The 144179-nt window shown below is 41.0% G+C and overlaps 1 protein-coding gene across 1 annotated transcript; it reads left to right on the top strand.

Moving 5' to 3' along the window:
- Window positions 1–38160: 38160 nt before the first annotated feature.
- Window positions 38161–121747, top strand: COL6A5 (collagen type VI alpha 5 chain). The gene is made up of 40 exons (XM_059663991.1): window positions 38161–38251; window positions 39852–40451; window positions 43094–43726; window positions 48333–48893; window positions 51154–51708; window positions 54173–54748; window positions 57808–58383; window positions 60243–60583; window positions 60696–60777; window positions 62624–62766; window positions 63602–63694; window positions 65634–65687; window positions 67420–67491; window positions 67827–67853; window positions 67959–68003; window positions 68097–68150; window positions 69818–69880; window positions 70538–70603; window positions 71006–71059; window positions 74768–74803; window positions 75223–75285; window positions 76865–76927; window positions 78198–78260; window positions 79781–79843; window positions 80362–80412; window positions 80539–80574; window positions 82257–82319; window positions 83360–83422; window positions 86505–86540; window positions 86646–86682; window positions 89687–89698; window positions 90691–91178; window positions 93377–93470; window positions 94315–94974; window positions 97926–98016; window positions 100128–100342; window positions 112959–113648; window positions 115563–115659; window positions 116450–116694; window positions 120909–121747. Exons 1-40 carry the CDS (start codon window positions 38185–38187, stop codon window positions 120926–120928), a joined length of 7848 nt encoding a protein of 2615 aa, XP_059519974.1. The 5' UTR covers window positions 38161–38184; the 3' UTR covers window positions 120929–121747.
- Window positions 121748–144179: the final 22432 nt, after the last annotated feature.

Here is a 144179-nt window from a genome sequence, read left to right as displayed (position 1 = left end):
CCCAGACCACTGTTTATTTGTATCAGAGGCTGTGAAAATATTCCTGAAGATAGAAATGAGATATTCTTAAGTTGAAGAGAAAATCACAGCCCAGCTCATTTGTGGGAAAATATTACAATATTTTGTGAAATAAAGAGCAAGAATGATTCATGCTGAGAGAGAGAGAGTACAAATTATAAGTAGAGGAAGGTTCAGGAATAAATAACAGGGTGATTAGTTAGATGAGGTAAACATAGGGAGAAGCACACCTGTTATTTTTCTCTGTCTTGGGCCAGGCGGCAACAAAGGGAAATCTCACTGCTCTAGGCAGAAGCAGTGAGTATGGAAGCTTGTATTTCAGAAATAGGGTCCGAGTGATGGGTGATTACTCTACAAGAGCCTATAGAAGACCAGCCTCAAGCATGACATTCCTCGCCAGTGCTCAGGGAAAGCCGTGTGGTGGACCAACCAATGGCATCCGATCCTGCGTATTCTTCTCTCTAAGTGGACCACACAGCAGGAAATCTCAACTTCCAAGATGACCATTGCAATCAAAAGTAATCAAACATTTAAATAAATCTAATCAAATCTAAGGATAAATCAAACTCAACAAAAGGAAGAATTTCCACCTAAGGAAATAAAGTTATTAGAGAACTAAGGAGCCATGTAGGGTTTGCTTAGACTCTGGTTCCCAGCAATCCCTTTTTTGTCTTCAGAGTAACTTTTGTCATAAAAGCAACATAGCAGCAGGAATTTCAGGCCTCATACCTACACACCATGGCATCTAGAGCAAGAGAATAGCTGTACCCCAAAATTTCCAGAAAAAACCATAGAGAGGCAAACTGCCTGGACCACTTGTGAACCAATTCAGGTGTTCAGAGGAATATCAGACTCTGACTGGATTACCCTAGGATTCCCTGCATCAATATGGTGACAAAGGAGAGATTATCCTGATAGTCTTAAAACAACCAATACTTAGGGGTGAGGTCAGTTTCAGCCAAATCTTATGACTTTACCCAGTGAGGAATAGACGTTGGGGAAACAACAAAAATGTCATTGTAGTGACAAGAAATCTTGATTTTAAACTGCTCATATCAAACAAAATATACTGAATGATTTCATATTATAAAACTATAAAATATACATGGATAAGGGGAAAACACTTTTGAATACCTCAGGTTAAAAAGAAAATTTAAATGGAAGCTGAAAAATATTTAGGAATGAATAGACATGAAAGACTACAGGAACAACTTTATTGTTGTAGTTGGAGCAGTAGTCAGAGGAAATGTTTGCAGTCTTAGATAAATTCATTTTTAAAATATGGGGAAAATGTATATTTAAATAAAACGGAAAACAGTAAAACAGAAATAAAGCAAAAATTACTAACATAAAATTACATTTAATCAATAAATCATATTTATTTCTTTAAAAACACTAGTGAATAGACAATATTTTGAAATGAAAAAGCACAAATAACTTACACAAAGAATATGTGCAAAACTGCTTAGAAAAATGACCCTATAAATATTAGCTATTATTGTTATATAGATATTGAGGACATTAATGTAATGAGAATGTTATGTAAAACCTTATGCTGATTATTCTAAAAATTAGACTGAAGTAAAAAATTTATAGAAAAATATAAAATATCAAAATTGCCTGAAAAGTAAGAAAACTTAAATAAAAGTCAAAGATCTAACTACCACTCTCCTAAATAAAACCTCCCCATGTCTAGATCATTTTATAGGAATGTTCTACCAAATTTTTAGGGAATCAGTTATTCCCATCTGACATCATATATTTCAGAACATAGAAAAAGATGATAAACTATTCAATATATTTTATTCAGCTAAGAGTACACTGATACCAAATATAAGAGTAGAACAGTAAAAGTATAGGAAAAAAATAAAAGAATAATGTAATCTGACCAAAAATGGTTACCCAGAAATGCTAGGATAGCTCAACATTAGAAAATAAAGATATTTTAACTGATTAAAGAAAAAAATATTCTGTTACTGACTTCTAATTTAACTTTAATGTAGTCTGGTGGAGGATCTGACATTTAACTGGATAGTTCAGTATTTACCTTCCTGTGTATATGAAACAAAGAGCAAGCACAAAACAAAACCCTGGATATATAATTTTTCTTTTAAAAATGAGAGCCACCACTATAAATGCCTACATAATGGCTGGAAATATGGGATATTTCTTGCAGCCCATGAGATGTAACTCCTTCTATCAAGTGTGGATATAGACATCTAATGAGAATAAAAGCACTTTCCAAAAATGGAACTAGTTGACTTCAGATTTCACTGTTGACAAGTGTTCTGCAAACTTATGAAATTGAATTTATGATGAGCATATGCTGAAATGAAGAAAGATGTTAATAAGTGTAAATAGAAAACAGAAGGGAGATAGTTATTGAGGAGCATGCAACATATATCTGGCCAGTGGGCCTTGGCAATTTTTATATGTCTTCATTTCTGAGAAAGAAATGCTACATTGAATATTCCTAAGCTTTGATAAATGAATTCCACTGTTGGAATTACCTAACCCTTTGGATGATAATAGTGAGATCCAAAAGAGTGAAGTCATTTGCCCTTTCCTCATTACTACAGAGAAACTGGTGTGTCTTATCAGCCTCTATCTACATAGATCTACTTTTCCTTCACCTGGTGAGCAACACATTCTTCAGAGACCTGACCTTGAGTTATCTACCCACCTTTGCCTTTCCTGACCTCCATAAGTGGTATGAACAGCTATTTCCACTGTATTTATCAAGCTGCATAGTAATGTATTACTGTTGTTTGTCTAGATATGTTACTCCTCTGTTCCTTCTGTAAATTATGACCTCCTTCTTGACAGAGTTGCATAAGGCTTAGTTGTTACTACATAGAGCATCCCACACCTTTATTTGCTCTTGCTTTATTTCTTCCACAACCATATTTAATAACTTGTCTTCTCTAAAAGCTGGTTGTTAAGAAGGGTGGATGGAGGCCATGCAATTTCAGGCCATTAGAAAATCCTACTCATAACAAGGGAAAAATGATTGGGCATCAACAATTTGTAAATCAGGGTATTGTGCATTTGAGTGTGTGAGTCAATTCTTTGCACTAGTGGTGCTCTAACCTGCCTGGTCAAAAGAATCAACTCTGGAGTCTTAAAATATCCAAATTCCTGGCACCAACCCCAGGGATTCTGATTCAATAGGTCTTAGGTGGGACCTATACTAGTACATATGTATTTTAAAAACTCTCTATTGTTTTTTATATGCAATTGATTTGAGGAAGTATGGTCTAGAACTTGATCTCTCTAATCTATAATAATAAAAGCATAATATGCTAATTAGACCGGACAGCCGAATGACCTTCCTGCAGGATCGGGCCTAAACTGGCAGCGAGAGAGTGCAGGCTGGGCTGAGGGACGCCCCCCCCGGCCCTGCCTGCTCCCCCCTCCCCCCGCACAAATTTCGTGCACCAGGTCTCTAGAAACCTAATAAAATAAAAGCAGGAAAACTGAGGTCCAGAACTCACCAGGGTACAACAGCTTCTCTAAGATTTAACCTGTACAAGTAAATTGACCTTTTCCTTGACCATTTTAAAATTCACCAGTTATAATATCTCCATAACACTGGACTTGGGGATTGCCTGGTTTTTGAAATTTGAATGGAATTTGTGTGTTACGTGCCATTGAGTTGACTTCAATTCCTGGTGACCCTATGAATGAGTCAGGTTCACAATGTCCTGTCCTCCACACGTCTGCTCAGCTCCTGTAGATTCATGCTTATGGTTTCTATTACAGAGTCTATCTCTCTCTTATTTGAACTAACTCTTTTCCCACGGCCTTCTATTTTTCCCAGCATTATCACCTTTTCTGATGAACCCTGCCTTCTCATGATGTTCCCAAAGTGGGGCAGCTTTAGTTCTGTCATTTTTTTTCTCTCCAGAGATGTTTCAGGGTTAACTTGCTCTAGGACCCACTTGTTCATCTCTCTGTCAGTCCAGAACCTTGATAGAACTCTCCTCCAGTATCATATTTTACTTAAATCTTTTTCCCTATCAGTCTTCTTCACCATCCGACTTTGGCATCCATACGTATTGGGAACATGAGGGTGCGAACAATCTCAGCCTTGGTCTCCATGACACATCTTTGCTCTGGGTGATCTTTTCTCATTCTTCCATTGCTGCTTTTCTGAGTCTCAGCCTTCTCTTGATTTTTTTTGGCTGCCGTTTCCATTTGAACTTGACTTAACCAAGGTAAGCAAGATCCTTAATTTTAGTATCTTCATTGTCTAAGTTGTGTATTTCTTCTGTAGTCATGATTTTTCATCTTCTTGATATTCAAATGCAGTCCTGCTTCTTTCTTATTTCACTTTTATCAGAAATCATTTCAAGTCAGTGCGACTTTCTGTCAGTTGTATGGTGTCATCTTCATATCTTAAATTATTGATATTTCTTCCACCAATTTTCATTCCTCCTTCCTCTAAGTCTAGCCTTGTTTTTTATATGATATATTCTGTGTAATATATCTGTATGATATGTTATATCATATAGATTAAACTAAGGAAGATAAAATGAACCCTTATCTGACACCTTTGCTTATAGAAAACCGTTCTTTCTCTTCATCTTCTGTCCCTCCAGTGCTTCCTGTCCACAACACAGGTTATGCATCAGGACAATCAAGTGTTTGTCTTTCAGAGTTTTTTTTGTGTGATTGACACAGTCAAGGACTTTACTGTAGTCTACAAAACATAGACTAACCTTCTTCTGAAATTCTTGGGAGCACTCCAGTTTCCAACCAATGCTCGCAATTAGATCTTGAGTGCCTCTTTCTTTTCTGAAACCAGTTTGAACATCTGGCATTTCTTGCTCAGAAGCCTTTGTTGCATCTCCTTGAGCATCACTTTACTTGAATGAGAAATTAGAGCAATGGTCCTATAGCTACTGCACCGTTTGGCATCTCCTTTATTGAAGATTGGGATGTATATTGAATGTTTTCAGTCTGTAGGACATTGTGTGTGTTTTTTTTATTTGTTGACATATTCTTGTTAGGATTTTGACAGATTCAGTCTCTGTGGCTTGAAATAACTTGGTTTCCTCTCTTCCTCCCTCTCCCCCACCCTGGAAATTTATTTCTTTCCAATACTTTCAAGGCAGCTTTCACTTTGCTTTCTAGAATTACAGGTTATTCCTAAAAGGAATAGAGGTATCTGTCATCTTTTTGTCTTTTCTGCAATTTTATTTTTTTTAGTAGACTCTTTCTGCCTTCCCTTTCCTTTCCCCTGGCCAGATAATGTTATTCCTTGTTGGTTGTTTAGCATTCCTAGTCTAGGTTTGAATTTGCCTTTTATTTCTTGAATTTTTTGGTAGAGATCTCTCTCTCTGGTTTTCCTTTTTCTGTTGTTCTCTTCCATCACCTTATACTGCCTATTGTAATAATTCTTTTCATTTCTAAGTGACAGTCATTGAGAAACCACATTCAGGATTCTAACCCTGCTTTTGTCACCTTTTACATTTGCCTCTCGCATGTCTCTAATGACTTTTAATATTTCTTTTGTCATTCATATTGATTTTTTTCCTTTTTATTTCTGGCATTGTCTTTTCACATTCTTCCTTATTAATATTTGTAGTTTTAGTCCACGGTTCTTCTGGTTCTTGGTCAATTAAGGTTTTGAAAATCTTTTTTATGTGGACTTGAACTCCATTAGAAATGTTATGTTATAATTTGGCATAGCGATTCTTTTAGTGCTCTTCTTCAGCTCGACTCTGAGGTTTGCTAGTAACAGTTTATGGGCAGTACCACAGTCTGCTTCTGATCTTGCGTTGATATAGAGAATATAGCCTCTCCACCTCCTGCTTCCAATTACATACATACTCTGTTTGATTTTATATTGGCCATCCGGTTATTTGAAGCATGTGCTTGGATGGACAAGTTGTTGGTTTCACAGAAATCTAGGAGTTGATCTCCTGCTTCATTTGTGACTCTGAGTTCAAATTTTCCAACATTGGATTCTGCTTTATTTTCCACTTTTGTGTTCTAGTCCCCTACATTTATCAGCTGGTTTTGTTTTAGTGCAGCCGTGGGCAAACTATGGCCCGCGGGCCGGATCCGGCCCGTTTGAAATGAATAAAACTAAAAAAAAAAAAAAAGACTGTACCCTTTTATGTAATGATGTTTACTTTGAATTTATATTAGTTCACACAAACACTCCATCCATGCTTTTGTTCCGGCCCTCTGGTCCAGTTTAAGAACCCATTGTGGCCCTCGAGTCAAAAAGTTTGCCATCCCTGTTTTAGTGTGATAAATTTTTTCTTGGATACCTGCGTAAAAGCTTTCAATTTCATCTTCAGTCTCTGTGGTTGGAGCATAGACCTGAATGATGGTTATATTAATAGATTTTCCTAGAAGTCTTATTTTTGTCATTTGGTCAGACTTGCATTTTAGCCCCTACCTGTCTGTGCTACATCTTGCCTCAGTATTAAAGCCACTTCATCACTTCTGAGTTAGTCATTTCCAGAATAGAACACTTTGCAGTTGCCCGACTGGAAATGTCCCACGCTGTCCCACTTGAGTTCACTAACACCAAGCACTACAATATTTAGACATTCCTTCCATGTCTCGCTTTCCAGTTTCCAGTTTGCCTCGGTTCAGCGTGTTATGTTCCATCTTCTGATGTGTGTGTTGTGCAGCACTGCGCTCTCCTTTTGCCTCTGTGCACGTCAGCATATAGACATCATTCCGGCTCTGGCCTGATCGTGCTGTTGGCAGCAATGCTTTTTGTACCTGTCCTCTGCTCTGCCCCAGGAACCCAGTGTTCTCCGCACTGGGAGTCTCCTCTTTCAGCATTATCTCATATTTCATTTTTGGACTGTCTCCTCATAGGTTCCCAAGGTGAAACAAAAGGTTAAAAAATAAAATAAGGAGTAAGAACAGAAAACGCAGCAGTGGTTTCCGGTTGTCTCCTGCTCTGCAGTGTGTGGGCCCAAATCACATGTGCTCGGGTTTGTGGTGCTGAAATCATGAACTGCCTACGAAATGTAAGTGTTCTTATCCTTCCCTTTAGAATTTGGACAATGCTTACACGTGGATTTACCCCTAAAAATCCTCCTCGGGGACTTGGCAGTCTGAGAACTTGCCCACCTGTTAAGCAGTGTCTGTTAAACCTTTATATGGTGTGTACTTAACACATGGGGCTCCACCCATTCAGTGGGATCTGAGATGTTCTGCAGGTTTTGGTGGTTAGCTCTTTATTTCAAATGGAGATAGAGACCATAACTGTTTTTTTTAAAAAAAAAAATCCTGTTTTATATCCTTTTTATGATTTTGAAGTTACTTCAGGACATTTCTGAGTTACCAAAAGGAGTAACATATGGTTTCAGTAATCAAAAGCAACCAAGATTTTAGTAGATGAGATAGTCATTATATTAGCCCGGCTTTGTTTGAGTCTAGTTTAGGCCAAGAAGGGCTATTTCCTGGCCGCTGTTCAAAGCTTGTGGGAAGGACAGTCTTAGAGATGAGTGGAACCTGGAACTCTCATACTCCAGAAGGCTCTCCCTTTCTCTTCTCTGTAGGTCAACTTGAACCTTTCAACAGCCTTCTTTCACAATGAGGGGAAGATGGATTCCATCCGCCTTTGGACTGGCCAATTGGACGGTGGGGCCCTGAACAAATGGCAGCTTTCTTTGGAAATCATGTAAGTAGAATCAGTGCCTCCCAGGAGAGGGGAGGGGAATGTTCTTCTAAGAATTCGAAATGATAGCTGTTCAGCACAGACATGAAAGTTAAGTGTTACTGTTACAGAGAACCGGAATAAATCAAACAATGCTCAGAGAGTTTGGAGTCATACTTTATTCACCGCGGTGGGCTTAGAGAAAATGAATTCAAATTCTAAGCAGAGCTACAAGCAGAACTTGCCTTTTTATTAAAGAGCCAGCCCTATGTGTGCTTAGTGGTTATCTCGCTGGTGGTCTTGGAAACTACACAGTTCTATCCAATTAAAAAATACACCTGGCATGGGATTGAGAGTATGGGCTTATCTAGTCTCTGGCCTACAAGGTCAGACAGCTAAGTTTATCTTCCTCATTATTCAAGCAGGCTAAAGCAGGCTAGAAAGCAAAGTTATTATTATTATTTTTTTTTGAAAAAGAGGCCATCTAAAGAATAGCAGAGAATTCCAAACAGTAGTTTTACAAAATACGGGTTAGACTTCTCATTACAACTATTATATTGTGATTTATGTATGTGTGCATCTATATCTATATCTGTCTGTACATATTGCTGCACAGACTGGAACAACTGACACTGAGTGAGGAGATGAGGAGGAGTAACATCTGAGGAAGTCTTTAAGGATCACTAGCATTTTACTAGGCAGGCAAATGGGAAGTGTTTGCAAATGTATGAAATTATGGAATAGCATGGTATGTGTGGGCAACAGCAAGGTAGCTTAGATGTTGGTATAAGTGACACAAGTAGACTGCATCTAGATCACTAAAGAACTTTATACCTTGCTCTAAGTTTAATTATATCCTGTAGGTATTAAGCAGTCTAATGGGTTCCTGGGTGCAATTCCAACATGTGTGTTGGGGGGGGGGTGCCATCCACACAACACCAGCAATTCTCACGCATCAGCAGGGTATCTGAGAATTCAACTCAATCTGACACTATCAGAGGTAGCATCAGATTCCACAAGTTGAGGGCTCAACCCTACAAAACTGTTTCCTCACCCTTCACCCTCCCCCACCACATTTCAGGCACCCATTGCAAGTCCAGGCTAAAGCCTGTGCTCTGACCTCTGGGCTACAAATTGGAGGTTCCAAAGACTCTCTCCAACTCAGAACTGCAATCCCAAATCCAGTTACCTGTACTTCTGACTGACTGGCTATACATCAGAGGTTCCCACAACCCTCTCCTCGGATTCAATTAATTTGCTAGAGTGGCTCACAGAACTCAGAGAAGCATTTTACTTATCAGCTTACTGGTTTATTATAAAAGGATACACAAGAGACAGCCAAATGGAAGACATGCATAGGGACAGTTATGGAAGAAGGGCCACAGACCTTCCATGCCCTCTCCAGGCACACAATTCTCCTCAGATCTCACGTGTTCACCAACCTGGAAGCTCTCTGAACCCTGTCCTTTTAGGTTTTTATGGAGGCCTCATTGCATAGTCCCAATTGATTCAATCATCAATTGGTGGTTGATTTAACCTCCAGCTCCTCCCTTATGGAGGTTGGTGTGGAAGATACTAAAAGTTCTAACCCTCTAAGCACATGGTTGGTTCCCCAGCAAGCAAGGCCTCAGCCCTAGGCTACGTAAAAGCTTTCCAACAGTCATCTTCTTAAGATAACAAGACATGCTCACCTCACTTATCATAGGAAATTCCAAGAGTTTTGGAAGCTCTGTACCAGGAATAAAGGACATAGACCAAATATATATTTCTTATTATGAATCACAGTATCACAAGGAGCCACTGAGTTGTTTTTTTTCACCAGGTGAATTTAAAATCAGATTTCTATGACAGGAAGATTGCAGTTCAGACTCCACTCTGGAAACTTGAAGTTGGCCTGCTGCTCTATGCTCAACTTCAGCTCAGCATCCTCCCTGATCCCAGGGACACGTGTAAAGGGGCACAGTCTGTACCACAGGAGAGGGACATTTTAGCCTCCTGAAGATGCCTCCGTTTCACTCTACCACAGGTCAACCGCTCTGACCCTCTTCTGCAATAGGGTGAATATTGGGGATGAGGTATCAAGTCAGGGATGGGCCTTAGAAGATGCAAAGTGCTGGTTACGGAACATCAAAGGCAACATGGCAATCTCATCAGTAGGTGTTTTGCCTTAGTACTTTCCTGGATGAAGCTGACTTCTATCCCAAGTGCCTGGGCACCTACTTCTTTCATTGGTCTTGGAAAACCTGAGAGACTGTGAAACTGTTGAGGCAAAAACTCTTCTTCTTGCCCATGTTGAACCAGGCACAAAAATTCATAATCATAAGGCTGTACTTTCTATCTTTCAACCCTCCCCCTTGCCTCCACTATTATGTCTCCCCAGGAAAAAAAATAATACATATAAAACAGCACATACACAATAAACACTGCTTTCTTCTCTGTGGCAGCTGTAGCTGAAGATGCCAGGTCACAGACTCCAGTGAGTGACAGGGCTTGCCCGCCCCTCAGTTTGCATTCCCAGCGATGAGCAAGTATCTGCTGTGGTGTGTCCTTCCTATCTGGGGTCCTCTGCAACCCCACCGGGCCTGGGGTGCATGTGCTGCCACTTCCTGCAGGGCCCTGTCCTCAATTCTTACAGTTTCGCTGTCCATAACCTCTTGTCCTGAATACTCTTGGCAAAGGCAAAGCAAATTGCAGCCTAGAATTTTTCTCTGTCTACAACATTCATGTTCTCTCACATACAGAAATGCTTTGCCAAAAAAGACCTTAGGTATGATCTCGTGTGAAATAATTAATTACTGCATTCCATATCTTTTGTGAAATATGCCATTTCCCCCAAGTAGGGAAAAAAAATGCTGTATGGAATGACTTTCAGGACAAGACTTCAGAGTAGCAAAGGGGAGAAAAGCAATATTTGTTCAGCATCTACTAAAGGCTATACACTGTTGTATTAGACATAGGAGACATAACTAGTCTCCACAACACCCTGTAGCATGAATATTATCCATGATTAACATATGGGGAATCTGAAAACTTAGAGATTAAGTAACTTGCCTGAATCACATAGCCAATAAAAACTAACAAACAAACAGAGCTGGGTTTCAAGCCTAGTTTGGTTATGTTCCAAAGATTGAGCTCTTAACCACATTGTTAAGGCACACAAATATTTTAATTCTTATAACATTGTTGTGTGGCAAACACAATTTTCTCCACCCCTTTAAGTCATCAAAGTTCATGTTATGGCTCAGATGATGTGGCAATAACAGAGATAGCACATGTTTCCCACATTGGCTTGCAAATGTATAATGTTATTCACGACCCAGCAGGGTTTTACAAATATATTTTGCCATGTTTTTAATACCTTTAACATCAAGGTAGAGAAACAAAATTGAAATTAGCTTTGGGATGCTTGGAGGTTTTAGGCCTCTGCCCACACTGGGGACTCATATGCACCTTCCCATCCAGGATACAGGATTTTTTTTCTTGTATTTTTTGCATATTTGAAATTTTCTTAACCACCTAGGACAGTGATGGCGAACCTTTTGAGCTCGGCGTGTCAGCATTTTGAAAAACCCTAACTTAACTCTGGTGCTGTGTCACATATAGAAATTTTTTGATATTTGCAACCATAGTAAAACAAAGATTTATATTTTTGATATTTATTTTATGTATTTCAATGCCATTTAACAAAGAAAAATCAACCAACAAAATGAGTTCGAGTGTCACCTCTGACACGCGTGTCATAGGTTCGCCATCACTGACCTAGGAAAATAGGGAATGTTGCCACTTATGTTTACCAGGAATGCTTCGGATTTCTCCTTCTAATTGTTATTCTTGGAGGTGGAGGGTTTCTCCTAATGAGACATGCATCGCTTCCCAATATTCCAGAATTAGACTCCGGACTCTTTAAGATCTAACTCTCATGTTCTTATTAAGCTTTTATTGAGTCTACTGCCCTTAGCACACTGTCAGCTTCCTCTGTGATGCTGTAACATGAAACAAGCCTTGATTACAGTGTGTTTGTCAGCTGTTGAGTCCCCTGTCCCCTCAGAAGACCATCAGAAAAACTTGTTAATCAATCAAAGCTCATTAATCAGATTTATTATAGAAAATATAAACACCATATTGAAAATCTTAGTTTCTCAGACGGGAAGTCCAGGCAGGATATTAATAGGATTTAGGTCCTGGGCTGGGTGAATGTTAGGCAATTGTGCTAGCCAGAGAACTTGTTGGGTTTGGCAGAATTTATGATAGTTTTGGATTGCTAAACATTGGGAGATGAAGGAGGTGAAGCAAGTCTTGTTGGACAAATGGGTTAGTACTGATAAGTAAACTGTTTTGGTTAGTCACAGTTTTTACTTTTAGGAGCAAGTATTACCTACAGCAGTGATGGCGAACCTTCTGAGCTCGGAGTGTCAGCATTTTGAAAAACCCTAACTTAACTCTGGTGCCATGTCACATATAGAAATTTTTTGATATTTGCAACCATAGTAAAAAAAAGACTTATATTTTTGATATTTATTTTATATACTTAAATGCCATTTGACAAAGAAAAATCAACCAAAAAAATGAGTTCGCGTATCACCTCTGACACGCGTGTCATAGGTTCGCCATCACTGGCCTACAGCAAGTAGCTAGGTCATTTTTGCTTGTTCTCAGTATGACTGATATTAAGAAAGTACACCAGGTTCCAATATTGTTTAATACAGGGACAGGAAAGCATATTGGCTTTAGTTACCAATATTGCATTTTACTTATTAACTAGAGGCCCGATGCACGCAATTTGTGCAAGGGGCTCGGGCTGCCGCTGCCGCTGCGGCTGCCTCTGCCTCGGCCCCTGCCGTCAGAGCTTCGTCCAGAAGGTTGTCCGGAAGGAGGTCCGGTCTAATTAGCATTTTACGCTTTTATTATAGGTGGTTTAGCCCGCTGGTATACAGGCGTGCAGAGTATAAATTGAGTCACTTGGCGAGAGAAGTGTTTCCTTATCCCCGTTTTTCAATAATTCTGATTGCATCAAAGAGAAAGTCAATCGTGTTCATTTAAATCATCTCTCATCCGAAATCATCTTGCATATTTCTGGTAGCGTTTCACCTTTTTGGAAATACCATCATTATTTCTCAGTGGGAATGAAGGAGTGTAGAGTAGAATACAATTTGATATCCCTCACTGGAATGTTATCTCCTTGCTTGAAGCAGTTGCAGGAAACCCAGACTAGAGGTTGGGCTAGAGGAGAGCAAATATCAAAATAAATTCCTGGAGAACAAAAACCACGATTTTGAAATTCTGGATTTCTTTTCTTTATTCCATACTTTTTCTTTTTTTAGAAAAAAAAAGGGGGGGGCGGGCAAGTGAAGCCCAAATCAATTAAGTGTAATGTAATTCCAATTGGGCTATTCTCTGTGTTAGGAAGTTGAAAACTTGATGGTTTAGTGCCTAAATTCCTTCAAATGTTGAGCTTAAAAGTCCTACTTTCTGCAACATGTTAAATTAGATAAATGGATCCTTAGTAGAATAAATGTAATTTTAATAGAGGAACAATTTTGCATTATAATTTCTTTTTTTAAAATATAATTTCTTTAGAGAAAAAGACTTGTTTCAATTTTACAAGCAGAAGACAGGAAAAGGAAATATTGAATTCTGTGGAAAAGGTTGTAAATCTCCAAAGCCACTTTTCTATCCTACTGTGATTGTGTAACCTAAATTGTAATTGTGTTGCAAGTAAAAACATGTCTACAATGATATTTCCCAGAAAGGTTACTCGAAGAAGCCAACTTCCATTTGAGTCCAATGCTATATAACTACTACTTCACTAACCCTGAAGGAAGAGCCCCACCCTTCCCTTGAAGTGAAATGGGCCCGCCCCCTTTCTTCCCTTGGGATTTTACTCTTGGGGATGAATGTCACAATTAATAAATCTTTGCACACTGTGGAATATGGACACAGCATGAGCAAAGCTTCTGCTGTGGCCACGCACAAATGTGAACTGAAGTACATTCTGTCCCTGAGACTCCAGCTTCCTGAACCTCTAGCTCTCAACGTCACTCAGCATTTCACCCTGATGGCCAATGGTAGTAGTCTCTCTCTGTTAAAGCCTGGACAGGACCTGAGAATCATTGTTATTAAAAGATGAGTCTTGGGGTGGGTGGGGAGTGATCTCAACCAGAAAAACCACTCTTTGCCATCTTGAGGGTCTCAATATATATATATATTGTATATATGTGTATATATATATATGTGTGTGCATATATATATACACACACATACACATATATATGTGTATATGTATATATATATGTATATATTTATGTATATTTATGTATATATGTGTATGTGTATGTATATAGATAGATAGATAGATAGATAGATAGATAGATATAGATATAGATTGATTTCAGAGAGGAAGGGAGAGGGGGAGAGAGAGAGAAACAACAGTGAGAGAGAATAATTGATCAGCTGCCTCCTGCACACCCACTATGGGGATTGAACCTATAACCCAGGCATGTGCCCTGACCAGAAATCAAACCATGACCTCCTGGTTCATAGGTCGATGCTCAACCACTTAGCCACACTGGCTGGGTGAAGTTTTTTTTTAAACAAATAAACACATATTTACGGGTATCTGTCACAATATATGAACTATTGTTCAACTGTTACAATGAAATTTCAATAAAAATTCCAACACACCTGATTTTAGGACTTACATGAAAGAGAAAATAGCCAAGAATAGCCAAGATAATCCTTATGGAGAAGAACTTACTTCACCAGATGTCAGGACTTATTATGAGGCTATAGAAACTGAGACAATGGGATATTGGGACAGAATTAGATGAATGAAATAGAGAACCCAGAATCACACCCACACAATATGGAAATCTTATTGCAAATCAATGGGGAAAATTAAAATATTCAGAAAATGGTCTTAAGACAGTATATGCATATGGAAGAAAATTAAAAATGGATCTCTATCTCACATCAAAAATCAATTCCATATAAATTAAGCATTTAAAAGTGAAATACAATGCTCTGGTTTCTCTTCAGACCACATAAATCTTTCGCCTTTTAAAAGTGAAATACAAATTCTTAAACTTATTTGAAAAAAACTAGAGAAGAATATTACCCTAGGGGTAGGAAAAAAAACCTCTTAAGTTATAAAGAACACAAAATATAGAGAGATTAATCCATTTTACTATACAAACTTCCTAATGTTAACCATTAAGTGTATCAATTCTTTCCCTTTCCTTCTTTTAACTACCTAATTCTAGGTTAATGGTAGGCACTGGGAATTGAACAGTGAGGAGCACAGTGTGGGGAGGAAAAGATATATTCAGCAAATGATTTTAACTTATCAACACTAATAAAAGAGAAAAATGGTAATTGGCGTACGACAATACCCTTTTCATTGGCTAATCAGGGCTATATGCAAATTAACCACCAACTAAGATTGGCAGTTAACTGTCAACAAGATGGCAGTTAATTTGCATATGTAGGCACAATGCAGGGAGGCGAAAGGGAAAGCAGGAAGAAGCCCCCTGCCACTGACAGTGATCGGAAACCCAGGGGGGAACTAAGAGCTGGGGGGCCCCCAGCCATGATCAGAGAATCAGGTGCCTTTTCCGCCCTGGCCAGTGATAGCAGGAAGTAGGGGTGGAGCCAGCAATGGGAGCTGGGCATGGTCGAAGCTGGCAGTCCCAGGAGCTAGGGGCCCCTTGCCTGGGCCTAAAGCAAAGCCCACAATTGCGGGGCCGCTGCAGCTGCGGGTCCCCGCTGCCCGGGCCGGACGCCTCAGCCAGAGGCTTCCTGCAGGGGCAGGGGCGGAGCCCGCGCGATCGCGGGGCCCCCCCGCTGCCACTGCAGGTCCCCGCTGCCCGGGCCGGACGCCTAGGCCAGAGGCGTCAGGCCTGGGCAAGGGGCCGATCCTGCGATTGGAGGGTGATGGGGGTCAACGCCTGAGGGCTCCCAGTATGTGAGAGAGGGCAGGCTGGGCTGAGGGACACCCGCCCCACACACACACCCAGTGCACGAATTTCGTGCTCCGGGCCCCTAGTGCAGTTATAAAGGACTGCAGGGGCCTTAACTTGCCTGCAGCACCAGGAAAGGCTTTGGGGCAGAAAAGATTGAGTAGGAGGGAGCTAAGGGCATGGAGGTAGGAGGAATGGGATGCTCCTGGCCAAGGGGAGAGCAGACTCAAAGATTCCAAGAACCTACAACATGGCCAATGAGTTTGCAGTGAGGAGAGCTAAGGGGAGGAGGGCCCATGGTAAAACAGGAGAAGTGGCAAGGCCAGATCATGCAGAGTCTTGGAGCCATGGTTAACATTTTGAACTTCACCTACGAGCCATGGGAGCCGTTTTTTAAAAAATTAGGACAATGATGATCAGATTGGCATTTTCAAATAGCAAATGGAGAAGCACACACATCCTTTTCCCTTTCCCTTTCCCTTTCCCTTAGATGCCATTTCCCAACTGTGTTTTATGAACTAGGGGAATAAGGAAGCTTTAAAAAGAACGACATATTACATAAATAACATAATGATAATTATATTAATTATAATTAATAATAATGATAGTTAATATTTTCAGAACAGTTAACGCAGGCCAGAAATAATCCTAAAGACTTCACATATATAAGTCCTCTTAACTATTTTATGAGGTGGATACTCTTCCTTGTTTACAGAAGGAAGTTCATAAGCTTGCCCAAGGTTACGTAAGATCTGGGAATTGAACCTGGGCAGTTTGGCTGTAGAGTCCATGTTCTTAATGACTACACGATGTTGGCCAGAAATTAGGAGAAATAATAGAGCAACTGTTTGTATGCACTCTATTGGAAACCATCCTCAAACTCAACAAAGACCCAATGGACATAAAATGCTGCTTCTGCTATACCCACAGAGATCAGTTATTGGCCTAACCCAGGCCAAGCGCTTGCCTAGCCAGAATGACTGACCGAGCGCTGAGGTGCTGCCAAAATCAATGGACAGTGTCGATAATATACTCAAATAAAATCTGAGGTGGACTTGGGCAGAAGCTCTGTTTGTGAGTCTAGTCAGAGCTAGGAAAATGAGATGGATCATCTTTGCTTGACTGTGCCGAATGCTATCTGGCATAGAATGCCGCCCGTCCACTTCCTTCAGCAACCGAGGCAGTGCTGAGATTGTGTGGAGGATTTCCACGGCAGCCATGATTTAGACATGAACCAAATTGCACACTGCAAATGCATTAGCACCCAGGTGTACCCTTTCACAGAAATGCTCACGCTCCTGTGACCAGGGCTTCCCGGTGCCTTTGGAAGACTTTACCCTTTCAGAGCATTTTCTCAAGCCTCTTCCCAGGACCAGTCAAGGTCTGCTTACAGCCACCACCGCTGTCTACACACCTGCTGGGCGTCTGCACATGATCTGTGAAGTTCCATGCGGCTGGGAGGGTTCATTGTGAGAAACTTAGGACCAGAGTGGCTGCAGGGAGGGAAAGCACATTGTAAAGATGGGAGTGGGGGGCGCATCTTGCGGAGGCTGCTGTTTTAACATGCTTCTTGTTAGCACAGCTCCTTTCCATTCACTGTTACTTTTTACTTCTCTCTCTCTCTTCATTGTCGGCAGGGTTGCAGCCAGGGGTCCTTTCTGCGAACTGCCTCTGATTAGCACTGGCTCAGATGTGCTCTGTGTGTTATGATTCCAGCTCCAAGTGATCACGGATGGGAGGCCAATGGCTTAGACATGGAGGGCCAGGAAAAACAATGACAAAACACGTTAGCAACGTCAGTTCATTTTCTTTGTGTGGGTCTCTGAGGGCACAGGTGTCCCTGCCTTTCTCTGAATGTCTTATGATGCATATCAGAGAAGTGTGACCCTCGTTTCTATTTTGCTGGGACTTTCCACTTAGCCATTTCATTCGGTCCATAAATCAGTTAGCTCGGTGGTGAATAATCCAAGCCTCCCATTGCCTTCCAAAGAAGTCCCTATCTGCAAGTCACTAAGGCACACTGAGAGGTCTCTCACTGCTGAATTGCGTGACCAGGACTCAGCCAAGAAGCGTTCCTTGTCTGGGAGACATGCTCTTTTGGACTCACTTGTTCTGAGCTCCAGCGCTGGAGCAGCAGCACGAAAGGCACCAGGGACATATGGGGAGAAACGGAATTGGCTGGCTTAAGGGAGAGAGCTGGAGGTGCAGCTTTCTCCCAGACAGAAGTCTTGAGTTTATTATTATTGTTGTGATGATGATGATTATGTTCTAGAAACAACACCGGGTGGTCATGTACAAAGAGCATAGTCTCCCATCTCCTCTCACCATTCTGCTTGTATTGGCTGTATCGGTGTTTCGCATTCCATCCCTTTGTTGAGGAGGGTCATGACCAGGAAAAACAGTGAAAAAACACAGTTAGCAACGTCATTTTCATTTCCTTTGTGTGGGTCCGTGAACACACAGGTGCTTTTGCCTTTCTCTGAACGTCCTACCATACAAATCCTAGGACACGAATTACCTGCTTCAGGGTGAGAGGGGCAGCTTTCTCAGAGCAGTCAGAACAGGTGTGGAGGCTGTGCCTGGGCAGTGAATACTCACCTCCCCACTCCCCACTCCTCGCTCCCTGCTCCCCTCTCCCCAACACACACACACACACACACACACACACACACGAAACTCCTGGTGAGTGAGGAGCCAGGCCTCAGGGCTCTGACCTTCATGGTTCAGGCTGAGAGACCTTCCCCAGAATGGAACATAGCTGCCTTCCATTCTGTGCAGAATAGCCCATAATCCTAACTGTGCTAAGTGGATCCCGGAAGTCCACACACAATATCCTGAGCAAACATACTGTCTTTTGAGGAAAGCCATTCCCCCTCTACGTAATAAAAATCAAAGAACACCAGTGGCTAGTTTACACATTTGTGTTCTCCTTGTTAAAAATAATAATAAAAGGAAAAAGTCCTGACGGCCCTCATTCAACTTCTCTCCATCCTTCCAACCCTTTCCTTCCGAAACAAAGTGGAAGCTTTCTAGTGAACTTCAGAAGCAGCCCCAGAAGTCCTTGCTGAGCAGCCGCCCCCCCCTCACGTTTCTTCTCGGCCTTTTAATAAACTTTCATCGCTGTAAGTGACTGTAGCTTGCCTCTTCCCTGACAGCACAGCCGGATGAAGCTGACAGACTGAATTCAATGGCACAAGCCAGGAACACATTCGCCCGTAGAACCTCCACTGTGAGTACATGTCCATGAGAAACAAGCCAACAAACATAAAAAATAAGCTATTCTTCTAAGAGTAGGCAATGCTTTCCAAGTTTGTCATGGTGATCTCTGCTAATCACATGTGCATTTCTGTTGCCTGGTCCATTTCCCAGCCCTGCCCTTCTGGGAACTGCTGGAGAGAACTCCTGCTACCCTGAGCATGGGTGCGCTCGCTCTCCAAGCCCAGCTTACCCGATATTGATATTGCCCCTTTGGGAGAATTTTCTCTGGCTCTCAGGAAACCACCGAGTAGAGCACTGGCGCTAAAGGGCACGGCCTCACTCAGCCCAGCCGCAGCGCTGACCTCAGACACAGGCTGCCCTCGGTTTCTGAGGAACTCGCCTTAGCTAGTTCTTTTGGCAGCCAGAGCCTCCTTCCTAACCGCAGCTAGCCGCTGTGGACAAAGCCAACAGGCAGCTGGATCTTTTCTGGAAACCCGCAAAGAGTTAAAAGCCCAGCCCACGGGGGAGGGGGGGTGGCAGGCAAGGTCAAGGGTCAGCGCCGGCTTAAAAGAGCCGCCGCACTGGGCGTTTGCTGTGTCCCCACCTGCCACTGCGCTGCGCTGTGCAGCCTGGAGGACGCTGCCCCTGCGCTCCCTCCTCTGCGCCCTGGGCGCCCAGAGGCTACTGCGCGAAGGCGCAGACTCCAGGTGCAGCCCTCTGGAGAGCGGGGACCATCTCTTGGGTTCTGAGTGCCCCCGACACCGGGGAAAGTTCGGTGAGTGTGGGGAGCGGGTGCTTGGGGCCTGAGTTGAGCGCAGGTGGGCGCCGAAGGCAGGTGAGCAGGTGAGCAGGTGTGCTTGCGATTACCCCTCCCGGTGATTTTGCACCTGCCCTGCAATCCTGGAAAGGATTTTGCAAATGGTTGAGACCAGGTTTTAAAGGCTGGACTCTCAGAGTTGGAAAGTGTGGTCCAAAGACTAGTAGTATCTCCATCCCCTGGGACCTTGTTAGAAATGGAAATTCATGCGCCCCTCCCAGACCTACTGAACCAGCATCTCCAAGCATGGGGCCCGGGATGTGTGTTTTAGCAGGTCTTCCAGAAGATGCACCTGCAGCTAAAGTTTGATAACCACTGACTTAATTAGAGCTCATGTAGTCTAACCTTTGGGCTCCTCCCTCACCCCATGCAGGAACCCTCAAATAAACAGCAATGGGTGCATAGACTGAGCATAAGGCATCAGATATCCGGGTCTATTCAGCTATAATAAGAACTTTGAAATGCTTATGGTTTGCTATTTTGTTTCTTACTGTGAACAGTGATCTTTGAAATTTCCTCAAACAGCACTCATGGCTTCAACAAACATTTCTGAGCTTTCACTATGTGGAAGGCTGCAGACAAGGCTCCCTCAGAGTGAAGGAGGGAGTTATGTACTAAAATCAGGTGGCATATTTTTTCTTTATCCAGGATCTTTGCAACTTGGTGTAGTTAACCTAGAATGGCAGATTTGTTATTTTGGAAAAGATGTATTTCCTTTGTGAGCTCTGAACAAAAATCCTTAAGGAAAATTCACATTGACAAGATATTATAGATATAGATATAGATATAGGTATAAGTATAGGTCTAAGTATAGGTATAGATATAGGTATAGATATATTGTTGTTGTTAACCCACACCTGAGGATATTTTTTCCATTGACTTTTAGGGAGAATGGAAGGGAAGGAAGGAGGGAGGGCGGGAGAGAGAAAGAGAGAGAGAGAAAGAGAGAAAGAAGCATCAATATGAGAGAGACACGTTGATTGGTTGCTTTCTGCACATGCCCTGATCAGGGCTGGGGATCAACCCTGCAACCCAGACCTGAAACTCAGGTACATCCCCTTGACTAGAATTCGATGTGCGGGCCGACACTCTAACCACTGAGAAACACCAGCCAGGGCAGCAAGACATTTTTTTTTTAATCTTTGTATTGATGTTTACATGATACATTTTATAAGTAGAATAAATATGGATACTGAGATTTTTTATGAACCAAAGTGAGAGAGACAATTTTTCACCTTCTCTGAGGAGTCCAGAGCTAGCTACCTCACACTGACTCTGAGAAGAAATGAGTTGCTATGGGAAAGGCTCTTGGAAACAAATAAGGATGCCCTGTGGACCCAAATTACGCTGTTCCCTGTTCTGCAAGGTTCCCAATCATTCCTGCAGACGAGGCGGGCTCTTCGTCACTGCAGAGAGAGCTATCTGATGATGAAGGTTCTATGAAGGGTTTACTGTCAGTTTGTATTTTTTTGGTGATTGTTCTCCTTTGGTGGCTTAACTAGTAAGTCTAAATTCACTATTGACTCCTCCTGAGACTCTGGAGCAAATCTCTGCAGATATTTCTCGGTTTTCTCCTCTCATCGATGAGGGGAGGCAGGATGCGTGGTTTTGCTGTGGCACTTGCTAGCATTGTTCTAAAGTTTCCCTCAGAGTTCCCTGTCTGCTGTATGGTTGCAATGTGAAAAGTAAGGAAATACTAATACCATGATCATCTATTTAATTGTGTGTGTAGGTTTTACGTTAAAACATTTAGAACTGCGGTTCTCAACCTGTGAGTCACGACCCCTTTGGTGGTCGAACGACCCTTTCACAGAGGTCGCCTAAGACCATCCTGCATATCAGATATTTACATGACGATTCATAACAGTAGCAACATTACAGTTATGAAGTAGCAACGAAAATAATTTTATGGTTGGGTCACAACATGAGGAACTGTATTTAAAGGGCCAGAAGGTTGAGAACCACTGATAGAAGGTTTGCTCACAGGCTAACTTCTGTTTGAAAGCAACTTCAGAAATGTTGGTAAAATTGCAAGCCATTGCTAGAAATATCACGAGCCTGTGAAAAGAAAGTTTGCCACTATAAATAGTCCCCAACCTGAATCATGGCTGCACACAGTTTGTTCAAAAGTAATAAAAGGGCATATACTTAGCGTTCTTCTATAATCAACACTAATAAAAGAGAAAAATGGTAATTGGCGTACGAGCTACCCTTTTCATTGGCTAATCAGGGCTATATACAAATTAACTGCCAACTAAGATTGGCAGTTAACTGCCAACAAGATGGCGGTTAATTTGCATATGTAGGCACAATGCAGGGAGGCGAAAGGGAAAGCAGGAAGAAGCCCCCTGCCACTGACAGTGATCGGAAACCCAGGGGGGAGCTAAGAGCTGGGGGGCAGGACAAAGGCGGCCCCAGGGCCGCCTTTGCCCTGCCCCCCAGCCATGATCGGAGAATCAGGTGCCTTTTCCGCCCTGGCCAGTGATAGCAGGAAGTAGGGGTGGAGCCAGCGATGGGAGCTGGGCATGGTCGAAGCTGGCAGTCCCGGGAGCTAGGGGTCCCTTGCCTGGGCCTAAAGTGAAGCCCACGATCGTGGGGCTGCTGCAGCTGTGGGTCCCCGCTGCCCGGGCCGGACGCCTCAGCCAGAGGCTTCCTGCAGGGGCAGGGGCGGAGCCTGCGCGATCGCGGCGCCCCCCCGCTGCCACTGCAGGTCCCCGCTGCCCGGGCCGGACGCCTAGGCCAGAGGCGTCAGGCCTGGGCAAGGGGCCGATCCTGCGATTGGAGGGTGATGAGGGTCAACACCTGAGGGCTTCCCAGTATGTGAGAGGGAGCAGGCTGGGCTGAGGGACACTCCCCCCTGCCCCCCCCACCACACCCAGTGCACGAATTTCGTGCACCGGGCCCCTAGTCCTATATAATAAAAGCCAAATATGCTAAGTGACTGGTCATCCAGTTGGCCATTCAACCAATCAAAGTATAATGTGTTAATGATATGCTAAGGCTGCTCAACTGCTTGCAATGATGTGCACTGACCACCAGGGGGCAGACAGTTGACTGGTCAACCAGTCACTATGACATGCACTGACCACCAGGGGGCAGATGCTCCGACTTGTAGGTTACCTTGCTGCTGGGGTCTGGCTGATCGGGACTGAGCTAGACAGGCCAGACACACCCTGGAGCCCTCCTGTGATCCCTCCCCGGCTCCAATCATGCACTGGTGGGGTCCCTCAGCCTGGCCTGCACCCTCTTGCAATCTGGAACCCCTTGGGGGATGTCAGAGAGCCAGTTTCGGCCCGACGGTGGAATGACCAGTTGCTATAACATGCACTGACCACCAGGGGGAAGATGTTCAATGCAGGAGCTTCCCCCAGGGGTCAGTGTGCTCCCACAGGGGGAGTGTCACTCAGCCAGAGGCTGGGCTCACAGCTGGCAAGTGCAGCGGTGGTGGCGGGAACCTCTCCTGCCTCTGCAACAGCACTAAGGGTGTCTGACTGACGGCTTAGGCCCGCTCCCCAAGGGCTCCTGACTGCGAGAGGTCACAGGCTGGGCTGAGGGACCTCCCCGCCCTTCCAAATGCACGAATTTCATGCACTGGGCCTCTAGTGAAGTATAAGGTTTACAAATATGTCTTCATGGTTATTTTATGTTGTGTTTTCCTTCTTCAAATTCAAATCACCTTCCAAAAGGGAATAATTTTTAACTCTGGAACATTTATCCAGACCCCTCTCGCTCTGACAGTGGAGAACAGGGATTCACTGGAGATGTGACCTTTCATGGGTTGCAATTTGCTTTGGGGATGCCCCTGTCAACCTCATAGGATCTCAGATCTACGTCCTCTCAGATCTAGGTCCTCTCTGAGCAGGTGCAGAAGAGGAGGAGGTGTGCACTGGCCAAAGCTTGGACCTAAAGATACAAATGAGTTGCATGCCTATCTTATGAGGAAGGGCTCGCTGGTGGGGAATTGGCATTTGTCTGCATTAAAAAATTTTTAATTTTTTTTTTATTGATCTTAAAGAAATGGAGGGGAGGAGGGAGAGAGAGTGAGCAAGAAAGAAAAACATCAGTCGGTTGCTTCCTGCACAGACCTCAACTGGGATTGAACCTGAAACCTGGGTGTGTGCACTGACTAGAAATCAAACCCACCACCTTCTGATGTACAGGATGCACTCCAACCAACTGAGCCACACCAGCCAGGGCACATTTGCCTGCATTTTTGTCAACCCCGTCTATCTCCAGTGCCCTGTTGTACTACCCTAGATTCCCTCTGACCTGTTTAATTCTGATTCTTCAAACCACTGTTTGGGGGGGCTACTATAATTCAAGACTTGGTCTCTGAGAGGCCACTGTAAAATTCCACATTATTTGATGGGCCCAGGTGACACCTTGAGCCTTCTCCATTAGCATGGTTAACTAATAATTATCTTGGAAAATAATAAGACACATCAAGAGATCAGAATAGTGGGATGAGAGCTTTATAAGGGCAGTGGTACAGTAGAAAGAGCATCATCTTTGCAGTCAGAGAGACTGCAAGTTTTGGGGACTATACTATCTCTCTGAGCCTCAGTTTCTTCATCAGTAGTATGGACATAAAAAGACCTACTTTTTCTGCTGGGTCATCCATCTGATGAGTATATTTCTTTGGCTACCCTTAGCTACAAAGGAGGTTTGGGAGTGTGTTTTCATAGCCGAGCACATTGCTCCATCCATCAATATAGAAATTCTATTGATTTAGTAAAAAGGGAATACTGGGTAATGAATGGATAGGTGACTAGAAGTCTCTGTAATAAGGCTGCAGGCCAAGGATGGTTCTTTGGATAATGGCAGGTGACAATGGTTGTGGTGGCTAGTGGTGTGTTCATGTATGTGAATTGGAGAATAGAAAATGGTAGAGAAAATATGATAATAGTAAGTTTCTGGGCAACTGGATGGCTTGAGGATGTTCAAGTCAAGCGGATAGGCTCCTGAAATAGATAGGTACCTGGGTGTGAAATTGTAGTAATAAGGATATCTCTGGCTAGATCTTGAAGCAGTTTATATAAGTGGTTATATTTCAATCTGACAGTAATTCTGAGAGGTGAAAAAAGATGTGCTTATTACCGCTTCATTGATGAGAAAGTTGAGGCTCACAATTATTAACCCTTGCCCAAGAGCGCATGCCCACTTAGTACCAAGATGCTCCAGACTTTAGCTTTTCTTACACCCAGCCGATCTCCTTAATGGAGAGGGGGAAAGTTGTAGAAGAAATGAGAGGATAAAGATAATTTTGCATGCTTTATTTTAATTATTGCAATAATGTAAGAATCATAATTTTGAAAGCAGGAGATAACAATACAATTTTGCAAACAGTGTAATGATTTAAGAGGCCATCTACCTTGCGTTCAAATCAGCATTTTATCACGTACTAGCTGTGTGAATTTACATAAGATAGTTAACATTACTTTTTTCTTCTATCTCATGGGCTAGTAGTACTCACCTCATAGAGACTTTTTAAAGATAAAGAACAAAGAATAGTGGTAGGCACATAATAGGAAATATGTAAGAGCTTGCAGTTTCAGATAGACCATTACTAAGAGAAATAACTGATAATTGAGTTGAGATAGCTGACTATAAAATAAATCCAGAAAATATCAATAGTTTTTCTATAGGTAGTAACAAGCAGCTAAAAGAATAATGAGAGGAAAATGTCATTCTCAATAGCCATCAAGTACACAATAGCTGAGAACTATAAATGTGAAACGTGTAAGACCAACTTCTGTTGCATCCCTGTGCCTGAACTTGACTCTCTCCACTGCTCCAAACACACATTCAACAGCTGCATGGAAAACCCAAAGCATGAGTCTGGGTCTTATGCAAAAATACTTTCAATAGAAAGAGAAGCGTTTGTTGTATGCTAAACAAAGATTAAGAATTAGTCCAGGAAACACAAAAAATGATACCAAACTCTAAAGAATAAGAGGACACAGGTTTCGTAAAGCAAGGGCTTAAAGCAGCGGTTCTCAACCTGTGGGTCGCGACCCCTTTGGCGGTCGAATGAACCTTTCACAGGGGTTGCCTAAGACCATCCTGCATATCAGATATTTACATTACGATTCATAACAGTAGCAACATTACAGTTATGAAGTAGCAACGAAAATAATTTTGTGGTTGGGTCACAACATGGGAACTGCATTTAAAGGGCCAGAAGGTTGAGAACCACTGGCTTAAAGAAATGCAAGAGAGAATGAATGGCAAAGCCAAGGAAAGCACAAAAGGAAAATAAAGCCTTTACAAAACCAAAGCCCCAATTAGAAGCAGCTGGGTACAAGTCAACCTTGTAGAAAGTTTTGACTTAGAGGACAGCTTTGGGAAAAATCGCATAGGATGCGGAAGATAAGGACCAAGAGATAAAAATGGTTAGAAAGAATAATAGTGATGGAAAACAGAAACAGCATAGGACTAGGTGGACTTTCTGGTGGGGAGTATAGGAGAGAACAAAAGGAACTACATAACATTGTATTTCTTTGATCTCAAATTATCAATTTCAAGATGCACTGGTCTTTAAAAATAGCTTTTGGGGAAATACAAAGGAATGATAGTAATAAATGAATGTGTCCCTCATAAGACATTTCTCAGTTTGAGTAAAATTAAAATATGAAAAAAATAGCTCAGCCCATATGGCTCAATGGTTGAGCCGTTACCTAAGAACCAAGAGGTTACAGTTTGATTCCTGGTCAGGGAACATGCCTGGGTTGTGGGCTTGATCCCAGGTGGGGGCGTGGAGGAGACAGCCGATCAATGATGTTTCTCTCTTGTTGTTGTTTCTATCTCTCTATTCCTCTCCCTTCCTCTCTCTCTAAAATTAATAAAGACATGATAAATAAATCAATAAAATATGAAAAATATGTCTTTTAATTGAAGAAATATGGCATTCTTCCCATAAGAAAGGCTTCCCAAAGTAAATGAATGGCAGATCAGAAGTTTCATCATGTTTCAGAGAAATAAACGCCGCACGCAAAACAAAAATAAATAACATTAATATGGTGTTATTTAAGGCTAAAGGACCAACTATCCATTGGAAAAATAGATAAATTAGGCTGGCCATAAATTATCTCAGCAACATCAGATTCCAGAAGACAAAGATAAAGAGCTTAGGAAAAAAAAACAGGAGGAATGAGACCCAAGAATTCTATTGCCACATTCTCTGTATGGCTTCTGTTATATTTCAATTAGGCAGCCCTGATTTAGATTGCTCTAGATGAGGCAGGGGAGGGTGGGGGGAAGGAGGAGAGATCAACCAAAGGACTTGTATGCATGCATATAAGCATAACCAATGGACACAGACACCAGGGGGGTGAGGGGTTGGGGGCCAGGGAGAGACAAAGACACATATGTAATACCATAATCAATAAAGAAGAATAAAAAAGAAAAAAGTTGTCTCTGAAGTGGAGAACTGGAAAACAGTGGGAAGAGGGAGACATTTTTCACTGTATGACATTTGGAACAGTTTAAGAAAGAAGAATGCAAAAATATCTCATTAATAAGTATTTAATTGGTTACACATTAAAATTAGAACATTTTGGATATATTAGGCTAAGTAAAATGTATTATTAATTTTATCTATTTCGTTATTAACGTGGCCACTAAAATTTTTAAAATTATATACAGACAGTCCTCGGGTTATGTGGGACTCAACGTACATTGTTTCGTGGTTACGTCGATATCTCCTATTTATTTATTAAAAAAAAAAGTTCCATCATTTCGAAGTATATACATAAGTGCTTTATGTTTTTTATTATTTATTTACCACAAGTAAAGGTCAGGAATTGCTGTATTTCTTTTAAATTTTTTTTACTGTTTCACTTCATTACTGCTGTGTATGTGCTCCATGTGAGTGACATAGGTGCTTATGTAAGTGAGTTCCGACTTACGGAGAAAATAGCGTTACAAGTCAGGCCGTAGGAACGGATCTTCAACGTGACCCGAGGACCTACTGTATGTGGTTTCTTGCATTCTGTTTCTGTTGGACAGTGCTGATCTGGTCGGTGTAGAAGGCAAAAGGAAGAGTCAAAATAAAGAACCCAAGAATGTGTATGGACTTATGGGTACATTGATTCCATAAACTTAAAGAATTCTAATAATTCTTTAAACTTATAAGTAAAATGGAAATAACTGTGGTATTGTGACCACAAACCAAGAAGTATAATTCTTGAGAGAAAAACTACAGCATAAAATACCTAAAGTTTAAAAAGTAATTTCATGACAATAGATTGGGAGACGCCCTTTGCCCCTATAAAATACAAACAAAAAATTAAAGAAGAGGAAGGAAATGTAAACAGGCTAACTTTTTTTATCTTTCATAGGTGAGGGTCATGAATATTATTGTTTCATTTCTAAAGTTGATGAATTTAGACATTTAAACTGAAACTTTTTTTTGCAAATAATTTTACTTAGTTTGCTCTAAGTAAAAATATGATATGCATTCTTCTAAATTAATGATTAATGAAGGGGCAATAGATAAAAAGACAATAGGTGACAAGGCAAAAAGTTAAACAAAAGAAACAGTTGGGAAAAGTAAAGGATAATATATAAAATAGAGGTGACAGAAGTAAGCCCAAACATATATCCTATATAATAAAAGGCTAATATGCAAATCAATTGAGCAGCAGAACGACTGGTTGCTATGACACTCACTGACCACCAGGGGGCAGATGCTCAATACAGGAGCTGCCCCCTGGTGATCAGTGAGCTCAACCAGAAGCTCATAGCTGGCGAGCACAGCAGTGGTGGTGGGAGCCTCTCCCGCCTCCGCGGCACCACTAAGGATGTCTGACTGATGGCTGAGCAGGCCTAAGCCATCAGTCAGACATCCCTGAGGGCTCCCAGACTGTAAGAGGGCACAGGCTAGGCTGAGTGCCGCCACCGCCCACCCCCCCCCCCCAGTGCATGAATTTCATGCACTGGGCCTCTAGTTGTATAATATAACATAAAAAGAGTTTAAATTCCCCTCCTTAAAAAGAAGATTTACAGATCGGATCAAAAAGCTGAATCCAGCCAAATACTTTCTATCAGAGATACATCTCTAATAAAGAGATTTGATAACTGACATTCATCATTTGCTACCCAACAATGTTATAATAGGTGATGTTAAGATCAATAAAAGTATATTTATATTAAGTGAGGCATTGTGCATGCTTTTGTTTTTAACTACTTCCCTTTTTAACATTTTTTTGTTTCTTTTTTTTTTAAACCAATATATATTGAGTATTAACTATTGATCAGTACAATTCTAAAATAAGAGAAAAGTCATTCATTGAACACTTCAAGAATTATACATAGACTCAGTGATAGTCATATACTGAAAAGGAACCACCCTACAGAATTCATTGGTTTGTACTCACTTTAGCTGGCTTATTTGATTTCAACATGAGTTTTTTAAAAAAATTGATTTCTGTCCTTGTTTTTTTTAATCAAATTTACTTTCATGATTTCAATGTTTTTTTTTTTTCAATCAAATCATTGAATATAAAGTATTCAATGATTTCAATTAAGAATAAATTATTTAAAAAAAACAAACTACTCCCACCATCTACCCTGGTACACCACTCTTAAGACCACATAATTTATCATTCAAACTAGATACTTAATAATTATACCTTATTGAGGCATAATTTATATACAATATAATACATCCATTTAATTTTTTTAGTGATGAAAGGCAACATTTTTGTGTTGTTCCTGATCTTAGTGAGAAAGTGTCTCGTTTCTCACCACGAAGTACAATTTAAGCTATGGGTTTTTTGTACATGCTCCTTTTTAATTAAAATATGGTTTTATTGATTTCAGAGGAAGGGAGAGGGAGAGAGAGAGAAAAACATCAAAGATGCAAGCGAATCATTGATTCGCTGCCTCCTGCACACCCCCTACCGGGGACTGAGCCCACATCCCAGGCATGTGCCCTGACCAGGAATTGAACCATGACCTCCTGGTTTATGAATGATGCTCAACCACTGAGCCACACCTTCTGGGCTGTAGGGTGTTCTTTATCATGTTGAGGAAGTTGTCCTCTGCTCAGTTTGCAGAGAAGTCTTTGTTGTTTGTTTTTTTCTTTCTTATAAATGAGTTTGGATTTTGTCAAATGCTTTTTCTGCCTCTATTCATTTGATCATGTGACTTTTCTTCTTTAGCCTGTTGATGTAATGGATTACATAAATTGATTTTTGAATGTTGAACCTGTCTGAAATAAATCCCACTTCATCATGTGTATAATTCTTTTTATATTGTTGGATTTGATTTGCCAACATTTTGTTTGAGGACTTAAAATAATTTGTATTCGTGAAAGATATTGGTCTGTAGTTTTCTTTTCTTGTAATGTCTTTATCTGGTTTTGGTATTAGGGTAAGTCCAGCATCACAGAATGATTTACAAAGTATTCCCTCTGCTTCTGTTTTGTGGAAAAGATTATAGAGATTTGGTGTAATTTCTTCCTTAAGAGTCTGGTATAATTCACCAGTGAACCTATCTGGGCCTAGCACATTCTGTTCTGCAAGTTTATTTATTGATTCAATTACTTTAATAGATATAAACCTATTCACATGGTCTATTTCTTCTTGTGTAAGATTTGGCAGATTGTATCTTTCGAAAAATTGGTCCATCGCGCTATCACATTTGTGAACATAGAATTGTTCATACCATTCCTTAATTATTCTTTTAATGACTGCGGGATCTATAGCAATGTCTTCTCTTTAATTACTGATATTAATAATTTTTGTTTTCTCTCTCTCTTTTTTTCTTAGCCTGGCCAGAGGCTCAAAGATTTTATTGATTTTTTTTCAAAGAATAGCTTTTAGTTTTGTTAATTTTCTCTGGGAATTTTCTGTTTTCAATGTTAATGATTTTTGCTCCATTTAAAAATTATTTATTTTCTTCTGCTTAGTACTTTGGATTTAATTTTCTTTTTTTCTCCCTAAGGTGGATACTTATATGATTCTTAGGTGATCAATTTTAGGTCTTACTTCTTTTCTTATTTGCATTCAGCACTATAAATTTTTCTCTAAGAACTACTCTTGATGCATCCCACTCCTCATCCTCAGTTCTTCCCTGTGTGGCCCTGCATGGTGTCCCATGTCTCCTGTTTCTAGGGGGTTATGAGTAAAATGAATACTTCTTCCTCATTAAAATTGCTTTTTTTGGGGGTACATCATACTATATCAAATTAAACAAATCTTATGTGGATCCGAGTTTCTGACCTATATTATTTTCCTTGTCTCTGAAGAGCTTTTAACTTTTTTTTTTTTTTTTTGCAAGACATGTTTACTTGTGACAAATTCTCTCAATTTTTTGATTGTTTGAGGAAGTCTGTTTTTACTTTACTCTTGGAGGATAATTTTACTGGTGCAGAATTCCAGATTGATGTGTTTCATCTTCTCAATACTTTAAATATTCTACGCCGCTCTCTTCTTGCTTACATAGTTGCTGGGAAGTCAGATTAATTCTTTGCTGCTCTATAGGTAGGGCATTCTTTTGTTTTGTGGCTTTATTTATTTATTATTTATTTTGCTTGGTGTTTTGTGAGCTTTCTGGATCTATAGTTTTTGTGTCTGACATGAATTTTGGGGAAATTCTCAGGCATTATTGTTTCAAATATTTCTTCCCCTCCTTTTTCCCCTTTCCCCTCTCGTGTTCCCATTACACATATATTGTAGTTTTCATAGTTGTCCCACAGTGCTTGTATATTCTGTTCCATGTTTTTCCCTTTGCTTTTCAGTTTTGGAAGTTCCTATTGACATATTCTCAGACTCAAAGATTATTTCCTCAGCCAACCCAGTCTACTAATGAGCCTATTAAAGGCATTCTTCATTTCTATTACAGTGTGTATTTTTTTGTCTCTTGCATTTGTTGTTAACATTGTTCATCTGTTCTTACGTATTGCCTACTTTTTCCATTAGAGCTATTAGCACATTAATCATAGTTATTTTAAATTCCTGGTCTGATAATTCTAACATCCCTGCTGTGTCTGAGTCTGGTTCTCATATGTGATCTGTCTCTTCAATTTTGTTTTATGCCTTTTAGCATGTCTTATAATTGTTTGTTGAAAGCTAGACATGACATAGTGGGTAAAGGAAACTGCACCAAAAAAGTATAGGGGTGGGCAAAAGTAGGTTGATAATAATACAGTAAAGAAAGACAGAGAGAGAAAGAAAGAAAAAGTGAAAGAAAGAAAGAAGGAAAGAAAGAAAGAAAGAAAGAAAGAAAGAAAGAAAGAAAGAAAGAAAGAAAGAAAGAAAGAATAAACTCTGTGTTTCACGTACTCACAACTGTAAAGCTACTTTTGCCTACCCCTGTATTTAGTGATGTGGTTGTGAGCTGAGGAAGGAGGGGAAGCATTCCATAGTTCTGTGATTAAATCTCAGTTTTGCTTTTTGTTTGTTGTATGAGCCTGTGCTCTGGGCTGTGAACTTCACAGATACTTCTCATATTTTTTTTCACCTCCTTAGATGGGACAGGATGACTATAGGGGCCTGGATTTGGGTATTCCCCTTCCCCTAGGTTGGTTAGGTTCTAGTAAGATCCCAGTAGGATTTTACTGGTAAGATAGTTCCTCCTGAGGGCAGGGCTTGTTAAGAAGAATAGAAGTTTGTGGAGTATTTCAAAGTGCTTCTTTTCTCCTCGGTAGGTAAAAGTTAACAAAAGTATAGGTGTCATCCTAACACTGGGCAATGGCCTGGAGTTTTTAATTCTCAACAATTTCCAATTGTAGTTCAGGTTTTCCTACCCAGGCACTGGTTTCCACTCCTTTAAATTGTGATTTTTCCATATCTGCTTACCTATCTCTCCAATTCTGGAGCAGTGGTTTACCCTATGACCTCACTTCTGATGGATGTAAGAAGAGTTGATGATTTTCAGTTTCTTTCACTTTTTACCTGCTGTTAGGAGGACAGTGTTGACTTCAAGCTCCTTACATGCCAGATTAGAAACAGTCAGACTAGGACAGTCTTAAGAGATAAACAAGAAAACATCAATCATCACACTCAGGAAAATAGAACTTTTAATTTAAGCATGAACTAAAAATATACCCAACTCCACAGTCTAGATTTACATTTGATATTTTTTAAAAACTTGGATCATACTTTATATACTCAACTGTGCATTTACCCACCGTTAATGTATATTGTAGTAAAATTTAGCAAGCATTTACTTGCCTGGCATTGTATTAGGAGAATCCGAAATAGAAGAAAACATGGTCCATTCTCTTAAAAATTACACTGAAGATGGATGACAAGACATCTACACAAAAATACATAACATAGCTGAATAAAATATACACCTCAGTTTTTAATAAATAGTGGTGTAGACTGAGTGTTGGGAGCAGGTGGGAACATGGAAGGTGGATGCCCCTACAGTAGTCAGGGCGTAGGCGGGGCAGCTCTTACCTGTAGTTGGGATATGAATTTGTGCATAAGACAGGACTTTTCATGCTTGAGGCAGAGGCAAAAAAACAGTGTAGATACCATGTTTGGTCAGCTCCAGAGCAATAGGGAATTGGAGAGCTCTCCAGCGAGTCTGGAAAGTTGTAACAGAAAGGAACCATCATAGAGGCCCTGATCTTGGATATCCCAGCAGGTCTGATATCCAAGCACTGTCAAAGGTTACCAAGTGTATATTGGACAGGATTCTTTTGCGTGGGAATTGTCAAACTAGTCAAGCACAAATGGGAATTATTGGCTGAGATGCTTTAAAAAGTTCAGGAATTGGTCAGACTGATGAGGATGTTAATGCCATCACAAACATGTCTCTCTTGATCTTGGAGTTCTCCTTCAAGGGCGGCAAGACGACCCAGAAACTGTAGGCTTTTGTGGAGTACAGATGGGGAGATGACTTGATCTTTAGTTCTTACCATCTTTCAGGACTTCTTGTTCCTTTGGCTGCAAAAGGCGGGGAAGAGAGAAATTAAATTTTATGGTTTTAGAGTGCTATTTGTACCATGTTTGATTTAGGATTTAGCAGTGTAAACCTCCAATAAACTGTTTACATATTTATTTCCAATCCAGCGGACTCAAGACTTACTTACACCAGTGCCTTTGGTGTGCTATTATAATTTACGAAATAATCACTGTTTTCTTTTAGTGTTTGAACCTGTCAGAAGGTTGCAAGCTTTGCAAAGCGCCTTTGTATTTCACTAAATGAAGCCTTTTTTGTTTTCCTACTTCACCAAATCACTTTTAGAACTCAATGCCCTATATTATAAAACAGATTGCCCCCATCAAAAATACAGTTTACCATTTGGAATGAGCGAGATTTGTCTTCACAGATGTTCATGACCAAAGGAATGTAATCAAAGAAAGGAGGTGCTTAGTTGTTATTCCATTATTACTGTCTAATTTTGTCTCCTGGCAATGGCTGTCGAGTTTCCTTCACCATTTCTGTGTGCTGGCCTACATGTGCTGCACATCCCCACAGGAAACAGCGAGGCCGTCTGGTTGCTGCCCAGTACTCAGTGTGTAGAGCCTTCTCTCCATATGTTTGGCTGTTGATTCTCCCTGAAGTGGGTTCAGGGTGCCCTTCCCTCAGAGATGATACTAGCTTTGAATTCCAACCAGCCTCTTAGAATTTGAGCATTTGAAAATGTGAGAATGGGCAAGTTAGTTCACTTGGCAGCTACTTGAGCTGGGGGCTTCTCTGTGCGCTAAGTCTGGTTTGGGGTATGTAACCTCCAAAAGGGCCCGTTAACTTCCCCAGCGTATCACTTGCTCATGCCACTCTCTACTTCAGGACCTTCCATGATAGCCTCAAGGGCTGAGGGCCTTTGGGGTTAGGAGGAATCTTCCTGATGCGTTTCAACCCTCTCATAAGTGCTGGGCCCCCCACTCTGATGTCTTGGGACCTCCACAACCCCAATCTTTCCTTCACTTTTATTTTGGAAAAGTTGGCAATTTAGTACTGACTGTTGGCTTCCTGTTCCAAACTTCAAGATGCCACAGACAGATAGGGAAGTTGAACCATGAAAGAACCGAGAGCTGTAGGTAATTAATCAAAGGGCCCAAGAATAGACCACAGGGTATGGTGTGGAAGGACTTGGATAAGGTCTGGAGCTGGAAAGGGGATTGGGAATGGTGAGCCCAGATTATAACTTTGGAAATTTCTAGCTGCAGGAGGCTGCCCTCTTTTATCCACACCTTCTCTGGAGGAACACAAGCCTTCACCCCATTCTCAGGAATACGTTACCAGCCAAAGGGATGGAAAATGACCATACACACCCCCCCAAAAATTAAATTTCACTTTAAGGCACAAGCAATATGAAGGCTAGACAAATTAGAGAAACTTATACGAAAGGAAGCAGAAGTAATGGAAAAAGCAAATAAGAAGGTCAAGTGAGAGACATCAGACAGATGGCCCAATAAAACATCTCTCACTCGTCTCCCTGGCTCCTCAACAATAATTTAACATCCCTCTTTGAACAAAGTGTCTTTGTGGGATCTTTGGGAACCAAGTAGGAGACTGTGAAACCCGGGTGCAGTTTGAGACTGAAGAGAGCCATTTTGAAAAGGCAGGCTTAGCCCTAACCAGTTTGGCTCAGTGGATAGAGCATCAGCCTGCAGACTGAAAAGGCAGGCTTGCACCCGGGTAGTATATGCACTGACTGTGGTCTCGGTGACAGACCTGGAAACAGCTCTGTGCCCCAAGGGCTCAGCTGCATCCCCTTTTGGTTTGGTTCTGTTGCCAGCACTGTATACCAAGGGAGCCGGGAGGAGTCATGGCCACCTGTAGACCCTGAAGTGGCCTGTGAACCAGCTCCAGCCCCTCTTGGCCAAGTCCAGGAACCCCTGGAGGTGAAATCATTAAGATGGCAACATAGGTTGTTCCCGACTTCAGTTCCCCTCTCAGGAAAATCAACTATGGTAGCAAACTATCTATGGGCAAGACACCACTGTGAAAATCCCAGAACCTGAGGGTAAGACAGAAACCAAGAAGGACCACATTAGAAGGGTAAGAGGAGTAGTTTCACTTAGATTACATTACCCCTCCCCTAGGCCATCACAGCACCCTCACAGAGAGGGTCCTCCCGGGCCTTTGGTTCATACAGTGGGAGAGAGAGCCCCTGGGGACACACGGCTTTCCAAGCATTGCAGGACACTTCCCAGGAGGCCCACTGAAGATTCAGGTCATGGGGATTACTGGGGAATCTGCAGGACTTGGCCACTGGGCCCAGATAGAGATGGAGAGGGCGATTGAGCCTTATCACAGCTGGTGCTCAGATCTTGATGGACCACATTCCTGCTTGCAGCAGCGTCTGGGAAGAGATCCTAACCAGTGGCTCTGCCCATCCACAGAGCCAACTCCAAGGCCTGTATGGCCAGGGAGCTTAGTTGGCCATTCTGCCTGATTTGAGCCCCCAACTAACAGGTCATACCCGCTGTGGAGACCATTCTATGGCCCCACCCCCAGCAAGGAAGCAATTGCAGCCCCACCCAACTACTGAGCATAGCCTCTGGTCCTGCATGAACAGAACAGATGCCTAGACAGTGTAGAACCCATCTTATAGCTCTGCTCAGGCAGGGAACTAAGCCAGTAGCCCTGCCCAATTGTTGAGCCTAGCCGCTGGCCTCATATAACCAGGGAACCTGAAGAATGACCCAGGGAAGCCTTGAAGCACAGCCTGTGGTACCACCCCTCAGTGGAGCCCTGCCTCCAGCCCTACCTGATTGCCAAACACAGCCTGCAGCCTTGCCTAGGCAGGAAGCCCAGCCAGGGACCCACCCTATCACAGGGTAGAGCCTGCCGCTCCAACCTACCAGGGAGCCTGGACAGTGATCCTGCCCAACCTCAGAGCACAGTCTCTAGTCCTAATGCCCCCAGAATTGCAGGATACAGCGAGGGTCTTGCCCAATAAGAGAGCCTGGGCAGCAACAGCAACCACAGGGCTAGCAGACTGCCTGATTGCAAAGTCTGCAACCTCACAACTCTGAGACACAGTCTGTGGCCTTGCCTGGTGACAGAGCACAGCCCTGTCCAGAACATGGGATGCTTAAACACGGAGGCTAGCCAGTGGAACCATTCAGTAGGAGAACACAGCCTGAGATTCCACCAGACCAAGAGCGATTGCAGGGCCCAATCCATAATCCTGCCCAATTGTGGAGTCTAGCCATTAGCATTGCTCTGCCAGGGAACACAACCTGTGACCTAGCCATACCAGAGGTAATTACAGAGCTCAGCTAGTGGCTCCAGAAAAATGGAAACACAACATACCCAAACTTCTGGGATACAGCAAAAACAGTTCCAAGAGGAAAGTTTAGTGTTATAAATGCATACAGTAAGAAAAAATATATCAAATAAATAGCCTAACTTTACATGTCAAGGAACTAGGAAAAGAAGAACAAACTTAGCCCAAAATTAGGAGGAAGGAAATAATGAAGACTAGAGCAGAAATAAATGAAACAATAGGAAAACAATATAAATGAGTATCAAAAATAAGAGTTGGTTCTTCAAAAAGATAAAATTGATAGACCTTTAGCTAGACTCAATAAAAAAGATAGGACTCAAATAAATGAAATTATAAATGACAGAGGGGACATCACAACTAGTACCACAGAAATACAAAGAATTATGAGATTACTGTGAACAACTTGGATAACCTAGAAGAAATGGATAGTTTCCTAGAAACAAATAACCTACCAAGACTGAATCAGGAAGAAACAGAAAGTCTGAAAAGACCAACAATGAGGAAGGATATTGAATCATATCAAAAACTGAAAGCCCAGGACCAGATGGCTTCACTGGTGAATCCTACCAAACATTCAGAGAAGGATTAATACCAAATCCTCAAACTCTTTGAAAGAATTAAAGAGGAGGGAACACTCCCAAACTCATCTACAAGGCTGGCATTACCTTGATACCAAAGCCAGATAAGGACACTACATGAAAAGAAAACTACAGGCCAATATGTTTGAAGAATATATATGCAAAATTCTCAACAAAATACCAGCAAACCCAATTCAACAGCACATCATATGGGTGCCAAGACAATTCAATATCCAGAGTATATTTAAAGATCTCTTACAATAAAACAATAAAAAGACAAATAACCCAGTGAAAAATGGGCAAATTATTTGGATAGATATTTCTCTAAAGAAGATAGACAAATGACCAATAAGTACATGAAAATATGTTCACATCATTCATCATTAGGGAAATGGAAATCAAAACCACAGTAAGATACCCATTTATACCCACTAGAATGTCTATAATAAAAAAAGCCAACACATATTGGTGAGGATATGGACAAGTTGGAACCTTTATGCATTGCTGGTGGGAATATAAAATGTTGCAGCCACTTTGGAAAACAATTTGGTAGTTTCTCAAAATTTTAAATATAAAGTTACCATAAGACCCAAAATTCCACTGTTGTCTGTATCTATGAATTGTTTTTATTTTTTTGGCATTGCTTGACAAATACTTGTTTTGTGTGCAGTGTATTATGTTCTAACCCAACTTTCCCAGTAGTTATTTCTTGTTATACAATGAGATTTTTCATATTGTAAATAACTTTTTAATTTTTTACAGAATAAAAGCAAGAGACCTTCACTAACAAAATGAAGAACGTGCTAATTATATTTGTCCTGACCCTTTGGACTGAAACATTGGCAGATCAGAGCCCAGGTACCTGTATATTTTATACTTATTATTATTTAGGAAAGTAAACATTTTTTATGCCTCAACAAACCCTTACTTCAGTAAATAGAAACAGGGAATTTATTTATTTTCTAAAAAATGGAAGTAGACAGCATTTAGTTGTAGTTGGAAGCTAACTTAATCTCTCAAAGATGACAGAAAGCCATGGGCAAATCATGAATTATGCTACACCTGGATAGAGAAACTTTAATTATTCATTGATTTATTTACGTAAGTCCCAATGTTCCCTGTCTCTATGAATAAAGTTAACCCATTTGTTTTGTACGGCAGTTTGTATCTTGGCCTTAAAAATTAAAGAAAAGGTAAAAAAGGAACCCCACATAGAAATAATATTGCCTTCCTTCTCATTTACAAATATAAAATAGGGAAGGAATATGGGGTTCATATATATATATATATATATATATATTTATATGTATATATAGAGAGAGAGATAGAGAATATAAAAGCTAGGTTTTTCTACTCTCCTGCTACCCTAGGATTTCCTGATGAATTTCTGAGTTACTTTGAAAGACGATTGTGAGACATTTACCAGAACATCGCAAGAGTGGGGTGACTGATCATGACTTCCAAAGTAGACGTTGATGGTGCATCCCCGGGCCCAGACTCTTTATAAGGCTGGTACACCAGTCCCGTGCCCCACACCCACATCAGCTGCTGTGAATATTGCTTACAACAGCTCACAGATGTACCCCACTTTCTCAGGGGAACTGCTCACAGCTTTCCCAGAGCCATCTTACTTAGGAAGTTATGCCTGGAACCTGCCACTCCTTCCCTTCAATTCCTGGTGATGGTCTGCAGCCAATGCGATTGATAGGGGAACACAAATAAGAGTCCCTCTTGTCTCAAAGTATAATTGATCCTCGAGTATAATTGACACTCCAGGGTCCCCTCCAATCAGGCCAAGGGTAGACATCCTGCTGTGCTCCTCTTCGGCTTCCCTTACCCTGTTTCCCCTCAATTAGGGCCCTCCCCCAAATTCTTGTCTCAGATCTGCTTCTAAGCTTCCAACTCAAGATATCTGCTTACTTGATACTATTTCTAAAAGTCGCTGTTACTCCACAGACCACTCAGAGACTTTCTGGTATGTTTATTCTTTAGTACAATATCAGGCTTTGGGGTTCAACATCCAAACAGAGGGGCGGGGGGATGTTGATTGTTTCTGGCATAGAGTTGAGAAAGAAAAATGTATTGGCTAACTTTACTGAAGTCCTTTTTGATTGTTTTTATTTTTAATTTAGCTTTATTGTTGAAAGTATTACAGATGTCCTCCTTTCTTCCCCATTGACCCTCAATCTCCCCCCTCCCCGCCCGCTCCGTAGGCCTTCACTGCACTATTGTCTGTGTCCATGGGTTAGGCATATACTGGTATGCATATAAATTCTTTGGTTAATCTCTTCCTACTCCCCACCCTCCACCTTCCCTTGTTTGACATCCAGAAGACACTTCCCTCAGGGTTCAAAGTTATCCTTAACATTAGCTAGGACATAGCCTCAAATGAGGACTGTGGTCCAAAACGTGAAGGCTGAAGAATCCCCTTGTTTGGTTTGTCATTTTATTTTGATAGGCCCAGGCCCTCAGTATGCAGATGTGGTGTTTCTGGTGGACAGCTCTGATCACCTGGGAATTAAGTCCTTCCCTTTGGTGAAAACATTCATCAACAAAGTGATCACCAGTCTCCCCATAGAGGCCAGCAAATACCGCGTGGCCCTGGCCCAGTACAGTGACCAGCTCCACAGTGAATTCCAGCTGAACACCTTCAAGAGCAGGAACCCCATGTTGAACCACCTCAAGAAGAACGTCGTGTTCATGGGCGGCGCCCTGCGGATCGGGAACGCTCTCCGGGAGGCTCACAGGACCTATTTCTCTGGACCTGCAAACGGCAGAGACAAGAAGCTGTTCCCCCCGGTTCTGGTGGTCCTGGCTTCGGCCGAGTCCGAGGATGACGTGGAAGAGGCTTCCAAGGCTCTTCGGGAAGACGGGGTGAGGATCATCTCGGTGGGGCTGCAGAAAGCCTCTGAGGAGAACCTGAAGGCCATGGCCACGGCTCAGTTCCATGTCAACCTTCGGACCGTCAGAGACCTCAGCACGTTTTCCCAGAACATGACGCAGATCATCAAGGAAGCTACTCAGTATAGGGAGAGAGCAGCTGACCCTGATAGCAAAGGTTAGAAAGCCTTTGGCGGAGTGGTGCCCAGTCCCCATGTGATCATATCTGAGTCTCTCCACTTTCATCTCTTCCACCTCCTATTCTGGTTTTCGTAATTGGCCAGACTGAAGTACTGAAAATTTCTACACATCATAGTCTACTCTTCCTTACTCCTGCCTTTTGTTTGTGTCATTTTCTCTGGCAGGAATCCTCTTGCACTCCCTAGCTTTGGTACAGCTTGCATCTCCCCTGTCCCCATTTCAATCTCAACCATGCAGTCTCAACCATGTTTTGTTGGAAGGTTTTCCATTCAATTCTCTTTTTGGGTCACAGTTCCTTGTGCACACTTGATGACAGCAGCACTTCCCATGCTGTATCATTACCCGCTTCTGTGTTGGTCCCCCACCAATGAACTGAACTGGTAGTACCTTGAGGGCAGAATTGGCAACTTATATTTATTTACCTCTGTGTACTTTGAGGCAATAGTGCCTGACAATGAGCTGGTGTTCTATTTCTTACCTTTTGTTAAAAAACTTTGATTTTTAGAGTGAGCGAAAGTGTGTGTGTGGTGGTGGGGGCGGGGGGGGGCGGGGAGAGAAAGAGAGAGACAGAGAAAGAAACATCGATCTGTTGTCACCCATATGCTCCTTGACCAGGGATTCAACCCGAAACCTAGGTATGTGCCCTGACATGGAATTGAACCCACAACCCTTTGGTGTTCAGGACAAGGCTCTAACTGACTGAACCAGCCAGCCAGGGTTGTTGTTCTATTTCTTAGTGAGTGATTACATGAAAATCTTACAGGTAAGGAAATAAGATCCTCGTCTGTTCTCTTTCCCTCACAGTCCTGGCACAGTGTGAGGCACAGTAAGTATCCAATAAATGCTTGTCAATTAAGAGATAGCGATACTAAAGGGGAACAATATCCTTAGCATGAGGCCAGGCAGAGATGGGCATACCCTCCGTTGTACAGTGGGGCCTTGAGTAAGTTACCTAACCTCCGAGCTTTACCTATACAGTGGGGATAATAGTGACTACCTTATGATACGGGTGAGATGGCTTGTATGTTATCTGGCACACAGATTACTATCCTTAATAATTTACAAATAAACACTAACCTGGACAGTCATGTTTGGGTTTATTTTAGCCAACCGCGTGGAGTTCAGAGTACATTGGCAGATTTATGAAAATTTCTTTTAATTCCATAAATATTTCTGGGCTCCCACCAGGCACTAGGCACCTGGCACAGGCACTAGGGACTGAGATAAGTAAAATGTGCCATCTGGCTTCTAGAGCTCCCACTCCTAATGGGTAGTTCTTGGCAAGTTTGAGCTTATCTCTTGGCTACACTTTCTTCAGTTGTGGTTCCTCCACCTGTGCTTAGAGCAGGAGTGTTATGTGCATATGGTGTACTCTCCCCTCGATTCCAGATTCATATAACCAACTGTTTATCTGGCATCTGCCATAGTATCCTACACTTAGCATGTCTGAAATGGAATTCTTGAATTCTCCCTGCAACCTGTTCTTCCCTATCTTGCAAAGAGACACCACCAACATCCATTCAGCTGCTCAGGCCAAAAAACTAGGAGTTTTCATCATTTCTTCTTTGTCTTTCAACACTCGCATTCAATTTATCACCAAGTCTTCTCTGTTCTACCTCCAAAACTACCCTTAATTTATCTTATCAACTTTTATCCTTGTCTAAGAACCATCATCTCTTTTCTGGACTATGACAGCTGTTTCTTAATTGAGATCCCTGAATTCATTTTTTCTCCTCAGCGACTGGGGTGATATTTAAAAGATTTAAATAAGATCATGTGATGTCCTAACAATTTGGTACCCACCTCCCTCTGACCTCATTCATCATTGTTCCTCTCACTCACTGGTTCCAGCACCTCTGAGTTTCTTGCTTATTCCCACCTTCTGCTGTTCCTTTGCCAGAATTCTTCTTCTCACAGAACAAGATGTGGCTGAATCCTTCTCTTCATTTACCCAAATCCGATCCTCTCAAAGAGGGCCTTCCCAGATTTGTTATGTCTCAGAAAAGTTAGTCCCCACACCACATCTCCAGCATAGCAACTCATTTGAGTCACCTGTCTTATTTCCTTGCTAGCACTTACTCCTGTCTGAAATAGTATAATCCAGCTATCTGTCCTCCTCATGTGAGCCCCCCAAGGTCAGGAGCATTTCTAACTCATCTCTGTATCACAGCACTTGAGAATGATGGTGGTGAAGGAGGCGGTGGTGAAGGTAGAGGTGGTAGTGATGGTTTTGGAGATGGAGATGGTGTTGGGGGTGGTAGTGGTTGGTTGGTTGTTATTGTTGATGGTTGTTGATGGTGGTAGTTGGTGGTAGTGGTGGTAGTCATATTGGTGGTGATGGTGGTGATGAAGATCATGGTGGTGGTGGGGGGGTGATGGGAAAATTGGTAAGAAGCATTCTTCAGATAGAGGGAATAGCATTGCAAAGCCTCTGAAGCCAATGACCTATTAAGTTTGTTCTGAATTTTTATCTTCTGTTTATTAAAAGGAAGCGGTGTTGACTTCATCTATCATGACTACCTCTATTTCAGTAATGCCTTCTGGCAATCTGTAAATTGCCTTTCTCACTCTGGGCTGGTGGTTCGGACTAATTCTCATGCATTCTCTCTCTCTCCGTAGTGTCCTTCCCCGTGACCTGTCAGAAAGATTCACTGGCTGACCTCATGTTCCTGGTGGATGAGTCCGTTGGGACCAGACAAAATCTAAGGAGCCTGCAGAACTTCCTGAATAACATTACCTTGTCCCTGGATGTGAAGGACAACTGCATGCGGCTTGGACTTATGAGTTACAGCAATCAGGCTGAGGCTGTTTCTCTTCTGAAGTCAAGCACAAATCAATCTGCATTTCAGGAGCAAATCCAGAAGCTTTCTCTCCGGACTGGGAAATCCAATGCTGGGGCTGCCATTGAGAAGTTGAGGAGAGAAGGCTTCTTAAAGTCCAGCGGCAGCAGAAGGGCCGAGGGCGTGCCTCAGATCGCTGTCCTGGTCACTCACAGAGCCTCAGACGACGAGGTGCGCGAGGCCGCGATGAAGCTTCGGCTGGAGGACGTAACTGTGTTTGCCATGGGCATCGAAGGGGCTAACAGTACCCAGTTAGAAGAAATAGCATCTTACCCGCCGAGACAGACGTCTTCCATGCTGAAGTCCTATGCAGATTTGGAAACTTACAGTACGAACTTCCTGAAAAAGGTCCAGAATGAAATATGGTCCCAAGTTTCCACTCGATCGGAACAAATGGATCTCGAAAAAACGGGTATGTTTAAGAAAATACTTTTCTTATTATAAAAGTGACATGAGTAATTGCCTACGGCTGGGGCAGGAAGGAGGACTGACTGCAGTTGGCTAAGGGAAGTTCAGGAGTTATGGAGATGTTGTGAAACTAGATTTTGGTGCTGGCTGTAAAATTTTAGACTCACTAAAAATCATTGAATTTTTTAGCATGTGCATAAATCTTACCTCAAAAAAATGTAAAAAAGCTAAACTGTGTTAATCATGTCATAGTTTAATAGTATTGAGGAATATAAAGAAGAAAATTAAAAAGTCTGTAATCTTTCAGATAAAACCATTTTTAACATTTATATCTCTTGACTTTTAGGTTACTTGGTATGCCAGTTACAATTACATTTAGGTGTGACTAATGAAAGGAAAAAATAACAATTCTTTACACAAACTAAAACTAGTTTTGTGTTTCATAAGTAAGCCCCAGTGTAAGCATTCTGAACTGGTGTGGTAGACTACAGTGTCAGGGATCCTGTCTCTTTTTGTGTGCGCTATTTATGGCCTTTACTGCCAAGATCATAGTCCAGGTTAACTGCTCTGAGCATCACATTCACAGCCAGCAAGCAACAACAACAAAAAGTAAGGGAAAAGGCAGGCTTCCACCTCCTTTTCTTCAAGAATATTCTCAGAAATTACATATATCATTTCTGTTTACATGCCATTGGCCAGAACTTAGTCACATGTCACATTCACTGGTAAAAGTGGGAGTCTGAAAATGTAGCCTTTGTTTGGGGCAGCCAAGGTGAAATTTTTACCGAGATGAAAATTGGGAGTTCAGTTAGTTTAGAAGAAGGAGAGAATGGGTATTGGGGGTAACCACTATTATCTGCCTTACCCACGTTCTCATCAACCTGTATCATGCACTTTTGTCCTTTTCCTTAAATATTCTTCTGCAGCATTCCTTTAAAGTTGGGAATAATATTCCAGCACGTGGATAGAACATAGTTCGTTTAACAGATCCTAAATTGTTGGATATATAAGTCATTGCAAACGTTTTACTTATAAAAGTCTGGCAGGGATCATCCTTATGTACAACCATGATTATTTTCTTGCTTTTTAATCTTTTTTTAAATTGTTTTTTCCCCTCCATCTTTCTAAGTGAAGGATATTCAAGTTAAGATGCTTTGTGAATCTGTTCTAGTTTTGCTGAGCTCTTTTCAAAGGTACATGCCAACAGATAGTTGATGTGACATTATCTTATTCTGGGATATCTGCTGTCTTCACACATTTACTCCTCAGATAAAATGTTTCCAAACACTTGGAACTGGAATTTGGCAGCACTCAAGTGGAAAATAATTATACCTGAACGGTGATATTACAGGCTAATTTAAACTCAGACCAGTCAATTGAAGGTTTAAGGATTGCACCCTGAGCCAGCCCTGGATTTTCTGGCATGTACACCTTGCAAAACAGCAGAAAGAAACCAGTCTGCTATTACCTCCTGAGTGACCATAGGGGATCCTGCAGAAAGGCAGCCACCTTGGTCTAGAACCAACCATTTGGGCATAGGAGGGATGTGCACTGTGGTCTCAGGGAGTTTGCAATGATGTGACAAAAAGCTATTATTGTCATTATAGCATTTCTCAGTGGGAAGATATGGGACCAAGCCTAGTACAAGGGCCATCCAAAAGGATGGCTATCTTTCATAAAACCTCAGTAGGTGACATCTTATTAGTTCAGTAGCTCTCAAAAATCAGCACCTGACTTAGATTGGGTTCTTCAGAAGCCAAACAAAGGTTTATGTGAAATTGCATTTTAAAAAGCTCCCCAACAAACTCGTGCTAGTGATGTTTGAGAACCACTACTTTAGTGAATTTGCCATGGACCACAGGGTGGTGGCAAGCTTTGTCACGTTCAAATGGTCGAATACAGAGAAGCAATCTATATGGACTTAGTCATGCTGTATCTACCACATCTGGCACATTGTACTATTTAATTTATTAACTAGAACTTCATTAACTCAAGGGGAGACTCACATGAGCAAAACCAAGAGATCAATGTATAGAGTGATCAATATCTTTGAGTGAAAACTACCAATGCCAAGGCACCTGGACATTCATGTCCTCTGAGAATACGTTCTCTCCCTATAGTCATGCCAAATGAGAAGCCGAATTGTCATCAAGATGGTCAGAGGTTGTGGGATCACAGCAAGGGAGTTAGTTTTATCATTGAAATGTCTAGTGGCATGCAATTGGGTGGATGTCTCTATTTTTAAATCAAATATATAAACCTACATGTCTATCTATTCCTCTCTATATAACTGTATAGGTGAGTCCTGGAGTCAGGGGATACATTCTTCTTCAACACTTTCTAATCGAATGTTTTCTGATGATGGAAATGTTCTACAATTACACTGTCTAGTTTGATAGCCACCAGGCACATGGGGCTGTTAAGCACCTGAAATGTGGCTAGTGTGACAGAAGAGCTAATTTTTAAATTTTATTTAACTTTAAAATAGTTTAAGTTTACATTTTAATAGCAACATGTGATTAGTGGCTAGTATATAGGACACTCCAGATCCAGGCAGGGTTGGATGGGCATTGCCATGGATAACCACCGTGACTCATGTTTTTCTCTCCTTCATCACTGAGCACCGCTATCTTCTTTCTGAAAAACACCTAATTCTTCTTTCTTAGGTATATCCATCAATTAATTCTGGTTGCTGTCAAGTTTTGCTGGCCTGGGATCAACCCTGTCTTTTGCAGATAACTGCTTATCTCTGCCCCAATGCTTAATGTGATGATTTCATAGTTAAATTCTCAGGGTCAAACTTATTTCCAGTATTCTGATTTCTTAAGAATCAATTCCCCATAGCTTGAAGAACTGTTAATAGCTATAAATTCCCAAGAAGCTGTCAAGAAAGAAAATATTTCTGAAATGACTAAATTGTCTTATATTTTAAAGAGCTTTTCACATATTCACCCAGATAATTGCATAAATAACCTAGATTTTTAAAGAATGCTTTTTCTCCTACCCGATTGCAGTGAATGGCTAGATAGAGTTGTACATAGACTATTAGGAAAGTTAAAGCACTTTTTCTTAGAATCTGTTCAAAGAAGGAAGGAACACTGAGGGTTCTTTATTTTAACAATTTTTTTTTTTGAAATCTTATGATATACCAGGCTTACTGGGCAGAAGCAGAGTAACTAGGCAAAGTCTCTGATTTGATGGAGCTGATGTTGGGTGGCAGAAAACAGGCTGTGCTCATGAGCAAATGAATAAGAGAATTTCAGAAAGTAATGGGTATCATAAGGAAAATAGGTAAGGATACAGGAAAGACAATGATCAATGTACTCTAGCTGGAGGGGAAGAGAAGGTCTTCGAAGAACAGACATTTGGGTTGGCACATCCATGATGAAATGAGAAGGAACCGGCCATGCCAATCTTTTTTAAAAATATATTTCTATTGACTTTTAGAGAGAGGAAGAGAGAGAGATAAAGAGATAGAAATATGAGAAATATGGATGAGAGAGAAACATTGATCAGCTGCCTCCCACACCGCCGCCCGCCCCCCCCCCCCCCCCCCAGGGATTGAACCCATAACCAGGCATGCACCCAGACCAGGAAACAAACTGGGGACCTCCTGGTTTATGGGTCAGTACCCAACCACTGAGCCACACCTACTGGGCCAGCCATGAGAATCTTTAGGGGAAAAACATTACAGGAAGAGAGGAGGACAAGTGCAGACGCCCTGGGGCACATTCACAGTACAGAAGGAAGCCCAGTGCAGCCGGAGCACAATGAGTAAGATGAAGAGTTGTTGGAAATAGGATCAGAGAGGAAAGCAGGAGAGAAGATCAGGTCACATTTTTATTTTTAAATTCTAAATGCAATGGTACATCACTTACATAGAAGCATAATATGACCTGGTTCTAGTTTTAAATATATTGTCCTGTTGTTCTGGGAAGAGGAGGTTACTAGGGAAGTAAGAATAGGAGGTCATCTGCCCCACCCTGTTTCTCAAGAAACGATAAGACATAGCTGTCTTAAAAGGTGGGTGTCACCCTAACCGGTTTGGCTCAGTGGATAGAGCGTCGGCCTGTGGACTCAAGGGTCCCAGGTTCTATTCCAGTCAAGGGCATGTACCTTGGTTGTGGGCACATCCCCAGTAGGGAGTGTGCAGGAGGCAGCTGATGGATGTTTCTAACTCTCTATCCCTCTCCCTTCCTCTCTGTAAAAAATCAATAAGATATATTTTAAAAAAATAAAATAAAAGGCGGGTGTCAGTACTAGGAAAACAATCTGACGTAGAGCCTGGAGACTTGGGATGTGGTCCTTACTCTTTAATTTACTGGCTGTTTGTTCCTAACCTTAGACAAACCACTGGGCCTCGCTCTGCTTCCATTTCCTCATAAGAGGGTTGCAAATTGCAAAGGAGAAAATGGGCATGAATGGGCTCACTGAAATGTACGGGCTCTGAAGTGCACTCATTCTTCAGAACCCTCAAGCCTCATGTTCCTCTATAAACCTGCTTGCAAATTTCTCTCCAGTTTATAATTAATGAAGAACACACTTGCATTTTTTATTTTATTTATTTATTTACTTATGTATTTATGTATTTATTTATTTATTTTTTGCAGGCTGTATGGATACAAAAGAGGCGGATTTCTATTTTCTCATCGATGGCTCAACCAGCATCTGGCCTAAACACTTTGAGCAAATCAAGAAATTTATGTTGGGGGTGATCGACATGTTTAGCATTGGCCCAGACAGAGTCCGCATTGGGGCTGTGCAGTATTCGGATAAGAAGAGAGTGGAATTTGATATCCATACTTACACGAATGAAGTGGCCTTAAGACAGGCTGTTTCAAGTATCCAGCAGCTCTACGGCGACACTGACATTGGGGCAGCCCTGGATTTCATGCTGCCAATAATAAAGGAGGGAAGGAAGCACAGGTCCAGCGAGGTTCCCTGCCACCTTATTGTGCTGACGGATGGGGAGTCTAGGGATGACGTCCTAAAACCTGCTGACAGAGTCAGGGCTGAGCAAGTCACCACTCATGCTGTTGGCATTGGGAAGGTGAACAAAATACAACTGCTACAAATTGCTGGGAAAGAAGAAAGGGTTAACTTTGGGCAGAACTTTGATTCTTTAAAAAGCATCAAAGATGAAGTTGTCCGCAGCATCTGCATAGAAAAAGGTCAGCAAAACAAAAAAGGCTTTATTCCTGCACTTTGTTAGTTGCTTCAGCCAGACTGATAGGTGGAGACATGGGGTGATGTGACCAGTTCTCTGGCTAACATTTTGCTAACTTCCCTCATCACTGTGAAAGGATGCAGCCCCTTACTTTTGTGGGTTTTTTTTTAAAATAAATATTTTTATTGATTTCAGAGAGGAAAGGAGAGGGAGAGAGAAATAGAAACATCAATGATGAGAGAGAATCATTGATCGGCTGCCTCCTGCACGCCCCACACTGGGGAGTGAGCCTGCAACCTGGGCATGTGCCCTAACCGGGAATTGAACCACAACCTCCTGGGTCATAGGTCAATGCTCAACCACTGAGCCACACTGGCTGGACCAGCCCCCTACTTTAAACCAATTGCTAAGATTGGGGAATCTCTCTATACTAGACAGCTGCCCTGGGGCATCTTGAAAGTCAGAAGTAGAAGGTTGCTAAGAATGTTGTGGCCTTGACAAAGCCCACTGCTGTGGTGTGTAAGAGATTATTGTGTGTGTGTGTGTGTGCGCATGCCCACGTATGCACATGCACTCATTGAGGCAGATGAGTACAGCAGAAAGAAAATGGGCTCTGGCTTTAGGTAAATTAGGGTTCCACTCATTTTTCTACTTGAGCTTCAAACTTCCTCCTCTGAGGATAATACCTACACCGGGGAATTCTTATCGGTTTAGCATAATACACACCAACCATTGTTTCTCTATTACGAATGCATATCCTAGTAGATATGTAACTATTATTTATTTTTATTTATAATGCATATATGCATTTTTGCTCTGAACAAATTAGGTAACAAAAGTTAGGAAGAACAAATGTTCAAATTCCTGTACCTGACTATTATTTGTCTTATGAAGAGTAGCCACTCACTAACTGAAGTTGGTATGTGTTGATTGCTAGTATCAGCACATGAAAATATTGTCTACTGAGAGGCATAGGAGAAGGGATGCTGGAGTAAAAGAGTCCAAATTCAACCCCAGCTTTATCACTTAGCTGTGGACCTGGAACAGGCTCCTTACTGTCTACCTGCATTGGTCCCTTGTGTGTAACCTTGTTGTGGAGCTTAAAGGTAATGATGCATGTGGAGCACTTACAGGAGTGCCTTGTGTAGTAAGTGTTACATAAAAGGTACTATTGCAGGAGTCAGTTAAGCTGCCCACTGGCGAGGAAAAGAAAAGAATTCTCACTTATTCGAACTTACAAAAGTTAAAAATGTGTTGGAATTTTCTCTGAGTCACTCAAACAAAAAGTAACATGAGTAAGCAAATTAGTAGCATTCATAACAATATCCTAAATCACATTTTTGTTCATTGTTCTCCCTGTTATGGGAGGAAATGTTGTGGACAGAGGTTAGTATTAGAGTAGAAGAGTAAAAGTCTCCAACGATTTTTGGGGTTGATGTCAAGAGAAGTAAAAGAGTTTCAGGAAACATAAAGGAGATTGTGCTCAGGTCCTCTCAAGGGAGGAGGTCCTGGACCAATGTGAGGAGCTGCAGTACATCTCTTGCAGGCCCTGAACACTGGCACACTTTTAATATGTAAAGATTATTTAATTTTTTAATATTTTTTTATTGATTTCAGAGAGGAAGGGGGAGGGAGAAAGACATAGAAACATCATTGATGAGAGAGAATCATTGACCGGCTGCCTCCTGCACCCCCCCTCCCCCCGCCAGGGATTGAGCCCGCAACCCAGGCATGTGCCCTGACCAGGAGTCAAACCGTGACCTCCTGGTTCATAGGTGGACGCTCAACCACTGAGCCATTCTGGCCGGGCTACTTAATTTTTTTCAGACTGAAACATTGAAATATTTGTCCCAGGAGTGTAGGAAATTGATTACTTTTTCTCTGATTACTTTTTAAAAAAAATCACTGTTGCATCCTTAACAGATAGCTTGAGAATTGACATTTCATATACTTCAAGAAATATAAGATGAATAAATTATGAATAAATGAATGATGCATGCATGTGTGAATAAATGAATACACACTTTGGAAGTTACATTTCTTTCTTAAAACTTCCTGGATAATCTTCAATGGATTTCTGATTTAAGGTTCTGGTCAGCAGACTTTTGCTAAAGAAGTGCATAAAATTTTTCAAAGCAATAGCAGTTGCTGGAGTTAATTTTCCATGTTTTCTAATTAATGCATTTATTTATGATTTATTGTTTCTACATATTCTGAGAAGCTTGTCAGCCCAGCTTGTTTCTGATCTTTTTTATAACCTGCAGGATGTGAAGACATGAAGGCTGACATCATGTTTCTGGTGGACAGCTCTGGCAGCATAGGAGAGGAAAATTTTAAGACAGTGAAAACCTTCATGAGGAACGTGTCAGCTAATATTCAAATTGGTCCAGACAAAACTCAAATTGGTGTCGTTCAATTCAGTGATGATAGTAAGGAAGAGTTCCAGCTTAATAAATACTTTACCCAAAAAGAAATTTCTGATGCAATAGACAGAATGTCTTTCATTGGCCAAAACACTTTGACCGGAAAGGCACTAACCTTTGTAGGTGAATATTTCACCCATCCCAAGGGAGCCCGTCTTGGAGTCAAAAAGTTTCTCATCCTGATCACGGATGGAGAAGCACAGGATGATGTGAGAGAGCCTGCCAGAGCTCTTCGGGACAAGGGTGTGATCATCATCTCTGTGGGGGTGTACGGTGCCAATAGGACTCAGCTGGAGGAGATCAGTGGGGATGGCAGCCTGGTCTTCCACGTTGAGAAGTTCGATCATCTAAAGGACATAGAAAGTAAACTTCTCTCCCAAGTGTGTGCTCGTTATGGTAAGTGGCCCTGTTATCCTTCAGGACTCAAGGATGTGAGCTGTTGGCTTTATAGTGGGGTGAACAGTGGGTTGTACTCTGGACCTTGGCCTCTAACTGGACTTTGGTGTTACGTTTTGGTGTTATCTATGTTATATTGAAACACCCATGACCTCTAAGGATATTCCTGATGAACAGCTTTGTCAGCTACTTTGGCAACAAAATAATCTGGCTTTGGTGACTTCAAATACATTCCAAGAAGGTTGCAGAATTTTACAGTAAACTTCAACTCCTTAGTACCTGCATACCTAGATTTTCCAGAGCCAATTTTTAATACCAAATGATTCTCCAGAATTGTTTCTACACCATTGTTAAGCAGTAAGTAATAAGAAATACAAATTTGTCAAGTTATATCAAATTCAGTACCCTAAACACCCCCTCCCCAACAACCCCTCTGTATTTTAAGATATTGTGTGTATTTTTATTACTTCACATTATTATTCTGAACCTCTATCAGCTAGATATTTTACATTTGCCTGTCCATGTATCTATCACTTTGGGAAATTTTAATGTGTTACCTTTTTTTATGATTGCTTGGGTGAATCATCATTTTTATTTTACAAACTAGAGGCCTCATGCACGAAATTTGTGCACGGAGAAAGGGTCCCTCAGCCCAGCTTGCACCCTCTTGCAATCCAGGACCCCTTGGGGGATGTCTGACTGCCGCTTTAGGACATCCCTCTCCTAATCTGGGACTACTGGCTCCTAACCCCTTTGCCTACCTTCCTGATCACCCCTAACCACTCACCTGCCTGCCTGATTGCCCCTAACCACTCTGCCTGCCTGCCTGATTGCCCCTAATCGCTCTGCTTGCCTGCCTGATCGCCCCTAACTGCCTCTGCCCCAGCCCCCGTTGCCACGGCTTCGTCAGGAAGGACGTCCAGAATGACGTCCAGAAGGTTGTTTGGCTGTCCAGTCTAATTAGCATATTATGCTTTTATTATTAGAGATTGTAGTCCTTTTCAAATTATATGGAGCAACCTTCAGTTTCAGCCTGTCAACTTTAATGACTCTTGAATGAGAACTAGAAATAAGTCCACATCTAAGACTAAAAATACCTGTGTTTTGGATACAAGAGAACAAACCAAAGTATTAATAAATTTGCTATTTATTGTTCCCCTGGCAACATAGAGATCTCCTTTGGGCTTCATACTTCAGAATTCTGTGTTTGAAATTTTCAGGAAGATAACAAATAAGATGTATCAGTATAAACTATGAGTTTTAGACAATGGTGTTGAGATTTCTCTCATAACAACTTACTTGGAGTGTTTTCTTTTTCTAAGAATGACAGTGATTCTGGTAATGTTGAGAGACATTCTAAGAATGGTTTACCTTAAGACCACAGCCCCACCTTTGAAATCCACAGGACTCTTCCTGTCATTTCTTCATGTTGATAAATATGTTTGTGGAGGCCCTGTCTATAGCGTAAGGTGAAATTTCAGCTGACTCATACATTAGAAAGACTCCTAAAATATTATCAAGTCATGACTAGTCACCAATCTCATTGTTGACTAGGCCTGGTGATAAATATTTATGATTCAGTTCCTATATCTGTAGAAACCTGGGTTCTTGCCCTGGGTTCCTACATACATAGGTTGGGCTCACCCACAGAGTCTTAGACTTGAAAATTTGAGACCTCATTGCCAGTAATAAGAATTGCAGGCATGATAGGCAGGTGGAAAATGGAGAAAGCCAACCTCGGGAAAGCAGATGCTTATGTTACTGAGGGAAGGGAAAGAGAAGAGAGAAAATCCACACTTTGGTGACCCAGCCTGAATAGTCACTTAGCTTCTAATGTGCAGGAAGGAGGGCTTAGAGCTAGGAATGAGGTGAGAGGAGCCTTACATTTACCCCAGCTTGGGTCCACTCCTTTTCTGAGTTGTAATTCAGGAGGTCAGAGGAAGGAGCACAAATAAATGTGGTGAGGGTGTGGTACACATGGGAAAGTTTGCCTATCAGAAGGTAGCCGGAGCCAGAAGGAATATGATAAAAATCCCAGATTATACAAAGAGCCCCCGAGCTGTTTAAAACAGCAGACCAGATTGGCAAACATCAGTCATGTCTCACCATCATATTGACTTTGAACTAACTACCTTCTGACATTTCCTTCCAGTTGAAAGCCTGCTTAGCGAAAGGCATGAGACGTGCTAATGAGGTAGGAAAGAGTGGTGTGGCATAAGAACCACCGCTAGTGGAGTCATATAGATAAGGGCACACTTGTCCTTGGAAGCATGAGCTGGGAAAGTAGTACATTTCTGAGCCTCAGTTTTTTCTCTGTAAGATGGCAACAGTCACCTCCACGAACTGAGATTCAGTGTTTGGCACACAGTAGGCTCATGGCAAATGTTCGTTTGCTCCCCTTCTCAGCTGTCTGTGTAGAACACCCTGTGGAAAGTTTGTGACGCCTGCTTCCTTCTTCTTTCAGATTGTAAAAGTATCAGACGGCTGGACGTTGTGTTCGTGCTGGATCACTCAGGCAGCATACTTCCACATCAGCAAGAAAGCATGATTAACCTGACTGTCCATTTGGTGAATAAAGCGGATGTTGGCCGGGACCGAGTTCAGTTTGGAGCTGTCAAGTATTCTGACCAGCCTGAGGTTCTCTTCTACCTCAATACATATTCAAACCGATCAGGAGTCATTGAGAATCTGAGGAGGCGCAGGAGCGCCGGTGGAAATACCTACACTGCCAGGGCTCTCGATCACACAAACATCCTGTTCACGGAGGAACACGGCAGCCGCATCAAGCAAAATGTGAAGCAGATGCTGGTCATCATCACCGATGGGGAATCCCATGACCGAAACTTGCTCAATGACACAGCATCAAAATTAAGAGACAAAGGCATCGTCATCTACGCAGTGGGTGTAGATAAGGCCAACCAAGATGAACTTGAGATTATGGCAGGGAATAAAAACAATACTATCCATGTACGTGATTTTGACAAACTTAAAGATATTACCTTGCCTATACAAGAAAGTATGTGTACCAATGCACAAGAGCGTAAGTTATAATCTTTTTTAAAAAAATATATTTTATTGATTCTTTACAGAGAGGAAGGGAGAAGGATAGAGAGTTAGAAACATTGATGAGAGAGAAACATCGATCTACTACCTCCTGCACACTCCCCACTGGGTATGTGCCCACAACCAAGGTACATGCCCTTGACCGGAATCGAACCTGGGACCCCTGAGTCCGCAGGCCAACGTGCTATCCACTGAGCCAAACCAGTTAGGGCTGTAATCTTTAAACTTTCTATGGGGGTAGAATTAAAAATGTAAACAGAACATAAATGATGTCTTGGCTTCCCGTTACCAGGGTGTTGTGGGCTGAACACTTCTCTTCTTAGGCTACATCTCATCTCTAAAATAAAAGCATTGATTGAGCAAGGTCCTAAAAGTCTCTCCCACCACAGTACAAATTGAAGAGATGATAGAAGGTTTCAGAAGCATCCCTTGCTGTCTTGGCACCTGCTGCCTTTTTCTTGGCGGAAGGGAGCTCTCTTTTAGATCATGTTCACCTTCCCCATTTCCTGGCTATTGTGTGCTGCTCCATTTATTTAATGGTCTCAGTGTAGCCACTGGGCATCAGTTTTAGGCCAAACTCAAGTGGAGAGTTTCATGGTTTAAACAGATAACCTTTTGTCTTCAAAGATCCAGGGTCTTCTGAATGGGGTTCTAGGCATTCTACAGGGCCATAGGAAGTTCAAGTGGTCTACTATGCTTTTTTTTGTACTGTGCCTTTATGGATGAGGGCCATTGGTGTAGAGGGAAGAATGTGGGAGTTCAATGTGGGATAATGGAGACTAGCTGCTAGGAACAAGGAGTGAAGGGGACGAGTTCAGTTTGGAGCTGTCAGGTACTTTGACCAGTCTGGGATTCTTTTGTACCTCAATGCATACTCCAACCATTGGGTTAGGGTAGGCTGGAGGTATCACAGCTGAGTGAGGAGAGGGTGAGATTTGCCTCATGAGCTCAAAGCATCACAGGTTGACAAGCCATCCAGGGATGCCTCCATGGAAGGTGAGAATCCTGGCTGTGTATTGGTCCAGTCTTTCAAACCTGGCAAATGAATCAATCAACTAATTTCCTTTCTTCTTTTCTTTTTCACTCCCTTCCTGCAGACTTCCTTCTCTTCTTCCTTTTCTCCATTCTTCTTTACTCTCTACCAGTTTGAAATCTACTTATGAATCCAACACAAATTATGTTTCTAATACTGACATTAACCCATCTCCCATCCCTGTAAGCTGTTCAACCCCAAATCCCTAGTCCCTTGTCAGGTCAGCATTTGCTGTGCAGAATGAAACTATGTCTGACCACCATAGCTCTACCTGACTTATGTAAGCAATACATTCGTCTTCTTGGTCTCAGACACTGAATGATAGCATCATCTTTAACTAAGAAAAAAAGTATGACTTTTCCAAGGCACTGGGACCATCTTGGTTCTGCTGCCTGTTCTGGCCTGTCCCAGGACACACACCCTGAAACCTGGTCTCCATGCCATCCATATTGCCATCTTTCTAATACTCACTAGATTGTCACTGCTCTGCTTACAGTTGACAATTTCTAAGCCCATGTGTTCCATCTGGTACCTGCCCTCCTCTCTAATTCATCTATTGTCCTTCCCCTCTTCAGAATCTCTCCTGTCATTTTGAAATTCCTCCACATCTTTGCATGCACCATTTTATCCACCACGAACATGCCAGCCCCACATGTCCCCCCGCTCCATCTAACCTGTGTGGTATGTTTCAGCCTTTGCTAATTTCCTGACCCAACACCCATAGTATCCCCCAACTCCTGTACTTTCTATCCCTCCTGATGGTAGCAGGTAGAACTTATTTACTAGTTTTTATCTGTGTCTGTCAGGAGACTATGAGCTCCTTGGGCAGGTTTGGCCTCTTGTTTCTATTGGGTTCCCACCAAACCTAGTACATTGCAAGGACTACAGTCTTTTCTTGGCAATATGTTTTAGTCTCATCTCACATGCCTACCTTTGGGAGGTAGACGCTAAGGTTGAGTTTGGGATGCAAGGAATTTAAGGAAGGGGGAAAGTAGGATGGGCAGAAGTCAAACAGTGCTGCATGCTTGACAAAGCTTCAAACCTGGCAGGAAGCTCTAGTGAGTATTGCCCATCAGAGTTGCACCAGACTGAAGCAGCCAGGTCTTTATATGCCCTTTTCACTTAGTACCCAGATGTGGGCTGTCCTGCTAAGGGTATGGCCTTTGGCAAGGCATCACTCTGCAATGAGGCTGTCCATGAAGGAGCTGACAATTAGAGGCTGTCAGCTGACCACACTCCCACAGTTAGACAGCAGGTCTGGGCAGCAGATCCTTCCTTGAGGGTCTATCTGGACAGCCATCACTGGGTCTACTATGCTGCCCTTGCAAGGAATTGTGTGACAGTAGGCATCCCATTGTCTCAACCACCTTTAGTAACCACTTTAGTGCTGTCCCTACTCAAGTCATTGCATTTGAGTAGAGAGGGTCATTTCTTGGTTATGGGACATTTCACATTGGACTTCAGGAAGATGATTCTATATCCTGTTTACTAACCATTAGCACTTGTTCCATGAAGTTTTAATATTTGGGTGGTATTATTTTAACAATTTTAAAATTATTTAAAAAATTTTGAAGTACAGGATTTAAGGATACAAAGGATTGAGAGGTTCAGATACCAGCTTCCCTGGATAGTAAGTGTGTATTTTTAGACAAGTTATTTAATCTCTGAATTCCATTTCTGTATCTATAAAATTAGAATAACTGCTCATAAGGTGGTCATTAATATTAACTGTTAGTGTATGCCAAAAACATTTTAAACTTTCTTTCCCTGAGTAGCTTTTATTGTCAAATGAATCATATAAATAAAATTTGAAACAAAGTCTATTACCTTTCTCTACCTTGCTATTGCCTCTTTGAGAGGCAATCAGTGATTCTCTCTTCTGTTAATTTATCTCAATTTGCTACTAATGTGGGTATTTAGTAAAGCAATTTGAATATTTGAGTAAAGGGGAAATCTAGAGTGATTCATGAGGAAAGTAATTGATTAATTTTTTCCAATTGCAGCCTGTAACACCCGAGAAGCTGACGTGATTTTCCTCTGTGATGGCTCTGACATGGTATCTGACTCAGAGTTTGTTACCCTGACAACTTTCTTGTCAGACTTAATTGATAATTTTGACATTCAGTCGCAAGCAATAAAAATTGGGATGGCTCAGTTTGGGAGCCGCTACCAAGAAATGATTGAGTTGGACAACTCTCTGACTAAACCCCAGTGGAAGACTCAAATTCAAAATATCACCAAGAGCAATGGATCTCCGCATATCGAGTCGGCCCTTAAAAAAGTGAGGTTTATGTTTGATCCATATGCTGGTGGGAGAAGAAATGCTGGTGTCCCTCAAACTTTGGTTGTGATCACATCTGGGGATCCCCAAGATAATGTGGCAGATGCAGTAAAAGTCCTGAAAGACCTTGGCATTTGTATCCTGGTTTTAGGCATAGGACATATTCATAAAGCACGGCTTCTACCGATAACAGGCAATTCTGAAAAAATAATCACCTTTCAAGACTTTAATAAATTAAAGAATGTGGAGGTGAAAAAAAGGATTGTCCGGGAAATCTGCCAGAGCTGTGGGGAAACCAGTAAGTGTTCCCTTGCCCTTTATTTATTTTCATTTAATTGCATCTTTCCAGTTCTCCATTTCCCAGGTGTCTTGTGGTCTCGCTCTAGCAGAACATAGTTTTAGAATAGTGTGCAGTGAGAAGAGTCCTCTCTTCTGCCTCCCAGAAAATTGGGATCAGTCAGCCTCCATCTGAGACAGGTTGTGTCCCTTAGTCAGCCTGTCCCCTCCCTGCAATCCAGCATTCATGTTCCTCTTAGCATCTGGAATTCAGTCTCCTATTCCTATACACTGAGTGGCCAGATTATTATGACCACCCCATCGGTACAATGAAGTGAATTAGTTATGCAAATAATAATGATAAAACCTTGAGAGTATTTGCTTGGGAAGTTTTCAATATTTAGTATTTTTGGAAGTGTCAATGAAGTCCTGATGGGGTGGTCATAATAATCTGGCTGGTCATAATAATCTGGTCACTCAGTATATTTACACTCTGGAAGTCCTAGAACAAAGCCATGCATCCAGTAGGAACTAAGTAAAAGAAATACTTACTCATGGGAAGTTTTACTCTTTTAACTTTGTTAAACTGTCTTGTAAGGGATTCTATGTACGTGTGTGTCTATATGAGCACATGTGTGTGGTCTTCCTTTAATGATGGCATTTATAAAATCCTAACATAGTGAAGATTTGAAATGTCCTTATGGATTATTTAATTTTCAGAGGGCACAAACACAAATGGCCGCAAAGACCAGGTGGGTAATGTAACTGAGCCATGGGGGCGGGGAGGGTGGGGGGGGGCGGGGAGTGAGGAAATGAATGGAGGGCAATGACCCATCTGGTGGGAATGTCGCTGTTCAGCTCCAGCTGAGAGTAGCCATGTGGAACTTGGGTTCTGTACTCAGGGCTGGGAGTTGGGAGAACAGGGCATCAGGAAGCAGCAGTAAATAACATTTTGTGGAATTTGTAGATATTCCTCAGAATGCTTCTATTTCTATAGTTGTCATGGTTGAAACCACTTCTTTCAGATAATGTGATGTCTTTCCAAGCTCTCCAGACCTTTTACGTCCCATTTGGATGCTCGACTAGAGGCAGATGATAGTGATGGAGAGAGCAGTGGACCTGGAATCAGAAAGCCAGGGTCTAACTCTGGTTAGTTGCAGGGACCTCCATGAATTGCTGTCTCCTTCTGTGTACAATGAGCAGGTGGACAGGGTCAGTGGTGATCAAATGGCATCTGAATTGTGTTTGTCCTGTCCAGTGTCAACAACTTGTTAAATCATTTGACAGCTTTTAAAAATAGCTTTTGATTTAAAACATTTTTAATTAAAATCTGCATTTTAATTTACATTAAAAATGTAGATTTCAGGCTTTCCTTTGAAAAAAATCAGATAATCTGACAACACTGAGCCTCATTTCCCACATGGCTACTCTCAGTTGGAGCTGAATAGGGAACAGATGGGTCATGGCTCCCCATTCATTTTCTTCACTCTCTGCCCACTTGACTCATTTACATTACATTACCCAACCTGGCCTTTGAATCTGTGACATCTGGAATCAATAATCCCTAAGGAAAATTCACATATTTAATAGTGGTGATAATATGAGTCATAATATGTCCTCATTAAGAGAAGAAAATGTGCGAGTACGCACACACCCAAAGGCAGCCCCTGAGCATTAGATTGAACCATGATTGGAAACTCAAATAGTATTGGGACTTGTGTTAGAGGAAACACCAGTGTTACGTGTTGGTCTTCCTTCTTGGACGCTTCTTGGGTACTAGAGACCCTCCAGCCTTGGGCCATGACCACTCTCTTTTTCTGCCCTATCTGCCCTTCCTTGCTTTCTGCTCATTAATCTGACTTTGTTTCCCTTGGTCTCCAGATTGCGTTGTGGACATAGTGGTTGGGTTTGACATGTCCACTCACCTGCCTGGGCAGCTATTATTCCATGGCCACCCCCGGCTGGAATCATACCTCCCAAGCATCTTAGGAGACATCACTTCCATCAGGGGGGTGAGCTGTGGGGCAGGCGCAGAGACACACGTGAATGTGGCCTTTAAGGTGAACAATGATCAAGCATTCCCTGCCAAGTTCCAAATCTACCAGGAAGCAATATTTGAAAACCTGCTGCAAGTCACCGTCAATGGGCCAACTCATCTGAATGCACAGTTCTTGCAGAGGCTGTGGGACACGTTTGAGAATAAAAATGCATCCCGTGGACAGGTATCCATGTCGCAGTCTATCTCCCATCTCAGCATGCTCTCATATGTTTCTCCCTCCCAATTACATATTTCATTTTCACATTCTCCTATTCTCTGCTTTCTGCTTTCTTTAGGTGCTACTCATCTTCTCAGATGGTCTTGGGAGTGAAAGCATCACAATGCTTGAAAACCAATCAGACAGTCTCAGAGAAGCAGGTACGTACTGAGTTGAAAATTTAAATGATTAAGCATGTAATGTGAAATCTCTACCCTATTTAGGTGCTCTAGATCTTGGGATCTGTCCAGCCATTTGTAGAAGATGCTGTAATATTGGTTCCTTGCCCAAACCCCCTTGACCTGCCCACATACTCACCCCCTCTCCCGCCAAATGCTGTAGATGCTGTGGCCAAGTCCCTACATCTATGACCTTCCACATATGTGAGCCCTTGACTGACCACATCCCACCTGAGTGTGGAAGTGGGACAGTCATTGATATAGGGATGCAAAAGCCCAGGGCAAAGTCTGATATACTTTATTTTCTCATGAATCAGGCCAAGGTGAAGACTTTACTGAGGCACATCCTTGCTTACAACTTCCCCTTCCCTTTCTGCATTCTCTCTCTCCCTCAGTAAACCACACACACACGCATTCCTCTCTCAAATTCTGCTTCTAGAGAACCTAAGACATTGCCTATTACTTTTGATTTTCCATGTGAAAGATCACAACATGGATTTTGAAAAGCATTTCTCACCGTATAGTCCCTGTCCATGTCATAGTTTCCGGCTGAACTGGAAGCTAAATGCAGAAGTTGAGAGTAATGTACAGTGACAGAGGCTCTGTTGAATGGGGGACATAGTTTGAGACTGGCTTCTGGGTTCAGCTTTCATGGGCAACCTCCCTAGAGGCCACAACATGTCTTGCTTTACTGGTGGATTGTGTCTCCCTCCCTTCTCAGATCCCTTCAACACCTTCACACTGATGTTGGAATATCAAATTCCTTAGTATGGCCCATGATGCTTTGCAGGATCTGGTCCTGCTTCCCATGCCAGCTTCCCCTCACTCCTCACACTCAGTGTCCCAAGCATACAGAATCTTTTCTATTTGTCCTCCAATGTACTTCGCAGCCCATCTTCTCAGTCTTCACATATACTCTTTTCTTTTGTCTAGAACTTTTCCCACACTCAGGCTCCCACCCCCATCTTCTCTCCACCTTCCATCTCTAGTACTTTTCCTTGACCAACTTCCAATCATTTTTTTAGGATCAGCTTAGATATCAGTTCTTTGCAGAAACCTTCTATGACCTTCCAAAAATGAGTTAAGAGCTTCTCATTTAGGCTTCCATAGCACCCTGGCGTTCCCTCTTAGAGCAACTATCTGATTCTTGTCCACCTCTTCTAGTAGACCATACCTCTTGTATCCCTGGTACAATGATTAGTGCATAAGAGACTTCTAATAAGGAAATATTTGTCTAATGAAAGGATGAATAGAGTAAATGAACTAATGAATTAATTAAAAACTGAGTGAGTGAATAAATGAATAAAGAACTCCTGGGTATGACCAAGAGTTCAGCTGGTACTGAATTACCCTGGGCTTTCCTTAGGCTCCCAGGGCCTAGGCTCCCAAGGGTGTTTGGCCATGGAGATGACTTGAGAACTGTCATTAATTTATATTCAGTCAAATACTTGGAAGATGAACAAGAACTTTGCCCTTTCTTAAAAATTGCTTTCAAACACATACGAATTGCATTAAAATTGGTGGTGAGATGTTAAACAGTTTTTTGTTAGTGTTTTTCTGTAGATTTGTAAATAGTTTCTCTTGCATACTTTCTCTTGGGAAATTTCATCCTGGAGTTGGGGATCTGTGAGTACCTAGTCTGTGTATTGACAATGCCGGCAAATCTGCTGTTACATTCTTAGTATGTCAAGAGCACTGCTTCCTTTTATGTTTTCCCACCCTTTCTGATTCTTTGAATAATGTCCACTGAGTGGCTTTTCTTCTTCTTTTTTTTTTTTTGTGTGTGAGCAATTCCTTTGGTTTTATATCTGTCATTTTTACTGCATAGGTCTTGACGCTTTGCTGGTAGTGTCCCTGAACCCAACTGCTCATGACGAGTTCTCCAGTTTTGAATTTGGAAAAGGATTTGATTACAGGACTCACCTGACCATTGGAAATAGAGACCTGGGTAAAATGCTATCACAGTATCTGGTGAGTTTTTGAACAACAACAACAACAACAAAAATCCAGTTATTCAAAATATAGTAGGAACAAAATTGGAATTTTGATGAGTATTTCCAAAGACTGCCTTGTTTGCCCTAAATTCAGTACATGGCCTTTAGTATATAAAAAAGTGTGAAAGATCAGAGTGCTGAATTTTCGTTTTTACACGCATTTTTATCCTTTGTTATTTAACCAAATGAATGCATAGGGAACTAGAAAACCAACCAATCCCTAATCAAATAAGAAATACCACCAACACTTTATGCTACAGAAACCCTCCAAAACGGGAGACTCAACTAGGAACCAACCAGTCTTGTGCAAACTTGACCTGTGACCATCTATGCAGTGGGCTCCTTCTATAAATAGAAGTCACTTTTTTGGAGAGGGTGCATTGCCAATGCAGTTGCTGCTAATCTGGTACCTTCTCTATCTAAAGCAGCGGTTCTCAACCTGTGGGTCGCGACCCCTTTGGGGGTCGAATGACCCTTTCACAGGGGTCGCCTAAGACCATTGGAAAACACATATATAATTACATATTGTTTTTGTGATTAATCACTATGCTTTCATTATGTTAAATTTGTAACAATGAAATTGGGGGTCACCACAACATGAGGAACTGTAGTAAAGGGTCACGGCATTAGGAAGGTTGAGAACCACTAAAAGTGTTCAGTCAAAAAGCATCTCTTAGTGTCTGTGGCCCCTGCCCCAAAGAGAGCATGAACTTGTAGGTGGTGGATTTTGATTTGTGAGACTATAGTTCTTATGTAATGAAGTTTGTGACAGTTGTTGCTCACGCAAGTCTGCTTCTTTTTTTTTTCTTCAGGGAAACATTGCAGAGAGGACATGCTGCTGTGCATTTTGCAAGTGTCCAGGGAATCCAGGGCCTCATGGGACCCGAGGACTGCAAGGCTTGAAGGTGTCATTCAGATGAAACTATTTAACTCAATGGGCCTGGGTTTGGTGTGGGTGGGACTGAGACTGAATGGTTGAATTTGCAACCCCATTTGATGCTGATGTCATTGTCCCTGGGCATTTGTGTGGCATCTATGGCGTAGGAGCTGGTTCAGAAGAGCCTACTTTTGATGCTGCTATAAGAATAACCCCCCCCCCCTTCTCTTATATGTCCTTGGTGGTATTGCTTCTTGATTTTGCAATTTATACTTTTTACCCACTTCAGACATTTTGAAAGGTGGCCATTTGTGTGTCTTCTTGGAAGAAGTGTCTGTTCAATCCTCTGCCCATTTTTAAATTGGGTTGTTTGATTGTTGTTGTTGTTGAGTTGTATGAATTCTTTATATATTTTGAATATTCGCTACTTATCAGAAGTATTGTTTGCAAATATCTTCTCTCATTCAGTTACAGAACCATATATTATATGTGGGATATGAAACCAAAAGCACACATGAACAAACAAATAAAAAGCTTATAAACATAGACAACCATATGGTAGTTACTAGAGGGGAAGGGAAGTGGGGGAAGGGAGAAGAGGGTAGAGGGTGTCAAATACAGGATGATGGAAGGAGACTTGACTTTGGGTGGTGAACATACAACGCAATAGGCAGATGATGTATTATAGAGTTGTACACTTGAAACGTATCATCTTATTAACCAGTGTCACCCAATAAATTTAATAAAATTTTTAAAAAGGTGGCAAGAAATGTTAAAATAATGGGGTAAGTTGTACTTCATCAGCAATGGAATGTAATTGAACTGCTAAAAGAGCATAGCATTGCAGATGAATAGCCCTTTAGAAAATGAATTACAAAAGATCAATTGCATAACAATAACATAGATACGTATGTATATTATGGTATTTTCATTCAATGGAATGCTCCAAAGTATTGAAAATGAATGGGCTGCATGAATAAATGTTATAAACACAGTAATGGCCAAAAAAAGCAAAGCAGAATACGTACGGTATGATTCCATTTGTAAGAAATTTGAATACAGGCAAAACTAACCTATAGTGTCTAAGGATGAATGAGTAGTAAAGCATAAAAAGGGCAAAAAGGTATTTTTTATAAAAGTCAGAAGTATTCTCCCTGGGGTGAGGGTGGGAATGGTTGGTGATTGGGATGGGCACTGTATCTGGTTTCTTTCGGCCTAGGTAGTGGCTATACAGATGTTTACTTTATAATAATTAAGCTATGACCTTGACATTTTATTTACTTCTATGCACTTTTTCAAGTGGGTTTTAAATGTGACAATTAAGAGCGTCTGGTTTGTTCTATTTTAAGAGATCAAATACCATGCTTGTTCCTGAGTCCAGCATTGCCCATGCCTGTGGAAGGATAATTTATCTTGGACATTTTACCAGTTACATTTTGTTTAGCAGTTTCCTCCCTCGTTACTTTGCTCGGGTCAGTTATCCTGAGCAGAGAGCTAGGGCCTGCGTGTGAGGAGGAGGAAAGAAAAACCTCAATTGACATCCTTGCCACACATAAGCCATGAGGGAGTGAAACCATATATGTAACCTCTTGCTTGGGAGAAGTGCTTCTTCTTCCTTGAGCTCTCAGAAAAGCAGAAGAAAGTAAAACGATCTGTTTGGAAGTGTTATTCATTTGCCTGCTAAAAGAGTTGTGTGGCCACCGCTCTCCTTGGTGCAAATCTCTGAGTCACAGGACTAGCCTGGCCCCCCAGCATTGCAGACGAATTCCAAAGGTCGGTCTCCTATAGCATCAGCAGGGCCACCTTCTGAGAGACTTTCCCTGATGATTGTAGGACTCTCCCCACACTCACAGCCACACCTGCGCAAACTCCAACCAAGCTGGAGGACTAACTAAAAGGCCCAATGACTGCACAAGTTTGAATTGATGGAAGGTGGCTAAAAGCTATTTTTCTTTCTTTCTTTTCAGGGTTCTCTAGGTCTAAAAGGCAACAGAGGACACAGGGGAGAGGATGGAGACCATGTAAGTTTTTGTGACTCATCTTCCCCTGCTCTCCCTCACACACACACATACTGATTTTGTGTTTTATAGAAAGCTTTATTTTCCTACAGAAGAGGTGGTGAGGTTTTTTTGTTTATGGTAAATATTCTTTGTAGTATTGAGGGAAATGGGTGGTAGCTTCCCTTTTCCTTTTTCTTTGTCTGAATCACAAGGCCCTTGTTAAACCTATTTGTGGGGGAGTGAGCAAGCTCATCTACGTGTTTTGTTGTTGTTGTTTTTTTATCAGTAGCTGGGAGGTATTCTCCTCTCTACTCCCACCTGGAAAAGGAAGCAGGCAGAGCGCCCCCCAAAGTGTGGAATCCTGGTTACATGGTTCACAGAGGTTTTCAAATCTCAGTCTGGTTGACCCTGAAACCAGAATTCTCATTTGGTTCATCAGTCACATTTTGAAAATGGATTTGGAGGAACTGAAACCACATGGGTGGCTCCATTTGGGGTGGGAAAAGTTCAGGAAGTGTCCAGCCTGCTTGTCCATCTCCTTAGAGTGAAAGCCAGCTCCTCATTCTTGGCAGCAAGTTACGATTAAAAGCACAGTCTCCAGAGTCAAACATCAAAGGCTGACGTAGATGTGAAACCTTAACAAGATGCTTAACCTTGTGACCTTTAAGTCTCCTCATCCGTGAACATCTGTATATTCTTCTAAGAGCGAACTTTACAAAATGAACACTTAGGGGGGCCCTTGAAGTCACCCACCGGGTACCTGCGGAGAGGCCTTGGAGCCCACCCAGTCGGCACGGAGGGGTTGGAGTGTGGGGACTCGTGTCATGCTACTGCCTGGCTGTGAGCCCACAGCTGGCTGAGACGCCAGGCAATGGGAAGCCGGAACATTTCAGCACTTCTCAGCAAGCTGTGGCCATGCGCCAGGCCTCCTGCTTTACTGGGAATAATCCTCAGAATAAAGAAAGCAAAGCAGGGGGGAGGAAAACCAGTTCTCCTCTCACCTACCAGGAAGGAGAGAATTAAGCTTATTGCTAAAAAATTATGTATCCATATAGCAAAACTTTAGCACCTGCTCTGCACCCAGGTTTGAGCCGGGCACAAGGGCACGGTGGGGAACGAGACAGTCGGAGGTCCCTGCCTGCAAGAAACACAACAAACACTGTCTTTCTCGAGATTCATTTCACTGCAGCATTTGCCTGCATTTACATATTTCCCGGGGAAAGCAGGATTGGTGGGAGATGCATGTGTCATGACCTTGAGTGTTCTTCCTATGTGGCTGGTCAGACTTTGGGGATCTTTAACCGGGTGGGACTTCCCATGAGCACTGGCGTAGAGTAGGGTCTCTTCCCATCGACTGCTTCTACGCAGCTCCAGTCCCCTGGCACCAACTTGCTTCTGTACCATCAGCCATGCTCACTCTTCCAGGGCAGCATCCAGCCCTGGACAAGAGGTCAGGACCAACGTGTGTTACCACGTGTTTGGAATGTGGCTGGAAAGTGAGGCGGCTTCCGAACCTGTGGCTGTGCGGAGTGATGAGGCAGTGAAGCGGCTGAGCTCATCCTCTGCCTCTGTGTGATCTTGGATCTGAAGGTTGACAGGAAAAATGCTTAAATAGAGGGGAAAACAGAGTTAAAGGAATGAGTTGGGGGGAGGATTTGTTTGCCGAGCTCCAGCTTCACTCTCGAAAAGTAAACTGCTGGTGGCTTTGGGCATAAGAATCACTTTGGATACCTGTTTGGGCACCTTCTCTTAGGGAATGCGAGGAGACACTGGCCCCCCAGGAGACAAAGGGATCGCAGGATGTCCAGGGCAATGGGGTCAAAAGGTAAGGCTCTGCTGGAATGTTATTTTAAGTTCTCCCCAACACCCCCTCCTTCTGTCCTCCGTTCCTTCCCTCTCTTGTTTTCTGTCTTTCATCCCCCCCCTCTCTCCCCCTTTCTCCACTTACCTGTTAGTTTCCTCATCTGCAGATGGTTTAATTTGTAATCTCAAGGAGTTTTGTAAATTCCATCTACACCCTCTTTGTGGTTATGGAGCCAAGAGCAACTAAAGAAATACACAATCATTGTCTTCAGAGGGGCAGCCCCTTCCTGCTCCAACAACCTAGGAATCCTCGCGCTGTCTTTGCCATGTGGCTGAGAGGTGTTGTATCTTTTACAGGGAGTCAGAGGATTGCCTGGATCTAAGGTACTGTAGTTTCTGCTCCAATTGCATGTCCCCGCGGGATGAGTTTCCGGATAGGCGTGTGGCAGGGACCTCCTTTTCTGATTGCGGCCCGTCCTTGTTTCTCAGGGAGAACTGGGAGAAGATGGGATCGATGGCCTGGACGGGGAGGAGGTAAGCCATTTTTCTTCAAGTACCATAAAGCCAGCAGGAGGCTGATATATATTTTTTTTCAATGGAAATTTTGTTTTCCGTGTCTTTTTTTAGGGCTCTCGTGGATTTCCTGGAAAAAAGGGAGAAAGAGGTGATCCAGGATCTCAGGTAACACTCTTCAATCTATGAGAGCAGGAGAATTTAGTGAGAGAGACAGTCGTAATTGGTGTGTGTCAGCGGTCATTAGGGATAAAATCGACAGCTGACTTAACTACATAATGAAGGCTTATTACCACTGAAGAGGTGCTGCAATCAGTTTGGAACAAGTAGGTAACTATGTAATTTTTAAGAATTTCCCGTTAGAAATCTCAAGGCGTGCAAGATGCTCTATGGGCATGTTTTTCAGAAGTCTGCAAATGAATGCTTTCGCCTGTCAGCAGCTTTCATTGCATTGGGGGGGGGGGGGAGGGGGAGCAAGAGAAAAAGCAAAATTACTTTGGTGACTTTGGTATAGCAAATCACAGTGAAACTTTAATTTTAGATTCATTTCAAAAGTTAATAATCTTTAAAAATTTAAATTCATTTCATGAATTAATACATGCTTACTTGGTTCCAAGCAGCTCTGCTTTTACGTTCTGATACATTTATTTATCAAATATTTTTTAATACCTGGGGCGTGCCAGGCACTGAGTTATGCACCAGACAAGCAGAAATGAACCACCCTGTCCTTGTCCTCAGGATTCTACAGTGTAGATGGGGAGACAGACAGATCAATAGCTAATGGCAACACAGAATGTGATTGGGACCGTGTTGCAGGCATCTGCATGGGAGCCCAGAGAAGGGTTCTCACTCAGCAGGGTGGGGAGGAAGTTCAGGAAATCTCCCTGGAGGAAATGGTCACTGAGCTGAAGATGAACAGAAAGTAGCAAGACGTGGAGGAAGGGCATTCCAGACAGAGGGAACAGCATACGCGAAGACACGGAGGCTTGGGGACTCTGCAGTTGTTCTGCCTGGTAGGAGTATTAGAGAAGAGGTAGAGGGAGGTCAGGTTCAAGAGGTGCTAGAAGAGATGGGGAAGGCACTGGTGAGCCGTGAGGAGGAGTTGGGCTTTTAACCATTGGGGAGTGGGGAGCCTTTGAAAGATTTTAAGCAGGGAGATCATAATTGATTTGCATGTTAGAAATATTACTTGGCAGTAGTCTGGAGGCTGTGTTGGATGCTAGGCAAAGATAAGAGGCGAATCTGTAACAATCAAGATGAGAAGTGATGAAGCCTCAAATAAGGCAATGGCAGTGAGAACAGAAACAGAACATATTGGTTAAGGAGATGGCAGAGCCTAGACTGGAGTGAACACCTTTGTGCAAAATTTAGGGAAACCCTCATTATGCACAGAGTGAGTGCTTCTCTAAATTTTGCACCCTAGGCGACTTGCTTATTTCCTCCTGGTTCTAACTCCGGGACATAAGATATCCAGATCTAGGTGACTAAAGGAGAAGAAAATTAGGGGTCAGTCCAAATGCGTATAAGGATCCTGGCTTAGGCAAGTTTAGTTGGAAAAAAAGTGAATTTGAGTTAAGAACGGAACATCCCTGTAGAGGTCTCCTGTTGGCAATTTAATTATAGATGCCAGAAGTTGCTAGACTGGCTGGGATGTCCAATACAGTACCCTGTAGCAATATGTAACCATTAAATTCACATTAATTAAAGTGATAAGGAACATGGATCATTTTATCTGATTGATTTCCTCCCCTCCAAACACGCATAGCACTTGACATTTTAATATTATTATGAAACCCCCTACAAGCTAACTGGGAAACTCATTTTATTTTTTTCAGGGCAGCCCAGGTGCCAGAGGCCCCCCTGGAGAGTATGGGGAGAGGGGCTTCCCAGGGGATCCTGTAAGTTACTAGGGTCGAGTTGGCTCTGAATTTCTTGTTCCACAGTTATTTCCTTTCCCTGTGTCTCCTGCTGACCCGTGGGCAAAAGCTTGTCTTGGGAGAGGGGGAGGTAGGCTGACAGAGGCTATTTGTTTGGGAGAAATCTGATCATGTGCAAAATTCAAAACTGGGAACTAAAGTCCCACTTTAATCATCCTTATGTAGGTTGAGACGTTCAAGTTCTTTTGGAGGGGAAATTCCCATACTTTTGCTTATTGGGCTTCTAATCTCACAGATTCCCTATATGTGGAGTTGATTACAGGGGAATCTTATTGCAGGATTGAAGGAGTGGCATAAGCATGTTGGACTAGTGCATCGGTGAAACTGCCAACACAGGGAAAGGAAATTCACCATGGCTTCAGCATGCACTCTAATCATTTGTCATTTACCGCCACGCCCCCTTCAAACTTGGGGAACTATTACTTTCACTTTTTCAAACATCTATGAGATTCAAATATGGAGGATTTTCTCACACCCCTCATCATTAACCCAAGTAACCCAAGTTTCTCACCTCACACTCCTCATCACTTAACCCAAGGTTTTGTACCATTTTGAAAAACAAAACAAAACAAAACTGGTATTTTTTTATTCTGAAATTCTTTTTAAATCTTCTTCTAGGGTAATCCAGGACAAAACAGTAACATCAAAGGACAAAAGGGCTCTGAAGGACAACAAGGAAGACAAGTAATTGGATCTGTTTTACTTATATGAGTTGATTAATTATATTACTTTAATAAAATCTAAATTAATGACTTAGTAAAATATGTAATCCATCTATAACTGAACAAACCCCCCTGAAGTTCACATTGAAAAGAGCCATGTGTCTGTAGGAGGTTACACTTCTATGGGCAAAATTACTATGTTTCTGGCAGGCGATATGTGGGGAAACTGGTAATAGCAATGCATGTTGCTATCCTGTTCTCCTCTTGAATGGATATATATCCAATAGTGTTGATATGCAGGAAGAGTCTAGAATGACACTTTTGTTCTTATCTTTTAATAATGCCTGAGGTTTTGATGCTGATGCCTTTGTAATTTATTTAGCACCTTTTGCTTTATGATCTTGGGGGGCTGTTGTATTTCTAGGGTAGAACCGGACAGAAGGGGACACAAGGCAGTCCTAATTCCGGAGGAGAGAGGGTGAGTATTTTCACGGTCATTTATTTCCCCTCCTTATTGCCTGAAGCTGCCACAGAGGTTTTCCAAATAGTTGTTACTGCAGAGTCGGCTGATCTGGGGCAGATACGCGGACACTATTGACATTTTGGGCCAGATAATTTGTCATGAGAGGCTATCGTGTGCATTAGAGAATATTTCACAGCATTCCTGGTCTCTACCCACTAGATGCCAGTAGCACCTCCTCCCCCCAGTTGTGACACCCAAACATGTCTGCAGAGATTGCGAAATGTTGGTGGTGGATGATGAGGGGTCAGATGGAAGGCAAGTTGCTCCTGTTTGAGAATCACTGTGACACAATTTGCTTGCCCCTATCTCCCTCCCAGAAGCCTTTGAATGTCTTTGAAGAGAGTCAGGGACTTAAACACAAAAGCCCTCCTTTAATAGCGTAGTATCCTTGAGCTTCTATATGAATATTATGCATTGGGTAAATGCTTTTCATATATGGCCAGGGGGGAAGAAGAAACACAGATTAATTCTTCCTGGATGAGCCCAAACACTGGCGATTAGTGGCAACCTCAAGGTCCTCGTATAACTTTACAGCATCTCATGTGATATCAAGCCAAAAACAACGATAATAGATTTTCCCTTCTTTTTAAGGAACAACCAAGAAATCACTTTTCTCTTTGTGGACTTCTAAAATTAGGGATGATATTGATCATGTGTGAGAAACCCCTTTATCACACGCTCAGCATGGAGATTCTAAAAAGAGAATAATGTACAAGGTCCTTGATCTGGCCCTGAATTTTACTCAAGAGGGAACAGAGAATACTTGGCTTTCTTTTTTATTACAATCTTGTAATCTCATCACTTAGCAGGCTGTGGCTGATTGCCTTTCTCTCTGGGATAGATAGCAGATAGATGTGTTTTAATTTCCTCTTGCCTTTGTTGATCTTGAATCATAGTTCTTAAGGGAACTATGCCTAAGGGATAGCTTAGGCTGCCAGTGCTTCTGGTAGAATTCTTTGGGATGCTGCCCTCTTTTCCTCACCAGAGAATTAAAATTAATCAGAAGAAGCAAGAGAGCAGCAAGATAAGCTAAATGCTATAAATTTTAAAGCTAAATATGCATTTTTGTTGGTTTAAGAGAAAATACTTTTAGTTTTAAATAACTTTATAACTGTCACTATCAATCAGGCACTTTTTAAAAAAAGATGGTAGGGCCGGGAAGAGGGGGGGTGAGGGGATTACTACTTGGATGCACTAGCTGATTACTCTAAGTTAGCAATTTTCAACCAGTGTGCTGCAAGAATTTTTAAAATATGCAATACCTCACCGATTAGTCAGGGGCACTGACTTCTTTTCCCTTGGAATGACAAAAAAAATGACAACAGCCAAAACAATAGCCATCAGGTATGAATGCAGTCTTAAACTGTAAATATATAGGTCATACAATAGAGTTGCATCTTAATGGCCACATTGCATAATAAGGTTGCATCTAATTGATTACTTATTGGTACCAGAAATTCTTATATGTAAATATAGGCACCTGATTTTTAAAAAGTCACTTTGGAGCAAAAAAAAGTAGGTAATTATTACTATTATTATTATTATTTTGTAAATGAATAAAAATTATACCTGTATTTTGTCAGATTGGCAAAGATTATATTTTTTGGTATAGTGCAGAATTTTAGCAATTAGTTTATATGTGACATGAGATGGAAAAGGTTGAAAATCGCTGCTCCGAGTCACTCCCAGGACAGGAGGTTCTCAGCCTCCTTCCCCCAACTTCCTTCACTTCCCCGCCCATCTCCACCTTTTACCCTCTTTTCTCCTGAATTAAATAAGGCAATGTGGATATAATAAAAGATCAAGCTTTTCTACCCTCTCCCCACCTTTCCAGTGAAGGTCAGAATTCCCTATGAGGGTCAGAGAATCTTAAGTGGATGAAAAATCCTAAAAACACGAATAAACCTAAGACATTGCCTCCTGCTGACACAATTTCAACTTATGTCAATTAATTGTTGCACTGGCTGTTGCAAAAAAAAAAAAAGTGAATGTACTGAGAACCAGAGTATTTAAAATAACATTTCAGGTCCACTGCCTTTTGCCTGTCACACACAGAATGCTTATTATAATAGGACTAGAGGCCCGGTGCACAAAATTCATGCACAGGGAGGTCCCCTCAGCCCAGCCTGCACCCTCTCCAATCCAGGACCTCTTGGGGGATAACCAGCAGTCGGACATCCCTCTCACAATCTGGGACTGCTGGCTCCTAACTGCTCACCTCCCTGCCTGCCTGATTGCCCCTAACTGCCCCTCCTGCCAACCTGGTTGCCTCAATTTCCCCCCTGCTGGCCTGGTTGCCCCACGCAGCCTGCTGTTCAGTTGTTTGGTTGTCCCTCACTAACCCCCCTGCCGGCCTTGTCGCCTCACGCAGCCTGCTGTTCGGTCATCTGTCCGGTTGTTTCGGTCGTAATGGCCCCTGACTTTTTATATATTAGGATGGATTTGTACCTCTATAGCAAATGTTTTAGGCCAGAGCCTGATCACATTACTTTCAAGTATTAATTCATTTAATCCTCATAATAATTCTACGAGGTAGATACTATTATTATGTCCAGTTTACAGATGAGAAAAATCAAGGAACCTTGGGCAGCTTGCCCAGGACAGAGATAGGTAGTAGGTGTTAGACCAAGGTTTGAACTGAGACCGTCTCATACTCTGGGACCTGGGCTCCTAACCACCCTGAGTAAAGTTTATTGAGCCAATGCTCTGTGCCCACAGGCTTTAAAGGGCAGGGCTGAGCTCATGACTGCCTTCTAAGGACACAGATGAATGAATGAATGAATGAATGAATGACATTTTTAAAAGTACTGTTTTATACCTAAAGTAATCATAGTTGTTCATCACAACAAAGGAAGTTGATGGTTGAGATGTGTCCGCAGCTCTCTCAAAGAGGCAAGGGTGGTAGTTGAGGAGGGGAGAGCACAGATCTTGTTGCTCTCTAGGGAAAAAGAAGTTAGGATCTGCGGCCTGAATCCTCTTCCAGCTTGGCTACCCTCTGGGAAGGAGAGGGTGTGGCAAAGACAGCCACTAGGTGGAGAGCCTGAGCTGGCAACGGGAGCCGTTTCTGGAGAGATGCAGACTGATTTCAGCTTCAGAGATCAGCCCGGCTTTGCTCAGATGAACCTGGAGGTGCCATTTGGACCACAACAGGGTAGAACAGACCTCATCAATCATTTTCTCCTTGTAGGATGCCACGGAAACAAACCTCAGTGGGCCCAGATGAATCACTGTATCTAACACTTTTGTACTCTTCCCCTGAGACACACTCAGGGGCCAGGACAGAGAGATGGGTGTGACACAGGTTGTTGTCACACAGGAAGCCTTGCCGAGCACACAGGGCTTTGCGGGACTTGCAGGAGAGGGGAGGTAGAAGACAGGCTCTTCAGGATGGTTTGGTTGTTCAAACAGCCTCCTGGGTAATTGTCAGAGGTTGTCAGCCTGCAGCTGGGTCTATAATGACCTTTGGATCCGTTTGCAATCAATCCCCCAAATATCGATCTGTAATTAAGTGCCTAGTGTGAAAACTCATCTTTGGAAAGTGCCTCAAGGAAGCCATTGCTTTGAGCTGCTTGTTACTTATATGTCTATCAGAGAGTGAGACAGGCTGACTTGCCTCTAAGGAACCTCCATCCAGACACTAACACTTTGCTTTTTCTCTTCCAGGGAAGAGAAGGCCACAGGGGCCCCCAGGGAGTCCCGGTGAGTACCCTTCCTTTACTGTCCTAGGTGGTAGATGAGGCCAAGGAGATTCTCACATGCAAATACACTGGGGATAGTGAGCATTTGACTAGGGTGTGGGAGGAAGTGCCAGGCATTGGACATGAGCCCCACTGACGGGGAAGGGAGAGGGGATCAGTTCAGCTGCCAGGAACAGGACGGGCCAGACCTAAGGCAAAGCCTTCTTCACAGACACTTCATAGGAAAGAGGACGTATGCAATCCCAAATGCTGTGTCCTTGCATGCTTTTCATGTGCACTGGGAATGACTGCAATAGAGTGAAATTCTTTACCAGAATAAGAAACAGCCTTTGTGTACGGTAGCACTAGGAACTATGAAGAGATGACCTATATGGGAACCAGGTGGAGAAAACCTTTACGCTGAAAACTCTCATTCTTCAGGGGGAGCCGGGAGATCCTGGACTTCCAGGCGCACTGGGAGCTGAAGGATTACAAGGCCCACAGGTGTGTTGGAATAGTTCATCAATAATTGACAAATAATGCTGAGTTGTGCTGGAGGGTGGGGACGGTCAGGGAGAGGTCAATGGGGGAAAAGAAGACTTAGGTAATACTTTAAACAATGAAGAATTTAAATTAAAAAAATAATGCTGAGTTGTTCTGATGGAAAGATGGCAAGTCATTCTGTATAAAAATAAAGAACGAGAAATTTTTAATCCACCTCTTCCCTCCTCCAGGGTATGTGTGTCTGGACTTCTACATTTCCCACCATGGTGGGGGTTTTTGCTCCATCTAACCTGCTCCTACATTTGCAGCTCACTGATAAAGGCATGCTCTTGTGCTCACCGGGTACTGTGTCTGCGTGGTAGTAATAATGAATTACTAATACCTTAGTAATCAATATCAGGATCGACAAAGTGGTTTTCCTTAACTGAGGTCCTGCAGTCAGACTCCCATGAAAGAAAGTTAGGAATTGGAAGATGTTTTTCAACTCACCTAAAGCTAACTCCATAGGGGGTGACAGTGCTTCTAGAACATCACTGAGAGGACTTTATGGAAGCCATTTGTATTTTTTTCTTAGTCTCATCATTAATGACATGGGCATTGGAGTCAGGACATGTGTGTCTCTCTTTCACATCAGAAGGATGCAAGGGCTATTCCTAGAGAACAGCTTTGTAGCATGTAGGTATTTAGTCGCCTTATAGAGTCCACTTTCAGCCTGAACTTGTCTGGAAGGGCCTGTGCAGGTGTGTCCATTCTAAGACCTTCCCAAGAGTTCATTTTTCTTCTAGAAAGTTCCAGATTATTAATACTAACTTGGAATTTGGGATTCTCTTGAGTGGTTCTGGGGTACCTGAACCAAGCCACGGTAGCAGATCCTCTAAATTAAATAACCATGGGACCAACCTAGACCCACCCCCCGGCTTTGTGAGGAGAGGGCTGACTGCCTCAGCCCCTCCAGAGTCCTTTGGTACTTAGACGGAACCAAATCCAGTGGCTCCGACCACCATATGCACAGGGCAGCCAGGGCCACTGTATAGCTGGTGCTTTGATAGTGGGAGACGTTACCAGCACCCCTCTTCTCACAGAACCATATGGGAACCATGCATTTGATGGTAACTATGGCAGAAAATGTGCTATAATTCCTCTGCTGGATCTGCTGCTAAAACACCCTTTTGTGCTAACTTGAAACAACTCTGGTTTCTATTTATTTTAAACATTGAAAACACTTTGGCCCAGGGAACCTGCCCCATAAAAGGAACCATCTTACCATTGCTTGTGTCTTACTTCCTTTTCCCATGGGTTTTATTTCTCTCTTTGGTCTCTTTTCCGTTTCTACCTGTCAGAGAGGGATGAAGGTTTTATACCCAACCTGAGGCTTGCTCAGTAAGATCTGTACCCCTGAGGCTGGGCTTCCCCTCAGTTCTTCTTTTAAATAATGCTTAACCTCCCAGTTAAAAGGCTGCTTGAAGGGTTAGAGTATTGCCTTTTCCTGCTTTAACATGGGGGTGTTTCAAATGCACACTCGAAGAATGTAAGTTCTCATTGACTTCTCTGCACTGTGTTTCTTTTGTTACCACAAAAGGGGGCCAATGGGATTCCTGGCAGCAGAGGAGAGAAGGGGAGCCAGGGGCATAAAGGACCTCAGGTGAGTGACTCAGAAACCTTAGTTAATTGTCTCCAGTCTTTATTTTCCTCCTGGTTTGGAAACACCTTCATATAGAGTTAATTTGATATTATCTACATAGGGAGTATTTAATTTTTAAAAATATATATTTTATTGATTTCAGAGAGGAAGGGAGAGGGAGGGAGAGATAGAAACATCAAAGATGAGAACCATCGAAAGGCTGCCTCCTGCACGCCCCCTACTGGGGGTCAAGCCCCCAACCCAGGCATGTACCCTGACCAAGAATCAAACCGTGACCGCCTGGTACATAGGTCAATGCTTAACCACTGAGTTATGCTGGCTGGGCAGAAGTATTTCATTTTTTAATTAACTTGGGACAAATTTGAGACAAACTTTTAGCACAGCTCACAATCCTTGTACATAGCTTAGGCACTCCTCTTTCTCCTTCACTGGGTTTTACTCAGAAAGCACAGACTCATTGGATCAGCCTAAGAAAACATTTGGAAGAGTACAAATCTTATTGATTCATGAACATTTCAAAACTTAATACATTAAGTTTTTCTAACTTCTAAAAATTATCTGGGCCATGCAATGCTCCATTGACTGTAGAGATTTGAAATTGCCTCTACAAAGATCCCTTACTACTCAAATTTATTTAATACCCGAGTTCAGCTTTGAATTCAAACTCTGAATCTATTTGGTTCCTGAGTTTCTGACAATGAGTAATGAGAGTTTGGGTGGTGAGGGATTCATATGAAAAATGTTCTGAATCTGTTCAATTCTTCAGCGCAGCTGGTAAGAGTTCAGTAGGCTAGGGATACTAGTGTTTGCTCTGTTATCTTCCCAACATGCTTCTAAAAGACATTTTTGCCCATTTGCAGATTGGGAAACTGAAACACATTCAGCACACCACTTTGTGTGTGTGCATGGGGCCATGCACAAACGTGCCGATGATGATACAGTATCTTGTTCAACAAAATCAGTGCATTACAACACATTGGCCACACTCAGAAATAGTGTGTGTTTAGTCAGAGGCGCCTTTTCTGTTTCTCTCTAAGGCCCCATATGGACAGTGGTGTCCTTGCAGATGAAGATCTGTGGTGCTCTAGCCAGGACTGTAGCCTGAGTCATCTGGTTTCAGCCCAGATGTCGGTCTCCCTGGGTGGCTGGCTTCCTTGTTAAGAAAGCGTGCAGGAGCTATTGGAGATGACATGAAGAAAAGCAGGCCTAATCTAATGGGTTTTCTGCGTGTTGCTGCAGCGTTCCATTTCCATTTTCCCTTTTTCCCCAGGGTTCTCCTGGACCAGCAGGAGCTGAAGGGAGTGTTGGAAGACCTGGACCTTCAGGGAAAAAAGTTTGTGTTATTTCTTATAGATTTCAAATACTGAGAGGGAAATTTATCTCCATTCTTTTCTTGATTTTCATATTAATTCTTCACATGTTTGAATCCAGATACCACCACCCACCCACCAATTTTCTGCTAATAGATCGATGGGATTTTTATTTATTTGCTTGCTTATTTATTTATTTAGAACTTTGAGGGGATGATATTGGTTAATAAGCTTATATAAGTTTTAAGTCCACAATTCTATAATGCATCATCCGTATATTGCATTGTATGCTCACCAAAGTTTAGTCTCCTCCCATCACCATGTATTTGACCCATTTATCCCTATTCTCCTCTGACAACAAACAAACAAACAAACATAACTCATTGACACAGACAACAGGATGGTGCTAATACATTCTTTTCCTCCCCTTGAGAGGTAAATGCTTACCTCTCCATGAAACTGCCCCATTTCGCTAGGATGGACACAGTGATCTCATCCATCATAAAACAGCTTTGAAGACCATGGTGGCAGAGTTGGGCTGAGGGTGGGAATTGAGGGTAGTGGAGGGAGTGTCATCTCAAATCTACTTGTGCATGTAGTTCTCTAACTCAACATACCTTCGCTGGTCATAATCTTGCCGGTGTGCTTAAATCCTTTCAGCAGCTCCCTCCCCTAGGGCCAGCTCAGGAACCTGGAACCGGGGCAGTCACAGGGGGGCCTAGCTTAGAAGGGACCAAGCTTGGTTTAATGTTGTGCTGTCCTCATCTTGAAAGTCTTACTATTTGAACAGGAGGCCAGTGCTTTCATTTTACACTGAGCCCCACAAATGATGTAGCCATTCTTAACTTCCCCAGGGCCCTGAGTAAAATCTCCAGACTTTCGAGGAGCTTAGAAAGCCCTTTGCTGATGGACCATGTTTAACTGTAAGGCTTCATAGCTCCTCTCCCTCCTATATGCTTACCTGAGACTTCTCACCAGTGCCTCCCCTCTACCTGCATTATTCTCGCTCCTCCCTTGACCCTCCTTCCAGCTCACACATCTCATCCTTCAAGCCTCAGCATCCATGCTCCTTTTTCAGGCAGCTAGCCTCCCAGCCCCGCCAATTCTAATTTAGATTCCCCTTCTCTTTGCTGCCATCGCACCCTGAACTTTATCACACAGGTTTAGAATTGCCCGTCTGTCTCTCTTTCCAACCAGGACCCCACTTACCATGTTCAGTGGTTTATTTTCCACAGCAGTAAATAACCGTTGGATGGGCAAATGAACGGGTTTTCCCTAGAGTAACTTTTCCACTCCTTGCCTTCTCCTTCAGTCCTTCTGTAACACTGGGAAAGCAGTCCTGGAGTCCAGCTATGGGTTCTGCTGATGTTTTCTGCTTACCTTTGGGAAAGGTCATTCATTATTTGTTTTCTACACCCCACCTCCTTACATAGTATTGAACTCTCCCTGAGAGCCCTGTCTCCCATCTAGTGGACAGAGCTTCCTACGCTGGGAGCTAGGTTTGACTTTTCCAATCTGAAACTCTTCTTGTCCCATTTATTAGGGAGAATCTGGAATTCCTGGAGATCCTGGGCTAGTGGGGCAACCTGGACAGCAAGGAAAACAGGTATGAAGTTCCAGGACCCTTGTCCTTTCCCTGTTCCAAGTGCTCAGTTATGAGGCAAAGAGAAGGGGGCTGACACCATTTGGGGGAGTGAAGGTATTTCAGCACCTCCTAGGTAGATGTGGGGACATTTCTCCCATCCCCGGCAGCTCTCATTCTATAGCCGATCTGTTAAAATGAGGAAGAACAGTCAGAGGGAAAGGGGGCATGCAGGGAGGGTTATGGATAAGTTAGAATGGGCATTTCAATATTCTAACCACCAACAGTGGCCATATAGGCACAGGTCACTTGAAAAAACAGCACTACCCTTTTCTCTCCCCTTCTTGTAAAACTCTAGGGCAACAACAAGAAGAGGGGAGTAGGCCAAGAAATGGGCACCTGCTCTAGTAGCTCCGGCTGTGCCAGGGTCTCAGTCCCCCTGGAAGCCCTCAGTGCTTCTCTCCTGACATTATAATCTGCCCAGTATAGACTACAATTAATTTTCAATTTTGAGAAATTAAAATGAACTGATTTGTTCACAGGGAGATTATGGCATCCCAGGCTATGGTAATATAGGACGAAAAGGAATACAGGTAAATATGGAAAACAATTATTTCTTTCATTGATGAAGCAAACCTAAAATAATACAAGAAAAAAAAAATGGTCATACGGTAGAAGTGTTCTGTTGACTTATTTATGTTTTCTGCTGAAAATTATAGGGCCCGAGAGGATTCCCTGGAGATATGGGGCAAAAGGTATTGTGCACATGACCTTTTTAAATTACCATGATCATTAAAAAAATTTTGATTTATCTTTATTAGTGAAAGTATTACAGATGTCCCCTTTTTCTCCCCATTAACCCCCTCCATGTTGCTCCGTCCTCCTCCCCAGGCCTTCACTGCCCTATTGTCTGTGACCATGGGTTATGCATATATGCATATAAGCATGACCTTAACCTTTTAGTTGAGAATTGAAATAAACATATGGATCTCAAAGAAACAAACATAAAGCAAGGCAATTGCTTTGCCTGGGCTTCATGAAAAAAGGGCTGTGCTTATCCCTAGGAATCTTTGAATTGGAAAAGATTGTCCTGTTCTTCATTGGCTGATGTCCCTTTCCTGGAAACCCTAACTCTAGGCGTCCTCTTGAGTTTAGTCCTTTGTCCTCTTCTTGATTTCTCTGCCTCAGTGATCTCATTTAAACCTTGGGTCTTCATCTCTGATAGGTGTGGATCAGTTAGTTGGATGTCATCTCCTGTGCACCAAAAGGACCCCCAGTAGGGGGCGTGTAGGAGACAGCCATCCATGTTTCGCTCTCACATCGATGTTTCTCTCTCTCCCTTCATCTCTTTCTAATAATCAATAAAAATATTTTTTAAAAAACTGTTGGCTTCAGCTATTGCTATCTGTCCTTCATTTTTGTGGCCTTTATTTCTTCTCACCTGAAAGATTACAATATTCTTCTCATTGGTCCCCTACTTTCCACTTCTCCCTGCTTCAATTAATCCCAAACACTACTATCACTTGATTTCCCCCCAGAGCATAGCCTTAATTTTGTTATTCTCCTGATCAAATAGCTCCAGAATTCCTCACCAGACTGAAATCCAACTCCATGTTCTACAACCAGACACACCCTTCATTTTGACCAGAGTAGTTCGTGTTACATCTGTTTTATACACTGAAATTATGTAATAAGTTTTTCTTTTTTTAAGTGTCTTGCCTAGAAGAGTGTCTTCCATATAGTTGATGCTCAAATTAAAATTTAGAATATAGATTTTAAAAGGTGTCTAATCAAGCAAATAAAATTAACTATAGGAAAAAAGACAATATTTGGATTCTTAAAGTGCTTTTAATTGAAGAATTACCAAAAGAAATTCTTTCCTTAGGTAGAGAAGGATGCAAGAAGGGACTATATAGATAACTGTTAGGATAAGAGTTCTCATTGTGGAGGATCGATTTTCTAATTTATTGAAAAAGGGGAAAAACAGCTTATTTAAATTTTGAGATAAATGTGAAATTAGCACATTGGTAAGTAAATGCTAAAATTAGTTCTCCCATGGTCAGAGTAAATTTTTTTTTTTGCCTTTAACTTTTTGAGAATTGATTCATAAACTTAGGAAGTAATTCACCATTTAGTATTTTATGTAGTCAATGTTTCATGTTTTACCTAATTTTTGAGCATTTTTCTTACATATTTTTATTAACTGATTAGATAGCCATTATACATATTTATACATAAAAATTTGTATCCTTAGAAAATTTTAAATAGTTTGTAGAATAAGTGTATCAATGACTTAGTTCTATATGACAGAAATTGACTTTTAGTGTTTAATATCTGGTATAGGTATAAGATCAGCTAGGCTTTAGATTGGAGAGAATTATTTTTATTCTTTCACAGCAAATATTTCCCATTGATTTTCTTATATCTGAATCTTCAGGGTGAAATTGGAAATCCTGGAATTCCTGGGGAGCCTGGACCCAAAGGATTTAGGGGACGAAGAGTAAGTAGCCTATGATTCCAGAAATAAAACATGTTTCCTTGAAAACTCTGGCTTTTGTGTTGCAATAATAAATGTGGATTATTGATCCATCCCAAGGACATCTAAAATTGCACTTCCTAGCTGTGTGCTCTTCAATACACCTTTCCTGGGTCTCTATTTCTACAACATGAGGGCTGAACCTAATGAGACCAAAGGTTCTTTTCAGCTCTGAAAGCCTATGGTTCCATGACTCTGAACTATTACAAAGATTTACAGGTTGATATCTGGCTGTTTCAAGGATTGTCTGCATCATCCAGTCTTTTCTAAGGCACACATTACAGCCCAGAATATTGACCTTATGAGTGGAAATGAAGCTGACATCTTCCCACGGTGTCCCTGAGGGTTTTTCTGACAATCCCACTACCCATAACCAAGGACACCTGGGATATTCATTTGACGGAAGGCTGTTGAGATCTAATCAGTGAAGTGCAGAGTAGAAGGTTGTACTTATTTAAAAACAAAATGTTGAGAAAACGTCCTTTCATTTTAAAGTTTGAATGGGATATCAGCAGTCATTATCAGCTGAAAGGGATGCAGTTCAACAGATACTTTCCATGTGGCCAGGTAGATCTCATTAGCTCCATATCCATCACCTTAAGGTATGGGAATGACACAGCCCTCCTATTTACCCTTATGTATGTGGGCAATTATTTTTTGTATTTGATCTTTTGCAGATGGAAGGTTTTTTATTAAATCTCTGAGTGCCCTAGTATATTTACTTTTATTTTTTTGCACCAATCCTAATTTAAAATTAATTTAGATTTAAATGTACAACTAGTGGCAGAGCAAAGAATGTCACTAAATGAAGAGGCTAAGAAGGAAATGGATGTTTGGCAATGATTAAGAATGGACATTTGTATTACAAGTAAGGAATTCACTGGACTTGAATTAGTAGTTGCTTTGTTAAAAATTTATTTTTAATTGTAAAGTCTTATTAAAACTGAGGTCAGGTCGTCCCATGGCTAGAAGATGTGGAAAGTAACACATATTTCCATCTGCAGCTCACTGTAGGCTTGAAAGGTGTAAAGGGATCTCAAGGAACGCACGGCCCCCCTGGACGGAGAGTAAGTATATCCATGAGGACTAAGTCACATGTGCTACTGGTTTCTAGGATGTACAATGGAAAGGACATAGAATTTAAAGTCAGAAGCACTGGGTTCAAGTCCAAATTCTGCTTGTTACTAGCTGTATGCCCTTCAGCCAGCCATGGAGTCGCTCAGTTACCTCTAAAACAGAGATGACATAGCCTATGTTAACCACCTCAAATGGTAGCTGGGAGGATCACATAATCAAGCATATGAAATATAAAGTTCAATGCAAATATTAGCGGCTACTGTTATTTTTTTTTTTTTACTGATGTTTTAAAAATAGGGATGGGTTACATAAGCTTCATAAAGTTTCATCCTGCGGGGCAAGTTGATATAGTTTCCCCAAACCATTAATATTACTTCCTGTCCTCAAAATATTTGGAAATATAACTACAACTTTCCACTATGATTCCATCGAAAGAGAAATGTCACCTTTGGAAGCATTCCTGGACAGAGCCTAGCACATCTCTCTCTGATAAATACCCATTTCTCTATTTTAGTCTCACTCATGTTATGGTAATGATTTATAGACATGTCTCTCTCCCCTGATGAGCACAGGCAGTAAGAACTAAATGTTGCCAGCACCTGTGTTCTGTGTAGGCGGCGCAGGCAGCATTGTGTAAGGAGTGAAGAAACTGCTTACCTTGTTTTGTGCTTTGTGAATATTTTCTGACTACCTGGAGGAGTCCCTTACCTTGGGACTTTATAAGGGAAACAAATAACATGTGTGTTTTGTGGACGACTGAATCCATAGTAAAATGAGAATCGACTACCTATAATGGATACTCTGCTACAATCTTTTATTTCTTTTGTATTAATTGGTAAATATTCCTAGTTGTGTGGGTGAGAATCTAGTCTATGAACCAATCTGGTCCAGTTTGGATTTATCTCTTGCTCAGATTCTGGAGCTCCCATTTTGGAGGGATCCCATATTTTCCTGGCCTTGTGCTTGGCCAACTGACCTGGGAGAATGCAGCGTCTTTGTCTCAGGCCCTTGATCCTCAGCCTCTGCCTAAAAACTTGCTCAAAGTTACTCTTAAGTCTTTTAGAACATACTCCCCAGAGTGCTAATCTATATTATAAAAGGCCAGTGGCCGTAACACCACAATGACCAAACGACTGGTCACCAGGAGGTGCACTGATGGGTCTTTTAGCGCGGCAGGTCTGGGTCTCGCACGATTTCGCACGCTGGGCCTTAAGTCCTCTATAAGATCTGTAAGAAACTGTTCCTCTCTCTGTTTATGTGACTGTGCATTCTTTTCTGTTTTCTGCCATAAGTTGTAAAGGGAAGGATATGACTCAGCATTATTTAATGAGATGCATAATTTCCTGATTTGGGTCAGGAATAAGATATTCTCCCATGAGTAGAATCATGGAATCATGGATGCCATGACAGTTCTGGTTAACACCAGCAGCATAGTGGGGGGTGGGGGGGAATTCAGCATTGAGCAGACATTTAACTGGTTATTGGATGAATCAATGGACAGATGACCCAGTTGCCATTTAGAGCAAAGATTCTTTCATTGACATTTGTGGATGAGCCAGTGAAATTGTACAAATATGAGCAGGTAATAATAGCATTTTCTGAAGCCAGCATCTTAGCATTTACCAGTTGCTCAGAGGGATCCATGTGTGCAAACATGTTGAGAGCCACCTGCCAAGAAGAAGCCGGATTCTGATAAAAGGAAGGAAGAACGGAAAAAGAGAAAAGTTTAAGCTGTCAAGAAAGGACTGCCTTTTTCCCGGGAATCTTCTCAGTTCATCTCAGTAATTAATTGTACTCCTTTCTTGTATAACCTCTCAGCATTTAAGAGCTTAGTGTGTCTGCTTTCCCTTTGTGTAAGGCTCCTTTTCCGATGTAATTGTCTTTGGTTCTTTCACACATGTAGAGGTTATAGGTGCTGCCTGCGTTTTAAACTCCTTGATTCTTTGTTGTTTGTTTAAAATGTGTTTGTATTGATTTTTTTTTTTTTTATTTAGAGAGAGAGAGGAAGGGAGAGGGAGAGAAGATAGAAACATTGATGATAGAGAAACATCGTTTGGCTGCCTCCTGCATGACCCACACTGGGGACCAAGCCCCGACAGGGAATCGAACCATGGGGAATTGAACCACGACCTCCTGGTTCATAAGTCGATGCTCACTCACTGAGCTACACCGGCCGAGCTCAAACTCCTTGATTCTTAATAAACTTATATCTCTGAGTTCTCAATAAATTCCTTCTTGCCATGCTTTAGGAAGTCTTCTGTTTACAATTTCAAGTTTTCTGATGAGAAATGACTTCTAAGGGTTATATCTTTAGTACAGATATCTTTAAGAGATATAATAATTCAGTTTGCCCTGAGCAGACTAGCTTTATTGACCTGACAGGAAACAAAGAACTTGACACTCTTGATTTAAGTGGGAAAGAGCATTGGAACCCGCCCATTCAGAATAATTTAATCCCTCTCTGCCAGCTGCGCTTTTAAGAAAAAAGGTTTTCCATCACCATATATTTGACCCATCTACCCTTTTCTACCTCCACCCCGCTTTCCCTTTGGTAACCACCATACTGTTGTCTGTGTCTATGAGTTTTTGTTTGTCTGGTTTGTTCACTTGTTGCTTTCTTTTTATATCCCATATATGAGTGAGATCATATGGTTCTTGACTTCTTTCATCTGACTTATTTCACTTAGCATGATAGTCTCAAGATCCATGTATGTTTTCACAAATGACAACATTTCATCTTTTCTATGGCTGAGTAGTATTCCATTGTATATGTGTACCAGATCTTTATCTAATCATTCATCGAAGGACACGGGTTGTTTCCATGTCTTGGCCGCTGTGAATAATACATGTTGACAAACATTTGTACTCCTTCACCATTTTTGAAATTTTCCCCAAATACCAAAATGGGGTCATTCATATTCAGAGATTTCTGTCTTTCTGAAATAAAATAAATGTACCCAAGAACATAATTTTTAACTAAAAAAAGAATGAAGGTATTTTCCTTTGCTTTTGTTTTGACACTAAAGACTCCAATTCACATAGCAATAACTTGCTCTGGTTTTGTTTCCTTAGGGCCCTAAAGGCACAGCGGGGATACCTGTATATTCTGTATGTATCTCCTTATTTACGAAAGAAAAACCGATCAACCCACTGGCAAATAAATATGGCCACTCTGCTCATGTTTCTGTTCTTTCTCTCTCTCTTTCTTTATAGCAATGTGATCTGATCCGGTTCGTACGGGAACGCAGTCGTGAGTATCTGTGTGTCAGGGAGCAAGAGCATTCGTGATTGGTGAGGGCACTTAGGTTGAAGGCAGTGTGGGCATGCGTGATTCACTGGTGGGGAAGGCAGACATCCCCTGCAGCAGGCTTGTCCTGTGTGCCTGCTGTGGGAACAGCTCACTTCAAAGGTGGGAGAAAAAGGGGTATAAGTAAATGGCATGCAACATGCCTATGGGGAATAGAGACTAACTCAAGAGATTTGTGAATTAGTGCACACATTCCTATGACAATAATGTACAAAGGCCTGAGAGAACATGGTATTAAAGGGATATGCATGGGAGTTTGGGTTTAGTTGATTAGTGACTCAGTTAATGAAGGCTCCTTAGATGGGGATAATTGAATCCTACTATGGGGAAGTGATGGGGACTGGCAAGACACAGTTTCAGCAAAGGAATGAAGCAGAAGTCAACAAATAGAGGGGCTGTCTTCTTTATGAAAAGGGGGATATAAGGTAGAAAACACGCAGTAACTCATTTCTAAACAATTATCCTAAGGAAATAAAGCAAAACAAGGAAAAAATTATAGGTACAGATGATTGCTGAAATATTCATTAAAGCAAAATAAAGTGTACCCTCCGACTCTGTACACTTATTACATTATTGTGCATCATCTTCTGATAAAATATCAAGCAGATATAGTTTTATGAAGACAGTCAGAATATGAAAAATATTGCCATTATAGAGCAGAAAATTAAATTGGATCCTCATTATGTCTACATAGAGGTAAATATATATACATAGAAATGAGTACTGGAGAAGAAGGTAGAAAAAGTGTAACAACTTACTGTGTTAGGTGGGTAGAATTTTAGGTGATTAGTCTTTATGTTTGCATTGTGGCTTATAATCATGCTTATACAATCACAATAAAAAATGTAAAATGGGAAAATTGGAGAGACTTTACTGAAGGAGACTGGACGAAAACATAGCCATTGTAAGTGTGTGGCAAGGACAGAACAACAACTAAAACAAATTTAAAATCCCTGTAAGGCCAGATGGGGAAAGGCTTAGTATCACTGTGGATCAGGAGGCAGAGGAGGGGTTGCGAAGGGAAATCAATTGGTAGGAAAACGTGATGACTTGAAACATTTTAGAGGAAGAGGAACGCTGTGTAGGCCCTAAATTGCTAGGAAATGAGGCAGCGGATGAAATGGGGCTGTAATAAAGGAGAGGACCAGGGAAGGAGGCTCAAATGTTGAAGTCACTCAAGTGTGTGTGGTCCTTAGAGTCACGTGGATGGATGAGGTTCCAAAGAATGGAAATCTAGAGACAGAAACAGAACCCCAAGAGATGAACCTGGGATAGGGCCCGAGTCCTGAGCTGGTGGCCAGGACCCTAAACCCCAGAATGGAATAAGCCATCTAGGAGGCTGGGGGGAATGTGGAGAGAGGTGTATGGTTGAGAATAAAAGAGAAGGACCCAAATGATTAGAGTTTTGGAGGGAGAGCCGAAACGAGGATTTTTAGGAAATAAAACATTTAAAAAGAAACACTAAATCAGTGGTTCTCAACCTGTGGGTCGCGACCCCTTTGGCGGTCGAATGACCCTTTCACAGGGGTCGCCTAAGACCATCCTGCATATCAGATATTTACATTACGATTCCTAACAGAAGCAACATTACAGTTATGAAGTAGCAGCAAAAATAATTTTATGGTTGGGTCACAACATGTGGAACTGTATTTAAAGGGCCAGAAGGTTGAGAACCACTGCACTAAAGGAAGTCACCTGGTTTCACCCAGGCCAGTGTGGCTCAGTTGGCTGGGCGTCATCCAGTGCTCCAAGGGGTTGCTAGTTGGATTCCAGGTCAGGGCACATGCCCGGGTTGCAGGCTCGATCCCCAGTGTGAGGCGTGCAGGAGGCAGCCGATGGATGTTTCACTCCCACATTGATGTTTCTCTCTCTCCCTCTCCCTTTCTCTTTCTCTGAAAACCAATAAAACATCCTTTTGTTGGTTTTTAAAAGAGGTCAACTAGTTTCTCCAGTCACCCAGATTCAAACCCAGACGGGTGTGTCTATTTCTAGCGCCTGTGCTTTTAGCCTCATAGCTGGGTTGGAGGTTAACAAATAAAAAAGTTCTCTGTGAAAAACAAAGGGATCTGTCTCAGGCCTGGAGATGCAGAGGAGGCTGTGGGTTATGTGTGCTGTCTGCTGGCAGAGGCTAAAGACAAAGCTGCTGATAGGGTTGATGTGAGAGGAGCATGCGCAGTGGGACGGCAGGATGGGAGGCCAGTGTGTTGTCAGTGCTCATAAACCTTTCATTATATTGGAGTGACTCGTTGCTTCCTAGGAATTGAATTGAGTAAAATGAATATGGAAATTGTCAGGCCTGTGCTTACTTAGAGATTGACTGACGTTCCCCTGCTTCATCTGACAGAGTAATTCACTTAGAGAAACCAGAGCTATTTTGCTCAGGAGAAACCCTTGGGGGCTTTCCCTCTGCTCTCTAGTTACTGAGATTGCTCAAATGCAGGAGCTGTATTTTTTAGTCCAGACAAAATTCACTTGGAAATCCTCACAGTTCTGCAGGAAAATAGAGCTTCCCAAGGTGTTCATCAGGGAAGAAAATAAAACCCCGTATTTTAGCCTTGCCTTGCTGAATGACTCTCAGAAGGCTCTAAGAAGAGATACAAAACAAATTGGATTTTAGCTATCTCGCCATTTGATCAGAGGCCCATCTATCCTGCTTCTAAGACAAGTGATCAGTGTTTCTGATTTCAACCAAAATTCTGCTCAAGTCTGCTGCCGTGACTCCCAAGGAGAAAGGGTTGGGGAGGGTCACACATTAATAAAATTCTGTGTATGGACGTCTCCCTCAATCCTTCAGCCGTGGCTTCCCGTAACTTAAGCATTAGCCTCGTGTGTAATTAGAGTCAAGCCAAATATTAAGCTTTGTCGAAATTTGGTTGTTTTGGGTTAGGTTTAGTATGTGTTCTGAAACCATCATTGACTTCTCTCTCTCTCTCTCTCATTTTTATAGCTTGTTGGAGAGGTGAGTATTCTTATCATACTATGTTTCTCGCTGAAATTATTACTGTGTTCTAACAAGACCAATTTGAAGAAACACTCACCCCCGTGGGATAAAGGACGTCTTTTCTATGCAGACACTTCTGTCTTTTGATTTGGACAATAACCGTCCATGTCATATTTGACCTGGTTGTAAAATAATGACCTCCCCCACCAGATCCAGCCCCTTCACACTGTTGTTCTTTCTAGGTTCTGTCAGAATTTATAACTGAATTTGGTCATGGAGTAGGCCCCGTGTTGCCGAGGGATTTGGTGACAGGGCTCCCTGGCTCACCATATCCTATTGCTCTGTTTGCTGATTGACCCCTGGAAACCGGCTTCTTGGACAGGCAGTGTCTCCTTTCTTCCCTCTGACCCACACTTCTCATCTCACCAGAACCCACCGTGCATCTCCCTGAGCACCCACCACTTGTCAGCCTGACCCTGCCATGAACGGTCTTCCCGGGGCCTAGACTGCAATCGGTGGTGCGTGGCGCCTTAGATCCGTTGGATGACATTGCCACTGAGGCCGGTTAGGTCAACTTCAAGGCCCCTGGTCTCCTACAGGCCTGCTAAAGTAGACCTGCGGGTTGGTGACCTTATCGCAAAGTATGGCACCATACACTTTAATTCTGAAACAAAACAAAACTCTGTACATGTAAGCGCCCTATAAAAGTTTATCAATTAGAATTAAATCTGCCAGGTACCCTGCTAGACAGACCCTAGGAAAGGGAGGCTGTAAAGTCTGCACTTTATGTAGCCAGATATTAATGGTCTATCTTTATGCAACTTCTTCAAGCTAGCAGAGCAGACGCCGTTCCTTCCTTTACGCGTAGGTGCCCCCAGTTCTAGAGCTGTATGTGACACTTGCATTTTCCTAGACCTCGGCGTGAGCCAACCTTACTAGAGTAAAGGGATTGGGAAAGGCTTTTTGATCCAGTGAGATAACTTCATACTTCTGTTTTTCATTTTTTGTAGAAAAGTGTCCAGTATATCCAACAGAGCTGGTATTTGCCCTGGACCAGTCCCATGGTATCACAGAACAGAGATTTAATGAAATGAGGGATGTGATCATTTCTATTGTCAATGACCTTAACATCAGGGAAAACAATTGCCCTGTAGGAGCAAGAGTTGTTGTGGTTTCCTATGACTCAGGCACCAGCTATCTCATCCGTTGGTCCGACTACCATACCAAGAAACACCTCCTCCAGCTTCTTTCCCAGATAAAATACCAAGTCCCCACAGAAGCCCAAGACATCGGTAATGCGATGAGGTTTGTGGCCCGGAACGTTTTCAAGCGGACGTATGCGGGAGCCAACTTGAGGAGGGTTGCCGTGTTTTTCAGCAATGGAGAAGCATCCAGCAAGTCATCCATCATCACGGCCACCATGGAGCTCAGTGCCCTGGATATCAGTCCAGCAGTCTTTGCTTTTAATGAAAGGGGCTTCCTGGATGAGGCTTTTGGGGTAAGAACTTCTCTTGGCAACTTCATTTTTAAGATCGCGGTACTAGCAGGATGGCAATGGTGGGGAGTAGAGGGAGATCTGTGGCCTCTTGAGTCCCTCTGCAGTTTACACAGCTGTCTGGTTGCCAGGGTCCATCAAATCCAATATCGAACAATAGCCGTCAATAATAATAGCAGCCACATTTGCTCAGTTCTTGAAAGTGTGCCAGGCACTGTCCCTAGAGATGTATGCACATACTCATACGTTGTCACAACCCTCTGAAGTCAATGCAGTGTTATCTCCATTTTAAAATTAGGAAACTGAGGCCCAGAGAGTTTGAGTGACTTCTCCAACTTTGTACAGCTACTACAGGGCTAAACAAGATTTGAACCCAGGTCTGTTTATTGAAAGGGCTGAGAATACGGTGCTCTGCCAGCCTTCTGCCAATCTGATTCTCAATATGTCATCTGTTCCCTGTATCTCATTGAACGGCTGGTCTTAACCTGTCATGGATGAAGTTTAGGGGCTCTTTGACCCCTAATGTGATATGAGACATTTGATGTATATGAACATTTTTCCCAAGAGAGGTTCCTTCCCTTTGGATCCACAGATTCTTATGGGATCAGTGCTTCCCTGCACTTCCCCCCCAAACTAAAAAACTTCTCCATCTACTGTTCTACTATTTTTCAATATGCTCAAATTATCCATGAAATACATGTTTCTGGAACTGTAGGAAGCCCTCATGTCATCCAAGAGTTCCTAAAAGTCTATTTTCATACAAATACTCATATTCCTACTGTAAAAAAATAATGAAGGGAATCAATCTGCTCATAATGCACCCAAGAATTTTTTAGAAATAGGAACCCTGGGAGAGTCACAGTAGATCCTGACAGGAAGGACTTTAAAAAGTCAAAGATTTTTCCTCTAAGAATAATTATTCCCAACATACTAGATAGTGTACTTATTTGTCATGTTATGGTATATGTCCCCCCCCACAAACATGTAAGATGGAGATTTTATCTCATTTGTTTATTTCTGTATCCCCAGCACCGAGAACATTATAGGCATTCAATAAATATTTGCTGAACGAATAAATGAGTGGATGAATGACAAACACAGGTTATACTTCTATGAATAGACTTCCTTGATTTATCAAGGTAGCATTTAATCTTTACATGGGGAACCAATAAGTTCAAATACAAAAATAACACCCAAAGTATCCTATTTTATAACAAGTAGAGAGTAGGAATGTAGTAAATACTTTCAAACCATAAGGCTGGAATGATTATAAATATTTCCAAATGTCCACTTTGCACTTTACAGAAAAATAGAAGGTGTGACTTTCCGAACCCTTTAATTTCCCAATGGAGATGGAGAAAAAAATATAAGTATCTTTGTGGATTGAGGGATACCTTCATCACTACCTGGCAATGATAGCTTTATCTCCTTGTAATAAAAGTCTCTGCCTTGCACAATGCCTCACAAGTAGTAATTGTCTCAAGGAATGATTGAATTAATTAATGCTCCATATTGTCCACTTTAGTGAGTATTAATGCAACAAATGTAATCAAGAAACAAGGAGGTGTACAAACAAGAATTTTGCATAGACTCAATGCCTTCTGTCTACTGCCTTTTAAAGCTGACTTTCAATTGGAATTTGTGATCGGGAAATCCCCTGGACATCTGAAAGATGTGCCTTCTTGTAGATAGTGTGATCAGGGCGGACATAGTTGGGATCCCTCCTTAACGAGGCCAAGGAAAACCTGTGAGTGTAAAATTTCTGCAGGACCCAGTGTCAGAAGCTGATGTGCAGCACATAATCAGTGCATAGTCAGAAGCATGTAAAAATTCAGTGCAGAATTGCAGGCTTGGAAATAAGAGTGAGATTTTACTACCTGACCCAATGCATGAATCTGGTGGTTGTCTTGTGCCAGTTTTCTCAATAGAAAATAGGGATGCTATTACCTGTTCTATATTCTTCTTTGAATTATATTTAGGATAAAGGGGAGTGTGTGTCTGTACGTGTGTGTGTGTGTGTGTGTGTGTGTGTGTGTGTGTGTGTGTTTAAAAATGCATTTAGAGCAAAAGGTTATAAAAAAGTAATGGTAATTGGTTGGGTGTTTTTCAAATTAATCTTTTAAGTGGGTGTATAATGGCTTTCTAATAACTAAAAAAAAAGGTGAGCAAATAAGCATATTCTTTTTTTTTTTCCAATGCAGTTTGACAACACTGGAACATTCCAGGTGATTCCAGCTCCTTCAAGTGGGGACCATGAACCATTAGAAAGACTTCAGCGTTGTACCCTTTGCTATGGTAAGACCAGTGAGAAGAATTTATTGTGCTGAAACACTTAAATGCCCTCTGGATGAGTTATTAAATATGAATGACTTTATCAGAGATTTCTATTTTTTCTTGCAATTTTCGTTTTAAGGTTTCCAGTTTTCCAACACCATATGTCAGGGTTTCAATCTCTGTAATATTTGCAGTTTCCAAAGAAAGTGAAAATTGGTTTAGAAGATTATTCCAATTGATATGGCTTTTCTTGTGGACAGTTTGACAGTTTGTATCAAAAGCCTCTAAAATATTGAAAATATTTTCTGAGTTTGAAATGACTCATACATTTCAAGTATATATGCTACCCACACCTGCTTTTAAAAAGACCTTCCCATTTGTCTGCTAGTTGCTACAGAAATATTGGGACATTGAAAATACCTCATTAAACAAAATAAACTGATGAACAAAATAGACTCAGAGACACTGAAGCATACAACAGACTGATTTAGTTCAGAGAGAAGGTGGGGGAGGGTGTGGGTAAGAGATTAACCAAAGAATTTATATGCGCATTGCATAGCTCATGGTCACAGACAATAGTGAGATGAAAGCCCGAGGGGAGGGGGTGCAGAGTGAAGGGGTCAATAGGGGAAAAAGGAGGACATCTGTAATACTTTCAACAATAAAGATAAATTAAAAATAAATAAGAATAAAGATAATATTTTTAAAAAGAAAGAAAAGCCCTCATTAACTTAAATGATGTGAGATTGAAGAAGTGTTGGTCAAATTATTAATTCTTGGTAATCAGTCACCGAGTCCCTTGAAGATCTCAAACAACAGTCGTGCCAACATTGAATATTGATGAGTCTCTCTATGTATTTTTCAGATAAATGTTTTCCAAATGCTTGCACCAAAGAGGTTATTTTGCCTGAAAATTCTCACATGGATGTAGCCTTCCTCTTAGACAATTCTCAGAATATAGCAAGTGGTGAGTTTAAGGTTATGAAAGACTTGGTGAGCTCAATGCTTGACAACTTCGACATTGCTTCAGACCCTTTAATCGCAGGCTCTGGTGACAGGATTGCCCTCTTGAGCTATTCTCCTTGGGATAGTTCTAGGAGAAAGAAGGGTGCAGTAAAAACAGAGTTTGCATTTACAACTTATAACAGCCAAGTCCTAATGAAGAACCACATCCAGAATTCCCTCCAGCAGCTAAATGGAGAAGCCACCATTGGCCATGCCCTGCTGTGGACCATGGAGAATCTCTTCCCAGGAGCACCCAACCTGAGAAAACATAAGGTCATCTTTGTGGTCTCAGCTGGAGAAAATCATGAGAGAAAAGAATTGCTAAAGAAGATGGCTCTGAGAGCCCAGTGTCAAGGCTATGCCATATTTGTGATTTCCCTGGGCTCTCCACATGAGGACAACATGGAAGAGTTAGCCAGCTACCCACTTGATCACCATCTGATACAGCTTGGGAGAATTCACAAACCAGATCTGGATTATATTGTGAAGTTTTTAAAGCCATTTGTGTACTCCATCCGACGTGAGTATTTCTTTTGTTTTTCCTGTTTGTTTTAACAAATTACTTGGTTAATAGTGTTGATAACATGGTTTTGTATCTACAGCTAACCCAAACATATGTATTAGCCTTTCGGTGAGTTGGAGAGAGGGATAGGACACATGATTATACCCTGTTTATATCTTGGTCATAATGTGGTGAGGCCTCCCTTTTTCATGATACAATGTCTTTTAGCCCAGATCTCAGCACTTTAGAAAGCACAGGGTTACTGGAGGCCTCCTGAGCCACACTCCCTCAACCTAAAGGGATTTTAGCCACTCTCAGATAGCCTCCAGGATGAGCATTTAAATAAAAGTTTTCTCTGCTACCCCAGGTTTATTTCCAACCTTGGCCCTCCCTGGAGACCTGTATGAGGGTGTGAAGACAGCACAGTCCTGTGCTGCTCCCCAAGCGTGTGAGCATACAACACATGGCTGTTGAAATGCAGGTTCTGATTCAGTATGTCCAGGGTGGAGGCTGAGATTCTGCATCTCTAACAGCGTCCCCACTTATGACAATACTCTGGTCCAAGAATGACACTTTGAGGAACAAGGTTCTGGGCCAGTGCACTCCAGTATCACCCCTGGATGGGTGCGAGTTCACAGACTGAGCTGTGAAGGGAGAAATACAGAAACTGAGAGGAAGCATCTAGGAAATGCTAAAGCGATTTGACAACGACACAGCATGCAAGCGCATGAACAGTGGACACTGTCTTATAGTACAAGGTAACCAGAAGTATCAGTCTCCAAAGGATTAGAAATAAAAATGCCTTGTCCTTCACCACAAGTGGTTTGAGAAACACTTTTTCTACAGCAGCGCTTCTCAACAGGATAATTTTGCCCTCAGAGCACATTTGTAAATGTCTGTAGACATGTTTGGTTGTCACAACTGAGGGAGAGGATACTGCTGCTATCTGGTGGGTCGGGGCCAGGGATCTGCTAAACATCCTACAATGCACAGGGCCTTTCCCAAGCCCCGGCAGCAAAGAATGATCCAGCCCCAAAGGACAATAGCACTGAGCTTGAGAAATTGCTCTAGAGCAGCGGTTCTCAACCTTTGGGTCGCGACCCTTTTGGGGGCCGAATGACCCTTTCACAGGGGTCGCCTAAGACCATCGGAAAACACATATATAATTACATATTGTTTTTGTGATTAATCATTATGTTTTAATTATGTTCAATTTGCAACAATGAAAATACATCCTGCATATCAGATATTTACATTACGATTCATCACAGTAGCAAAATTACAGATATGAAGTAGCAACGAAAGTAATTTTATGGTTGGGGGTCACCACAACATGAGGAACTGTATTAAAGGGTCGCAGCATTAGGAAGGTTGAGAACCACTGCTGTAGAGGATCTCAGAGAATTGGAACGGAACCTGTTCTCTCTGGGAATCTGACAGGTTTAGAGTTAGGTTCTACTGAAACCAATGCCACCATCCTAGAATTCCACAGTTGCCCTGGTGTTCGAGGAACGTCCAGCACCACCACAGTGACAGGATCTGGAGAGTTCACTCCTCATTGCAGAGGGCGCCACCTTTCTCCTTTGGCTCACGTTCGATTGAAGAAGCAGATAATTGCCCACTTGGGAATATCATGTTATTTCTCTAACTGAATGCCTTCATCAGAGTATGATACATCATTCTATTACGTAAAACTATAGAAAAATGCTTCCAATTAAATGCTGATACTAACTTTCCTTTTAGAGTGTTTTATTAAATAATAATTAGAAGAGTTCTTTGAGAGTACTGTGTAGCACTCGTGCCATGACTGGTGAAGGCATCCCTAAAACTTCATATTCACAATTTGACCCTAGTGAGTGATTTCTTCACTCAGAGTTACTAATAACCACCTTTTCCCATTGAATATTGTTCTTTATGCCGTCAAGATTGATGATGATGCAGCACTTTTAAAAGACTATAAATAACTCAGAGCTGGTCTTGCTGGGCTCGTGCATGGCCTTACAATTATGTAGCGCTTGCTTTCATTTGACTACCACCAGAGCAACGTAGTTAAGCATCCAGTTCACTGCCTTCCCATAACCACTGGGTTTGTAGGGGTTAAAAGACTCCTCTCCTAATACTTCTGGGAACTTTTTAAAGCCACTGACACCAGTTCTACAGGTTTTAATGCTGGCATGTTTGCTGTTCCCATATGCACAGACAATAACTGCCTTGCAGTTCCGCCTCACTCATAGCAACTGTCAAGTGCAATTGATTAGAAGACGTAGTCTCATTTCAGAGAAATAGAAAAAAAAAGAAGCTCATCTTAGAACCAGAGAAATGTGATTGGTATAAAACCAAAACATTATCTGAGATATTTTCATGGAGTCTTGGACCATTCAATGGTCAAAGGCCTCTTTTCACTAAAAACTATGTGTTTTCCTGAATGAGGGGGGAAACATATACTCCTCAATATTTCATAGCTTGTAGAACAACAATGGGGAGGGCATCAAAGGATTTATTTAGGTCAGTAAGTTAAAACCCTTTCTGGGGTTTCTTTCTTCCTAGAAATCCGTGTTAATTGGTGCAGAAGCACAGAAATAGCATCCTGCAATGAAATACTACATTTTCTGTATTTGATTTGTTAGCAAAGTAAAGAAGCTTTATAGAGTCAGAATAAAATTCCTCTTAGATTATGTGAGCCTGAGCGTATGGAAGTCATGGGTCTCTGCATCTCAATGAACCCTTCAATGAGCAATTTGAGGAAGTCTGTTTTCCCTGACCCTGATCATCCTTTGACTGACACTCTAACATCAAGTTTTGAATGCTATTTCTGGTTGCTACTATATTCTGTTTTCACCCCAGCCAAATTTTGCTGAAATATATTAGTGACATTCATTGTCTCGAGAAGATTCCTGCTGGGATTCTCTTTACCTAGCACACGCAATTTCTTGTTTAAAAATCTAACTATAACTCTGCTCTCTCAATAGGAGGATTCAATCAGTACCCGCCGCCAGGGCTTGAGAATGCCTGTAGACTCATCAATTCACAAGCAGAGGATAATCAAGACAGCAGTCTCTTGTGAGTCAGAAAGCTCTTATATTTACAAGTGACTGTTAATGGACTGACGGGGTGTAACTGGCTGATGGCAGGTTATTAGGGTGAGGAAGCTAATAAGGTCCCTGAAGTAAAGGCTCTTCATGCATCTCATTTTCTGTAGCTGAAGTTCCACATCAAGCCTGCTTCCTGGATTGATGTTCCTATAACATCCTCATGAGCTTTATTACAAGTTTGCCTTTAAAAGCATGGTTTTCTCAGCAATGCCCACATTGAAATTTAGCCCAGAATAGAAACCACAATTGAGCCTCAGTCCACCTCAACCTCTCTGCTCATCTGTCCCACCATGAGCGCTGGGTTCTGGCCACACGGGTCTCTCACCTGCCTTGTGTGAGCTGTTGATCCATCCCCCTGGGCCTCTGGTCATGCTGCCTAGGACCCCATTCCTGCCAGTGAGACCCCCACCCATCTTTCATAGCCCTAACTGAAACTGTCTCCACTTGGAGTCCATCTTTACTTTCAATCAAAATCCTTAATTCCTCCTTGTTTGTACCTTTTTATACATCTGCTGAGACACTTAGTACAGTTTATCCCAATGTCTCACTCACTGAAGTCTGAGCCAGCATGCTTCATGGTTTCATCCTCAACACAAAGCAGAAAAGACCTCACAGTATAGCTGCACATGTAAATAATTTTCCTTAAAATTGTATCCTAAATAAAAATATAAATAATTAGTCTGAATGAAACTTGAACCTCAGACAGAAGAAGTGTGGCCCATTGGGTTGCTCTCTGCTTTTCTCTATACTTCCCTGTGCTTGGATCCCTGAATGCAGTCTTGCAAAAGGTCAAATTTCAGGCCATAATTACTCCATCCTCTCAGAGGCAGTTAAGCAAAGAGCTTCTCAGAACAGATAAGGTCTCTTACAGAAGCAAAATGGCAATATGTAGGTTCCTCAGAATTCATGCAAGTTCATGTTCCTCTAAAATTAGATTTCATTTAGTTGTTAGTTTAGCAAGGAGTGTCCAACACCCAACACCTTCTGAAAGGCAACATAAAATTGATGTCATGTAAAGCAGTGTTTCCCAGCATTAATTAAGTCATAAAGTCATTTAAAGGAAAATCAAGTCTTACAGAACTGACAAATAAAATATTATAATGTTATTTAAACATGTACAAACAAACATAACTCTAGGTGCAAACACCATATGCTTATAGTTCTTATGCAACTATCAGACCATAACAAATTTTTTGCATCAAACCCAAGTAAACTCAATAAGACACAAATTTAAAACACTAATTTAACTGATGAGTCTACGTTGCCAAAATAGAATTCCTGAAAATTAAAAACATATGATACATATTGGCAAAATATGATGCACGCTGCCACAATGATCATTCCTAACTGTGTGTTATGGCATTATTTGGCTTTTACTTGATATGAATGTATTATGTCTGACTTTTTTTCTTTTCTTCATTAACTTTCAAATGTTAAAGTAATACTGGTGGGTGCCAAACCCCAGTATGAAAAACAAATGTAAACATGGACATTGTGATTTCATAATTTATTTACATAAATAAAATAAGAGTAAACTTACATTGAATATGTTTTCTATCATCATCTAAATAAAAAATATTCTCAAATTATCCTAGGGAACTCTTAATCACCTAAGAATAAAAATGTAGAGACTATTTTAAGAAACATAATGTCAATGAGATATGTTTTATATAGTCTTATTCTTCTCAGAGCAGTTCTTGGTAAATTAAATGACTATTTTTTATATTTTCTATGGTGATTGATATGAATGTGAAACACACTATTTGTTTGTTACATATAACCTGTGATTGACCTTCTTGTCATTTATCTAGAACTCTGTGGCAAATCAGACTTGGTTTATTCCAAAGTAGTATTCCATAGGCTATAAGCAGATTGGGGGAAAGAAAGGATAAATGGGAATTTAAAAATTTACCAGTTTATACTTTTTTAAAATAATAAGCATAATGAATCTTCATGGACTATATGATTGAAAAGAATTTAGATTTTTAACACTTTTTTTTCAAGATATAATTAAATAGCTATATTAAATTGTTGTGATATTTTATTTGCATTCCCCAAAGTTTTCTTGATTTACCTAAGACTTTCCATTTTATCTTCCAAATTTACTGCTGTGCCACATGACAGTCCTTCAGAAGAGAATAGCTTCATCAACCAGGAATTAAATGCTGGGGGAGACACATCTTTTATATTGGATGACCATTTGGTTCACATTCTAAACCAAATGTTTATGCCACCAAAATTAATGACTAAGTATGAAGATCAGGATTCTGAAGAAATTGCAAGTCTCACTTCTGGTAAGGAAATGAAAAGTTACAATGGAAATTTATAGATAACTGGTCCTTGTCTTTTAGCAATAATAGAGAATCAAATACATTAAGGCAGGTATCTAAAGCAACATTTTTCCAAGTTCAAAGTGGTAGCTACAACTACTCCTTTTATTGAAAGTAAAGATTTAAATGGTGACAGGCCCTGCTAAGGAAGTTGCTACTATAAACTATAAGTAATTTCCCTGATATTCTTTTTTTCATAATGTTTTTATTGATTTCAGAGAGAGGAAGGGAGAGGGAGAGAGAGATAGAAACATCAATGAGAGATCAGCTGCCTCCTGCATGCCCCCTAACTGGGAATCAAGCCTGCAACCCGGGCATGTGCCCTGACCGGGGATCAAACCCTCAACTTCCCAGTGCAGGAGACAATGCTCAATCAACTGAGCCACACCAACTGGGCTTGTCCCTGACATTCTTTTCAAATTTAAGGTCTTTCTGGATTCCACAACTTAGGTTAGTGCGATGTAGAAGGAGGTAATATAGAGAACAACAAAGCAAAGGGATAAAAATGACTTTAAAAGTTGGCCTGGCTAGTGCCCCAGAATTAGTGATTGCATGACTTTGTATGAGTTATTTTTGAGAGACCTAGAAATGATAAAGCATAAACTCTCCCACTGCCACCTCTATACATTTGAATGGCAAAGCAGCAACACCTTTTGTCAGGATTTAATAATTTAAAATAAATCAGATATATAGGATATTAGTATTTCCACAAAAAAGGACAACATTCTAAATAGACTATTCAGCCATTCCATCTTTGCAACTAGAATCTCCCAAAATGCTCCTTTGACCAGAATGCCAGCATTTAAGGAATTATGTCATAAATATCATGTGTGCTGTTAGAATATTTAAATTTTAAAAAAGGGGTCAATTGCATGCCAATTATTTATGAGGATAAATAATATTTATTTCTTAGTAGCTTCCTTAGATACATTTTCTTTAATTCGGGTTCGACACTAATGTCCCTACCTTGTCCCACTATTTCTGAAGTATAAACATTTGAACTTTACCTTTTAAAAAGTTAAACATTCCGTAAAGGAATACATTTACATAAAAGAAGCTAGAATTAAGAGCAAAAATGCTAATTAATCATTAGTTGAAAAATAAGACTTAAAAAAGAGGTAATGCAGCCTGGCTGGCATGGCTCAGTGGTTGAATGTCAACCTATGAACCAGCAGGTCATGGTTTGATTCCCTGTCAGGGCACATGCCAGGGTTGTGGGCTTGATCCCCAATTTGGGGCATGTAGGAGGCAGCCAATCAATGATTCTCTCTCATCATTGGTGTTTCTCTCTCTCTCCCCCTCACCCTTCCTCTTTGAAATAAATGAAAATAAATAAATAAATAAATATATATATATATATATATATATATATATATATATATATATATATTTTAAAGAGGTAATGCATTAAAACTGAATGTATGTAGTACATGGCTTTAAGGTACTTGAGTGTGTGTATTTTCAGTTAAAAAAATTTTAATGTCATATAGAGATAGCTTAAATAAGAGAATAAAATATTTGTTCTTTTTAAGGGATGTAGTTAATTTGGAGTGTTTATTTTAATGATAAAGGAGTAACAACAGCCTTCAAGGCACAGGAATTTATTATGGTTTAATTTAAAAAGAGGCAAACGAGAGAAGTGGTTTGGGCTGTGTTAAGATAACAAACTGTCATTTGTGAGAATCTTGTTAGAGGTAAGCATTCTAAAGTCCAATAATCCAGAAATGTGAATCTTTTTAGGGAACACATATGTGACTGGCTATTTAAGAAAGGAAAAGAAATTCATCTTTGCAGCCATCCTTAATGAGCATTGTTCAGTGATAATAGGAAGACTTTTCAGATGTCTGGGAATCAAGATACTCATAGTTTAGCATAAGAACCAGTTTGGCTGAAGAAATAATTTTGCATGGTTTTAGTAAGAGAAAATAGAAATGGTCAGTTACCCCGTCTCTGCCCAGTTTCCCCCGGGGTTGAAGTGAGCTAAGAGTTCCGTGAGTATTATGTCAGGTTCTGATAGGCTGGGAACAGTGAGTCTCAGATCTAAGGATAATATACATTTTTTTATCCTTTAAAATAAATCTTAGTTTCAGATCATAAGTGTTGTCTAGGGACTTTGTGCTATTCCTTTAAAAAAAAAATCACCTTTGCCCAGTTGCTAAAATCTACTGAGAACTTCCTGTGTAATGTGCCATCTTCATGGAGAGTACATTGTGGTTCAGATATTTTATTCACTCGTTAAGAGTTGAGCATTGTTACGTTCCAGATGTATTGCACAAATAAAAGGTTGATAATTTTCATAAGCACCTCCAGAGGTTGTGCTTGTTACTCATTTATAATCTGATCCTTTTTTTTTTACTAGGTGTACCGGTTAATAATGCGGATTTTTTCCAATAAGATGGAGTTACACATATGTTGATATATATGCAATTTGATATGTATGCTATTTTGTTATATTGACAACAAGCTTCAAAACTTCATATGTCAAATTTTCTGAAGGTGCTAACATCATAGATATTTTTACACTTAAAAATGTCAAATTTTGTGCCAAAAAAAGAGCATTTGCGGGAAGTTTTAATTTATTACTTTATTTTGAAGAAAAGTGCTGCTGAAAGTTATTGTATACTTCGAGAAGCTTATGGTGAACGTGCTCCATTTCGACATACTTGTGAATGCTGGTTTAAGCGCTTTAAAAGTGATGATTTCGATGTGAAAGACAAAGAATGTCTAGGTCAATTTGAAACACACTTCGATTGTAAAATGACCAGAATGGGCCAGAAGACACGGCAAAGTAATTTTGCTTCATGATGACGCACCATCACACACTTCAAACCCAGTTAAAGACACATTAAAAGATCTTGCCCGGGAAGTATTAACCCACCCGCTGTATTCACCAGACCTTGCTCCTTCAGATGACCACTTGTTCCGATGAATGACACATGCACTTTCTGAGCAGCACTTCAAAATGTATGAAGAAGTGGAAAATTGGTTCTCTGAATTATTTGCCTCAAAACAAGAAAAGTTCTATTGGGACAGTGTCCACAAATTACCTGAAAGATGGGGAAATGTGTAGCTAGCGATGGACAATATTTTGAATAAAGCACTTTTGATGTTTCTCTTGAAATTATCGTGTTTTCTTTGATTATAAAATCCGCATTATTAACTGATACACCTAGTAAATTAAATCTTTATTGTTGGAAGTATTACGTATGTCCCCTTTTTCATCCACCATTGAACCCTTCTAGCCTGTCCCCACCCCAGCCCCAGGCTTTGTCCACCCTAGTGTCTGTGTCCATGGGTTATGCATATATGCATACAAGTTCTTTGATTGATCTTTTCCCATCCACCCACCTCCACCTTCCCTCTGAGATTCCATAATCTGTTCCATGCTTTTGTCTCCAGAATTATTTTGTTCATCAGTTTATTTTGTTCATTAGATTCCACATGTGAGTGAGATCATGTGATACTTGTCTTTCTCTGACTGGCTTATTTTGCTTAGCACAATACTCTCCAGGTCCCTCCATGCTGTCCCAAAGGGTAAGAGAACCTTCTTTTTTACTGCTGCATAGTATTCCATGGTGTAAATCGGATTCTTACGGCTGATGGCTGATCTTTCTGCCCTTGAGCTGAGAGTTTTGAGGGAATGTCAGGAATCACAACCATTTAAGAAATGTATAGAGTTCCTAGAGTTTTGTGGTCTGGCAATGAGTTGTACATTACCCTCTTTTTTTGAAAATATATATTTTATTGATTTTTTACAGAGAGGAAGGGAGAGAGATAGAGAGTTAGAAACATCGATGAGAGAGAAACATAGATCAGCTGCCTCCTGCACACCTCCTACTGGGAATGTGCCTGCAACCAAGGTACATGCCCTTGACCGGAATCGAACCTGGGACCTTTCAGTCCGCAGGCCGACGCTCTATCCACTGAGCCAAACCGGTTTCAGCTACATCACCCTCTTTAATAAGAAACTCAACCACTATCTTTCTGCCTATGCCTCTCTTGCTCTCTGTCTCTTATCTGCTTTGATTTACAAGTTCATCTTCAGTGCCATCATCTTTTCTGAGCAGCTTGAGGACAATCAGTATCAAAATTACCTGGAATGGAAGTCCTTTGTCAGCACAGATATTTAAGCTTCCTCAGAAATACTGCTTCATATGTAGAGGTGTGAGTGGCAAGGGGAAAGCTACAAGCTTTAAATCCACCATAGGTGAGTTTTGTATTTTTTCAGGTTTGAAATCCACTATACCAAGGATTCACAGAGTGCGGGCCCTGAACCACCAACATCAGCGTCACCTGGGAACTCACTAGAAATGCAGATTCTCAGTGCTCATCCCAGACCTACTGACTCAGAAACTCGGGCAGGAGGCCCAGCAATCTGAGTTTTAACAAGCAGCACATGTGATTCTGATACAGGCTACTTTAGTGTGCCACATTTGTTCTGTTCTCAATGGAGCTAAAAGCACTTGGGTATCTAGTATCACAGAACAGAAGGGAGGATTTGTTTCCAAAGGGTTCCAGGTGAACTGGCTTATAATATGATTTTACTTATACAAGGCCACTGAACATCCATCCATCCATCCATCCATCCATCCATCCATCCATCCATCCAAATATCTATCTAATAAAACACTTTTTAAGATCAAAAGATATAGAGATTAGCTGGAGATACTACTGTGCATTTTAATCATGATATCTGCAATATAAAAATTCCTTGGAAAATTCTGCCCCTCCTACTTACTTACCAATGGCATACACTTAGCTCTTTGGAATTATGTAATGATAATTGGATGGTTTAATTCTAGTTAAATTGCAATTGTTGAGCCAGTGGCAAACCTAGCACTTTAATCAAAGATGCTATGTTAACAGTATTTAAAATACATTCAGTCTATTTTCAGGATTAAAGAAGGACAGGATAATTTGTAATGGATGTTAAATACTAATACAAACTCAGCCTTGGGCTTACTCATGGCTTTAAGCAGTCCCAGGCCTTAGGATAACTTCAACTGATGTTCATTTTAATGAATTTCATTGAGAAATTAGAACCAACACTTTCTTCTTCCAATGAGGCTAGAATTGAGCTCAAGGGAATTTGCAGGGCTCTGTTTTACATTTTTTCTAATCTGATTTTGATCTACAAATTAGCTCTTTTTAAAAAGCCGGTATGTCTTTTGACTTTGAACCAATCATAGGGTATTAGAGTAGGAAAGGTATTTAGTGACCATCTCTTGCATATTCCCTGGGGGGCGGGGATTCACCTAGGAGACACATTGCCCTGTCTGGAGAAGGTTTTTGTTGTCACAATTGGAAGGCACTGCTGGCATCTAATTCATCTAATTTTAATTTTAATTCATTAGTTTATATTTTATCCTGAAGATGAAATTAGAGGCCACAGATGCCTCTAAGCATTTTACAAAGCACAGGACAGCCCCTTGCGACAAAGATTTATCCAGAGAAACTGTCAATAGTGAGAGAAACCCCGTTTTTTTTAGAAGAAACTTCACACCCCACAGTGTTGGAAGTAGAAGATTCAATGGAGGGGCTGGTGGTTCCTACACCTTTTATATTTTTTATCTTTTAAATATATTTTATTGATTTTTTACAGAGAGGAAGAGAGAGGGATAGAGAGTTAGAAACATCCATGAGAGAGAAACATCCATCAGCTGCCTCCTGCACACCCCCTACTGGGGATGTGCCCACAACCAAGGTACATGCCCTTGACCAGAATCGAACCTGGGACCCTTCAGTCCACAGGCCGACGCTCTAGCCACTGAGCCAAACTGGTCAGGGCTCCTACACCTTTTAGACACTTCTTCATTACCCTCAGGATTCTGCTAATTTAAAAAACATTATAAAGGTACTGTTTTACTATATAAAATGCTAATACAGAGAGTCTCAAACAATTTAACAAGCTGAGCTGTTTGTAGTGTGGATATATGCTTTGTTTTTTTTCCACAGGCAGATAGGTTTACATAGTTGTAGTCAGATGCATATCCTACTTTTCACATAATCCTGTCATACATTTTACATGTTGCTTCAAGCTTCATGCTGCTTTTTCTGTGTCCTTATGTTACTTTTAATAAATGAGTGAATTTAACTCTTTACCTCTTGTTGAACTTGTTGCTTGCTTCTAATTCTGCTGGCACGTAGTGAACTTGAATGTAGATCTTTACTTCTGCTAAATTGAAATCTGCACTGGAATGAAATGCAACGCATTCTCTTCTAAGTCACACATGGAACATCAGCTGAATGCCCTGCTTTCATAGCCTCAGTAAACATTTCTAAACTAGGAGGTCGGCAATAGAATCATGGACACGTCCAATTTTAATGACATGTTTCATGAACTCTTTAGGAAAGCTCAACCATCTTGAGGCTCTTTTGGGGAATAAACTGAGTTTCCTCTTCATTTTAAACTATGGACTGAGTTTGTTGCATTTACTTTTGCATGGGAATTTATTATATTATGGCTGTGAGTGTGTGTGTGTGTGTGTGTGTGTGTGTGTGTGTGTGTGTGTGTGTATGTTTTGTGAGTCTTAGGATTTTTGCTCTATGGTTCCACTTCAGGAACACTTCTCTGCTTGCTAATTTAAAAATAAGATGTTGATAGGAATATAACTTAAAGTTTTTCATGAAAGTAACATTTTGTCATCTGTCTTATATTTACCTACCTTACTTTAAACAGCAGGTGATTAGCTCTAGGAGAAGGGTGCCTAGAAATCACTACCTTTGCCCCATTTGACCTTGAGCCTCTGAAATTATTGAGCCCTTAATATAGCGAGAAATCATAACCCCGATTTTATTTGTAACAATTGGAGTCACATGGCCATTCCAGAATTGTTACATATTATATGATACAATTCTACTTTAATAGCAAATAAAGTTTTCATTCAGCAAATGGCTATTAAAATCACAGGAATCATGAAAATTAGATTTATCTGGGCTTCTGCAGCTGCCTGAATTCCTGTGGCAAGATAAATGCCAGATTATGTTTTTATTGCCAGACTCCATACTTGGGGAAACCATGAGAGCCTTGGAATGTCCTAAAAAAACTGTCACAAAGATACAGTTCAATTTAGACTCTAAAAATGCATTATTGCACACTTCTTTCGCCCCCAAACACTGCTGTGCCGTCATTTCTTTCCCTTCAACCCCCAATACTCCTGGCATGCTGCTCAGATAATATTGGCTTCATATTTGACATAAAATTCTGAAAACATTATGAGTGTGGATTATGAGTTTATGATTAAATCAAAACTCATAGCTACATTTTATTATCTTATTGTTTGGATTAGATTTTTTTTTGTTTGTTGTTGCTGCTGCTCAGTGATGTGCCATATCTATCTATCTATCTATCTATCTATCTATCTATCTATCTATCTATCTATCTCTCTCTCTCTCTCTCTCTCTCTCTCTCTATCTATCTATCTATCATCTATTTATTTACTTATGACACTCTTTACCCATTTACCTAGGGAATTAAACCTGTAACATTCCCCCCACCTCTGGCAACTACCACATTGTTCTCTGTATCTATGAGCTTGTTGTTTCATTTTGTTTAATTTTAGATTCCACAAAGAAGGAAGATCATACAGTATTTATTCTCTGTCTGACTTATTTCACTTAGCATAATGCCCGCAAGATCCATCCATGTTGTTGCACATGGCAAGATTGCATTCTTTTGTTGTTGTTGTTAATCTTCACCCAAGGATATTTTCCCATTGATTTTTAGAGAGAGTGGAAGGGAGGGGAGAGAGAGAGAGAGAGAGAGAGAGAGAGAGAGAGAGAGAGAGAGACATCGATGTGAGAGAGACGCATCAATTAGGTTGCCTCTCACTCGGGCCCCGACCTGAGCTGAGAATTCAACCTGTAACTGAGGTATGTGCCCAGGACCCTTCAGTCTATGGGCCAACACTCTAACCGTTGAGAAAAACTGGCCAAAGAGGTGGTACAATTTTGTAAAATTTTATTTCATTTTAAAAAATCTGCTTACAAACTCATTCAGAGGCCAGAGCACGGAATAACACCATAAAAACTAAAGTGCCAGATCCAGGTGTTGGGTATACTAGTAAATAACTCCGGGCATGCATCATTTTTTCTGGGTACACTGGTACCTTCTGCAAACTGTTGTTTCAGAGTGTGAAATAGATGGTGAGGGTAAGTCTTGCAGACTTAAGTCCACCTGGAAAATTCTAGGCTGGGAAAGACATTTATTTGAAATCTTTGGGGGAAAGGATGAAATCTATTTTAAGAGTTACTCCTGCTTGTTCAGACGATGGGGAAAGAGGACCTCATACAATAAAAGAGAATCTTACATGTGTCTCTATTTCCCTTTGGCATAAAACCAATGACACGAAGTCAGATACACAGCCTGTGACTGCCTACCTTGCTGCCCCACCTGAGAGCTTGACCCGTGACCTCACCTGACAGGAGGGAGGACAGGCCTGGGATGGGATGTGAAGTGGAGAGGTGTGTCAACCTCTCTGCAGTTAAGCATGAGTAAACACAACAGAATGAGTTTTCTCGTTTCTGAGAGCGTGTGTACACTTGTATGCATGTGTGTAAGTTGTGTTCCACTAATCCCAGTCGACTTTATATATTTTTAATGAAAATTCTGATTTGCAAAATATAGTATCACAGGTAGGATTTGCAGATGATGCTTTCCTATTTGTTTCTCTCTATAGAGTATGTATCTGGAGTACTTATTATAGGACATGCTAGGCAGTGTGCAAGTTTTAATTCTCTCAAAAACATTATAAGATTGTAGCCTATTACTTTTTTTTTTTTTAAGCAGGGGAACAGAGCTAACAAATGGTAGACAAGGCTCAAACTCCAAAGATTCTTCTAATAACCACTGCTCTATAATGTCTAGAGAAGAAATAAATTACAAATTTTATTTAATTCATATAAATTGCCTACTTCTGGAAGAAAACTTTCTCTAGTGGTTTTAATCAGAAGTAACAGCAACTGACTGAGATACTTGTTCTTCAAACCAGGGCCTTTGATCAGATGGTTAATGTTTCCCTTAATGTGTCTGTACTCCTCATATCTGATGACCATTTCTCCAGTTCTTCTGAAGGTGTTACACAGAGTGGGGTTCAATTTCTGCCCCTGCCACTTACAGTCTGTAATTTCTTGGCCAAGTCACTTACCCTCTCCAAGCCTCAGCTTGTTCATCTGTAAAATGGGAAGAATGATAATCCCTTCTTGATAGTGTTGCGTGGAAGATTAAAAGAGAGGAGACATGCATAGAGCTGAGCATAAGATCTGAATTGAACCGAATGCTCAATTAAATACTCAGAAAGTGTAAAAGTAAAAAAGAAAGCATTGTCAACCTCATGAGAAGTCTTACAAAGAAGGTTAACTTGAAAAATATCTACTACAGTTCATATGGACAGAAACATACAACACAGCCTCAGTTGTGTATATACTTACCTATGGAGACCACATGGCTACTTTTGACCCGTGGACAAATTCCAAGGCAGACAGCTGGATACCTCATGCATATCTTGAGATTTCCCACCAATGCCAGGAAAGGCAGCATAGCAAATTAACAGTACACTTAATCCCAATCCAAATGGGTTATGTCCTATAGAGTCTCCCTTCTCCCTAAATTCCCTTTCCACCCCCACTTCTCCCTAAAGTTTCTGCAATGCACCTGGCATTGTGGCTTAAATCTTGGCCACACTTAGACTAATCTCTGGGGCCACTTCCCTGGAAATTCAGCTGTATTCCTCATTCCTTCCAAGCCTTGTCAATAATAAAGTGAGCCAGCCCTTTCTCCTCTGCCATTCTGAGGAAATTATTCAGGCCTGAAGACGGGAATTTGGCTTGGTGACATTTCCAGCAAATACACAGAATTGTTATGAGCTATGGGTATATTTTATTCTTACTTCTGCCAGGTTTCCTTGAAGGAACGTATTTTTGAAGGTCCAGTCTCCCTAAATGAGATGAATTTAGACTCAAAGTAAAATAATCACACCTTACATTTCACTAAATTTTAGAGTTTTCAAGAAATAATCATCTACATTTAGCTTCTTCGATTCTCATGCTAATCCTATAAATAATTTTATAGGTGAAATACCTCGTTAGAGAATAGTTCTGCTGGGTACTTTGGAAAAGGATTGAGATTTTCCTCACATATAAAGAGAGTGTTGGGGCAGTGGGGGGGTGGGGGGGGCACAGTAATATTTCTGGTATGGCGATGTGTGAAAAAGTTTTTCACTAACCTGGTAAGTCAGTCCTTCCAATTCTACCAGAACATTTATGAAATGCTTTTTGATGTGTTTTTATGAAGTGTGTTGATCGGCCATTTTAAAAAAGCTGAAATGCTGTAGTTGGAAAACAGAGATCCTTTTGCAGAGCAGTTAGTGAACAGTCAACGCCAGAATCATAGACTACAAAATGACAGAAAGGTCCGTTTAACTAATCTTCAGAGTTCCCAATACACTGTAGCCAAGAACTCTAGAAATGTTTTTCGTGATAACATTTTAGGGCTAAAGTATATTATCTAAAATTCACAGCAAATAAGAACATAAAATACATGCTTTTCTGCACTCCCAGTTTTATGTTTAGTCATTTAACCATAAGGAACCTACATCTTGATCAAAAATTCAAATAGTTCGAAACTAGGTTCCTGATGGGGACTGAGAGGCCCATAAATTTCAATCATACTTGTGAAATGCAAAACCCTGTTCAATTACTACACATGTATTGATAAAAGAAAAATCTGGTACATAAATGACCAGTTCTTAGCCCTTTGTGAGAAGGAAGAGAACATAGAAACATCTCAAACCAGATGGTCAGTTATCATCTATTAGAAATGCCCAAGATAAAGTAACAGGAACTAGATTTACCTCCCAACTGAAAGAAATTACCAAAAGAAAAAACACACACATGAAAGAGCAGTTTTCAAGATACTGGACATCAGGAAATGAAAGACAGGGATCCCTGAGAGATGGGAAACAAATGAGGTAAGCCCTCTGTTGCTCTAGGATCCTGGTCAGCAAACTGCGGCCCGCGAGCCACATGTGGCTCTTTGGCTCCTTGAGTGTGGCTCTTCCACAAAATACCACATGCAGGTGTGCATGTACAGTGCGATTGAAACTTCGTGGCCCATGTGCAGAAGTTGGTTTTTGGCCTGGGCGAGTCTATTTTGAAGAAGTACTGTCGATATTTGGCTCTGTTGACTAATGCGTTTGCCGACCACTGCTCTAGGTTATTGCCATGAGAGAGTTCCCAGGCCCTGGTGCGGGAAGGCAGAATTCAGGTGGTGCCCGATGTAGACCTTGAGTTAAGGAGACAGAACTGAAAGTCCAGGGAGACCAAGGTGGTAAGAATCCACAGGACAAAATATCAGAGAGGTGAGAACTGCAAGAGAGAGAGAACTCCAGAACTCTGTGGAGGGTCCCCCTCACTTATTCAGCAGAGTACTGATAGCACATATATGTGAGGAGTTGACCTGAGGCTGGGGGATTAGGGAATAGTGCCAGTTGCTTACACGGGGCCAGAAATCATGCCTTTCCCCACCAGTGAAACTGGAAAACTTATGATTCATAGATTCAGAGAAAACTTAGGAAGGTCTTGCTTCAATACGGAGAATAATTAATCTTTCAATTAAGCACCATCCCAGACTCGCATAACAAATCATAACAGAAAGACCCAAAGGACCAAATTGTTTCCAAGTAACTTGACTCCCTCTCAAAACAAAGCACATGAATATTTATAGGAATATAAAAGTATTCCATATCCAAAAGCTATAATTTCACAATGTTTGGCATAAAAAGAAGCAGGAAGACATGACCCATGTTCAAGAGCATAATAATTCAAAACCAAACCAGAATGGACACAAACGTTAGAATTAGCAGACAAAGATATTAAAACAGTTACTACAACTACATCCCGATGTTAAAAAGTTAAGTAGAGACATGGAAGATAAAAAAGAGTAGAATTTTTAGAGATGAAAACTGCAATGTCAAAGAGGAAACAATACGCTCCTGGGATTAATGGCAAATTAGATTTGATAAAAGAAAAAATTAGTGAACTTGAAGATGTAGCAATGGAAATTCTCCAAAATAAAACTCAAGAAGAACAAAGATTTTTTTTTTTTTTTTAATGAAAAGAACATCGCCCTGGCTGGTATGGCTCAGTTGGTTGGAGCATCATTCAGTTCACCAAAAGGTGGCAGGTTCGATTCCTGGTCAGGGCACATACCCAGGTTGTGGGTTCGATCCCCTGTAAGGTCTTATACAGGAAGGCACTAAACATACCTGCATATTTCTTATCTTACATATGAAAATAGCTGGAGGATCAATTAATCCTTTGATAAAGATCTGGGATAGGGTAGCAAATACATTTTTTTTTCATGTGACAATACCTTTTGAATGGTAATGGCTCTGCATGCACAGTGTGAAGACATAATTGGAACATGAACCTTGTAACAAGTACTGTACTTGATTAGTGGTGTCTGCCATGGGTGTGGGAGTGAAGCACGGCAACACCCCATCCCATGCATTGATCTTCCTTGGCTAGGAGTTCTGAATGGATCCTTAGACTAAAAAGAGTGACCTCAGTTATTCTGTTGCAGGACATGGGAACCACGGAAGAAAAGAAGAACCCAGTCTTAATGGCAAACCTGGAGATGCCTCTCTTAAAGAATATTACATGGATGTTGCTTTCCTCATCGATGCGTCCCGTAGAGTCGGACATGATGAGTTTGAGGAAGTGAAAGCCTTCATAACCTCAGTGCTTGATTACTTTCACATTGCTCCAGACCCACTGACTTCCACCTTAGGGGACAGAGTGGCAGTCCTGAGCTACTCTCCGCCAGGCTATATGCCCAACACTGAAGAATGCCCTGTCTACCTGGAATTTGATCTAGTTACTTACAGTAGTATATACCAAATGAAACGGCATCTCCAAGACTCTCTCCAACAGCTCAATGGAAATGTTTTTATTGGTCACGCCCTACAGTGGACAATTGACAATGTCTTTGAGGGAATCCCCTACCCAAGGAAAAACAAAGTTATCTTTGTTATATCTGCTGGAGAAACCAACCCCTTAGATAAGGAAGTCTTAAGAAATGTATCTCTGAGAGCCAAGTGTCAGGGCTACACCATATTTGTGTTTTCATTTGGTCCAATATACAATGACAAGGAATTAGAAGAGCTAGCCAGCTACCCACTGGATCATCACTTAGTCCAGCTTGGCCGAACCCACAAACCAGATCTGCACTATATCATCAAGTTTGTCAAGCCATTTGTCTATTCCATCAGACGTAAGTTATTGAACCTTTTCTTCTATTGCTTCTTTTTTTACATTTTATTTATTTTTAATTGAATTCATTGGGTTGACATTGGTTAATAATTTTATATAGGTTTTAGGTGTGTAATTCTATGATACATCATCTGTATATTGTATTGTGTGGTCACTACCTAAGTCGAGTCTTTTTCCTTTACCATTTTACCCTCTTTCTTAAGTCTCTCCCAACCCCGCTTTTCCTCTGGTAATTACCATATTGTTGTCTGTCTATGAGATTGTCTTCTTTGTTTGTTTAATTTCCTTTACTTTTTCACCCAGCCCCTGAACCCCCGGCCCTCTGACAGCTATTAATCTGTTCTCTGTATCTATGAATCTGTTTCTATTCTGTTTGTTAGTTTATTTTTTTCCCCATTAGTTTCCACACATAAGTGAAATCAAATAGTATTTGTCTTTCTCTGACTGGCTTATTTCACTTAGCATAATACTCACCAGGTCTATCCATGCTGTTGCAAAAGGTAAGATTTCATTCTTTTTTAAGGCTGAGTAGTATCCCACCGTGTAAATGTGCCACAGCTTTTTTATCCACTCATCTACTGAGGGGCACTTGGGCTGCTTCCTTTTATTGCTTTTGTAATACATCTGATACCTCTGTGTACAATCCACCAGGTGACTTAGTAACCCGATCCTCACTGCAGTGACGAGTGGTAGAGTCTAAGACATGCGTAGGAGGCAGTGAGAAAACCACGAAGAAAAATCTCAGGACTTACTGATATTGAACTTTACTGTTATACTGTCATATGGGGGTTTGTCAGAAAACCCCCATATGGGTAAAAAGTGTCTTTGAACCCTGACCTGTGAATGTTTACTATGTACTAAGTTCTTTTAATGAATTGTATCCTTAGCACAGTCCTCAAAGAAAAGCATCAGTATCCCCATTTTACAACTGAGAAAATTAAGGTTCAGAGACATTAAATAAATTTCTCAAAAGCTCACAGTTAGTAGTTGGCAAATTCTAGACTGAACTCCATGCAGTCTGACTCCAGGAGTGTCCATGAAACTATACTTCAATTCCTAAACCCTTAACAAGAGGCACGGCTGTAATAAATAATATCCCACCACCACCACCACCACCTTCTCCTGCCCAAAGGCTTCTATTTATCAGCTCATGATAAATTACCTTTGGTTCTGACTTGAATTTGTATGAACCCTGGGCAGAGAACTCTTCCAGGGCCTCTGCCCCAGAGAGCTGGCCCGGGCGTAGCCAGGCAGGAGAGTTAAGGGTGTCTCTTCACAATGAGGCTTTGTGAGTGGCTGCCCCAGTCTCACGTGTTGTCATTTTAGACATGGGGATAGCAGCACACCTAAGAGCTTGTAGCAGCAAGCAAGTCCTGGCCTGTGCTGGGGATTTGGAGTGGGTCAGAGGCCACGTCGAATGGCTGTCCGCAGCTTCTGCAAGGTGACCAGGGAATCTCAGGGTTGCAGATTTTCTGGCACTCACAAAGCCCCACAAATCTTGGAACTCAAGATTTATATTTAGTAGCAGACTTATCACTTGCAAAAGATGGTGCCTTCTTCCAACCCCAAGATAAATAGGCCAGGCAATTTCAGTCGTGAATGGTGTCTTCTAGAAAGATCCTCCTTTTCTAGGGAGAGAAACAGATGATAGAAGAGATTAAGAGTTGTCCTTGAAGTATATCACCAGCCTGTGACATACAGAGCATGAGAATTTTTGACTCAATCACGGCTGTATCTTATTGACTTTGCCAGCGGCATATTGCAATGTCAGAGAGCGCCCACTTCGCTGAGGCCTTTATCAAATTAATTTGCTCTTGAAAACACGTCTAACCACAGGAGAAGATAAACTGGCTTTGGGTGCTGCTCAGAATGCAGAAGGGTAAAATGTAGATTAACAAGCCCACTCTCTCTCCAGGTGCCATCAACAGCTATCCTCCTGCAGATCTGAGCCCCAAGTGTGTTAACATCACCTCTCCCAACCCAGAGAACTCGGGCATTGAAAACATTCTACAGTGAGTTGGCAAATTCACAGTTTGGGTAATACGGCAGCTAGAAACAGTCCTTAAGAGAATAATTTGAAATGAATGGAGTTTTAGTGTTTTGGGTACAAGAAGTTTGTTTGTGAGATATGTATATGCTTGTGTGTGTGTGTGTGTGTGTGTGTGTGTGTGTGTGTGTGTGTGTGAGAGAGAGAGAGAGAGAGAGAGAGAGAGAGAGAGAGAGAGAGAGAGAGAAATAGCCCCAGTCTGTGATGACAGCACAGATAAGGCATTACTAAAAGATCAAAGGGGACCCACATTAGCAAGAACCATGTTTCTTTTGTTTTTACAGAAAAAAAGGACCTTACAATACCTTATTAGTAACTCTACAACCCCCCCCCCCTACTATTGGGTACTGCAGAAAACTTATAATATCAAAGGTTAGATGTAACCATCTTAGAGCAGCAGAAAAAGATGAAAAAGAAAAACATTTGCCGTTTAGTAAACCGAGCCCATATGAAGATTGGCAGAAAGAGTCTTTTAAGTTTGATTTTGTAAAGTACAATCCTTAAGTACTCAATAAAAATTCAGTGATGAAAATAATATTGGTCTGGAGTCCTCCAACACTGATGCAAATGTCTAATTTCCTTTCAGAATATTAAAAAATCACCCTTCAGTCAAATTCCTTCCACCAACTGCATTTGGACCATTCCAATCGCATGCATAACATTGATTTCTGTTGTATTTATCTGGCTGTATTGACATTTAATCCTGCAAGGGACTTGGCTAACGTATTTTTCCTCTCTTTTCTCTGTCACTTCAGCTTTATTCCTGAGGTGTATGAAATAAAGGCAGAGAACAGTAAGCCGGATGATGAATTTGGCTCCCAGGAGCAGCATGTCTTTGTATCAGGGAGCAGTGATGGGAATGGTTCTGGGATCACTACTGATCTGATCCAGAAGTTATATGCACTCTTTTCAGCTGGGGAACTGATGATGAAAGACAAGAAAGAGGCACATTCAGAAGAAATTACAACACAGGCAAATGATAAACAACGAGATAAAAAAGGTAACCTTGAATACAATAGACTTGAAGACCCTGGAGCATCTTCTTTGTTTGGGTTTTTTCCTGGTGAAAGATGAGCAATGAGAACTCATTGACAGGGGAGATGACAGGATGGAGGGACTTATCCTCTAGGGCTAAAAGGGGTCCCCAAAGTAAGGGGCCAGGGAGATAAAGCTCCAGAAAGGCAAAAAGGGAATCGGTGGTGTTGACAAAACCAGAACTAAAATAGGTATAAATGCTTGGGGTGGGGGGTGGGGGAGGCGGTCAGGGGGTGGAGAGGAGACATGAAAGGAGCAAGATCAAGGTCCTCAGGTCCTGAGTAAGCAGGAGAATCCTGTACCCTTGTGCATGATGGAGGTGGAGAGTGTTACAGAAAACCGGAGGAGAACCAGCAATGCTTAGAAAGATGGAGTTACATTTAACATTATTATTATTATTATTATTATTATTATTATTATTATTATTACGTGCGGGCCCAGAGGAAAATGTCTCTCAAATTCTGGGCAAGTCACACAATAAGTTTCCTGTATTTATACCATTTTACCCTCTTTGTCTCCCAAATACGGGGTTTTCTGGTCCCCTTTGCAAGTTCTTAAAGAGCCCCTATGTGCTGGGGCTTTGAGACCTCAACCAAAGGCTTGGCCTGGTGCCAGCATTGATAACTTCGTCTGGGGAAGGTTTAATGGCCTTTCTGAAATGGGAGTAGTCTTATTTTCCTTATTAATTAAGCAAGCATGTACAGAAGCCAAATAGCAGGGTTAAACTTTCAAACAGCAGTTTTTATGTAAGATGGATGCTTCAAGAGGAACTGTGCAACTAGCCTCAGGGTCTGCCTTCTACCTTAGCAACCAGGGCTTCCCTGGTCTGAGATGCAGGCTCCTAGCTGAGTGGCATCTGCAGAGAACAGGCTGCTGTGCTTCTGAGGCCTCTGTGGTGGCTGAGGGCAGCTTCTTGGGCTGAGTGGGGAGACGGCGATGGACCCACAGCTAAAGAGAAATAGGGGATGGAGAATAGGCAGCTGTCGTAGGCGCCAGGGCAGCTACTCTCAAGCTTCGCTGTGTGCCAAAATTAGGTGGGAAGTTTTCTTAAAATAATGATTCCTGTGTATCTACTAAAGCTGAAAATATGCATATCCTGTGACCCTGCAATTATACTCCAATGTGTATACCCAACCTAAAAATATATACTCGCCAAAATGTATGTACTATAATGTTCATAACAGCACTATGTGTAGTAGCCCCAAAGTGGCAACAAAAACACCCAACAGCAGATATGATAAATAAATTTTGGTTTAGTTATGTAATAAAATACTGTGTATGTATGCAATATGTATATAAAACACTATATATATATATATACTTTATACATATATAGTATATTAGATGTGGGTATAACTGTAGATATAGAAAAAATCAGTAAAATGATGAAAAATAGAGATGAGGAGAGAATAAATATGAAAAATATAGACGGAAATGGGAGAGAAGATAAGATGAAAGGAAAGGAAAATCAAATGTAAATGTGATGAAATACCTGGCTCCAGTCTAGATGGACTAAACCCACTTTAGTCTTAAAATAGAGCAAGCCCATGCTGCCTATTTCTCCCACGGATTAACTATTCCTGAAAACTCTGAACAAAACACAAAAGCAACTGCCTGAGAACTCTGCAAAGTGAACAAAAGCAGATACATTGTGAAGGGGCAGGAGTTTCCTGCTTTCTTTTCTCTTTTCTTCTGGGGCTTTGTGCTAAGGATGGGCCCCAGCAAAACTCAGTAGTGACCCCATTTCTCTTGGCAGAAGAACTAGGAATAGGGGCCCCTGTTTGTCAAAGATGGTGGAAGAAATTCCCATATTTTCCCTCTTTCCTCTCATGGTTTTGCTTTGAAGGTGGACACAATTTGGAGCTGAGTGAAAGGCCAGACAGCTAAAATGAAAGAGAAACCCTGTCTTTCTGGCCAGAGGAACCAGGAAGAGAGGTCCTATTGGTCAGCAGGTGGGGGTAACCTCAGAGAGAAGAGAACTTGAGAAGAGGATCCTCTAATTCTAATTATGGGAACTGCACAAGTCCCAGACTCTCCCCAGAGTTGGGGAAGACCCAAAAGAGGATAGCGAAGGCTTTGGGCAGTAAACTGAGATTGAAACCACTGCCCACAGAAGTGACACAGCACCTGCATTCTGAACCTACCTGGTTGATAGCCTGCCGCAAAAAAAATTTGTTTTTAATTCTACAGAGAATTATAATAGGACTTGGAGTCTATACAACACAATATTCAAAATGTTCAGAATAGAATCCAAAATTATGTGACATACAGTGAACCAGGAAATGTGAACTATTTTCAACAGAAAAGACAATCAACAGATGCCAACTCAAAGCTGACTCAGATGTTGCAATTATCAAAAAGACATTCATGCAGCTATTTAACTATCCTCCGTGAGAGAAAACAAACAACTTGAATTGAAGAGAAAGATAGACATCATCAGCAGAGAAATAGAGATAACAATGAAGAACCAAAAGGAAATTTTAGAATTAAAAGAATATATATACAATATCTGCAATTTAAAAGTTTACTGATGGGTTCAATAGCAGAGTAAAAACGACAGAGAAAGAGTCATGAACTTAAAGATAGACTACTTACATAATCCAAAGAGAAGAGATGTTTTTTAAAAAGTGAACAGAGCCTCAGAAACTTGTGGAACACCATCAAAAGGTCTAACGTGTTTCATTGACATTCCAGTAGGAAAGTAGAAAGTTAGATTTGTTCAGGAAAAATATATATATTTGAGGAAATAATGGCCAAACACTTACTGAAGTGGTAAAATACATAGCTTTACAGATTTGAAAATTCCTCTCAGACACATTATAGATTGCTGAAAGCAAAAGGTAAAGAAAACTACTGAAGTGTCTAGAGAAAAACTACATATATCAAAAGAAGGGAACAACTATTCAAATGACTGTATATTTATCATTTAAAATCATCAAGACTAGAAGACAGTGAAACAACATATTTTTTCTTTAGTGTTGAAAGAAACGACCTATGAACACAGACTTTTATATACAGTGGAAATAGTCCTTTGGAATGAAGGCAAGTGAAGACATTCTCAGATAAAAGAAAATTAAGAGAATGTGTTGCCAACAGACATATATTCTAAAGGAGAATTATGATGGACAACCAGGGACTGGATTGAGGGAGGTCAATGACTGGTGACTGAAAGGGCGAGAGAACTGAGGAAGGTACTCAAAGTGCATCCCTTTCAAGTACTTTAACTCATCATGAAAAGATATTTAGATGTTAACTTTAAAATATGGAAGTCAAGAGTACATGACTTTTTCCCTTTGAGGTGGGTACATAAGGAAGAGTGTTTAAAACTGCAGATGGGAGCATCTCTAAGATGCTGTCATGGGCCAGGTTCCCTGGCGCTGACCCTGAGGTGAGGATTCATGTGCCTGTGACTTACTGAGGAGACGCTCACGTGAAACCAGGAAAGGAATGGAGGAAGCAGGACAGGAGAGGAACGGGAGCCAAACAGGGTATTATCTGGGGCGAAGTGCCATAGAGGACAGCCCTCGGTCGCTCCTCTCAGCACTAGGGCATTGAGTCTCACTGAAGAATCATTCTGCCCCAAGGCAAGGAAGTTGGGTTTTTTTCACTTATAGGTCTTTGATTGGTCAAGGGCTGCCCAAGGGAGAGATGAACACTCCCAGGTACTCATGCAGCAGGTGGTTAAAGCTGCTCCAGTGGCTGCAGGGCAGCCCTGCCAAGAGTAATAGGTGTTGATGCCTGAAGCAAAAGCTCACATGGGGGAGAGGGTGGAGGGGATGGTCAAGGAGGGAAGAGGAATAAGAGGAGAAGGAATGTTGTCAAGAAATTAATGTTACAAAGAGATCAGAGGGTTTCTGGGCAGAGCCCTGACATTGTCTACTACACATTCCTTCTAGCTTTGATTCAATGATACCAGCCACTGAATGTGCTAAGCATGGAATTTCAGATCATGAATATACCAGTGTTTTCCCAGAAGAAGTATATCTATAATAGTTGTATTTATATAATGCTCATTTGCATCTATTATTACAATAAAAGCCCTGAATTGAGCTTTTATTTTTACTACTGAAAATGGCAAAAACCATGTGTGTTTATTTTATATGTGGTGTATAAAGCAATAGTCTCTAGAGATAACATTTTAAACAAATCTAAGAGCAATCATATTTTTATGTTTTGCAGATGGTGAGGACACACGATGATCACAGCAGAAAAGAAGTTAGCTTCATTGGCATGTGTAACTCCCTGTGGCTCTAGCCAGAAAGCATACATAAATTTTCTATTAAAGGTGGAGGGGTAAGTTGCAGGAATTTTTCAGTTTTTACAACTGGCTAATAATATACTGAATTTGTTCTGTTCAAATCTGCGGGAAAGACTTTTCTGAGTGAAGACATCAGTGAGCGGAACTGAGAAACGGGGGATGATTTAATTTCTCCTGCGAATGATTTAATTTCTCCTGAGAACTGAGACAACTGACCTTGAAGAGTCAATGGAATCTTTTCTTTGCCAACTCTGTAGAGTTCAGGCATCAATTCCGATGATATATCTGCCTAAAGAAGGTTTTTGTCATAATTTTCATCACATCTATATCTCGAATTGGACTCTTGAGTAAAAAGCAGTTAGAATTAGAACTTCGTAGGAATGTCTCCTATTTATGCACAGAACTGGAAACTCATGCCCGTGTCTTCAATTCTGCCATGACCCTAATGTTGCATCTCTTACTGCTTGCCCTGTGAAATCCACCCACCATAGTCAAGGCTTGCTCTTTACCTGGGCATTTGCAAAATAATGGAATTTGTGAGGAAGCAAAAAGAGCGATGAGCTAATTTGCAGAACTGCTGTTTTGTGCTCTGATCATTTGTTTTATGTTTAGCCTGCTTTGTGTGTACTTGATTTTTGCAGCAACAAAACAAAACGTTGGAAAAGCAAGAGTACGCTCTAAGACCAGAGCTGTTCTTGGGAATTACAATGTAGCAAGAGACAAGTTCTGAAATAAAAGCAAAAAATAAAATAAAACAAAAGCAACGCTGACCCGGAAGCTTTTATTTAACTGCAGTCTTACTCAGACAGACACATTGGAACAGGATTAAACACATTTGGAAAATAATACATAAATGTAAAATAAGCCAATAGTGAATTTCTTTTTAAAAAAATCACTTAATTTGGTTAAGGCAACAAGTAATTACCAAGCTAATGAATATATATTGCATATTTAAAAGGCGACTATGTTAGTGGGGTAATACTCTATGCCATTTTGTACTTTTTCCATGTAATTTTCTTTAACATTACTCTTGTTGTTTGAATAATTGAAAAATAATCTAATTATTTATTGGCTGTCTAAAGTTTTAAAGTAATCATTTATTGCTCTCTGCTAAGTTCTAAAGCAAAGGCTACTCATTTAATAAAGTTCTGTGGGGTGTGTGTGTGTGCGCGCGCACGCCCATGAGAAATACATCAGATCTCTAAACCTGAAAGTAACATGGGTTGTCAAGAATGTGAAGCCAGAAGAACTCACTCCCTGCTGATGGTGTAAACTCTTCCACTTTGAACAACATGTGAGCAATGTCTAGTTAGGTTGATGATGTACATACCCTACAACTCACCAATCCCACTGGGATCTACATGCCTATAGAAGCTCTCACAGATGTACACAAGGAACCAAAGGCAAACACATTCACTGAAGTGTTGTGTGTTCTAGTGAAGACTCGAACAAACTCACCTGGAAAGATAAATGTGGTTTGGTTTGGTGGAGAGACACTGGCATAGGAAGTGACAAGGAAACAAAACCTAGCAAGGCCGGTGTGTATATTTGTGCACTGAGGTGAAGTGGGGATGTTGGGAGGGTGTGAGCAGGGCTTATACGGCCAGAATGACTGGAATGGAAATCTAGGGATTAGCGGAAGCTGAGGCCACGGCAAGCATGGTGCGTTGCTGAACACCATTTGTTAAAGCTTTGAAAAAAAAAACCAGCACTTAAAAATAATCTTGAACCATTCCACAATAGCCAGTCTATGGAATGTGGCATGATCTGTAAGCAAAACTGCATGTCCTCAAAAGGGAGCCATGGCACAGGCATGAAGCACACATTTTTCCCAAGGTTCGGTGCAGAAATGATCCGTGACTGTGGTTTCAGGGGACTTGGACAGTGAATGCACTGCAGAACAGCTGGGCAGAATTACAGATGACTAAGGATCCTGGGATATCTCTGGAAAACTTCATCTGTCATTTTACATCTGGTTCCTAAATCTTTAATCTCAGTGTAAGCAGAGGGGTTTGAGCATTTGCATATTCATTGTTGAAAATTTGCATAGCTCCTCCTGGACTCCCTGAGTTGGAACCTCCTTTTACCTCTGACCCAGAACTCTGGAACAGCCATGGGCAAACTACAGCAGGCGGGCCGGATCCGGCCCGTTTGAAATGAATAAAACTAAAAAAAAAAGACCGTACCCTTTCATGTAATGATGTTTACTTTGAATTTATATTAGTTCACACAAACACTCCATCCATGCTTTTGTTCTGGCCCTCCGGTCCAGTTTAAGAACCCATTGTGGCCCTCAAGTCAAAAAGTTTGCCCGGCTCTGGAATGTTCTTTTGACTAAATTTCTTTAGCCTCTCATTGTCCACCTTGACAACCCTAGTGCCTCTCACCGATAGGAGGCCAGGAACGTGCTCAGTAACTACTTATCTTTGTGAAAGAAGGGAAGAATGAGTAAGCCTCTCTTGCTGAGCCTGGCTACTGTCCTGTTGGCCTCCCTCTCTTCTCCCCACACTGACTTTGGGCTCTGTATTGAGAAGTCTTATGACAGCGCATTGTCCTCTACACAGATGTTGCCGATGAGGACAACAGCTGTGCGGAGACCTGGTTCACCAGCCAACTGTTTGCAAATCTCTAACAAGAGACTATGTTAGACTCCAAGATGATGGACTTTATGGGACTAGTCTAGTTAGCGGCATAAATCATCTCTTATCCTCCCAGTTGCTGGCACTTCTGCAAAGTACAAATACGTTTTTTCTTGTATAATAAAATTGATCTACAAGTGCCCCATGTTTCGTGGCTTTGGAGGGCCTCTCTACTCGAAGTGTAGCTGACTGATGGCCCATGAACCAGAGCATCAGCATCACCTGGGGGCCTGTTAGAAATGCAGAATGTCTGGGCTTTCCCCCAAGTCAATTGGATCAGAACCTACATGTTAACATTTCCAGGTGATTCGTGTGTGCATCGAGGTTTGAGAAGGGCTGGCCTATGATTCACTTGCTTGAAGCTCTGCGAGTGAGTAGACACATTTTGCAGGTTTTCGGTTCAAGTGGCGCTGCATATGGAGCATCTACCGTGTAGCATGCATTATGCCAGAGAGAGGGGAGATAAAGATAAATAAAAGGTGATATATCCCTTGAGCTCATGGCCTAGCTGGGAAGACTGACTCAGAAAGAGATCACTCCAATTTACTGTAGCCGTGCTAAGGGGCAGATATGCAGAGAGCACTGTGGGAACATGGACCAGGTCTCCTTCCCCGAGACGCGGGACCCAGAGAAGGTTTCTTCAAGAAAGGGTTCTTCAATCTGAATGAAGATGATTGGCTCCAACTTGGCCAGGCAAAAATTGGGTAAGCGATCCAGCAAAAAAGTCATTGTCTTTTCTGGTTCTTTGTCCTTAAATTAGGTTTTTGTTTAAATCATAAACCTCATTGTGTTCATAGGGAAGGGGGTTAATGGTATGGATCTGTCTTGCTAAGCTGGGCCAGGAGTGATGAGAGAGGAGGAAGAGAGGTTAGTACGGGCCAGCCATACAGGACCTTGTGTGCCATGTTGGAGGTTTAGAGTCTATCCTAGAGGCACCAGAGAAGGAATGTGGTTGGATTTTTATTATGGCTGCCAAGGGAAGAGCAAATTGAAGGGGAGAAAAGCTAATCTAACAGGATAATTGGTGAGCCGGGCAAGAATGGGTGGTGGTGTTGGAGATGAGTGGACATAGAAGGGATATAACTAAAAGGTAAAATGAGCCCTGGCTGGGTGCTCAGTTGGTTGGAGCATCGGCCCATTCACCAAAGAATTGCAGGTTCGATTCCCAGTCAGGGAAAATCCCTAGGTTGCAGCCTAACCTCCCTTTCAGGAAATGTATGGGAGGCAACCAATGGATGTTTCTCTCCTCTCTCTCTGTTTCTCCCTCCCTCTCTTCCTCTTTCTCTTCCTTTCCCTTCCCTTTCCTCTTTCTCTAAAAATCAATAAAAACATATCTTTGGGGGAGGATTTTTTTTAAAAAAAAGTAAAATGAGCAGGACATAATTGATTCGATCGGACAGAGGATAAGGGAGAGGACTGGATACCTAGAATAGTGGTTCTCAAACTTGTGTGCTTAAGAATCTCTTGGCGGATCCCAGCCCCAGATTTCCTGATCCAGCAGGTCTGGTGTGGGGCCTGAGGATGTGCACTTTTAACTGGCTTCCAGCTCATGCCGAGGCTGCTGGTCCTCCGGCCACACGTTGAGAAACCCTGCTCTAGTGCAGCTCAGCGGTTCTCGCTTTGGATGGCTCATTGGGAGCAGCTGAGGAGTTGTTGTTTTTTTAAACTGTTGATGGCTGACCCTGGTCCCCAGGGGTGCTGATTGAATTGGTATGAGGTGCAGCCCGGATGCTGGGCATTTTTAAAGCTCCAGGTGATTTTACTGTGCAGCTGAGTATCAGCCAAATACTACTTATATTAAGAACTCAGGAAAAGGAGCCATGTTGATGTTTCTTAAATTTGTAAAAATTATGCCTTAATATTCTTATTTTCTTGTGGCACCTAAATATTTCATTATATGTGTCAGTAAATGTGTGTAAATATGTTGTCGATCCATTTGGAAGATCATTATGATATTTGATGATTTCTATCTAAAAGGACAGATACTGAAAAGACCAAATAGACACTATTTTTATATCTAAGGCAGGAGGAAAAGGGGGGGGAGGGTGTTGAGTTCTTCCTATGTACCAGATGCTGTGTAATAAGTTCTACATATACATCATTTCACTTAATGCTTACAGCCAAAGGAAGAGTAAGATATCATTGTCTCCACTTTATAAATGAGGGACCCAGGATTCAGAGAAGATCACACAGTCCAAGGCACAACGGGATTTAGATCTGAATTTGTCTGGTTCTTCCAAAGACTGTATTCTTTATGCACCTTCTCATGAGAAGAGGAACTGGCTAGAAGGCAAAGACAAAGTTAGCCAGAATTAGGCTTGAATTCTAGTCCTAATTCTACCCCAAACTAATTGTGCCAATCACAACATCTCTGGGCCTCGATTTTCTGGGGATACAAATTGTATCTAGCGCATTTAATAAAGTAATACTTAGCACAATGCCTGGCATATGGAAGATAAATAATGTGAACTCTTATTATCTTCCTCCTCTTCATCATAATTATAATTAAAATGGAGATGGGATGATTTTCCCTACAATGTCCTCAGTTTATAAATTCTGCGATAAATAATTTGCTACTTCCTTTGATATCTGCAGCTTTTTTCTGAAACCTGTTGACCAGTGACCTCATCTTAAGGATTGGTCTTTACTTAAAATCAGCCACTCCTTCCTGTAACCCCCTAGCTCTGCCTCGTCCCTGGGATGTCCAGCCCGCTGTGGGTTTCATTCATAGCAGTGACAGAGCTGTGATTTGGCGACTCTCAGAGGATCCCCTCAGCGGAACTCTTGGGCTGTGTAACTGTGCTCAGCTCCCTCTGCGGCACCTGACTGAGCCCTCCTGCCAGACCAGCAGCTTTACTGTCCAGTGAACACATTTTCAGTGATAAATGGATCACCCTCCACGGCGTCAGTGCCATGATCTCATTCTGTTATCTGGCATCCTGTAGGCTATCTGTATCCTGTAGGTCCAGGATGCAATTTGGAATCATGGCAAGAGGAAGACTTGTTCTGCCACATACCGGCTATGTGATGCTGGGCTTATGGCTTAACTTCTGGAAGCTCCATTTTTCTCAGCCGTGAAATTGGTTCGGTGAGACTTGGCATGTGTAACGTGCTCATAGAACACGGTGTCTGGCTTGCAGCAGCTACTCAATAAAAGTTAGGGACCATCCCTAATGACTCTGTTTGGGAGGCTGGTGCTAACTCTCAAGGTAATCCAAGCAACAAGGTTGGGTAGCACTTTTTTTTTTAATATATTTTATTGAATTTTTACAGAGAGGAAGGGAGAGAGATAGAGAGTTAGAAACATCGATGAGAGAGAAACATCGATCAGCCGCCTCCTGCACATCTCCTACTAGGGGATGTGCCCGCAACCCAAGTACATGCCCCTGACCGGAATCGAACCTGGGACCCTTCAGTCCGCAAGCCGACGCTCTATCCACTGAGCCAAACCGGCTCTGGCTTGGGTAGCGCTTTTGAGAGGAGGGACCATGGTTCTGTAAGCCTTTGACAGTGGATTTGCCTTCACTGTGATGCTGCTGCCGCTCTTTCAGAGGCGGATGTCGCCACAGCTCTCACTTCAGCATTTCTCCTTGACCCGGGTTGGGATGTGACCTCAGACACCTTCACACTCACAGCTCTTCCATGGCAGTGAGCTGAGTACGTGGTGGGGCAGGATCGATGGCGTTCCCCCAGTGCCTTCCGGTGCCCAGCAGGCTGAGTCAGCCTCCCCTAAACACGAGTGACTGTCTCAGGGCTTCTGCCAGTGTTTGCAACCTGCCTGGTTGGAAGACTTTTCGATGCCCGGAAACAGCCCCTGACCTCAGCATCCAGGTCTCTTGTTTCTTCACTTATCTGAGTGAGAATGATTTCCCACTAAGTAGGGTTCTAACATGCAGCGTGGTTTTACCCCAATGCCGTTGGATGCAACTAACGTAGGACCCAATTTGCTTAGTTTTGACCAGAAATCACTTGGAGCTGATGTTACAGCAATTTTGTGGTTGTGTTTCTCGGGCAAGTGTTTTTTCTCAAAGTGGGGTCCTGGGGCCATTTCCATCAGGATTTCACAGGCCTTATTGAAATGCAGAGTCCCAGGCCCTCCAATCCTACTGAATTAAAATATCTGGCTGTAAACACAGAAGCTGCATTTTCACATGCCCTTTAGGTGATTTTTATGCAGATTGAATTCTAATTTTACAATCTGAATTGCTATAAAAGCATTACTCACTCCAACTTTTAAAAAATCAAATACCATTTGCTTCGTTTCCCCTCCCAGACCCATTTCCCAGAGGTTACCATAAACTTTTACTACTTCTAGTTTGTACCTCTCTATTTCTAAAGAATGTGCTAATACCTCCATTTTTATATCATAATAATTTTAGACACTATCTACTGAATTCCTATAATAACTGATGAATATGTAGCAATTTATTTAGCATAACTATCCATCCTTACCTTCTTAGGTTTTTGTTCAGTCAAGAGGGTTGCTATTTTATGTCTATAGAGAGATTGCTTAGTATTGAGCCATGAAGGGACTATAAATCTTTCTTTTTCAACTTCTGTTTTATCTTGGAGTTTCAGCTCTGTCAAAGAATTGTCAATTTTATTTTCTAAAAGGTCAAACATAGCAAACACTTAGCTTTTCTTTCCCTTGCCTGGGACACGCACTCCCAGAGAACCCCCATTCTTCTGCTCTGTGCAGACTCTCATTCTGCTTTCCTTGTTAGATTGCTTTTGACCTGGTTCCATGTCTTCCTCTTTCTTAGTTCACTTGCTTATTTTGAAAAACCATCCTCCAGTAACTTCCCTAAGAACTAGTGCATCACAGATATAATTTTCGAGTCCTTACACGCCCCCAAATGACTTTATGCTGCCCTCACACTTGGTTGATGGTTTGTAGTGGGTTGAATTGTGTATTCCCAAAACCCATGCCTACCTGGAACCTCAGAATGTGACCTTAGTTGGAAATAGGGTTTTCACAGATACAGTTAAGATGAGGGCATACTAAATTAGACTGGACCCTAACTTCAATGACTAATGTCCTTACACAAAGGCCATTTAAAGACACAGACACAAACAGAAGAAAGAAGGACATGTGAAGACAGAGGAAGAGACTGGAGTGTGGTACCGACAAGCAGGAACACTGGGATTGCTGACAACCGCAGAGACCAGGAAAGGAACATGGAACAGATTCTCTCTCAGAGCCTCTTTAAAAAAAACACAGCCTCCCAACACCTTGATTTTAGACTTCAGGTCTCTGTAACTGTGAGAGAATAAACTTCTGTTGTTTTAAGCTGCCATTTAGTTATGGCAGCCTCAGAAAACTAGTACATGATTTATCTGGGTGTAAAATTCTATGTTGACCTTAGAATTGAGCATCATTTGCTTCCCAATGATGCCAGCACTACTCCATGGTGTTAGAGCTTCCAGTGTTGGTTTGAGGAGTCTACTGCCCCTTTAATTCCCATTTTTTGTATTTTTTGTATGTGAAGTACTCCTCCCACCACAAGCTATTAGGATATTTCTTTATTCCCAGTACGTAAAATTCATAAAGATCTTTCCTAATGTATTTCCTTTTTTTAATTAATTGAGATAGGCACACAGAGAAGTTTTTAATCTGGCAAGTCAAGTCCCTCAATTCTGGGTATTTTTTGTTGTTGTTTTTTTTTCTTTGAAATTTTCCTCTTCTCCATTTGTTGAAAGTTAAAATCTCCCAGATTGGTGTTCCCGAATTTCTTATCCTGTTTCTTATTCTCTGTTTCTCTTTTGTTTTGCTTCCCTGAGATTTTCTCCATGTTGCATTTTTTGTTTCTCTGGGTCTTTCTCATACTGGAAACTCTCCTCAGATGCCCAGTGATGCTTGGCTGTCTATATTTAATTTTACTTTTTAAAAAATTTATTGGGGTGACATTGGTTAATAAAACTATATATGTTTTAAGTGAACAATGAAGAGTGGGGCAGCAAATAGCTGATTGGAAACTCTCTGTGAAAGAGAGGGTCGCCAACCAATTCTGGAGAGAGGAAGAGAGCTTAGGCCCCAACCACTTTGCCTAAAAGATTTCAGTAGCTCCCCCTGTGGCCTCTGTCTCATCCACACCTTTTGTACTTGCTGCTTTAAATCCTAAGCTTTTCTAAAATTCAGATTGTTTCTTTTATTTCTCTTTCAAAAACCAAGTTTGTAGTTTTCTCCACTCTGCTAAGAAAGTCACACTCTTTCTGAGAGATTTTGCTCTCAAAAAAATTTGTGTTAATTCTTATTCAATGGCTGTGTATTCTCTACTTCTCTTTATGTTTGTATGTTGATCTCTCTTTCCTTTTATTTTCTAATGTACAACACACAGCAAATATTTTTTATTATTTTAAAAATTTTTAATTAAATTTATTGGGATGACAGTTAATAAAATTATATTGGTTTCTGGTGTACAATTCCATAACACATCATCTGTGTATTGTATTATGTTCACCACCCCAGAAATATTTCTATTATAACATTTGTTTAGTGAGAACTCTTCAGTTAAACAAGAACACTGACATTGAAATTAGAGAGAGATGAGTGGACCCCAGTTCTGACATTTATTACACAGTGTTTTTGAAACTCAGCTTCCTGTTTTTAAAGAGAGGTGGAAATACCTATCTATGAATAGTCAGGGCTAGTCCATAGAGCCGAGGTTCTCAACCTGAGGGTCGCGACCCCTTTGGCGGTCGAACGACCCTTTCACAGGGGTCACCTAAGACCATCCTGCATATCAGATATTTACATTACGATTCATAACAGTACCAATATTACAGTTATGAAGTAGCAATGAAAATAATTTTATGGTTGGGTCACAACATGAGGAACTGTATTTAAAGGGCCAGAGGGTTGAGAACCACTGCCCTAGAGGTTCATGATTCTCACTTTGGGGATTCCAGTTAACCGGATCACAAGTAGGAAGAAAGCCATGGTGAGTGTAGGCTAATTCCTATAATCCCTCCAGATCCTCAGCATTTTGCCCCAGGGTGTGGAATAAAAGAATGACCATGGGGAGTGATCATTTAATTAATTTAACAAAATCATTTTGTTTCAGAAACTTTCTGATAGAGAACCATCATCAAAGATTAACTCACACACTTACAGTGCAAAGGAGAGAGAGGAAGATGTTGAAAATTGTAAGCTATCTCTTCGTTTGGTCAAAGTGTGACTTTTCTACAAGAATAGGGCTAATAGGAAAGGAGTCTTTTACATAGTTTCCAAAGACAGTTTCTCATTTTTTAAAATCGAACTGTAAAACCCTCAGGAATAAGAAAACAGTAATTCAGAGCCAGAATTCATAAAGATAATAACAAATGTTCATGGCTCAAGAAAAGAGTTCTCACAACATGTTGAATAGTTGTATTTTAAACATTAACAAATGTTCCAAATTTCCACATGGAGGTCCAGACTGCCTGATTTCCTCAAATTTTAGGTACTGCTTAATGAAATATTATTTCCCCAACAGCCTACTGACTCTTATTCATTAAAAGTAGAATATTTGTACTCTGAATGTCATGAAGGCATATTTGGAAACATTTTCATTATTTCTTGCTGCTCAAAATGACATATTTTATTTTTGAACTAATATTTTTCTGATTTTAAAAATAACGTGTCAAACAAAAAATTTCAAATAAACAAGTCACACTAATATCTGGCATTACAGTTAAAGCTTATCTCAATTTGGATGCTCCATGTTCATAAAAAATAATCTGTATCTAGATTTCATAAAATTAAAGTTAAAAAAAAGTAGATTGTAGGAGGGAGCGTGAATAGGTAGAGCACAGAAGATTCATAGGGCAGTGAAAATATTCTATAGGACACCATAATGACGGATATATATTACACATTAGTTCAAACCTATGGAATGTACAGTATCAAGATTGAACCATAAATGTAAACTCTGGATTTTGGGTGATAATGATGTGTCAATGTAGATTTACTGATTATGAAAAATGTGCCACTCTAGAGGGACATGTTGATAATGGGAAATCTCTGTATTCTCCTCTTAATTATGCAGTGAACCTACAACTGCTCCAAAAAATTTTTTTAAGTAGGTTGAAATACCAAGTTGTTCCAAAAATGTAATAGTTTTCTAATACCTATGTTGGGCATAAGTTTTTTTAAATTTAAATATTCAGCCCAGCCAGTGTTGTTCAGTGGTTGAGCATCAACCCATGTACCTGAAGGTCACTGGTTCAATTCCAGGTCAGGGTATATGCCCAGGTTTGGGGTTCCATCCCCAGTAGGGGACGGGCAGGCGGCAGTCAATCGATGTTTCTAGCTCTCTCTCCATCTCTCTTCCTCTCTTTCTAAAATCTTAATAAAAACATTTTTAAAATAAAAAATTAATGTTTATAATTATAGCTGACATACAATATTAGTTGCAGGTGTACAACATTGATTAGACATTTATATGGCGTATGGTGTGATCTCCCCCTCCTCCATCTCTTCCCCCCCCCCCCCCCCCGCCATAAGTCTAGTACTCATCTGACACCATACATAGTTTTTACAATATTATTGACTGTATTCCCAGGCTGTATTATATATCCCCATGACTATTTTTATAACTGGCAATTTGTCCTTCTTAGTCCCTTCCTCTTTTTGATCCATCCTCCAAATTTCCATCTGGCAACCCTCAGTTCTCTGTGTTTATGAGTTTATTTCTGTTTTATTTTGTTTTTAAATTCCTCATACAGGGTGGGGCAAAAGTAGGTTTATAGTTGTTCACATGGAAAATAATACAATAATAAATAATAATCCAAGAATAAACTGTGTTTTGCTTACTCACAACTGTAAACCTACTTTTGCCCCTCCCTGTATAAGAAAAACCATATAGTATTTGTCTTTCTCTGTCTGACTTATTTCACTTAACATAATACTCTCTAGGTTCATACATGTTGTCACAAATGGCAAGATTTCATTCTTTTTTTTTTTTAAATATATTTTATTGATTTTTTACAGAGAGGAAGGGAGAGAGATAGAGAGTTAGAAACATCGATGAGAAACATTGATCAGCTGCCTCCTGCACATCTCCCACTGGGGATGTGCCCGCAACCCAGGTACATGCCCTTGACCGGAATCGAACCTAGGACCCTCGAGTCTGCAGGCCGACGCTCTATCCACTGAGCCAAACCGGTTTCGGCGATTTCATTCTTTTTTATGGCTGCATAACATTCCATTGTACGTATGTACCACATCTTCTTTATCCCTCTATCTACTGGTATTGATGGACACTTAGGTTACTTCCATATCTTGTCTATTGTAAATAAAGCTGCAATGAACATAGGGGTGTATATATTTTTTTGAGTTACTGTTTTTGATTTCTTCATATAAATACCCAGAAGTGGGATTGCTGGATCCAGTTTGCTAATATTTTGTTGAGGACTTTTGCATTTATGTTAATCAGGGATACTGACCCATTATTTTTTTTTGTAGTGTCTTTGTCTGGTTTTGATGTCAGGTTAATGCAGGCCTTATAAAATGAGTTAGGGTGCTTTCTCTTCAATTTTTTGGAATACTTTTAAAAGGATAGCTATGAATTCTTTGAATGTTTGTTAAAATTCACCTGTAAAGCCACCTGGTCTAGGGCTCTGTTTGGAGTTTTTCACTGATTCAGTTGTGTTACCAATTATCAATTTGTCCAAATTTTATGTTTCCTCCTTAGAAGATTGTATGTTTCTAGGAATTTATTCACTTTTTCCTTGTTCAAATTTGTTCAATTTCTTATAATCGTTTGTATTTCTGTGGTGTCAGTTGTCACTTCTCTTTCAGTTCTGATTTTATTTGGGCCCTCTCTCTTTTTTCTTGATGAGTTTAGTTTAAAAGGTTTATTAATTTTATCTTTTTAAAAAATCAGCTCTTGGTTTTATTGATCTTTCGTGTCGCTTTTTAACTCTACTTTGTTTATTTTCACTCCGGTCTTTATTATTTCCTTCCTTCTGCTCGATTTGGGCTTTGTTCTTTTTCTAATCTTTTAGGTGTGAGTAAGATTGTTTATTTGAGATTTTTCTTGTTTCTTGAGGTAGGCCTGCATTGCTGTGAATTTCTGTCTTAGAATTGCTTTGGTCTGTCCCATGGATTTAGAGTCATGTTTTTTTCATTTGTCTCCTTTTGATTATCTCTTGATCTCATTGTTAACCCATTCATTTAGTAGCATGTTACTTAACCTACATGTGTTTGTGTGTTTTTTTAGATTTCAACTTGGAATTGACTTCTAGTTTCATATCATTGTGATCAGAGAAGATGATTTTTATCACTTCAATCTTCTTAAATAAACTTATTGAGACTTGCTTTGTGGCTTTACATGTGGTTTATCTTGGAAAATGTTCCATGTGAACTTAAAAGGAAAGTATATTCTTCTCTTTTTGGATCCTAAAAACATTAATTAAGTCCATCTGGTCTGGTGTGTCATTTAAGGTCACTGTTTTCTTGCTGATTTTCTATCTGAATGATCTATCCATTAAATGTCAATGGGACATTAAAGTCTCTTACTATTACTGTATTGCTGTCACTGCCCCCTTTATGTCTGTCAGTGTTTTCTTTATATCTTTAGGTGCTCCTATGTTGGGTACATAGATGTTTATGAATTACATCCTCTTGTTGGAATGAAATGCCCTTCCTTGTCTCTTGTTACAGCCTTGCTTTAATGTCTATTTTTTTCTGATATAAGTGTGGCTAACCCAGCTATCTTTTTAATTTCTATTTGCGTGAAATATTTCATTCCTTTACTTTTAGTCTCTGTGTGTCATTTGCCAGGCTTATGATCATTTAATTAAAGTTATGTTCCAAGCCAACACTGCCACAGCTTATGGCACACTTGGGGCCTCCTGGTGGTAGTTACTATGCAAGTTGAGAATGGCGGCCACTTGTGCTGTTTGGGGTTTGTGGACCTTGAGGAGATTTTAGGAAAGTCTGCCCTTGATCCAAGGCAGGAGGCTTGTATGGAAAAGCTACTGGAAGTGGCTTGGGTGGGGTGGGGCAGGGCCTTAGGGGATCACCAGAATGCGGCAAACAGTGTTAGCCTGGTTAACTGAGAGCTCAGAGAGCTGTGCCTATTGGCTGGGTGGGGAGGGGGTGGAGCTCAACAAAGGAGCAATGGTGCCCTGACGCTAGTGGATTAGGTTCTTTCCTGTATGTTCCTGGTGCTTTTCAAAATGCTTCCCCTGTACTGGAGCCCAGAGTGGATGAATTTGTGAGGCCAAATTTGTGTGCAGCCCTTCCATTGGTGTGCCTGAGTCTCTAGCAGCCCTCCGTCTTACTCAGATGCAACCCCACTGGTTTTCACAGCCACATGTTATGGGAACTGCTCTTTCTGACACTGGTGTCCCAGGCTGGGAAGCCTGATGGGGACTGGGACCCTTTGCTCCTCAGGGGGCACCTCTGCAGCCGAGATATTCCTCCTAATTCTTAACAGGCATATATAATCAGTGCGGGATCTGCCTGTTTGTCTCTGCCCCTCCTACCAGTCTCATAGTAGCTCTTTTATATCCTTATAGGACTTCTGTTTAGCTAGTCATCAGTTAGATCTCAATGATGATTGTGCTGTAATTTAGTTGTAATTTCGATGTGGTCATGGGAAGAGGCAAGCACAACATTTATCTACTTTGCCACCTTGACCAGAAGCATTATTTTAAATTTAATTAAAATAAAATTTAGCCGAAACCGGTTTGGCTCAGTGGATGGAGCGTCGGCCTGCGGACTGAAGGGTCCCAGGTTCGATTCCGGTCGGGGGCATGTGCCTTGGTTGCGGGCACATCCCCAGTGGGGGGTGTGCAGGAGGCAGCTGATCGATGTTTCTCTCTCGTCGATGTTTCTGGCTCTCTCTCTCTCTCCCTTCCTCTCTGTAAAAAAAAAATCAATAAAATATATTTTAAAAAAAATAAAATTTAAAATTCAGTTCCTCATTCGGACCAGCCACATTTCAAGTGCTCAACAGGCACATGTAGTTAGTGGCTACTATATTGGACAGCACAGACATAGATGGATAGGTACATACATATACACATACATGTAAGGATAGGGATAAAATGTCACATGTGAGCATTTCCCCATATCAACAAATACTATTCAACACATGGCTTTCAGTGATTTCACACTGTATCATTTCCTCTATGGGTATACATGGCATAATATACCTATATACTTATAAAGTTTTGGACGTTGATTTTTACTATTTTTTTCTATATAATAATGTGTACTATTATTTATGATTATTTCCATAGAAATGGTATTAATAAGTTTAAGCTAAGTATTACTAAGTATATTAGTCATAGTTCTCCATAGAAACAGAACCAATACAATTTATATATAAAGAGAGATTTATTTTAAGGACTTGGCTCATGTGATAGTGGAGGCTGGCAAGTCCCAAATCTGCAAGGCAGGTCAGAGAAGAGTTGCTGCAGCTTGAGTCTGAAAGCAGTCTCCCACAGAATTCCCTCTTCGGGAGAGATCAGTTTTTTTTATTTCTAATTAAAAACACTAACTGATTCGATGAGGCCCATTATGTAGAGTAAGCTGCTTTATTTTAAGTCTACAGATCTAATCTCATATAAAAATATTTTCATAGAAACATCTAGAATAATTTTTGACCAACTATCTGGGTCCTGTGGCCTAGCCATGTTGACACAACATTAACCATTAAGATTAACATTAAGTTTTAGGTTCTTAATACATATTGCAAAATCATTTGAAATGATTTACAGTCTCAAGTGAACTATATGAGCTCATCATATCACACCCTAACAAACAATCAATATTATCCTTATTCCTATTTTTTCCAGTTCCATATGCAAAAAACCCCCATAATGTTAATTTACATACTTTTTGGTGACTATGAGGTTAAATATTCTCTTGTATATATATATTGACCATTTATGCTTCTTATTCTGTTAATGGTCTATTCATTGTTTTTGCCCATCTATTCTATGCCAAAAGCAGTAAAGAAATCACAAAGGGAAAAATTGTATTATATTCAATTTCACAAAATTTAATAAAATCTCTATAAAAATAATAAAACAAATGATAGACTGGGGAGTCTATTTAAACAAATATAACATACTTATTTTTGGTATATTAATGTTAAATTTCCACTGTCCTATAAGGTTTTGTGAGGTAGTGAGCTTTCTTGCAGAGAAGCTATTTAAGTCGACAGGCTGACTAATGTCAAGGATGCTCCCAAGTGGGTTCCTAAATTATGATTCTTACATCAAAATGTGAAACTACTCCTATAATGACCCTTCCTCTAACAATTGCCTCCTGTGCAAAGATTCATGTGTAAAACTGTAATTATTTCCTGAAAAATTAATTTAACATGATTCTTTAGCACAAGATCTTTCCAATAATGTAGCCACCCACTGTACTAAGCTCTTTACATATTCGATCCTCATAACAGCCTTATGAGTGGGTACTATGATAATCTCCATTTCAGAGAAGAGAAAACTGAAGTCCAACAAGGCTAAATGATTTACTAGTCAGTCACAGCGTGGTGACACGTTACTGGCATTCACTGATGCATTATTTCCATCCAGTTGGCTAATTATGTGTTTGTTTGTTCTCCAACTCTTTCTCAGAAGGGTCTGGGATGACTTTTACAAGTAAGCATCCAAGAATGATGTTTAAGAGCAAAATTTAACATCATTCAGATGACCCGAGATGAGAACAACGAAGTAAAAGGGAGGGGAGGGACACTTGGTAAGAGCTCAAACTAGACTGGTGCCAACTGCATACCTCAAACTTCAAGGGTGTTTTTCAAGATACAGCGGAATTCAGACCATGTTCCAAGAAGAACCAACACTGAATTTCCTTTCTTGAGAAACAAAGGGCGGACATCCTGGCAAAAACAACCTCAGAGGGACAAAGGCTGGAGGTGTAGGAGAGATGGAACCTTCAAGTGTGAGTGCATTCAGTTCCATGGGTCAGTCCATGCCAAGTTGTCATAGAGGGCAGTCACAGGGAAAGCTAAGCTAACAATTTTGCTTTTGATTGACAGCTCTAACTTCCCATGATGTGATCACTGAAGGGAATCAACTCCAATTCTAGAAAGTTAAGAAATGAAAAACCTCAAATAATTTGTAAAATTCAATAATAAAACACCTATAGAAAAATAGACAAAATGCAATAAAATATGCAATAGAAGAATGAGCATCATCATGCTTAATGATAAGATGCTAGAATTAATGACCTCAGCAAATGCTTGTCAAGCATCAACCAGGTCAACTCTTTACAAATTGCTAGGTATACATTGTGAGAAAAATCAGACAAGTTCTCAGATTTCATGGAGTTTAGAGATGAGTGAGGAAGACAGACATTAGTCATCTAACCACATAAATAAGTCTGAAATTACAACTTGGTACACTGACAAAATAAAATAAGAATGCCTGGTCTAGTTAGGACCTTTAGGGTTGCTAATCCTGGAAGAAGTGATGAATTGAAATCTGAAGAAAAAATGGGAATTAGTAGGGGGAAGTGGAGGAGGTGAGTTGGAGAGAAAGACCAGTGTATGAGAAGACAGGGAAGAGAATGTCTTCTTATTAAAGTCAGAAATGAACAGTAGTGCCTGTTAATCCCAGTATTATCAAACTCCATTCAGAAAATACTGACAAATATAATGGCACAATAAAACAAAACGGGAAAGGAAGAGGCAAAATTATTATTTTGAGATAATATAATTATCTATGTAGAAAACCCAAGAAAACTATAATAAAATTATTATAGTGGAAAGGATGTTCAGCAGGTTGATTGATTACACAGATATACAAAAATCTATAACCTTTTATGTATCAATAATGAGAGGACAGTACTGACAATAACAACAATGTAAAATACTTAGGCATAAACATCTTATCATTAAGCATGATGATGCTCATTTTTCTATTGCATATTCTATTGCATTATGTGTATTTTTCTATGGGTGTTTTATTATTAATAAGAAATGTAGAGAAACTATAAAATTCCCCTGAGCAATATAAAAGAAAGAAAATGCATTCAACATTCTTAAAAGACAGAATATGTAAAGATGTAATTTCTCCCCAAAGTATTACATAATGTAACATGTTGAGGAGGATGGACATAGAAATTGAGAAAACTTTTATAAATTTCATCTGAAAGAATTTTTTAAAATACTATTATCAGTTGATTTGTTTTATCATATATTAAAACATACCATAGAGCCATAGTTGCTTTACCTCAGTAAAAAAAGATATAGGTGAATCAATGAAGTGATACAAAGTTCCAGAAATAGACTCAAATAAATATAGGATTTTAATATACTGAATTCTGTTGTTTGGAGTACAGTACCCATATGGTACTACCCTCTGATCATTGGAGGATAAGTTGACTTTGATCATCCCTATTTGCCTGAAATAGGCTTGGTTTATGCCTTTTGTCTTGGCATAATTATTAATTAGTGCCCTATTTTACTCTCAAAAGTGTTCCCTTTTGGGTGATACATTATATGGTCATGCCAGTAATATGTACTGTTTCTCATTTTTCCCAATTATAAACAACACTTTAATAAATATCCTAGCATCTAAGTCTTTATACAGAATTTTAATGACTCGATCAAAGCATGTGTGCATTTTAAGTCTTTTTGTATATATTGCCTTACCTTCCAGAAAGATTGTACCAATTTACACTCCCACCAGCAAGTATGAGCAGCAACATTTTTCCAAAACCATTCACTTTTAGAAATCTTTGTCTGCTTAAAAAGTGAAATAACATCTCATTGTTTACAAAAACAATTCTGGGTGGATGAGATCAAGAGGAAGGCAGGGGAAGAACCCCCAAAACCCACAGAATTAATGGGAGCTGGAGAACGAGGCTTAGGAATGCATAAGACACAGGCATTTCTGGAGGTGAGGAAGCAGGGACCCCAGAAATGCAGTTAGTATAGAAGGGCATCATTGGGTTGGGTTGGCCCAGGACACCATCACAAAAGCAAAATGGAACCCCAATAGTTTTGGTCTCCATTCTTTTCATAATATTCAAGTTCCAATTGACCTAGTTTGAGCCACATGCTTGAACTCAGGCTAGGAATGGGCAGTGCCCTGATTACAACCACTGAACCCTAGTTAGAGGGAAAGTGGTAACTTCTCAAGGGAAATCAGAGTGTTGTTACCAAGGGGAAATAGATCTAGGGCAGCCAACCCCACAGATGATTATGACAGCTTTTTTCTGTTAGCTATTCATTTCTTTTCTGCAAGCCATCTATTCCTAATCTTTGTCCATTTTTTATCCTGCAGTATTTTTGTTTATTTTGATTTGTTTTTTGTTGACTTGCAAGAGATCTGCAAGTATGTTTTTATCCTTTTATTTGTCAACTAGAGGCCCGGTGCACAAATTCAAGCACGGGTGGGGTCCCTCTGGGTGGCCTGCAGGGATCGGGCTGAAACTGCAGTCCAACACTGCCTGTAGCTCCTACCTACATGCTCCTACCTACATCCTGGCCCCACTGTGCCTCCTGTGGGCTCACGCCCAATCAGTCCTGATCAGGAGAGGCTCACGCTGTTGCAGCATTGCTTGCCAGCCATGAGCCCTGCCTCTGGCGCCCTCCTATGGGGAGTGGCCTGCAGGATTGGGCTGAAACTGGTGCTCTGACATCCCCCAAAGGGTCTCAGGCTGAGGGACCCCACCAGTGCACGATTGGGCTGGGGAGAGAATATGGGAGGGATCCAGGGCGAGTCCGGCCCATCTCATTCAGTCCCAATTGGCTGGACCCCAGCAGCAAACTAAGCTACTGGTCAGAGCATCTGCCCCCTGGTGGTCAGTGCACATCATAGTGACTGGTCGACCAATTGACTGTCTGCCCCCTGGTGATCAGTGGACATCATAGTGAGCGGTTGAGTAGCCTTAGCATATCATTAGCATATTACGCTTTGATTGGTTGTTCGGTTTTTTGGCCGTTCTGTCTATTTGCATATTACCTTTTCATTATATAGGATTTTCATAGCAATCATTTGGTGCCCTAATAGTTTTCAAGGGTTGTTTACAAAGGCATTTCTAAGTATATGTTAAACTATACACTAACCATCTCTATTGTTTTTTAATTAAATATATTGGGATGGCATTAGTTAATAAGATTGTATATGTTTCAAGTGTACAATTCTACAATATGTCATCTGTATATTGCATTGTATGCCTACCACCCAAAGTCAAACCTTCCTTCACCATATAGTTGACCTCCTTTACCATTTACCACCCGACTCCTCTTCCCTCTAGTAAAGACCATACTGTTTTGTGTCAATGAGTTTTTGCTTATTTGTTTTTCTTGTTTGTTCAATTATTTCTTCATACACACACACACACACACACACATATACTAGTGGCCTGGTGCACGGATTCGTGCACATTGAAAGGAAATTAATTAGAAGAAATATTTTAATATCGCTATAAAATGAGCTTTATTCTCATCCCATAATTTTTGACAGATTGAAACACACACATACAATTGGCGCCAGCGAGAGCTTTAATGTATTGTGCATGCATGAGTCAATGTTTATTTTTAAATTGCCAGTGGGCATCATGTACTGGCCAGTTGGTTGGTCAACAGTCAGATGTACGTACATTCAGTCACTTAGCCTTACATACACACACACACACACACACACACACACACACACACACACACACAGTGTAATACTACTTAGCCATAGGAAAGATGAATTATTGCCACTCGTGACAACATGGATGAATTTTGAGGATATTATGCTAAGTGAAATAAGTCAGACTGAAAAAGGTCAACAACCATATACATTTTAAAGCTAAACTCAGTAAGGCTTTACAGAAACACCTAAATATCTCTTCATTTTGTAATTCACAGAAGTTAAAGGCCCCTCTCTGCAGGTTTTACTGTAGTTTGTTGAGCTATAATTAAAACGTAAAACTGTTAAGAAGCTGGCACTTTTTCTTCCCTCTTACTGTAGTAATTGTAACACTAGCTGGCCTTATCATAAGACCACAAAATCACAGTAGTTGAAGGGATGATTTTAATACATGGCTGCAGAGTTCTTTGACATGCTTCTCACTGGAAAGTGAGATCTATGTCCTATGAGCTCAGTTCTGGGCTCTGTGACTATTTGGCCAATAAATTATGGCATAAATAATATTGTGTCAGTTTCTCAGCCCAAACTCTGAAAAAAGTGTCAGCTTCTACAACCTGCCACTTGGGACATTTGCTCTTGGAATCTAGATACTGTGCCTTGAGAAAGGCATGCAGCCCGTGGAGAGTCTAGCGTGGACAGGAACTGGAGGCCTCCATGCCTCAGCCCCAACCGAGCTCTTGGTTGGCACCCAGCAGGCACTTACAAATCCTGTGACTGGCCCATCTTGAAATAGGTCCTCCAGTGTCTCTGTCCCAGCTGATGCCATGTGAAGCAAGGGACAACTGTCTAGTCAGAGCCCTATCCAAATTACTTTTGTGAGTAAAATAAGTGATTGCTGTTATTTTAAGCCTTTGAGTTTGGGAGCGGCCTGTTGCACAGCAATAGATAACTGATAGAGTGTAACACATTAGAAGCTTATTTTTTATGCCTTCTACATGGTGATTTTGAGGCTTTAAGGATGCATGCTTCCTCCATCTTCTGTCTCCATCCCTGCCTTATGGATTCAGTCACTTTTTTAAAAAAAAAATATGTTTTATTGATTTTCTACAGAGAGGAAGGGAGAGAGAGAGAGAGCTAGAAACATCGATGAAAGAGAAACATCGATCAGCTGCCTCCTGCACATCTCCCACTGGGGATGTGCCCGCAACCCAGGTACATGCCCTTGACCGGAATCGAACCTGGGACCCCTCAGTCCGCAGGCCAACGCTCTATCCACCGAGCCAAACCGGTTTCGGCATCAGTCACTTTTTAAGGAAAGAGTAAGGGAGAAAGTTAGTGGGGAAGGAAAATTTCTTTTTAAGCTCTCTGGTCCAGAAATTACCCATCACCTTCACTTGGATTTCTATTGGTCAAAAGTAGGCATATGCCCACACACAGATGCAAAGGAGTCCGGAAATTGTGGTTCTTAGCTTCCTAGTAACAAGTTCACAGTGTGGAAGGTAGAACACTGATCTTTGGTGGAATAACCAGTTGTCTGACACACTCACTTACCAAAGAAATTGAACCTTATTCTTCCTTGGGCAGCAGAGTAAGAAGAGAACCAGTTGTTTCTGTTAGAAGAATCTCATCGTTCACCCTGTGTTAGTCTCCTCCATAGCATATTTCTGGGCAAAATATGTGAAAACATAGAAGCCTAGTTGTGACTTGTGGTCTTTATTTAAAATAAATAGTAAAATCTATGTTTTTCAGGGCTGTGCATTTCTTTTTGGGAAATTAGGTGATTTCCCATTAAAGGATCAAACATAGGAAAGTTAGAGGAGATTACCTAGGAAGACAAGCTGTCTGGGTTGTATGGTTTGTTTGTTTGTTTCAGCTTTTATTTTTCCTCTAGCCCAGTGGTTCTCAACCTTGGCTGCAGATTAGAATCACCTGGGAATCTTTTTAAAATCCTGATTTCTGGGCCTCATCCTCTGGAAATTCTGTTTCTTTGTTACTAATGTTATGGCCTCACCCCATACAGAATTAACAAGATTTGGGCAGGACAGAAGAGTTCGCTACAATTTTAACATTAAGATAGCCTTCCTTACGTATGAATTATCCATTGAATAACTTGTTAGCTAAAGCAAATTAGTGTCCCATATGTATGACATTTATATTACAAATCCTCTGATTTCCCCTAAGGGCTAAGGACCCCGATGATGAGAAAGGTTTGAATGATTAATGTCTCTAATACATTCGCAGCCATCCTAAGCCGTCCCACTTTTCTCACATTCATGGAGCTTTTCACTTTTTTAACATTTGAACTCTTATGTCAAATGAATTCTGAAACACAAATGAACCTTCCCAATCCTAACATTTATAAGGTTTCTCATAATTGACAAATGCCAAATAAATTCCGACTCTTAAATAAAAATTTTACATCCACAGTATTAAGTAGTTATCTTCAAATGCTTTCCCACACTCCTTATAAGCACAGAAGTTTTTGTTTGTTTCTGTTTCACTATAGGAATTTTAGATGTCGATTAACTTCTGAACCTCCCCATGTCTTCATTCACTCCTCTGTCCTGTATGAAATTTTCGATGTTGACTAAGTTCTGAGCCACAACCAAAGGCCTTCAACATTCTTTATACTCGTAGGGTTTTCACCATTGTGATTTCTCTTGTGATAATTCTGACCTTCTCACATTCCTTACATGTATGGGATCTCTCACCAGTGTGACTTTTTTGATATAGAATAAATTCTGTGCTATAAATAAAGGCCACTCCACATTCTCTGCATTAATAGGGATTCTCACCAGTGTAAGCTCTCTGATGTTTAGTATGGTCTGACCCTCATCCCTTATATTTATGTGATTTCTTACCAATATGAACACTCTGACATCAAATAAGATGGTAATCAGAGATAAAGGCTCTCCCACATTCCTTACATTATGGGGTTTCTCACCAGGATGAATTCTTTGATGTAGACTCGGTTGTGAGGCACAACTGTATGCCTTCCCTCATGCC

This window comes from Myotis daubentonii, chromosome 14 (assembly GCF_963259705.1).
Source record: "Myotis daubentonii chromosome 14, mMyoDau2.1, whole genome shotgun sequence".
In the NCBI taxonomy this organism is placed as follows: Eukaryota; Metazoa; Chordata; class Mammalia; order Chiroptera; family Vespertilionidae; genus Myotis; species Myotis daubentonii.
This window is presented reverse-complemented; position numbering and strand designations above follow the sequence as displayed.

Excerpts from the sequence above, each read along its gene's own strand:
- COL6A5 (XM_059663991.1), top strand. The coding sequence starts at position 38,185 with ATGAAGAACGTGCTAATTATATTTGTCCTGACCCTTTGGACTGAAACA. Across the intron at positions 80,575-82,256 it reads CTGGAGATATGGGGCAAAAG|GGTGAAATTGGAAATCCTGG; the intron begins GTATTGTGCACA and ends CTGAATCTTCAG. Across the intron at positions 93,471-94,314 it reads GCGTTGTACCCTTTGCTATG|ATAAATGTTTTCCAAATGCT; the intron begins GTAAGACCAGTG and ends TGTATTTTTCAG.